The sequence below is a fragment of the Pipistrellus kuhlii genome, unplaced genomic scaffold, assembly GCF_014108245.1.
Source record: "Pipistrellus kuhlii isolate mPipKuh1 unplaced genomic scaffold, mPipKuh1.p scaffold_m20_p_36, whole genome shotgun sequence".
NCBI lineage: Eukaryota > Metazoa > Chordata > Mammalia > Chiroptera > Vespertilionidae > Pipistrellus > Pipistrellus kuhlii.
The window spans coordinates 3,058,844-3,203,022 of NW_023425536.1; the positions used below are offsets into that span (position 1 = coordinate 3,058,844).

Consider the following 144,179-nt stretch of genomic DNA (forward strand, 5'->3'; position numbering starts at 1 on the left):
GGTATACTGGTATTCACAATAGGCACTATGTGGAAACAAACTAAACATCTATCAGTGAATGAATAGATAATAATAATGTGATATACACAAATAGTAGAATATTATTCAGCCTTAAAATGAAGGAAATCCTGCTATATGTTACAATAGGGATAAACCTTGAGGACATTATAGTAAGTAAAATAAGCCAGTCACAGAAAGACAAAAACTGCATGACTCTATTTACATAAGATCTAGAGAACAGTCAAACTCTTGGTAGTTGGTAGGAGCTGCAGGGAGGGGTAATGGGGCTTGCTTCTCAACAAGTATCAGTTCTAGAGATCGCTATAAAGCATTGTGCCTCGAGGTAACAATACTGCATTGTGCACTTAAAATTTGGTGAAGGGGGTAGATCTCATATCAAGTGTTCTTATCACAATAAAAAGACTGTCCCAGACATTTTAGAGTTGTAAGAATTAATCATGAACTATAGACCTGCACTAAAAGGTGGTAGCAAGATTCAATGAAATAAAAAATAGAAATAAAATAGAAAAAACTCAGTATAATCAAATGCTAGCAATTTTGGGCTAGTGAAACAGAAAAGCAAACCAACAAAGGAAAAAACAGCCTCTACCAGGCATCTTCAAATTTTTTAAAGTGGGGGCCAGATCACGGTCCCTCAGAGAGCTGGAGGGCCGGACTATATGAACTACTAATTCCTACTGTAACACCTCGGCTGCGCTCACTGCCCAAAAAACCTGGTGGACCGGATCAGATTCCTCTGCGGGCCGCAGTTTGAAGACGCCTGCGAGTCTAACCAGACTGATCAGGAATTTTAAAAGAATACACTGAGATTATCATTATCAACTATTATATAGTGACATTACCTCAATATGTATTTACAAATACCAAAAGGTTAATAAGTAAAAATAATTAATAAAATGTATGACATAATCTTTGCAATTAGATAAAATTGATAAAATTCTCAAAGGGCACAAACTCAGTTCACTCAAGAAGAACCAGATAACTTGAATTTGTGTTTAAAATATAACAAAAGAAACCCCAGGCTCAGATGGCTTCTCTGATGAATTCTGAACTGTATTTAAGGAAGAAAAAACCACCAATTCTGTACAAACTATTTCAGAAAATTGTCTTAATGCCAAAGGACACAAAATATTGCAAATAATAAAGTTTTAGACAATGCACACAGATTAAAAAATAAATCTTTAACAGACTTTTAGTAATGTGAATACAGCAACCCATAAAAAGGATAAGACATCATAGTTTAGTAGGATTTGTCTAAGATATAAAAGGCTGGCTTATCATTAAAAATAAAACATTTTCTTCACCACTTCAATAGAGGACAAATATCTAAATGATCATCTCAATAAATGAAGAAAAAGCGGAAACCGGTTTGGCTCAGCAGTAGAGTGTCAGTCTGTGGACTGAAAGGTCCCAGGTTTGATTCTGGTCAAGGGCATGTACATTGGTTGCGGGCACATCCCCAGTAGGGGGTATGCAAGAGGCAGCTAGTCGATGTTTCTCTCTCATTGACGTTTCTAGCTCTCTATCTCTCTCCCTTCCTCTCTATAAAAAATAAATAAAATATATTTAAAAAGAAAGAAAGGAAGAAAGGAAGAAAGAAAGGAAAGAAAGAAAGAAAGAAAGAAAGAAAGAAAGAAAGAAAGAAAGAAAGAAAGAAAGAGAGAAAGAAAGAAAGAGAGAAGGAAGGAGGGAGGGAGGGAGGGAGGAGGAGGGAGGGAGAGAGAGAGAGAGAGAGAGAGAGAGAGAGAGAGAGAGAGGGAAAGAAAGAGAGAAAGAAAGAACAAAAACAAAAAAAAAAAACACTTGGGGGAAAAAGATCTGAAATTCAACATTCAGTTCAGGCAAAAACTCTCAACAAATTTGGAATAGAAATATATTCTCTTGACCTAATTAAAGAAGTCAATGAAAACCACATTTCATATTATTTTTACTTGTAAAGGACTGAAGGTTCTTATTCCACAATCAAAAGATAAGCACTGCCACGGAGAATGTGGGAGAAATACGGGCAGGTCCCCAAGCTCCAGTCTCCCTTTGGTAGACCTCAAGGCAGCTGCCCCGTGACCTCCATGCCCCAGACATTTACAAGGCTCTGTATGGGTTTGGTTATGAAAGACATAGAATGGAGTCACATTTTTGTTTGACTTTAAGCATGAACTTAAGTGTTTTTATAATACAGTGTGCAATGTGGTTTAATATTTTATTCAAGAAAGCCTTTTTTTCCAGGAAAACAATTGTGAAATATTATACTCTAAGGCTGGTAGTGAAGGGCAAAAGGATTTTCCTATTTTCTTGAACATGGACTATCCACATTAGAATTCCTTGGTTTCGAAAGTAGCCACTAGTGTCAGCCTGCAGACTCAACTCAATCCAGTCAATGGGCACATTCCTGGGTTGTGGACTCGGTCTCCATTAGGGGGCATGCAGAAGGCAGCCAATCAATGATTTTCTCTCATCATTGATGTTTTTATCTCTCTCTCCTTTCTCCCTTCCTCTCCAAAATCAATAAAAATATATTTTTTTTAAAAGTAGCCACAATTTGGGAACATCACATTAAAACAACATAGCATTCTTTTTGGAATGTTTGAAAAACTATTCCTATACTGTGCCTTCTTTAAAGAGGTAGGGGACAGAGTGTTTATGGGGAGCCCAAGATAGAGCTGTGGGGAAGTGTTCACTTGATTACTTTCAGTCCAGGGGCAACGTCCAGCTGGTGGCAACCAGTGAGGAGGAAACCAGGCTGATAAATATCACAGTCTGACTCCTCTCTTTCTCCAGTTTCCAATGGATGACTCTCATTGGCTAAACCTAATCAGGAAGCCAGAGGACAAGTTGACCTTCACGGAACTCAGCCTCTTCACAGCACAGAGAAGATCAGAGAAGGGTGGAGAGCGTGTCTGCAGGAACAAACAGAAGCTATCCAGAATAACTCACTACTTTTGTTCTGTCAACATTCTTTCAACTCCTTTGACCAGGTAAAGTATATGCCTGGACTGAATCCAAAGAGCTACAATCTCAATGCCATCATGCTCACACCTAACATCTCAAATATGATCTGCCACCAGTGCTCTTCAAACAAGGTGGGGTAGGGGAAGTGATGAAAAACGAACATCGTGAAGTGTAACTGCTGCTGCTGTTGCTTCTACATCTTGTTCCCAGGCCCAAATGGATAATCTTAGCGACCTTCTGCCACCATCCCTTCCATGTTCCTCTCAGTCTCTGCCATAACCTTGGTTGAATGGACTCATGGATTTGGTAATGTTATCCAAAATTGTATTCCATCAGCCAACTATGTATAAAAAAGCCCTAGGACTTTGTATTCCAGACCCCAAATATAGCAGCAATCCATTGTACTATAGTGGTCAGGGTCAATCATTCCAGACAACGGAATTGGCCCTTTTCTGCCTATTAGCAGGAAGAGATTAAAATGGACACGAGGCAGTGTCAGCTTCCAATTTCCTAGAGCCATGGCCCTATTTTCCCCTGGACACATTTCACCATTCCTCTGAACACACTGCGATCCATAGAATGAAAAGCATTGTTAAAATAAATGGTAGGACCACCTTCACAGGTACTTTTTAGTTCCAGAACACGGCACTCTGTCTATGGGAAAGTTGTAATATATGTTCATTGGTTTTCATAAGATTGCAGACATTTCAAGTACATATCTCAAGCCAACTTGAAATGTTGAAAAATTAGTAATGAACCATGCTGTAAAATTAGTGATTTCTGTGGATATAAACCATTGTCAGATTTCCCTGTGTTGTGACCTCCTAGTTAGAAGCAATATTAAGTGGAAGAGATGGCAATGATCTGTTCCTAGGAAAAATTCCCGTGAAGCCACGCTGTCTGAATAGTTACCATGGGAATCTGAGCCACTTGTTTATCAATTTGCTTATACTCTCTGGACATGCTAAAACCCAACCTCATAAACATCAGTTCCATTTTTAAATTGAAATTCTACTGTGCATGTTTTATAGTATGATTCATTTGATCAGATAATAGCCAGGTCTCTACTGTAAATTCCAGGGAGGTCTCTACTGTAAATTCCAGACTTGCCAAAGACTCACTCTAAACAGCATATCTCTCTAAGTCACACACTTCCAATAACAACAGATCTACTGAGTCATGAAATCCAAGTGATAGAGTAGCTTGTACCAACCTGGGCCTGTATGAACGGCTTTTCCTGGTCCCGGCCCCACTGAAATCTGTAAATAATTGAAGCAACACAGCAAACACTGAGTTTTCTCAAAAATCCAAAGAAGCCCACAAGGACTATTCCTCTAGTTTTGTACTATGCAGTACCACATACAAAAAAAAAATTGTTTCTCCCATCAGTAAGGATAGATTGACATAGCACTAGACCCTAGAAAATTCAAGCGCTCAAGGCTCTTGTCTTTCACATATGCTCATCCCTCATCCTCTGCCAAGGATGTGTCTCAGTGGGGAATCTAGAATGTTTGCTTCACAAAGTCCATTTAGCACAATGTCTTTCATGCAACTGGACATCTGTGAGACATCAACATGATTAATGACACTTTAATTTATTTTAACTAAAAGTAGGAGAGATGACCTATTCTGAAGGCAAGGCGGTGAAGAAACATCTTGTCTCTAAAGAGAGTATATTACTGTTAGGATTGAGCAACAGCAAAATACGTACCCAAATTTATAATTAGAGCGGCATCAAGCTGCTTTGATAAAGATGCCACTTCTAGAAGTGTCAGATTGTATTTGTGAAAATAGCATGCTTTTACATAGTCAAAAGACTCTAATAATACAAATAAAGTCAGAGCGCCTGTTAGTATTCTTACCAGACATGACCTCTATTGCTTGTTTTTTATTCTCCCTGAATATATATTAGAGGCCTGGTGCATAAAATTCATGCACGGGATGGTGGGGGGAGGTCCCTCAGCCTGAGCTGTACCTTCTCAATCTGACCCCTCAGGGAATGCCCTACTTATGGCTTAGGCCCACTCCACATGGTTCTTTGCTCTCTGTGGGACCTGCCTACTCCATACCATGGTGATAGGCAAGCAGGCCTTACTGGGTGTTGCCTGCAGGCCCGCTCTCCTGCTCGGGGGTGGCTATAGCTATGGCTAAGCAGGCTCTGCTGTCTGCTATCAAGCTGAATGGCTACCCTCGCCTCCGGGGCCCGGCGATGGTCCCAGGAGGCTGCAGGTTTGATGCTCATACCCAGGGCCCAGGCCACTTGGTGCCCCCCTGCCTGCTTGGTGCCTATGTATGCAAATTAACCCACCATCTTTGTTGGGTTAATATGCATACTCACTCCTGATTGGCTGGTGGGTGTCACAGAGGTACAGCTCATTTGCATCTTTCTCTTTTATTAGTGTGTGTGTGTGTATATATATATATAGTTCATTTTCTATTTACATAAAGAACTTATATTATAGGAATCATTTTCTATCTTTTATATCTCTTCTTTAATTATTGCATAGAATGTGATAGTGTACATGTCCTACAGTTTAATGGCTCCTTATAGAGCAGGCTTCTAATATCCTGCTTTATAAAAACACTGCAGTACAAACCCTTACATAAGTATCAAGTATATGTGAGTCTCAGGAGATATATGTAAAAGTAAAATACTTGACTATACATAATCTAAATTTTAATAGAGTTTTCCTGCCCAAATGGATAATCTAAAGTTTATTCCCACAGGGAAAGTTTATAAGAATGCCTATTGCTCAATTATCTTTTTCCCCCTTTTCTGATGATCTTACATATGAAAGTAGGCATATCAGAGTTATTTTAATTCAGTTTTCAGAACACAAGCAAGATTAAGCACCCCTTCATATATTTAATGCCCATTTACATTTCCTCTTCAGAGAATAGCTTGTTATGAGTTTATTTATCTATTTTTTAATTTTTTGCTTATTTTAGGAGCTGTCTATAAACTCTGGATATTAACTTTTGTCTTTAAAAAATAAGCATTTTTTTATCCAAAGAGTCTTTTTTCACTTTATAGTGATTTGTCATAATGAATGCAATTTGGCATGGTCACTTTGTCAATGTCATCCTTTATTACCCTTGCTTTTGGTTTTATTTATGCATGTTCCCCAATGCCTGTTACATACATACACATTATATTAATAGAGACACAATGGTATTTCTGGAATAATTTCTATGCATTTGGAGAATAAGTGAAATTAGATTTGTGCCTCCCGCCACCTATAAAGAATACATTTCATCTCTGTTTAAAACCTGGGGGTAATACACATAATGTCAGAATGAGGCTCCAGCTGTAATGGGCACTGGTCGCACACAGTCAGCACGGAGTTGGCTTGACTTGGAGCAGTATCTGAAATCCTAGCAAATCAGCATTGGAATCTCTCTAACAACCACATGGACTATTTAGGCGCAAATCTAATAGTCACATTACATGGATGCTTGAGGCCTAATGTATTTTGCCCTTGATAAAAAAACAAACAACCAAAAACAAATTGGCTACAAGCACAATGCTTTATGCCCAGCTTTGTGGACATCAGTTAGCTTTCACAGAGGAGGCCACAGATTCCACTGAGACAAAAGGAATTTGGAATAAAACCATTATGTTTTTTAAAAAATTTAATAGTAAAAAAATAGAACAGTAATTACATTTTTTTAAGTGAAAGGGAAGAAAGAGTTGGCTTCCCGCCATGTTAGATGACTGTAAGTTTTAAACAATGTATTTAATTATCGGTGCCAGCTTCCCAGAATGCAGTCAACAGAGAGTGGCTGTCCCTGGAGCATGGAAACCGGAATAGGGCAAGACTATTGTGACAGGTTTTTCTATTAATGGCTTCATAATCCTGTAGAGACATTAATTTTCAAGAGCATGCTTATGGTGTGCCTTTTATGTACCATTATGTCTAATTTGCTTTATGCTTTAGCAGTGAAAATTATTTTCCTCCCTCCTCTTTATATGGCAAAGACAAATGAATACTCAAGTTAAAAAAAATCATTGGTTTAATTTTATTATCCTCGAGTTCATCATTAAAGTATATACTTTGTTCTGAAGTAAGGACGTAGAAATACTACCTCGTCCTTACATCACTGTAATTCATTCAGCTCCAGAAAAATGAAGCTTGGAATTAAGTTGCCATAAATGTGAAAGGGTCAGGAATAGCCAAAGCAATAGTAATAATCTCACACCTGTGAGAATGGCAATCATCAACAAATCAAATGACAAGTGCTGGCAAGGATGCAGAGAAAAAGGAACCCTCGTTCACTGGTGGTGGGAATGCAGACTAGTGAAGCCACTGTGGAGAACAGTATGGAGTTTCCTCAAAAAACTAAAAACGGAACTCCCTTTGACCCAGTGAGCCCACTTCTAGGAATATATCCCAAGAAACTAGAAACATCAATCAGAAAGTACATATGAACCCCTATATTCATAACGACACAATTCACCATAGCTAAGATTTGGAAACAGCCTAAGTGCCCATCAGCAGATGAATAGATTAGAAAAGTGTTTTACATCTACACAATGGAATACTATTCTGTTATACAAAGAAAGGAACTCCTACCATTTGCAACAGCATGGATGGAACTGGAGAGCATTATGCCAAGCAAAATAAGTCAGTCAGAGAAGATAAATATCCCATGATCTCACTCATCCTCCCTAATCAAAGAATAATATGCAAATTAACCATCCCTCAGCTACACCCACAAGCCATGTCTACCAGCCATGAAAAAAGGCCACACACTAACCTGACCAGCTCAGGGAAGGCCTGCATGGCAGTTTTACAAACTCAAAGACCTAAAGTAACCACAAAGGATGGTCTGAAATGAACACTTTAACTAAAAGCAGCTTATCGTGGGTCCCCATGTCCTAAGCCAGCATCTTCCCTGACAAAGGTCAATCTTTACCTGAACTGAGCCTTCTGGCTTTTTGCATCTAAGATAACTTGCCTGTGAAATGTCAAAACTTGTGACTTCCCTTGTTCCCCAATCACCCAGGGCACAACCAATCTGTGGGCTCCAGGACTGAGACCATAGATCCCTTCTTTGCTATTGTTATCCTGTTCATTGCTGACTGTTAACTATCCTGTTCCCACAGAAGTAAAAGAAGCATGTGTCTATCGTCTCACTTTTTATCCAATCCCAGAGCTTTCCCTGCTTTGCTTTCTCCCACCTCCCTAACCTATCACAGTGGATCCCATGTAAGCCATTATGTCTCCTCCTTTGATTGTAATCTATAAAACAAGGTGAAGAACTGCCATTCTCCAAAGCATTATCCCAACATGTTGAGATTCTGCTTCCTGGCAATTGTCCACAGTCTGGCTCAAGTAAACTCACAAAAAATTCTTTGCAGGTTTGAAGTTAACGAATGAGGAAACACAGGTTACAAAACCCTCCACTGAATGTCACGGCTAAAGTAGCATCGTCCTGGTACTCAGGAGCACAAGGAGGAAGGCTGGCTCACAGACATGCCCTCCTGTGACCCTCTTCTCTCAGTGACCCCGATAACCCCAGTGTGATCCAGCCTCCCCCTGCTCTCCCTTCCCGTGAGTTATATACCTGCTATTCAGACACAATCCACCTCTTCTCCGGTAATCCTCTTGTCGGAAGGCAGGGCCTGTTTTCCCCCTAATAAGAGCAATCTGGAGGCCCTTTATCTGCTCCACGTAGAGAAGCACTGATTTTTCTTCCCCAATTAAATCCCCTGAATGAGGCTATTCTCTTTGCATTCAGTCGCTGTTTTCAAAAGTAGACCTGGTTTTCTTCCTCAGGAGAAACTGTAAGCTTCCCACCGTCATCCAGCGTCTTCAGCCCTGTTTTATCTGCTGATCAAATGGCTTCTTCTCTAGCATGTCACTAGTTTTCAAGGAGAATAAGAAAGTCTATAAACCAATTAACCTATCTCGGCCCATGCTATCGGGTCTAGTAATAATTAATGTCGTTTTTAAACATTCGTTTAAAATCTTGCTTGGTGTTGACTTGTATTGACATAACCTTCAAACACGTGGTATCTACAGAACGTGTGAAGTGCAATTAACAAGTTTTGCTTGAAAAACTTTGTGTTTGGTTTGGTTTTTCTTGCAAAACTAGGGCTAAGAAGATGGCGGATGAAGAGCATATTTGGCACTGCATGCTTTACGAGTTCCAATTAGGAAGAAAAGCAAGTGAGGCTGCAAAAAACATCTGTAGTGCTCTTGGTCAAGATGCAGTTAGCGCCAGAAAATGCCAGCGTTGGTTTGAGAAATTTCGCGAGGGAAATTTTTTGTTAGATGACAAGAGCGGTCGAGGCCGTGTGTCCAATTTTGATCAAGAAGCTCTTCAAGCTCTTTTGGTGCAAAATCCTCAAATTACCCAACAAGAGTTTGCGACAACTTTAAATTGTTCACAGAAAACAATTTCCAATCAATTGCGTGCCCTTGGCAAAGTCCAAAAGTTTGGAAAATGGGTTTCTCATGAGTTGACTGACAACAACCGTAATCAAACAGTCACAATTTGCAGTTTGCTCCTCTCTCGTCAAAACCGTTTGCCGTTTTTAGAGCAAGTTGTTACCGGAGATGAAAAATGGGTGCTGTATGTTAATTTGAAAAGGCGGCCTCAATGGTTGGACAAAAATGAGGCTCCGCAGCCCACGCCAAAACCTGACTTGCATGCGAAAAAAGTGATGTTGTGTGTTTGGTGGAATTTTAAAGGAATTCTTCATTATGAACTTTTACCATCTAACCAAACCATTACAAGTGCAGTGTATAGTGCCCAATTGGAAAGGTTAGCCCAAGCTTTAAGAGAAAAAGAACCCGCACTGATTAATCGGAAGGGCGTAATTCTTCACCATGATAACGCACGACCGCATACTGCAAGAATCACTGCTGAAAAACTGCGCCAGTTGGAATGGGAAGTTCTCCCTCAACCTGCATATTCTCCTGATATTGCCCCTTCCGATTACCATTTGTTTCGTTCTTTGCAAAACTTTCTTCTTGGAAAAAAATTTAATAATGAAGAATGCCTCAAAAATGCATTGACCAAATTTTTTGCATCAAAATCACAAGAATTTTACAACAGAGGGATTAAAATGCTTCCTGAGTGTTGGGCACAAGTAGTAGAAAACAACGGCCGGCAACTATATTGTTGATTAAATTTTGTTGTATTGTTTAAATAAATTTGATTTAAAAAAGTATTAGAAAACGACATTAATTATTACTAGACCTAATAATTGAGCCATAAGAAATCACAGCCTTTTATGAACCACTCCTTTGGAATATAACAAGGTTTCTGTGAGATCGCCAAAGGAAATCAGCACCCATGAACGTTCTGTGTATTTGCTAATGGAAACGCCAGAGCAGATGCAGGCTGCCCTGGAATGCGTGCAGTGTCTGTTAGTTGGTATAATAGGATGTTGCTCATGCTGATTATGGAGAAAACAAAAAGGAATGACTTTTATGGCACCTCTGGGAGACCTTGATACAAGAAATACAGTCAGAATTGCAAGCTGTGTGATAAAGCCTGAAGTTTCAGGTGCTGCCTTGACACCTGTACAAGGCCCTGAATATCAACCCTGGGGTCCCCTGCTCTGGCCAGGAATATCCCCCACCCAGTGGGTAAGGCTCCCCACCCAGCTAGTTCCCCTATGAGCTGGACAGCTGCACTCATCAACCTAGTGGACTTAACGTCACTGGCAGCCTGCAGAATTCTTCACAGAAGCCACTCCCAGCCTCCCACACAAACCTCGGAGCACTGCACACCCTCCTGACTACAAACCTTCCTCCCACATTCCCTACTGGGGTTCATTTACTCTCACTGGCAACCCCATGTGGCCACGCACAGCCTGCAGCATCCTCCTTCCCCCTCATGAGTCACATGTACTCACACGTCACATATGACCAATACACTGCTATGACTCACTCTCATCTTTCCAATGCTGACTGAGTGTTTAGGGCAGGTGTCCTTCCCTCACAATGGGATGAGAAAAGTAGGCAAGAAGAACACAAGCCCATATTTGTGAGCTTGAAATACACACTTTTAAGAGCAAATGTTTTGAAAGAAACTTTTTAATTGAAAAATTAATTTACTGCTTCAATGGGGGAGTCGATAGGTAAAAATGTATATATGAACATCAAGAAATAATGTGCAGGCTTTTATGAAATGAAGTGTTTTTGCAAGAGCACATTACACAGACGAAGTTATTTGCTAGGATGTTAAGGGAGTAATAAGTGGATGCTGAGGGGGGAAAAAGGCAATAAATAACTAAGTAAACAAGAGAGGGCCCTTGCAGAAATCATAAGCAATAATGTTTCAAGAGTTAAGGACAAAATAAACAACTCTTCCCTCTGAGAGAACTCCCTGCCTAAGGAGGCAGTAACGTACTATTATAATTTGGCAAGTGTGTATGCACATTTTCATTGGTTGTTTTTGATCCCGGAAACCTATTTAATCTTGTGACCAGTGGCACTATTGACCTACTCTATGATTGCTAACTGTGCTCAATGTCTTTGAGTAGGCTAGGGACTTCCCCGAATGCATCCTGATCACATGCCAGTAATGACAATAACCGTGCTGCCTCCTTCCTCCTGAGATCCTCATGTTTCATTCTAATTGAGATGACTGTGCATCGGGAGTGATGCAAACAATCAACGATGGGGCCGCCCTCCTGTCCTGACATTTGTGAGAATGCTTCAGTGCTTAATGATTAAGAAGGATGCTGAGCAGTGCTTTATAATATTCAGCATTGCACTTAATTATGAAGCAGTGCAATTATCCCCGAAGTCAAAGCAATGAGTGGTTTAAGATACAGTGTCACCCTGACCGAGTGGTTCCGTTGTTGAGTGTTGTCCCTTCCCCACACCAAACAGTGGCAGGACCAATTCCTGGTTGGAGCACATACCCAGGTTTCGGGTTCCAAGCCCCGGTTGGGCAAGTGTGGGAGGTAACCAATCTCTTTCTCTCCCTTTTTCTCTCTAAAATCAATTTTTAAAATATATGTTTTCTATTTTGTAAAATAGAAATGGGACTAGGATTTTATCATACGTCATTTTCATATCTCCGAAATTAATTGTGTGGCTTTTCTGCTTTGGCTTCTTCTTAGAGAGACACATTCTTTTATTTCTGTTATTAGAGGTCCCGTGCATGAAATTCTTGCACTCGGGGGCGGAGTCCCTCAGTCCAGATTGTGAGAGGGCACAGGCCAGGGCGAGGGACTCCACCGGTGCACGATTGGGGCTGCAGAGGAACAAGGGAGGATGACCAACCAGGCAATGACCATGAGAGGGCTCTAGGGCATGTCCAGCCCATCTTACTCAGTCCTAATCAGCCGAACCCCAACTGCAAGCTAACCTACCAGTTGGCACATCTGCCTCCTGGTGGTCAGTGCATATCATAGCAAGCAGATGAGCGGCCTTAGCATATCATTAGCATATTTCACTTCAATTGCTTGGATGGCCAACCAGATGACCAGACACTTAACATATTAGGCTTTTATTATATAGGGTGATCTAGAAGATGCATAATATATTTTATAATATAGAATGCAAGCTATCTAATTCTGTAGCTGTTCTCAGATTAATGTGTTGAGGAGGATTATTAATAAGTGTGCCAGTCTAATTAGGAAGAGATGGCATGTTCTTTGCATATCCTTTGATGTAGGGTGTTTCAGATTCTTTTATTTTGCCTCACAAAGAGTGATCCTTTCGAGAAACCTTCAGGCCTCACCTACACCTTCCCCAGAGAGCCTCTCTATGATGGCACATCTGCCGAGTACAGTTTATATGTCTGTGCACTAACAACATAGATTTCTGTCCCTCAGGAGGAGCTGTTCTGATGCCTATGTTTTGCCCTGGTTACAAATGACATGATACATTCATCTCTGTTTACAGTGTAAATTTCCTCAATGTCTCCATGATTTAGTCATAATTTGATGTTTTGGGGCAATTACTTTGATATGAAACCTGTAAGCTCCATGAAGGTAGAGAGAGTATCTGTTTTATCTCCAGGGCCTTCCTAGTATTGCACTTAGTACATAGAAGATGCTCAAAAGATATGTGATTACTTTTGGGTTTTTCGTTACAGAGCTTATATGGTTATATATTTAAAAAATACTAATTTTATAGGAAAATGCCTTCTAATATTACACAAAATACTATAAGAATAATATTATCTTCGCCCTAGCTGATTTGGCTCAGTGGATAGAGCATTGGCCTGTGGACTGAAGGGTTCCAGGGTCAATTCTGGTCGAAGGCATGTGCCCTAATTGTGGGCTCAGTCTCCAGTTGGGGATCATGTAGAAGGCAGCGAATCGATGGATTCTCTCTCATCATTGATGTTTCTGTCTCTCTCTCCCTCTCCCTTTCTCTCTGAAATCAATAAATATACATATATATGTATATATTTTTAAAAAATAATACTATCCTCTGTGTATATTTTTCTAGTTTTATTAGGTGCAGTTGACACATAACATTGAATCTCTACATGCACAGCATGTTGATTTTATATATATATATATATATATATATATATATATATATAGTGAAATGATCATCACCCTAGCATTAGCTTACATCCTCATCACATCAAATATTTATCATTTCCTTTTTGTGGTGAGAACATTTAAGATCTACTTTCTTAGAAACTTTCAAGTATAAAATAAACTATGGTTAACTATAATCACCATACTGTACCCTGAACTTTTTCATCTTATAACTGAAAGTTTATAAGGGCTTTCTCTAAAAGTGATTCTATGGCTTAAATAAGACTTTGTTCCTTTTAAGTGAACAAAGCATCTTTGTATTTTCTTTCAATTGACTTTCAGACCCTTTGACGTGAGCTTTATTAGTACCCTATTTTAAATACAAAACAATAATCACAGAGATGATGCAGTTAACACAAAAGCATCAATTTGGTAATCTCTGAATAAATATACCCAGCAATTTTAAGTCTCAGATCTCTGCATCTTCCACTAAATGTCTATCTTTATAAAACATTCCTGCCACTTTTACATCAACCTCCAAACATCTTATTTCTAAGAAAATCATACAAAATAAACACTACAATTCATCAGAAAGCCAAAAGGCAAATGATATCACAAAACAACAGTGTCCAGCCTGAGGGCAACTTCATGGAAGACAATAGAAGTGTATTACTTATAGAAAACAAGTATATTTTCATATGCTTTTAGGTGCCAAGCAAAATAGAAAATTATCAGAAAATATCAGGCAATGCATTTATAAAAAGTTCCTCAAGGTAAATAATGCATTTTCATCTTTGATTTCCTTATACCTAGAGTAATTAATATTTGACATTAAGCATTTTCTCAGAAATGTTTTGTTAATGAAATGATAAATAATCATAATAGTTTACTTCTAAGTTTATATAGAACATTTTAAAAGTTAGAATGTAATATCAACATGTTTAACATCGGCGTTTTTTTTTAATTAAAAATGATATTAATGACTTAGTTGCAGTTAACTTAAATATTGCTCCCAAAGTATCTCACTTAGAAGTCACTTACTTGTTCACTTTTGTCTTCTTAAGGAAGGACAAAAGCACAATTCTTACCATGTGGAGTTCAACATTTAATTCCTCTGGACTTCCTGCTTCTGGGTTTCCACCTGAGGAATCAGATGCTCTCCATATTACTGTCTTTTGTCTTTTTTTAATCTTCACCCAAGGACACTTTCATTGATTTTAGAGAAGGGGGGGGGGGGGAAGAGGAACATCAATGTGAGAGAGAAACATCTATCTATCGCCTCCCCTATATGCACCCTGACTCAAATCAAAATTGCAACCTGGATGTGTGCCCTGACAGGGAATCCAATCCGCCACCCTTTGTCACATGTGAAGACACTCCCACTACCTGAGCCTCACTGCACAGGGCTGACTGTATTATTTTTAATATGTTTTATTGATTTTTTAGAGAGAGTAGGGGGGAGAGGGAGAGAGATACATCAATATGAGAAACACCTATTGGCTGCCTCTCCTACATATCCCAACCAGGGATTGAACCTGTAACCTAGGCATGTGCCCTGACCAGGAATGGAACCAGGGACTTTTTAGTGCTTGGGACAATGCTCAACCCACATAGCCACATGTGACCTTTCTCATATACCATGTACACCTCAAAAATAAGGTTTCTGTACAAACACACCCTCTGGAGCTCAACAACCCTCACTCCAGGTGTGGAAATTAAAGTGTGAGTTCAGCAAATAAAACAGAGATTGCTGTCAGCTGTTTTGAGTTATATGACCTCACAGTTGAAAGGAAAGATACACTATTCCAATTACTCACAGAATGCATAAAAGTATTCTATAACATCCTATTAATGGTCTGGTTAATAAATATTACTATTTATTTTATTTCATTTGTTGTTTTAAATTGGAGAGGTAATTCGTGCTTATTTTCTCAAGAGAAACAATTCAAAAGCAGAAAGTTAATAATCTACCTAAGTTCATATTTTCTTACTATAGCAAATCATTTGAAGTAACTATTATTATTAATTTTGTATTTATCATCTTACATTTCATGGTTATATAAACATCTGCAGGCATACTAAAGTTACTTTCAAGCACAAGTTATTCTCACCTTGAATGTTTCTGACTTTCAGAAGCTTCCTAAAATTTTATGAAACCTTAAATACTGAGATCTATTTTAACTAATGCACTAATAATCTTCCAATAAAAAACATTATTTTAAAAGAAGTGTGCCCTTTGAGATTATACATTATCACACTCAATTTACAGGAAATGCAGTTTGACCAGCACAAAATATAATTAACACAATTTTTAAGCCAAAGTTCATTTTAATCGATATTAAGTGAAAAATATAATTCTAACTAGAGGCTGGATGAATGAAAATCATGCACTTAGGGAGGAGGGAGTCCTTCAGCTCAGCCTGCACCCTCTCACAGTCTGGGAGACCCTGGGGAATGTTCCACTGAGCCTTCGGCCCACTCCCCCGCAGTCAGACATCCTTAGTGCTGCTTCAGAGGTGGAAGAGGCTTCTGCCACCACAGCTGTGCTTACCAGATGTGAACCTGGCTTCTGGCTGAGCGGTGCTCCCCCTGTGGGAGCCCACTGACCACTAGGTGGCAGCTCCTGCATTGAGTGTCTGCCCCTGGTGGTCAGTGCACATCATAGCAACTGTTCAACTGTCTGCTCCCTGGTGGTCAGTGCATGTCATAGTGAGCGGCCTTACCATATTAGCATATTACACTTTGGTTGAACGGATGACTGGATGACCGGACACTTAGCATATTAAGCTTTTATTACACTACTGTATAATTAAATTAGAATCAAGACAAGGATATTCTAATTCAATGCTATTTTATTTCAACACAAGAAGAAATACAAGGAAGTGTTGGGAAAAAATTCCTTTGACAATCTTATTTACTAAGTTTACAATTGCTGTAAAAATGCAAGAGTCTACAGGAACATGATTAGACCAATAGAAGTTCAACAATATTTTTGTAAATGAATATGTATAAAGTACTTTTCTGTATAACAGCAACAACTGATTAGAACTTGTAATTAAAGTAGATTTTTAAAAAATAGCATTGATAAAAGCAAACAAAAATAGGTATTAAGATAAATTAAATATATGCAAAACCTACATGGTGAAAACTTTACTTATAGAACTAAAATTTCTTGAATAAATGGACAGCTTTCATATAAAAATTAAAATATTATAAATGTCAATTATCCAGAAATTGATTTATAAAAATTAAAATTCTAAAATGTTTTCTTCTGGAATTTCCTATTGACTCTTCAGTTTACCAGTACATAGCAGTCCAAAGGACCAAGAGTAATGAAGATGTTCTTACAGAAGAAGTTGAGTGGAAGCGTGAGTGCTAAACCCACCTGATACCAAGGCTTCAGACAGTGACTGAAGTAGCATGCTATCCCCACAGGTAAACCGACCAATGCAGCAAAACAGAGTCACCTATGACACAGTGTATATGCGTCATAATTAGAAAGAATGAACTGCATAATAAATCATTCTGCTGAGATAGTTCTATATCCATAGGGGAAAATGTGCTTCTTTAGAGATAAACACCTGTGAAATGTTTAGACTTGTATTTTATTCCAGCGGAGACTTTTTAAATGAGCCACAAGAGCACAACCATAAAATAAACTGTTGTCATTTGACTATACTGATAACTAGAAGCACCAACAGCTTTTCTAAAGACATACAGAAGACTTTTCACCTAAACCTAGAGAAACATACTCACCCAAATAAAGAAACTTGTATAGATGACTGTGTCTTGTAGCACTGCTTGCAATGGTAAAAGATTGAAAATAAAAACCCAGTGTTCATCCACAGAACAATAAACTGCAGTATGTTTATATAAACTGATGCCATTAAGCCAAGTAAGTGAATGTTAGCTAAATGTTAACATGGATCAGTGTCAGAAAGAAACTATTGAATGAAAAATCTATTGTAGAAGGATTATGTACAGTATAATGTAATTTATAAAACAGTAACGCCAGTGGCAACAATGGCATATTAGTTATGCTTCTTTACAGAATAATTTAAAAGTGTTAAAACATTCGCCGAAACCGGTTTGGCTCAATGGATAGAGCGTCGGCTTGGGGACTGAAGGGACCCGGGTTCGATTCCGGTCAAGGGCATGTACCTTGGTTGCGGGCATATCCCCAGTAGGGGGTGTGCAAGAGACAGCTGATCGATGACTCTCTCTCATCGATGTTTCTAACTCTCTTTCTCTCTCTCTTCCTCTCTATATAAAATCAATAAAATATATATTTTTTAAAAAGTGTTAAAACATTCTTGGGCACATTAAACTGTACATCTAAGACAGATATTTTTTTTTTTGGAAGTGAAAGAAAGTTGAGTGGGAGTGAAAAATGTTCAAATTTGATAGAGCTGTGATTGATTAATGGGTGTTATATTTATCTATATGTTTGAAATGTTTTCCTTAAAAATATTCAGTATATCAAATTATTCCATCCTTTAAATTAGGGGTGTCGAACTCAATCAGAGAAGGGGCCAAAATCTAAAATCCAGCCTAAATCGAGGGCCGAATGGTTTACTGAACAGTCATAAACTGTCATTGTGATGGAAACGCAGCGGAGTGCAGTGATGACAGCGCGGTGCGGGCCACATTGCAAGGCCTGGCGGGACGGATTTGGCCCGCGGGCCTTGTGTTTGACACACGTGCTTTAAATGGATAATAACTATTGCATAAGTTTCACAGAAAATGAAGTATTTATTCTGTATTTAAGGATCACATTGTGCAATATCACTGTATAATGAAAAGCAAAATCATCATTAGATTCCCAGAATAGGAGAGAAACACTAAAACCAAGACTCCACTGTGAGAGTGACAGATTTAAATCCCTTACCTTAAACTCAGTCCAGGGCATACTTGTATACTTATCATTATTAAATAGGGTAGTATTTTTTTCTTCTATTTAAAATTTATTCACTTATCCATGCATTCTCTTTTTGTTACTGTCACTGTCATCGTCACCATCATTCTTGCCCTTCCCATCACACAGAGTTGGCAAATAGCTTGAATTATAAGCACTGGGCTCATTTCTGTGTGCTCCGATTTACCAATAGTAGTCCCAGATCCAATTCTCCATCCATTCAGGCTTGGAAATCTAAGTAAAGAGCCCTCTAATGTCTTCTCTTATAATGTCCTTCCTTTCCCAATTAATTTTCTTGAATGCAACTTTTATGAAAACTCAATAGGATTCTATAGCAGCTCTCAACAATTTGTGTTTCTGACACTAATGAGTGCTGGAACGTTAGGTGCAAAGGCAATGGAATTCATAGTTAATGTGTTTTAAAGTTTATAACCCCTTTTCATTGTTTAAATAGACTTGTTGCATACCCGACCTGTACTAGCTTACATGCTCAAAAGCTCTTGGATGTTTTCATTAAACCCACAGTTTTTGTATTGTTAGCTTGACATTTAATCATTATATTTGCCCATTCTGGCTTGACAGGTTTTGTCATATACATGTATGCATTTTTATATATAGGTATATATACATATTTATACGTAAGTATGTGTGTTGTTGTGAAGCAAAAAAGGAAAATGATTAAAATATGAGGTTCTATTATAACATGTCAAAATAGAAAAAAAAAATGTTGATCTAACCTAACATTACCTATATAATTGGACAGATAGACAAGATTCTATGTCAACATCTGTTTTTAACTCAGTACTTGTAATGTAATTATTAATTCATAGGGGTTTTAAATTATACTATTTTGCATAAGACACATATTTCTTTAATTTATTAGGTCTTTAAATATTTTAAGACATCTCTCAATCTACTCCTAGTGCCAATATGACTCCAACTTCCTCCAAAACAACAAAAACCCTTTAATTTTTCAGTCTTTCAGTTTCACAAGTCCTTGTTAATTCATCTCCAGTCAGAGTCTTTTCCTTCCAAAGTTTAAATCTCTGTGTCAACTTCCTAACATTAAACTTGTTTCTAGTGGTTAAGATTATGGAGTAAGAACACCTGGATTTGAGTAGTGTTTCTGAATCTTTTCTGCCTGTGAACTTAACCTCATTGAGTCTCAACTTTCTCAGCTATAATATGGTGATAATAATAATACTCATACATTGTTATGCGTATTAATACCTTTAAACTTTTAAAACCATGTGTAGCATTTAGTAAACAGTAAATTTTAGATATTAAGTTGTCATAGTCATGTTAGGTTTTCCCAATATCACTGGAAAAAGTGAGTTTCTTTTTTAATCAGCTATTATATCCACTGGAATCTGTAAAATTCACCAATATCAGCAGAAGACCTTCAGTAAATACTTACTAAATAAGCAAGTGAGGTTTGGAGTTTGTCTGCTTTATTTTCTGCAGAATCTCTAGTACCAAGAACAAATCTGAATTGAATGAATAAAATTTGAAAACTATAAAATAATCAGATTAAGAGAGAGAGAAAGACTACCTGTTTCTGAAATCCAACTTCTGATGTCAATAGGCTCATTTTTCTCATATATAAAATAAAAATGATCATATTGCCTAGTTCGTGGGTCTGCTGCAATAAATCAGAAAATACATTGGCATAAGTACTCAATAATGACCACCATCAATATTATGATTTTATTATTAAATATTAAAGTTATGTGTGTGTGTGTGTGTGTGTGTGTGTGTGTGTGTGTGCGCGCGCACACGCGCACGCACCTGAGTGACCATCCATCCATTGGACCATCCGACTGGTAGCTATGACATGAAATGACCAACAGGGGGCAGACGCTCTGACCAGTAACTATGATGCACACTGGCCACCATGTGGCAGATACTCAACACAGGAGCTGCCGGGCTATGGTGATTTGGCAGCTGCAGTTCTTGGGTGACACACCCGGAACCAGAGAGAAAGGAGCCCAATCCCAGAGTATGTCACATGAGAACCGCCCTCTCACAATCTGGGACCCCTCAGGATGTCAGAGAGCCGGTTTTGGCCTGATCCCTGCAGGCCAGGCCGAGGGACCCCACCTGTCAGAGGGACACTGCTCACTCTGCAGATGCCCTTTGAGCCCCAGCTCAGCCGGCTGGAGAAAGACCGTGGGAGGTTGGCTTCAGTGCGTGTTCAGCCCATCTTACCCAACCCCACCCCACTGGCCACCTTCTAATTTCCTTTCAATGTGCACAAATCCATGCACTGGGCCTCTAGCCTTCAAATAAGAGGGACGGCTTCTGAAATAGAATTAGATAAATTTTCACTTGACCTCTAATAAACTATAGAGCTTAAGCATTTTGAATCAAGGGGGGAAAGAGAATACAAAGGACCTATAGAGAACAATAGACTTCAGCTTGTTATCATAATGTGAGAACAGGGACATAACTTCCCCACATTAAACAAAGGACCAGACAAAGCATATAGAATGATGCTTTTCAGACACTGGACATAAGTTAGCACAGGAGAAAGAAAGCAAATGACTTGAGCCCTGATATTGCCCTAGCCTCCCTCTGGAGCGTCTCCAGGCTCCAGGGCAGGGAGGAAGAAATGCAGAGAACGGTGGCCTCTTGAGGTCAAAAGCAGAATTTGGATACTGGAGAGGCCAAAGCAGCTAGATTCTCCTACAGCTAAAACTACACAATGTCTGTAAGGAAATGTGAAAACATTTTTAATTACAATAGGTTAGACAAATATTAGACATGAGACTTATTAAGTAAAAATAATAAGTTGAACCTCATTATAATGAAAAACTTTTTCTCCAAAACACAATATTAAAATACAAAGGCAAGCCATGGACTAAGAGCAAATATTTACAAAATAGATAGCTACAAAGGGCTTGACTTTAGATTTTTACCTAAAATTACAAATCCATTGCTTTCTTTTATTGGCTATCTTATTATGAATTTTAAATATATACTTAATAGTTTAAGTTATATATTTAATATATAATTAACATATTTATTATAATAATTAGTTATTTAATTTAATAGCTATGAGGTAACTATGTATTTAATTTATATTTAGTATACTTTTATTATAATTACATTAATTAGAATAATTATAAGATAATTATAGTAATTTATAATCTATTTAATATATAATAAATATTAGATGTGTATATTTTAAGTATATAAAATACTATGATCAATAAAGAAGCAAAAGATACACTTCACCAAATGAATGACAAGTACACACATGAAACATGCTGAAGCTTAATCAAGCTTCCTTGAAGCTGCGCTTCCTGGAGTCAATGTGAGCTAAGAGGTGAGATGTGGCATAATGGATGCTGTCACACATTTTTAGAAAGCAAGAACTGTTAATATACCCATTGTGAAACATGACTAAATAAAAAAATGAAGAAACAGAGTAACTTGTCCAAAGTTACATGTTTACAAGTGGAAAACTTTATTCCAAGACTAATACACTTAGTAAACTAAACTTCCCTTTTTAAAATCTTTATTGTTGAAAATATTACATATGTCCCCTTTTTCCCTCCATTGACCTCTTCTCGTCCACCCTCCCACCCAAGGCTTTCACCAGCCCTTGTCTGTGTCCATGGGTTATGCGTATATGCATGCAAGTTCTTTGGTTGGTCTCTTCCACTCACCCACCTTCTCCCGCCTTCCCTCTGAGATTGTTCCATGCTTCTATGTCTCTGCATCTATTTTGTTCATCAGTTTATTTTATTCATTAGATTCCACAAATGAGTGAGATCATGTAATACATATCTTTCTCTGACTGGTGTATTTTATTTAGTATAATACTCTTCAGGTCCCTTTATGCTGTCTCAAAGGGTAAGAATCTTGTTTTTTGCGTGTTTTTTAAAATATATTTTATTGATTTTTTTACAGAGAGGAAGAGGAGAGAGAGGGATAGAGAGTTAGAAACATCGATGAGAGAGAAACATCGACCAGCTGCCTCCTGCACACCCCCCACTGGGGGTGTGCCCGCAACCAAGGTACATGCCCTTGGCTGGAATCAAATCTGGGACCTTTCAGTCCCCAGGCCAACGCTCTATCCACAGAGCCAAACCGGTTTCGGCAAGAATCATTCTTTTTGTAGCTGCATAGTACCCCATGGTGTAAATGTGCCACATCTTTTTTATCCATTCATATACTAATGGGCACTTGGGCTGTTTCTGGATCTTAGCAATTATAAATTGTGCTGCTGTGAACATAGGGGTGCATACATTCTTTCTGATTGGTGTTAGCTTTTCTTAGGATATATTCCTAGAAGTGGGATCACTGGGTCAAATTACAGTTCCATATTTAATTTTTTGAGGAAACTCCATACTGTTTTTCATACTGGCTGCACTAGACTGCATTCCCACCAGCAGTGTACTAGGGTTCCCTTTTCTCTACATCTTCGCCAGCACTTGTCATTTATTTGTTGATGTTAGCCATTCTGAAGGGTGGGAGATGTTACCTCATTGTTGTTTTAATGTGCATTTCTCTGATGATCAGTGACTTTTACCATATTTTCCTATGCCCCTAGGTCTTCTGTATGTCCCCTTTGGAGAAGGGTCAGTAAGGTCCTTTGCCCATTTTTTTTAACTAGATTATCTGTATTCCTTTCCTTAAGTTGTATGAGTTCCTTATATATTCTGGAAATTAATCCCTTATCAATTTATCGTTCCCAGTTACATTCTCTTATGCAGTGGGATCCTTTTTCTTTTAGTTGATAGTTTCTTTTGCTCTGCAGAAGCGTTTGTTTTGATGTAGCCACATTTGTTTATTTTCCCCTTAGTTTCCTTTGCTCTTACAGAGGTATCAGTAAACATATTGCTATGACAGATGTCTGAGATTTTCCTGCCCATGGCTTTTTCCAGGATTTTTATTGTTTCATGGCTTACATTTAAGTCTTGTATCCATTTTGAGTTGATTCTTGTGTATGGTGTAAGTTGGTGGTCTACTTTCACTTTTTTGCATATATCTGTCCAATTTTCCCAACATCATTTATTGAAGGGACTGTGGTGACTCGGCTGTATATTCTTGCCTCCTTTGTCAAATATTAATTGGGTGTAATGGCTTGGATAGATTTGTGGGTTCTCTGTTCTTTTCCACTGATCCATGCGTCTGTTCTTGTGCCAGTACCATGCTGTTTGTTTTTTTATTACAGTGGCTTTATAATATAACTTAGATATCTGGTATTGGGACCCCTCCAACTTTGTCCTTTCTCAAGATTGCTATGGCTATTCAAAGTCTTTTTTTGGTTCCATATAACTTTTTGGAGTATATTGTTCTAGATCTGTAAATTATGATGTTGGTATTTTAATAGGAATTGTACTGGATTTTCAGACTGCTTTTGTTAGTATGGATGTTTTTAATGATGTTAATTCTACCAATCCATGAACACAGTATATTTTTCCACTTCTCTATTTTTCCATCTTCCTCTATCTCTTTTTTCAATGTCTTGTGGTTTTCTGAGTACAAATCTTTTACCTTCTTGGTTAAGTTTATTCCTAAGTATCTTAATTTTTTTTTGTTGTTGTAATGGTAAATGTAATTGTTTGTTTAGCTTCTCTTTCTGAGAATTCATTATTGGTGTACAGAAAAGCCATCGATTTTAGGGTGTTGGTTTTATATCCTGCTACATTGCCAAATTTATTTATTAAATCTAATAGTTTTTTGATGGAGTCTTTACAGTTTTCTATATTCAATATCATGACATCTATGAATAATGAGAGTTTTACTTCCTCCTTTCCAATTTGGATGCCTTTTATTTCTTCTTGTCTGAATGCTGTGGCTAGCCCTTCCAGTTCTATGTTGAATAAGAGTATTGAAAGCAAACATCCCTAACTTGTTCCTGTTCTTAGGGGAAATGGTTTTAGATTTTTCCCATTGAGTAGGATGTTGCCTGTAGATTTGTCATATAGGCCTTTATTGTGTTGAGGTATGGTCCCTCTAAGAGTTTTTACCAAAAGTGGATGTTGGATTTTGTTGAATGCTTTTTCTGTGTCTACTGATATGATCAAGATATTTTCGTCTTTTAGTTTGTTTGTGTGATATATCACATTTGTTGATTTACAAATATGTTTTTCAATAAGTATTTTCTTACAATCCTTTATATTTCTGTGTTGTCAGTTGTTCTTCCTCCACCTTCGTTTCTAATTTTATTTACTTGGGTCCTCTCTCTTTGTTTCTTGATGAGCATGGCTAACAGTTCATAAATCTTGTTTATCTTTTCAAAAGAATCAGTTCTTGGTTTCACTGATTTTTTTATATATATATATATTTTTTCGTCTCTATATCACTTATAAGAAAGTTAACTTCTTAGCCACTCTTTCCTGGAACTGTTTATGAATTTTATTCATTCCCCCATGAAAATATTTATCCTATATAACAAAGAGCTAATAGGCTAATTAGACTGAACAGCAGAATGACCGTCCAAAGACCTTCTGGATGAAGCCGGGGTTACGAGGGCCTAAGCCCTTGCACCATTTTTGTGCATCTGGCCTCTAGTTATCTATGTTAGTAAAACACAGATAATGCTCATAAAGCTAAAATTCTCCTTGATCACAAGTCTCAAATGCTCCAAACTTTTTCAAAGTATTTTTAATATTAGTATTTATGTATGTAACAGAAGATTATTTATACACAGACCTCCATTTAAGTGTATGAACTCCCTCATTATTCTTAACTGTTATAGGTCATTTTATGGTATTGAATCATATTATGATTATTCCCATTCAAATAAATAAATATATATGTATGTATTTTAAATTTAACTATTTTAAATTTTGCTGTAATATATATCTTATGAATTCTTCTTTATGTACTTGTATGAGATATTTTTTCAGAACCACACCAAGAGGGAAAAACAGCTGTGTGCAAGGATATGTTCCTCAGCTAAATGAAACACAACCAACCAGATTGATTACACTTTAGACTATTACTAACTCCCTAAATCTTTAAATGACAAATAATGTACACATGCTGACATTCACATACCATACCTTCGTCTCATTTAAAATATATTTTAGTAACTTTATGTAGAGTTATACAACTCAGGAGACAAATGAATAAAGTTAACATTTCTTCTGTGTGATACTAAATTTTATTTCTAGGAAAGTATGTGTTAATACTATGCTAACCCACCTTAGAGTGATACAAAAAATAGGAAGTCAGTCTAAATAGCAATAATTCAGCTAGTGAATTCTCTATTATCTAGGAAGAGTCTATTGTCAATTTTAACCTTCATTTTTGCTTGAAGACTAATATTCATAGAAGATGAGCAGTAACCTTAAAAGTTATCGTTGTCCTCCAAAAAATAGACTGCAGGGGAGCAGAAATTACACATGTAAGTGTTATCTAATTGTATGTGAAAAGGGAGATAGTAATGACGATAAGCAGACTTTGCTCAATGCAGTGAATCCAAGCCTACCTTTGTCTATCAAGCAGTGTTTCTAATGTTTGCTCTTCTGTACATCAAGGAGTGATTGTTGTTGTTTTTTAATTTTTTACTTGATTGAGTTAATCATCATGAAACATGTATTAAGTCACTATTAGGAATAAACTTAAAACCAAGAAGAAATAGTATCCAATAATTCCTGAAGTTCATTTCCCTTTTAAGTGCATAGAGAAATGCATTATTGTAATTACATTTTACATTTTTATAAAGCCCTAAATAAAGTAGTTGTTAACTGTTTATCTGACTAACTGTCTGGATCACTTCTCACCATTCCTTCTAACCCATCTGATACATGGTGGATTTTTTAAAATATATATATATTTTATTGATTTTCCACAGAGAGGAAGGGAGAAGGATAGAGAGCTAGAAACGTCGATGAGAGAGAAACATTGACCAGCTGCCTCCTGCACACCCCCTACCGGGGATGTGCCCACAACCAATGTACATGCCCCTGACCAGAATTGAACCCGGGACCTTTCAGTCCTCAGACCGACGCTCTATCCACTGAGCCAAACTGGTTTCGGCAACCTGGTGGATTTTAATGTTAGAGAATGCCCCAACAGAGAGTAGAGAAGGAGAGAGAGAGAGAGAGCGAGAGAGTGAGAGAGCGAGAGAGCGAGAGAGCGAGAGAGAGAGAGAGAGAGAGAGAGAGAGAGAGAGAGAGTATAAACGTGTGTGTGTGTGTGTGTGTGTGTGTGTGTGTGTGTGTGTGTGTGTTTCTAACTGGAGATATAAAAGGGTAAGAGTTATCTGCAGACCTTCCCCTTCACATTGCTAATACTGAATTAGATAAGGCCAGGGTCATGCCCATTTAATTACTGCAAGTACCTAAAGGATTTTGTTATAAAACAATAATTCCTGTAACACAGCTTTGTGGCTAAGGAATTGAGAATGCTATTAACATATTCAAGTTCACGATTTCTGTTTATCCAGTATGCCTCAGAGCCAAGTCTGAGGCAAAAGCAAACAGTATTCAAAACAAGAGAAGATAGGAATTCATTCTTATGTGTTCTTTCAAAGTAAAATAAGATTTTTTTGTTGAGATCCCACCCCACCCCCACAAAAAAAAAGAGTGAAAAATTTACATAGCTTATTCTATGTGGAAGAGTTTTATTCCCCCACCCTTCATATAATTCCTTTTTTGAAGTTTGCTGCTCACCACACTTATTTCATTATTTTGGACATGCTGAAGTGCAAGGTCCAAATATATGTCCCTCTCTCAACATCTGCAGAAAATCTGATCATGTGCATGCTGTATATGAATATCACATTTATTTTTATTTTCTACTTATATTGTTTTCTTATGTCCTTTGCAGAATCTCTCATTATCATTACCATTTTAAACTCTATCTCTGAAGAATTATCAATAGAAATCATTTCTGGAATATAACTAGTACTATATAGTGTGCTATATTGTATTATTGACTCCAATTTTTCACTCTTTCCTGGATCTACACCTTTTGTCACGTAACTTTGGATTTCCTTCCCTAGACTTTGGGTTATATCTTGTGTCTTGCTTTGTCCAATAGACTGAGGCAGATATTAATTATGTCAGTTCAGAGCCTGGGCGTTAAGAAATTTTATCCAGACCTAGTCAGCTTAGCTCAATGGATAGAGCATTGGTCTGTGGACAGAAGGGTCTCAGGTTCAATTCCAATCAAGAGTGCATGCCTCAGTTTCAGGCTCCACCTTCAGCCAGGTTGGAGCACATGCGAAAGGCAACCAATCAATGTGTCTCTTTCACATTGATATTTCTCTCTGTCTCTCTCTCTCCCTTCCACTCTCTCTAAAAATCACTGAGGAAAAAAATATCGTTGGGTGAGGATTAACACAAACAAAAATAGAAGATAGTTTATCCATTTTGAAATTCATTCTTTTGCACTGACATTGGTATGGAAGGATATTCATGGGTAATCTGGTGGTCCAAGATGAATAGGAAACACAGACTACAAAGATGAATAACTAGTTCATGAAACAAAGCCTCTAGCTGTTGTAGCCTAGATCAGCTGAGCCAGAGAGAACTAAATGAATTGCGGAATTCCACTGAGACTTTTGTAACTTTGTTACACAGCAATAATGTGGCAATAGTTAAAAAAATGAACATAGCAGGTGTGGGCCTTTGTATGTGTGTCTCTCTCCCTAAATTGGCTTGCATTTTTTTTTAATCCTCACCCAAGGATATTTTTAACATTTTTTAGAGAAAGGAAGAGAAGGAGACGAGGGGAAGAGAGAGAGAGAGAAACATTGACATTAGAGAGACACATTAATCGGTTGCCTTCACACATGCCCAATAGGGACCAGGGACAAACCTGCAACCAAGGTCCATACCCTTGGCCAGGAATGGAACCCAGGACTGGCTTGTCATTTTTACTTTTGTTTCCCATAGGGAATTATGTGTCACCCATTGCCACTTAAAACAGAGCTGAAATATTAATCTTCACATAAATGGATTTTACTTGTTACTGATGAGAAATTCATGACCTTGGTTCAAGGATTAACTCCAGAGTCCATCATCCACACGACACTGTGCCTTTCTTTTTTATTATCAAGAGGTAGTGTTTGATCTCAAGCCCAGCCTCAGGATCCTCAGCAAAGCCACAGGCTATGATCAATTAATGATCTGTCACTACCACAAGGCTGAAAGAAAGAAGTGGGATATTTTCCCGATACTTGCCTTCCCTCTTGTAAATCTAACATGAACCATCCCCTATTTCCTTATGCATGTTTATGGCTAACAACACAAAACTGCCACACCCCATATTGCTTTAAAAAAAGATTTTATAAAAATATGATATAATTTTATAAATAAATTCATTAGCATCTATATAAGCACCTGATTTAGAATCCTAGTCTGATAGTATGTTCCTCAAAGATGATTTCATCCATTGCTCTTATTTTACATGAGAATAGTGAGAATACAAAATATCAAATAGTTATTTCATGGTGATATATTTATATGGCAGCAAAAGCCAAACTAGAAATCTTCTCTTTATCACTACTCCGATACTAACTGGGAGGCCTCTCTAAATCTTATGTGGCCTATAAGTCATTTCCACAATTTTACTAACTTCTGCTTCATAGAGCTTCTGTCTTAATTCATAGCCTTTTTTTCAACAGAATAATAACACCTAAAAGAAAAGGATTTTACACATTTGGGAAATATACTCATAGTTAAGCAACAAACCCATATTTTCCACATTACTGAATATGAAAAAGCAAAGACTGTAAAAAGTGAAAGTAAATTTCAATGCTTTAATTAAAATTCCAAGTATCTCATCACCTTTTTTCTTTAGGCCTCTCATTAAAGCATATGTAAATCTTACCTCAAATGTAAGTCTTGGTTTGAGTTTCTAGAGAAAGAGGATATATAAGAATCCCATATGAGCTTAAATTTATTATTTCTCCATGAGGAAAAAATCCTGAATTTGTTTTTAAAGGTATACAGTAAGAGAGCCTCTTAGAATGAGTTTAGCTGTGAAATCATTAAAAAGAAAAATGAGTTGTTACAGATTTTGGAATAAAGAGGAGAAAAAGGATTAATTAGCAGTATCACTACACCTCATCCAGTATATGGTTCTTGAACTTTGTTAATTGAAAAATTAGGTTGATGTCTCCACTTGATTCAGTGCTGACTTAATGTGGCAAATAAATTTATTGCTAATGAGATGTGAAGATAACCCCCGGGGAGGCTGAGCAATGTTAACAGCCAGGCTGTCAGGTAGCTTCATTGCCTTCAAGACACAGAAAGACAACTCAAACAGAGAGGGCACAGAATCAGATGTGAAGCCTGATTGAGGGAGGTAATGGTGCATCAAACCAGGGTCAAAGCAACACCACAAGTCAGCCTATGTGTGTAAGAAAACTTGTTTTCAGGGGTTAGACTTCCAAAAGTATTTTGGCTTGCCAGTTAAGAGTTTTCTGGTTATATTTGTAACAGACCATAGTTTCCTAATTAATTCTAACTGAATTTGTATACTCATCTCTCATTATCCTCTTTACATCTGCAACACACCATCTCTATTGATATGATACTAACTGCATAGATCTGATACACAAAAGGCCCATTCTGTCACTCCCTGGCCACCATCTGGAGCTACCAACAAAGTCAGCTATCCTATAGATTTATATTCTTGATAGCTCAGGAATGTAGACTAGAAAATAATGACGGATTCACAGTAATTCAGGTCCAATATTGGAAAAGCTGTGTAAGTAAAACCCAACAGGATTTTTTTAAATACCCAGTATTTGCCTAATGCTGTGTTGGGTGCTTTAAATATTGTAGAAAGGTTAATACAGTACAATATCTCAAAGAGTTTATAATACAGTAAGGAGATATCATCCGTTGTCCTAATGGTGTGCCAGTAGGGTTGGTTTGACATATGAAGAGTGGAAAACTATTAAATTAATGGTGAGAGAGGTTCCTGGGGAGGGAGAAGCAAGATTTTCATCCTCCCCTATATTTCTGGCAGTGGAAAAACAAGGAGTAGCATGTGTAAGTTAACCACCTAGCTTTTACAGCTGGTCCTAGAAAGATTTGAGACTGTTATTAGCCCATAAATTACATTCATTTTCACTGCCTTCTCAGTCATGAAGAAAGTAAGTTATCCCTACTTTAACTTGTTCTGTAGTCACTTGTCTTTTTTTTAATTTTTTTATTGATTTCAGAGAGGAAGGTAAAGGAAGAAAGAGATAGAAACATCAATGACGAGAAACACTGATTGCTTCCTGCATGTCCCTTACTGGAGGTTGAGCCCACAATCTAGGAATGTGTCCTTGACTAGAATTGAACCCAGGACCCTTCAATCCACAGGCCAACATTCTATCCACTGAGCCAAACCAGCTAGAGCTGCAGATACTTCTTAAATTGATTGCTTTCTCCTTAAGTATATTTTAAAATCATATTTAATTTTTAAAATTATAAAATATGTATGTGTCATGTAATATTTGGACTACAAAGAAAGCAAAATAAAATAAAATCGAAAGGGTTCATAATTCCAATACTCAAAGAAAATAAATACTGACATATTCTTATTCATTTGATCATTCACTTTATATTTTCAACTAGTATTACTAGGGGCCTACTCTTTGCTCCAAATGACGGCTTTCTGGATTTCTCCCTTGTATAAATACACATAGGAAAAGTACCTTTACAAAACTCATTTGTACTCTGTTATATATGCTTGCATTTTCACTTTTCAATATGTGATAAATATTTTATATGTCATTAAACATTCTTTGCTCTATTTAATTACAAATTCAGGGTCTTATATTAGCATAGCCCTTCATAGTGGATTGTCGAACCCCATGCCCACATGGAATGGTTCTGCTTATAGACATCATTTTCAGTGTCTAAATCTACAAGGAGCAAAGCTGAAAATACCTTCATGAAATTAGGTGGAAGCTCCTTGAGAACAAGGATTGTGCACCATATCTTCTTTTGTCTCCTACAGCATGACATACAAAATTAATTATGTAAAAGTTAATACATAAAACTGAAAATTGAACCCATTGTTTTGTTTGTATTCTCACACTTTTTAATATTTTATTTGACTTAGTTTTCATCTCCCAAGGAAAAAATTTTCTTCATGTGCATAGTTTTCTTAATTCATTGGTTTAATTCATTTATGTAGCTAACCTTTAGATCTTTTCTTTCCTTACATAATAGATTTCTCTAATACATTGCCATCACATGATCACTACTGAGAGTTATTTTCAAACCTTCCACTCATATACTTTCTTAAATCTATTCTCCCACCAACGTGTTATTATTACAGGAAACCGAAGAAGAGCAAAGCAATACTTAGAGAGATGGAGTTACATTTATTATATGCGGGTCCAGAGAAAAATGTATCTCAAATTCTGGGCCCCAACATGCAGGAATATTCCCTATTTATATGGTTTTACCTTCTTTCTCTCCCAAATATAAAGTGTTTCTGGCCTCCTTTTGCAAGTTCTTAAAGAGCCACTGTGTACTGGGGCCTTGAGACCTCAACCAGAGGCCTGGCTTAGCGCCAACACTGATGACCTTATCTAGGGAAGGTCAAATCCACAGAAGCCAAACAGCAGGGTTAAAATTTCAAACAGCAGTTTTCATAGAAGATGAATGCTTCATTATGATAATATGTATTCCTATAGTCTGCTAAAACCACGTATTTTCAAACTTTTTAAAATGTGGCAATCTGATAAATTTTTAAAAATAGTATTTCATTATTTGATGTAAATTTCTTTAAGTACCAGGGAAGTTTATGTTTCATATCTTTTTTTTAGTCATTTTTACTTTTATCAAAATTATTTTTCATTCTTTGCTTATTTTTCTAATAATTTATATTTTCTTAACGACTTTATAAGCTTATTATAAATAAAAAAAATTAGGTCTTTATAACTTTAAGAAAATTAATAACTGTGACAAATATCAAGGGTTGAGGGGTTTTTTTCTGGAATGGAGAAAGCCTTTTATAAATGTAGGTTCAACTCTTCATTAAAATGTAGTTGTTGTTTTTTCCTAATGTAGCCTTAAATACTTTTTTCTCCTTTTTTATGGTGTTTTCTTTTTGCTTTTTTTTTTATTTCAAGGCCATTAAACATTCTCATAATTATATGTCTTTGTCTCCATAATTATTATCTTATTTTTGTATCTAATACCTATTATGCTTACTCTTTAGCTTCCCCCTCTCTGGATTCAGTGTAATTATCTCCAGATCTGCCTTTTATTAAGTTAATGTTCACCTGGTTCTAATTCTGCTCCTTGATCTTTGTAAGTTTTCAGTTAGTTCTGTATGTATTATTTGAATCCTGTTAGCAAGGCAAGGGTTTGCCTATTTTCATCTTATTCTGCACACAGGCATGTGCATGCATAGGCACACACACACACACACACACACACACACACACACACACTGTCTCTCTCTCTCTCTCTCTTTCTCTCTCTCTCTAATAAAAGTTCTTTTTTATTTAATTCATGCAATCTTTAACATTAATAACAAAAAGTAGCCCCAAAAGATTCTGGTTTTTTTGTATCTGTTTTGTTTGAGGGGTGTGTCTAATTTCTCTGAGTTGACCATTCCTGGGTCTTTGGCTTGCATTATTGTTGTTTTGTTTTGTTTTCTTTTGTTTTGTTTTAAATCAGATTATGTTGTGATGTGTTCATGCAGTTTTTATGATATTTCTATTTTTTTCTTTGACAATGAAAATAACTTTACCAATGTGTAAAAGTATGGCCTTAAATGGTTAAATGTAAATCAATGCAATGAATAAGAAGAATACTATCAGAAATAAGATACCAAAGGAAAAAAAATCTTTATTCCTAATATCAAGATTAAAAACATGTAATTTTTAGGTCAAGTTTTAATATTAGGGACACCTGAAATGGTCCAGCTTTAACCCAGAGAACACTATGGGCAACACCTGAACTAATCCTTCTATTGCATATTGTGGATACTGGCATCTTGAAACAGTTATAGGCTCTGGAGTAAAGCTGCCTCCGTTAGAATAGTCTTTCATCTACTAGTAATGAGCACTTAATTTAGTCAAGTTATTCAATCTCCCTCTGCCTTGTCACCTCATTTATGAAATGGGAATAGTACAATATTTCACATATGGTTTAGGGGTTATTACAATCTATAATAATAGAAGTGTAATATGCTAATTAGAGCAGACATCCTTCCGAACAACCTTCCAGACTAAGCTGGGGCTGCAAGGAAAGCCTGGGTCCCAGGTGCCAGAGGGAAGCCGGTGCTGGCAGCCAGGGGAGGGAAGGCCCACTCTTGCATGAATTTCGTGCATCAGGCCTCTAGTGTTTAAATAAGTTCCTACATGACAAGACATGGAATGTGCCTGGAACATATATATGCTACAGGAGTGTTTGCTGTAGTTAATATTGTTATTATTATTATCACTAGATGCCCCTTGCAGGAAGATTCCTGCAATAGGGCTTCCTGCTGTGGTAGCTGCGCCACCTGCTTCCCTTCCTTCCACCCCACTTTGCTTGCAGTCTTCACTCTGGCTTGGATATGCAAAGTAACCACCATCTTGCTGGTTTATTTGCATGCTCGCCCTGATTGGATGGTGGGCAGGACTTGTGGGTGTAGTGAAGGTGTGATCAATTTGCATGTTTCTTTTATTAGGTAGGATTATTCATTCTTCAAGTTTTTTCTTAATATATTTTGGGGCTCTGTTGTTAGATGAATATATGTTTATAAATGTTATATATTCATGACAGATTCACCCTTTTATCATAATAAAATTACCTTTTTTGTCTCTAGTAAACAATTTTTGTCCTAAAGCCTATTTTGTTTCATAGATCGAATATATGTAAACATATATTTTTCCTGCTTTTATTGTGACTTTGAATATTAGGTGAGTCTCTTTCCAACAGCATATACTTGGATCATATATTTCAGTACATTCTGCCAATCTCTGTTTTTATATTGGAGAGTTTAAATTGTTCATATTTAATGTAATTTCTAATAAGGCAGAACATAATTCTGTCATTTAACTATTTGTTTTCTAAATCTCCTATGTTTTTTTGCTACTCAATTTCTCTGCTATTGCTTTCTTTTCCATTAAATATATATTTTCTGATGAACTATTTTAATAATCTTATTTTTTGCTAATATACATATTTAAATTATTTTCTTAATGGCTCTCCTAGTAATTATGATTACCATTATAATGTATAACACTTTAGTTCAAATTTGTACCAATTTAATTTCAATAGTATATAAAAGCTTTCCTGTGTATAGGCTATTCTTTGCTTCTTTGCATGTTTCTTTAAAAACAAACAAACAAATAAAAAAAAAACTGTACATCTCCAGGCAGTTAGCTTGGTGGTCAGATAATGATCAGATAAATTTCTTTAAATACTTGAAACCAATAAATCTCCCAGTCTTTGAAGCCAATAAAACTCCCTTGGCTTCGGTGTATGTTGCCATGTACCTTTAACAATTTACAACTCTATTTCACAGCATCAAAACCAGACAAAGGTGAAAATTTAGAGCCTTCCCAGGTCTTTAAAGTCCCAGGCATTTGAATGGTCTTCTAGGTTCCCAGGAATGTGTGAGCAGTTTTCAAAGCCCCATGGACACTTTATTTCTGTTTATGCTCTTAAATTGGTCTGTTACACCCCACCCCCACCTCCAGTGCTAGCAAGAGGCTTTTAACTCTGGGGAAGTTCTATCAGGTTAAACAAAGGCCAGCATCTTAGTGGGATTTCCCAGGGAACCACTAGAAAGGTCAACCCATGGCAGTTGTTTGGGCAAGAGTCTCTGAAAGGGCTCCGGGTTCGGACAACGCTGGCCCTGGAGTTGGGGGCTGCTGCTTTTCAAGGCGACCCCTCAGCTGTGGAACAGAGGAGGGCGTTAGGGTGAGTTTCTACATCACAAAGCCTGCTGTTCTTACTGAGATTCTGGCATTTTTCTTGAATAAACATATTCCCAGGGTGCCTCCAGCCTTTGATTCATTTCCAGAGTTTTGAAAATGTCAATCTTGACCTATTTGGCAGGGGTTTCGTTCTTCCTGTGGTTGGGTGAAATTTCAGCGCTTCTTACAAAGACTGCCATTTCCAGATGTGTCTCTCTTCTGAGGAGGATTTGGATGAGCCCTGAGTCACAGGCACACTGCAGCCTGGGTAACAGAGCACGTGCCTCTGGGAACCTCTCTCCTGTCTCAAGACAGTCATCCTCAGGAGTCACTGATAGAAGTCCTCTTCCGCCCCCCAGAGCTCAGCACGCGGACAGACCCTCATGCCTGGGAGAGCAGTACGGATGCTGAGTCCTCCTGGGAGGACTCCTCAGATTTCTTGTGAGTCTTCTGCTTGAGTTCCACCCAGGCCTGGCCCTCTAGCAGCATCTCAAGGGTAATAAGAGACAAGACCATGTGGCCAGCTGCACTGCTGATTATGGTTAATCATGTTGAAATAAATGTGGATTTTGCAGTTTATATAAAACACAAATAATAAGTAATATTGCATTGGCTTTTGTGGAAGTTAAAAACGATGATATGTTGTTTGCATATGCTTTGTCTTTTAATTCATCCCAAGGGCTGGACGTTTATTTTATTTTACTTCATCTTAAGCTGGTTTACTTTCTCAAGCAAGGCTCATATTTATGGAGATTACATGTATTTCCCCTGTGTGGTAACCTCCTAAGTAGGCTCCTTAGTGAAGATTCAACTAAATCAGGAAATGCCTTGGAGAGAGACACAGTAATAAATGTCTCCAAGTCAGTAGCGTGTTTACCTCATCTGAATAAACAACTTGGAAAAGCAGGACTGCTTACCCTTGCCTCACAAGACCACTTCCTTCTACAGAAAGTTTAAAAGAAGCAATTTAAGCCATGCTGCCCAAGCCAGAGGACCCAGCCCAAACTTTACAAATTCCAGGCAAACTGTTCATCTCACAGCTGATAAAATGAAACCTCCCTACTTTGTAATACCATAGATATGAGGCATGATATTTATTTCTACTCATGATTATGCAGTTTTGAACAACTGATAGCAAGAAGTATCTTCACTCAGCTCATCTTGACATCAACGATGAAATCATTATAGACAAGTGGACACTTAAGTTGTAAGGTGTCACTTTGAAGAACTGGCCACACAGAGCAGCATGCAGTCAGTAGCAAGGACAGTAACAGATGCCTCCTGCTGCCACCGCCCTGGTCTGGCCACCATCTTTTCTTAGGTGGTCAACCAAAGTAGCCTTTAGGTTGATTTCACTGAATCCACTCCTCACTTCCTTCAGTTCACTTTCCAAAGTGTACCCTGGGAGATCCTTCAAAGGATCATTCCACATTTCTGCTTAAAAGCCTTCAGAAGGCCCTGTTGCCCTTAGTGTAAAGATGTGGCAAGGTCTGGAGTCAGCCCCCCAGCCTTCTTCACCGGCTTGAAACTACACTTTCATTGTAGTTTCTGACAACCAGCCTCACATTCACATTTCTGTTCTCACAGTGTATAGTCTTACTAGAGACCCGGTGCACGAAATCCACGCACGGGTGCAGTCCCTAGGTCTGGCCAGCAATCAAAGTGTGAGCATCGGGCATGGAAAGGCAGGTCCCAGCTGACCTCTGGGTCCCAGCACAGAAGCCAGGTGGGCAGAAGTCTCTCCTGGCTGGCCCAGACTGGCTCCTATGTAAACCCATGGGGAGCTGTACCAGGCCCTTCGACCGGGCTCACCTGAAGAGGCCCCACGGGTGCAGGGCGGGCTTCTCAAGGGCACCTGGCACCTGAGCGTGGGGCTTCCCTGGTGTGCAAGCCCTGGTGTCCCAGGGTAGGGTAGCAGGGGGGATTAGAGTGAGCTTGGAAGACATGCTGCATTCTCACCACACCTCCGTCTTCATCAACCCCACCTCCAGGTAGCCAGTGAGAGGTCCCAGCCCCCTACCTGGGTGCCATGGGATGTTGGTTGCTGCCACCCACCCCCAGTTCCTCATCCCAGCCCAGGGCTCTGCTCTGAATGGGTGGTCAGGACCTGCTGGCCAACTGGTCGCCATCTGTGGGGCTATTGTTAGGGTGGATTAGGCCGCTGCTCGCATGGACTTTTGCCTGGCGCCACCTGCTCACCTGCTCCACCATCCTGCCACAGCCCCACTCTTGTCGGGGCCCATCAGGGCCTGCAGCACCTCCACTCTGCCAGTGCCACATTGCTGATGCCCACCATCTTCTGCACCGCCCCCTGGTGGTCAGTGCACATCATAGCAAGTGGTAAACTTCCAGTCAAACATTTGCATACTAGGCTTTTATTATATAGGATTCTTTCCACCTCCCAGCATTTGAACATGCCTTTTCCTCTGCTTGGAGCTCAGCCTTTCTGAGTCTAATTAATTCTTACTTATCCTTCAGTGTTCACCTGAAGTGGCACTGCCTCTAGATAACTTTCAATACCTGCCTGATCCAGCTCAGAACTCTGTGCTTTTCAGCAATGCCACAGTTGTACATAACTGATTGTATAATGTGGTATTAGTACCTTATTTTTCTTAAAGAATATGAATTCCACAGAATCTGGCACTTCACCATGGCCATTACTGTCTTCCCACTTCCCAGCACAGAGCAGTACTCAACAGTATTATATTAATATATGTATAAGTAAAATTTATAAGTGGAAATTATAAATGAAATAAAGCTGAAGAGTTCACAAAACACTTTCACATAGTTTTATCTTATTTGATTTTCTACCTCCAAAAATCTCTATAACTAAAGTCACAAAACAGGGGAAATAGACATAACCTAGATAAATTAATAAATAAGAAAACTGAGTCCTAGTATGAAGGAAAATGAGTATCTTTCTTAGAAAAAAAAAATTACTTCTGTCCAGTTTCTTTCTGATAATAAATTAAGAGGTATTTTTAAATAAGTAAGATTGTCTCCCATCAGAGATGTATAATACACTTGGATAAACTTATTTTCCTTCATAACTTGATCTAGATTTATCATTATTTTATTGGTCTAGACCAGTGATCAGCAAACTCATTAGTCAACAGAGCCAAATATCAACAGTACAATGATTAAAATTTCTTTTGAGAGCTAAATTTTTTAAAATTAAACTTCTTCTAATGCCAGTTCTTCAAAATAGACTTGCCCAGGCCATGGTATTTTGTGGAAGAGACACACTCAAGGGGCCAAAGAGCCTAGACCTATCTTAAACTAAAATATATTTAATTTATCTTATATAATTTATTTGGCCTTAAGTTCAGTCCTATTGATTTAAAATAGAACTTATTTTTACTTATTTTAAAACATCACCATCTTTCATAGTATGGACATTCCTCAAAAAATTAAGAATAGTTACCATATGTCACAGCAATCTCTCTTCTGGGTATTGACTGCAAAAACGTGAAAGCATTTATTTGCAAAGATATATTCACCACCTATATTCATCACAGCACTATCCACAGCAGCCAAGACATGGAAACCACTGAAGTGTTCTTCTGTTGATGATTGGATAAGGAAGATGTGGTACATATATCTATAATGGAATACTACTCAGACATAAAAAGATGAAATACTGCCATTTGTGACAAAGTAGGTAGACCTTGATAATATCATGCTAAACAAAATAAGTCAGTCAGACAAAGCTGAGACCCATATAATTTCACTTATATGTGGGATAAAAAACTGAAATTCATAGACAGACACAAGGAGAGTTGGGGTGGTAAAGGGGCATGGGAAACAAATATATATGATGGAAGATAATTTGGTTTTGGATGGTGGGCACATAATGCAATATACAGATCATTTATCATAGAAGTGTATTCTAGAAACCTACATAATTATATTAACCAATATGACCCTAATAAATTTAACAAAAAAAGAAAAAGAAATGTAATTGAAACTCCCCTTTTTAACTTTGTTTCTATATGCAGTGGAACACCTATGTTAATTTAGCAATATCAAATACTTATGTCATATATAATAGAAACATTATGTATCCTAATATGAATATCAGTTTACTGGACACAGTATTCTAGATGAGAAAACAGGGTGGTTTTGTTATGAGTCTATCTGTTTAATTTTCTAATTAAATCTAAATGCCATTTTTAAGCATTTATTCCTTAAAGAGGTAAGGGCAATTTCTCCTTTGCTATTTTACTAATATGACTTAAATAGCAGTTTTCATGTGCTCACTCAAGAAATCCCTCTTTCAGCCAAAACCAGTTTGGCTCAATGGTCCCGGGTTCGATTCCAGTCAAGGGCATGTACCTTGATTGCAGGCATATCCCCAGTAGGGGGTGTGCAAGAGGCAGCTGATCGATGATTCTCTCATTGATGTGTCTAACTCTCTATCTCTCTCCCTTCCTCTCTGTACAAAATCAATAAAATATATTAAAAAAAAAAAAAGAAATCCCTCTTTCAGTTTGCTCTAAAATCTGTAAAATAGATAAGTCCAGTTTCATGTACTTAAACATTCAAAATAAGATTTGACATTTAGAAAGTAGGTCAGGTGTCCTACCACTGGTTTGACATGCATCAATGTAGTATTCATAAACAATTTTAGCTACTGGGAAACACAAATGAACCTTATACATGTTTCTAATACTCTTCATTCATTTTTTTTTTTACTTAAGGAAACAGAACTTTACATAATATTTACCACAAAATGAATTTTAAAAGCCCAACCTATAGCCTTATTTTTTTCTTCTCCTTTTTTTATCCTCACCTCAAGATATTTTTCCATTGATTTTTAGAGAGTGGGAAAGAGGGGGAAAGACAGAGAGAAATATCAATGTGAGAGAAACACATCAATGGGTTGCCTCCTGCAGGGCCCAGGCTGGGGAGGAGTCTGCAACCAAGGTTTATGCCTTGACCTGAATCAACCCCTCCCCCAGGACCCTTCGGTCCTCACGCCATTGCTCTATGCACTGAGCCATACTGGCTAGGGCCCCATAGCCTTATTTTAATACTTATAACAAACTCTTTTGTCAATTTTATTAGCATTTCAGACAGGAGAGAATAGAGATCAGAATATGAGTCCTGTTTCTACTTCCTAATTATAGACTTTAGGCATGTTAATAATATTCTTTGTAAGTTAATTTCCACATCACAAAGAAAAAAATAATTACGCAAAGATGTCCAAGAAGTCAAATTACAATGATCATCACATTATACAAACTATTTCAAAGTTTCAAAATGAAGCTCTTAATCCATTAATTATTGAAATAGTGTTGATAGATTTAAAAAATTTAAATGTGACTTTCATGAAGCTAAAGAAGCAGAAAAGCTGATATAACTTCTCTCTTATAACTTCAAACCTACAAGCACCTTCCCACACTATTTCTGGCCCATCCTTTCTATGTGCAGATTTTTTTTTCTCTTTCTCGTAGTATTTTCTCAACTAAGTCAATAGCATTCTTTGAGAGAACTACTTTAATCTCGACCTATGATTCTTTACTCTTCCTACAGATACCACTCTGTTATATTTTTCCACATAACTTGCATCTACTTCATTTTGTACTACAAACCCTGAGCCAAGGAATTCCTCTATTATTGCTTTGCCTTTCAATAAAGTAAATCTGTATTTTATTGTATGCATATACAGAAAGTGGTCCTTGATCAAGTGAAATCCATAAGTTAAATTTTGCAAAGATTGTGTGGTTTGATAGCATAATCCAGAAGAACGTTTAAACCCAGAGGCACCACAGTATATCAGTTGAAAGGATTGATAAACTGAAAATTATCAGTTTTCATAACCCCAGAGAATATTCTCACATGGCTAACTCCAACTTTAAATTTAATGTCAATAAATGAGCGATTTCTATTTGTGAGCACTAAGGCCTTAAGTAAGGGGTTTGGGTCCTTAGGACTATATTAGTATAGGAGGCTAAGCATCACCTTGATCTATAGTAGTCACTGTCACCATATGCCTGATATCGAATACAAATAATAAGTTTCATTGATAATGTTTTTAAAAGAGTGCTTTATGCAAGCAATCAGTAACAGCTTCACAGCGCAGTGGCTAGTCACCATTATTGTGTTTGCATTGAATTTTCAGAGTGTTATCTACAAAGTACGCTCATTGTATTCTAAACCCACGAAAAGTGACTATAAGAGGGGAAGATTCAAATATAGGGAAACCTGAGGAATCCTAAATATAGGGAAATCTGCAGAGGATAATGCTGGAGCTTGTTCCTCATATTCCTCACATTCCTTTTTTCACGTTTGTGTACACTCCCACTCCTGCCCAGTTTCCCTGAGGCTTTTACAGGTCTACTCTCAGTTACTTAGATCAGAATAATTTAAGTATTTTTGTCCTCAACTGAGAAGTCTGGTATGTTTGGGAGTGTGCAAGCCCAGTCCCCTTGTCTCAAGTTCTTCAGCAGGATCCGAAGGAAGCCACATTCCCTGGAATCGCACCTGAGATCCTCTCCTTCTCTACCCTTTTTTCTTCTTTCCCTCACCATTTTTCTCTTGAGATCCTGCCCATAATAACGCAACCAGGAACCCTAATCCCCAAGGGGAAATGCAATAACAAAAGAAAACAAAGCCTGGAATAAAATAGAATCCCAGGAACTTACATCTTTCTTGCTATTTGCCTGGCCAAGTACTCTTATTACAGGTTAAAGAAAGAAGTGGTAAGGGACAAGCCCAAGGCCCCCAACCAAGGGAGGATATGGTATTAACACAAACATCAAAAATAAGCGCAGGTTAATAAAATGGCAGCTGGCGAACACTGCAGAAAAATCAGCACTGAACAACAACAGAAATGTTTACAGAGCTCAGTGTACACGTCATTTGCCTCAGAAACCAAGTAAACAAACAAAGATAAGAAACCAAAGTCAGGATATGGGAAAAAATTTCAGAAGATAATGCTCTCATCTTTCATAGCCCTGAGTAAATTGATATTCTTTATAGTTGAACTGTGGTTGAAATTCCAAAGCCCCAGCTGCTTCACACGGGATAAATTAAATCATACAGGGTTCTATCATAATATCCTCCACCGTGAAAAATACTTACTAAAATTTAGTAATTCCTTTAGTTTCATTTCACATTTTTCCTTATGTTGAATTCAGTTAGAATGGCAATTAACACATTTTAATGTGAGAATATATATTTTGTAACATTCCTGCTACTGCTATTTTTTATGCATCAAAAGATGACTAGAATAGTGTTACCAAATGTTAACACTGTTAAAAATTCTAAATTGTGAGAGATTACATAATTTGGTATGGCTCTTCTGTATTATTTTTTTGGCATTGTTTTATTTATATAAATGATATAAGTTATTTTTAATGTAAACAGAATAATTGCATTACCTTTTAATGATGCATTGAATCTTCTAATACGTAATTGAACAGTAAAACAATATGATAATTATAATCTCCTAAAAGGTCCACTTGTGTATATAATTTCATTCCAATTTGAAATCCTTTAAGTCAAGTACCCTGAGTCATTCCTTGTTTCCCTATTGATACATCAAGAAAATAATTAAACAATATGTAGGCAATGCAATCAATGGTGCTGGTGAGAATGTCATTAAAACAATTCACCATAAGATATAGGGTGATGAAGAGGGAAAGGTGGTGAAGCCAGAAAGGTGATGACTTCTTCTCCCAAACGCCCTCTATGTTGACTTTCCCATGTCTTACCAAGCAATATTTTAGGTGGGTGTGAAGGGAACAAATGAGAAATTGGTGTGGATTTTTAATTTACTTTCCAGGGGCAAGCATGTAGCTGAAGGAGTCTAACACTTATTGTCAATGTATTTTGGGTGTGAAAAAGGAATGCCCCAAATTGGAGGATATCAATCAAAGAGGAAATTTTCCTAAATGACACCTAGAAAAAAAAATGAACTCCTGACCCTATAGAAGTCCTATACAAGGTGTACAATAAAAAACAGACGGTGGGCCAAGAAAAAGCAAGAGAAATGGGATGTTTTCACCTTTCTTAATGGGCAGTAGATAGATCCTGGGGCTGCTCATACTGTGTTTCCCTGAAAATAAGACATCCTCTGAAAATAAGACCTACTTACAGGTTTCCTTCTAAGTGAAATATAAGGCATCCCGCCGAAAATAAGGCCCCCCCTAGGCTAAACATGAGAGATTTGGTCCACTGATTCTGAAAGAAATGGAGTCACAAGAAATTCACCAGGAAATTCAGGAATTGGATTGTTATGATGATGTTCCAGATGATGATGACATGAATGTCATTGAATAAATGAGTAAATTCTTGATCCTGTAGGATTCACAGTTTGTCTGGTTTGTGTTGACAACTACCGTACTACCATACCGTATACAAGTAATGAATTTCCTTTATTTTCATTTAACATGTGAAAATGTGTACCATATTCTTCATGGAAAAATAAGACATCCCCTGAAAATAAGACCTAGCGCATCTTTGGGAGCAAAAATTAATATAAGACACTGTCTTATTTTCGAGGAAACAGGGTAGGTTGCAATAGGCTTGGTCATTGTTTTTCTGATGGTTTCTGTTAGCGAATTTAGTCTAAAATTTTTAGGTCAGTAAAATGTGAATGCCTGAACTTTAGGCTATTAATGTGAATGAAACTAATAAAGATATCTTGGAATGAAAACTAAAAGAAGTATTTTTATGGTTAATTGCTCAGATGGTGTTGGAGTTTTAGAAGATACTTAAAAATTCCACCTAATTTTTCATCTTTCATGAGACACTCAAGGTGAAAGCTTACACTATATAATTTCTTCTTAATTCATCATTTTAAATGAATATATGTTTGCCCTAGCCAGTTTGGCTCAGTGGACAGAGCATCGGCCCATGGACTGAAGGTTCCAGAATTCAATTCTGGTCAAGGACACATAGGCGCAATCCCCGAGTCTGATAGGGACACATGCGAGAGGCAACCAATCAATGTTTCTCTCTGTGTGTCTTTCCCTCTCCCTTCCACTCACTAAAAATCAATGGAAAAATATCCTCAAGTAAGAATTGGTTTAAAAATTAAGCTAATATAAGTTTTATTTAGTTGTATTGAACATGTTTTTAATTTAGAACACATAATTTTATTATAAAAGTAATTAAAAATGAAGAAATACTAATTAATTTTTACTACCACCCAATAACAGCTTTATTTCCATTATTTTCTCCTTTCCCTCCTCTCTGTCTCTCTGTCTCTCTCTCTCTCTTTCTCCCCTGTTCTCTCATCATAATTTCCAATAGTGCTTTGACATTCCATTGAGTATTTATACTGTCCTTGATTAAAATATTCCATCACTATTCAGCATCTATCTCTCACTTTCCCCTTTATATTTAATTATCATCATTAAGAAATAAATCTTGCTCTAGCTAGTTTGGCACAGTGGATAGAGCAGCGTTTTTCAACCGCTGTGCCGCGAGATGTTGCCTGGTGTGCCGTAGGTGCAGACAAGACAAGAATTTTATAATTTTTCACTATTTTGTTTACTTAATATTTCATAATAATTATAAAATACTTTCTTTGTGTTTACTTGATTCCTATTCAAGAGAATTACTTTATACATAGTCAATATAGGCACAGAGTTAAATTTTTTAACATTTTCTAATGGTGGTGTGCCTCGTGATTTTTTTCATGAAACAAGTGTGCCTTTGCCCAAAAAAGGTTGAAAAACACTGGGATAGAGCATTGGCCTGAAAGCTTCTGGTTTCTTTTCCAGGCAAGGGCACATGTCCAGGTTGTGGGCTCCATCCCCAACAGGTGGCGTGCAGGAGGCAACCAATCAATGATTCTCTCTCATTATTGATGTTTCTATCTCTCTCCTCCCTTCTTCTCTGAAATCAGTAAAAATATATTGATTATAAAATTGTTTTAAATCTTTTTATGAATATATCCATCTCTCAGTGTAATTTTAAAGATTAAATTACAATTGATGCATTATTTAGTTAAATTATATAAATATGTTTATGATTCCTGAAGACTATTGGCAGATTGTAGAACTAGGAACAATCCTTTGGAATACAGCCACAGGTGATAGTGATGAATAACTCTGTCAGATTTTTGTTTTGTTTTTTCATCGCAAGAACTCTTGAGTGTTATAAATAGTGCTTTCATATTTGCTAATTAAGGGTAGAAAAGGTTAATTGTATTTCTTTGGTAACAAATAAAATTTAACTAATAAATTCATTCTCCTTCCTTCCCTCCCTCCTTCCCCCAAGCCTGTTATTATTTGTATTCTGATATAGAACATAACATGGTAATGGAGTTAATGTAAAAGTTGATGTCAGAAAGACCTGGCTTTTAAATCTATCTTGCCTACTTGCTTGACTGATTTCTAGACTTCATGATAAACGACATGTAAGTCCTGAGAAAGAATATTGTCCTCCATTTTTGAAATGTCTGGCATTGATCCAGTATCTCTCTCTAGCAGGGAATCAGTAAATGTTTGTTGATTTAAGTTGTGCCCTCAGGTGAGTTACCTCATCTGTGTTTCACTTTTCTCTAAGGAAGCAGCAATGATGAGTCCAAAAGGTCACCTGGTAGGACTTCAAGCTTTTCTGGATGATTTGTTTATACCAGTCATAGGTTTTTCCTTTTTTCTCCTATGAATTATCTCCGAGTTCCTTTTGTATGAGATAATCATATACTATAGTTATCAAAACTCTGTTTTTGACAAATATTTCATTTTTATAGACTTGTTCAGTAATACCTCTGCATAACATTACCAATGTCAAAGAAAACTTCTGTTTAAATGCTGATTGGTTCAATATTTAAACTATAAATTCACTTGACAAAAAGTCTATTTTACAAGCATTTAGTACAAATAAAAACATAATTCGAGTTTCTGGTTATCTTTTATTCTCTTTTTCTTTTAGTTTAACCTCAGGGACAAGGACATGAATAAATAAACATAACCCTCTGTTCATGATGTGGTGTTGTCATGGTCTGGTCAAGGCTGTGTTCTTACTTCATTTCTGTGCTATTCACAACACATCTCTCCTCCACCCACCTCCCGGACACCCACTCTGATGTATAATATGCGTCCTTGAGCAGGGCCTCATTTCGCAGTTTTCTTTTACATAAATATTTCACCCGGATTCTTATTGCCTATTCCCCAGAATACTTATCTTTTTTTTTTAATATTGTGAGTGCTATTTATCAATTTTATAATTTTGATAGATATTATTGGAATGCAGAAACACCTATATTTTAATTTATTTCTTTTCTCAGCTTCTTAAGTGAACTTTTTAATTACATCTTATAGTTTTAAATTGACTACTCAGGATTTTCTAGATATGCAATCATGGAATCTATGAATATTTTTTTTATTTCCCATTATTTTTATTATTGCACCAACAAAAATGTCTACAATCACAAAAAATAGCAATTATAATAATATGTATTATTTCTATTTTTATACTTTAAAGCAATATATTAAAGTAAACAATAGAGGTTAAAAATAACTAATAGTTTAGAATGAAAGCCCATTTCTAGCTTTGTCTATTTTGAAATTTGTTTCTTTGCAATGCTTACTGAATTTTAGTGAAGATATTTACTATTTTTGTAAATATATCAAAACTAATATATCAATTATAAATCATGTTCAATATTTTTTCATTTTTATGGATTTTTCAATGAGAGCAGATAGGCTTTTGGTAAAGTGAGCAATGAACTCCCCTCAGATTTTTTTAACTGGAATATGAAACAAGAGAAAAACAGAAGTCCGTTCCAACTTTCAAAAATATTACCAGCCACTGAGGCCAGAGCAATAAAAATGAAAGTGACTCCACAGCATCCTTATGTCCAGCATGCTAAGATATTAACCAAATTGTGTATACAACTGTTTGGAAATGGAACTTCAGCAGCCAGATGGCACACATCTTCATCGGGGATCCCTCTCTAAGAAGGTCTGATCTCGCCAACTGGGACACATCATCTGTAATTATGCGAGTAAATAAGATACTGACTACATTATCTCTGACACTAGAGGCCCGCTGCACAAAATTCATGCAGAGGGGGGGGGTGTCCCTCAGCCCAGCCTGCACCTCTCCTATCTGGGACCCCTGAAGGCATGTCTGACTGCACATTGGGCCTAAACAGGCAGTCGGACATCCTTCTCACAATCCAGGACTGCTGGCTCCCAACTGCTCTCCTGCCTGCCTGTCTGATTGCCCCTAATTGCTCCTGCCTACCAGCTTGATCACCCCCTAACTATGCCCCTGCCAGCCTGATTGATGCCTAACTGCTCCCATGCCAGCCTGATTGCCCTAACTGCCCTCCCCTGCAGGCCTGGCCACCGCTAACTGCCCTCCCCTGCTGGCCTGATCCCTCCCAACTACCCTCCCCTGCTGGCCATCTAGTGGTGGCCATCTTGTGGGCAGCCATCTTGTGTGTTGTAGTGATGATCAATTTGCATAGTATTCTTTTATTAGATTAGACAGGAGGACACAAGATGGCAACCACAAGATGGCCAGCAGGAGAGGGCAGTTGGGAATGACCAGGCCTGCAAGGGAGGGTAGTTGGGAGGGATCAGGCCTGCAAGAGAGGGCAGTTGGGGGTGATCAAGCCTGCAAGGGAAGGAAGTTAGGGATGACCAGGCCTACAGGGGAGGGCAGTTAGGGGCAAACAGGCTGACAAGGGAGCAGTTAGGATCAATCAGGCTGGCAGGGGAGTGGTTAGGGGGTTATCAGGCTGGCAGGCAGAAGCAGTTAGGGGCAATCAGGAAGGCAGGCAGGTGAGCAGTTGGGAGCTAGCAGTCCTAGATTGTGAGAGGGATGTCCAGAATTGGAGAGGGTGCAGGCTGGGCTGAAGCCCCCCTAACCCCCCACAGCCCACATAAATTTTGTGTACCGAGCAAATAATTATTTAAACTATTTCTATTTTTCTTAGATAAATTTTTCTAATTTGCCCCAAGAAGCACATTTTTTTCTTCCTTTTTCTTCCTTTTTATATCCATTGATGCTGAGAGAAATTATATAAGACAGAATTCTGCTCAGAGGACAGGCCCGTCCGTGGCACCTGTGTTGCGGCTTACTTTTAGTGGAGACTCCATCCAGCCAAAGTCTGATCCACGGGAACTAACTCATTACCTTTATATCTACCTCTCCTATCAAGGTCAGTTTGAAAGATTCCTGTGCCCTGTGAGTGTTATGTCTCAGGAACTAGTATATAAGGGAAAGGATAAAAGTGTTGCTTCCTTCTGGGTCTACCAACCCCCCAGTTGAGGATTAGAGACCACCAGGTGCTTCTTCTACTGGAATAATTAGTCCTTGCTTTAAATCTGTGACAGATACAGGCAGAGCATGCCGGAGCACTGCCGCTCACCGCCTCGCATAGTAGTGGCACCTGAGCTCTCTGCCTCAGCAGCTTCTCCAGTCTCTCTGGTTCAGGAGCTCCTCCTTTTTCCTCCTCCACACTCCGTCTGGCTAACACGAGAGCTATACCTCTGACATCGCAGCAGTGCCAGCTCTAAACCCATCTGAGCTCTCTAGCCTTAGTAATATACTTTTAATATGACGTACTCTAAAGAGGGTAGTGGCCAACAGTGACATCAATCACTCAGATTATAGAAGAGCACGTTGTACTGAGAGATTGCTGTGGCCTTGTAGCTATGTAGTCCTTGGACATATCTGATTAAGATTCCCATGTTCAGAGTGGCTTTGGCAGTTCGGCATTCTATCAACAATTAGTTGATACTATGCCGAATTAGCTTTGACTACCCTGGGACTCCAGCATGGTTCCCACAAGCTGGTACTTAATCAGCCCAGAACTTGGCTGTGTCTGTATGTCACAAAGAAGGTGGTCTTAGAACCAGGAGAGAATAAATAACCACTGAGTGTAACTTTCTATGTGAATGCTTAAGGTCCTCTAGGTAAAAATACATGAGAAACCTGATTCTCAGAAAGACAGCGTGAATGTCTCCTGCACCTTGTCAAGAACCCTTCTAGTATGACCTACATCCTAATTGAATCCTGTATCCCTTAGTCAGAGTTCCTCTCCCATCTCTCAGCTAGAACATTGAACTTAATACACAGCTCCAGGAGTATCCTTAACAGTGTCATTAGCTGACGGTCTAACGGAATCAATCTCGTCTTTATGTGAGACTATTATTTATTTATTTATTTATTTATTTATTTGAATTTCTCCATTATCAGAAGCATACTGGTCCAGGCAATGACTGGTGCAGAGGTTTGATTTTGCCTCCAATTACTTTACTTTCATGGTAAAATAGGAAAATGAAAGGTGCATCCATATAGAATAGTTAATTAGGAGCCCACAGCCTATTTAGATGTGGTTTAAACAGAAGAAGTAAGTTGATAAGCTTCCACATGCGGCTATTACCACCAACATAGAGAATGAAAGCACCACACGTTTACTGTTGTAATTCTAGAGATGAGAAGTGGAAAATGAGTCAGCAGGGCTGTGTTCTCTGTGGAAGCTCTAGGGGAGAATGTGCCCTTGCCTTTTCCAGCTTTTTTGGTGCTGCCGGCATTCCTTGGTGCATGGCCCTTTCATCATGTCACTCCGACCTCTGACTCAATCGCCACATCCCTTTCTCCTCCTGTTTGCCTCCTTTAAGGACCCTTGTGATAACATTGGACCCACCTGAACAATCAGGATAATCTCCCCATGTCAAAATTTTAAACATTATCACATCTGAAGAAAAGTTTATTTTTCCACATCTCTCTACATAAAACTCTAATATGCAAATAGATTGAATAGCAGAACAACCTAACAACTGAACAACGGGTTACTATGATGTGCACTGACCACCGGGGGCGGGGCCGCGGGGGGGGGGGGGGAGGTGCGGTAAATGGCAGGCATTGCAGGAGGCTGCAGAACGTGGAACATGGTGGGCATCAGCCACAGCGGGATGGTGGAACAGGTGAGCGGGGACACAAACCAAGGCAGGGCACTAGACACTATCACTCTGGTGAGCCTCTGGTTGTTACTGAAAATGCATTGCTCCTGCACACTGTGGTCCCACCCGGTGCTTGCACCTGTTGCAGGCTCCAGCCCCGCTCACACCCACTGCCAGTGCCCATTGCCAGCCCCAATCGCTCAGCACCATCAGTGGGTGCGAGCGGCAGCTGCTGGACCCATCATACATACAAATATATGCCTGTGTGCATTTATATATTTTAGTTGGATATATACACATATGTTAACCATTGAACATAGAGGAATGCTGGCAGGAGAAAACAGAAAGGCTAGGAAAGTAGACATATTTCAGCCGTACAGACAGAAATGGGGAGACAGAAGCATGTTTATTAACAAAACTTCGGACATATGTACCCAAACCACGGGGCGATACTCTTTTGACTTATGCTTGCTCTCCGTAGACACACCTTTTATGGGCTCTGTGGCTGTAGAACTGAGGTGTGTGTGTAAAAAACACTTCAGCACTGTCAAAACAGCCGTTGAAAATTGGGAATTTATTACAGAAAATGGAAAGTTTTTACCTGAGACATTTTGACCCAGAGATTCAAGGGGGGGAAAAAAAAAAAAAAAATATATATATATATATATATATATATATATATATATATATATATATATATATATATCAAGGACAAGCACTGAGGACCAAATCATCAAGGCTTGGGGCAGAAGCACAGAAAGCGGGCTCCCCAGAGACCTGTAATTGCTCACGGAGACAGAAACCACCATGTGCCGCTCCAGAAAAAGAGCGACCACATCTTTCCTCTCTTAACCTCCTGGCCCCAATTTCATTCTTCTTCCCTTTTGGGCTCCTTCTGATGTGAGAAGAGGACTCGTTTATTTGGCCTCAGTGTGGCCTCACAGCGGAGATGATGCAGAGAGGCGGCTAGGCAGCAAAACGTGGACTGTTGATAAACAAAGTCATCTGCCTCCCACTGGTGGTGGGAAGGCGGGACTGTGGTTTGAGGATGAGGAGTTACAAACCAGTGAGACACCAAAATACCACACAGCTGCCTAATGACAACAGAGAAGCATGGTTACATTTAAGGTCCAATATTAATTGGACATTAATTTTTATGTTCTTCTATTTTAAATTATATGAGTATTTTTTTCATTTTAAACTACATTAATTCATGTGAAAAGTAGTTCAGGCAACAGTATGAAAAAAAAGAACATGATTTAATTATATTGCTCCCCTCAACCCCTACCATATTTATTTTGAACCATAGAGTCCCACAGATAAGTTTTTCTTTTACTGGTCTATTATGTTTTCCCCCTTCTTGTTCATTAATAAATATAGTAAAAGGATAAAGATAAGCAGTTTTTCCTTATATTTTACCAAATATGAGTGATATGTGGGCATTCACATACAGGATGGGGCAAAAGTAGGTCTATAGTTGTTCATATGGAAAATGATACAATAATCTTATATAATAAAAGGCTAATATGCAAACAGACCAAATGGCAGAACCACTGGTCCCTATGGTGCACTGACCACCAGGAGCAAATGCTCAATGCAGGAGCTGCCCCCTGGTGATCAGTGTGCTCCCACAGGGGGCGCCCCTCAGCCAGAAGCCAGGCTCAGGGCTGGCAAGTGCAGCAGCAGTGGCGGGAGCCTCTCCCTCCTCCATGGCAGCGCTAAGGAGCAGCGAGCTAAGCAGTAAGGAGCAAGGGGTCCCAGACTGCGAGAGGGATGTCATATGGGTCCCAGACTGCACCAGAGGGCTCAGGCCAGGTTGAGGCATCCCCCAACCAGTGCATAAATTTCATGCACCAGGTCTCTAGTTGATAAATAATAATACAAAAATAAAGTCTGTTTCGCATACTCACAACTATAAGTCTGCTTTTGCTCCATCCTGTATATTCTTTCTAAAACTCACAACTCTGTGAGTGGCAGAGTTGTGAGTTTAATTTAGAACAAGGAGGAAGGCACAGTAGGTGTTGGGTTTGTAAATAGTACATGCTCATGTACATGCTTAACAAAGCTCGTGCTCATCCAGATTCCCTGAGGGAGAGAAGTGCAAATCCAACAACCCACTTCGGTGAAGAATTACTCTTCTGAGATCTTCCAGCCCAGGAACCCGCCTGCGAGGACACATGTGTGAAACTCTGCTAAGAAATGTGCAACCTTGCGTTTAGCAGCCTCAGTTAGGTTAATTCAAGAATTATCCTAAAATGTTCATCAACCAATAATTGCTCAAATAAATTATGGTTTATCTATATATGGAATACTATAAAGCTTAACATTTTAAATATATATATATATATATATATATATATATATATATATATATATAATTTCTAAGGAATATTAAACTGAAAAACAAAACAAAACAAAATAATGAAATTGGGTAAAGAATGTGATCTAGTGTGATAATAACACTATAATTCAAGTAATATGTGACACAATATTAATATAAAGGTTGTTTTGCTATCTTTCCATAATATCTATGATTATCTATGATATATCACACACACACATACACTCACACATTCTTAGAAAAGATACCAAAAATAAAAATCCTCTAATAGTGATTTTTGAAGAAAGAGGGTTGGAATATTAGTATAGATAAGTTTATTTTTATTTCATAACTTTGTGTAATCTGAATGTTTTGCCATATTAATACATTATTTTTATATTAAAATAAGTGGGGGTTTTTTCAGGCATGTTGGATAATGGATTACTCCATGAAACAAATTTCTCTGTATATAATGTGTGCAAGATAAATATTATTTTAAATTAAAGGTAATAGCAAGATGAATGAAAATCAAGCCCTTTTTTAACAACCCTAAAAGGGAGAAAAGCTAAGAACACACTTTGGAAGGGAACAAAGAGATAAAACACATACATAAGAGAAGCTGATATATATGGTTATCAAATGCTGAGACAGTATAGAGAAGTTGTTTAAAGACATTTTTAATAATACTGCTCAGAGCTGAAGGACTGAATAAAAGGTCAACAAGTGCCATGATCAGAGAATCAAAAAAGATCCTTGGCAAAGCAGGTTAAATGGCATTGCAGATTACCAGCTGTCTTACCTGTTCTGTCTGCTGTAACAAAATACCACTTACTAGGTAGCTAACAAACAACACATATTTATACACTTTTCACAGTTCTGGAGGGTACAAGTCCCAGATCAGGGTCCTAGCAGGGTGGTGAGTTTCTCCTGAGTTGCAAACTTACCCATCCTCCCCTGGGGAAGTAGCTGGGGAGCTCTCTGGGATCTCTTCCTGTAAGAACAGAAATCCCGTTCTTGAAGGCTCTGCCCCCAGGACCTAATCCTCTCAGAATCCCCACCTCCTCGTACCATCACCTTGGGAGTCAGGATGTAATGTAAGGGGGACACATTCAGAACACAGAACTAGGGATTAAAAGGAAATACTTACAGTGTCCAGAAAACAACAACACTTATACATAGTCTAGAGAAATCAGAAAGATACCTAAATCTAACCAGCAACAGAGAAAGCTAGATACAGCGAAGAATATTATTCAAAATTTTAACAGAATAAAATATGATTTGTAACCTAGAATTCTCTACCCTAAGACCCTGCTGATTGAGAATGAATGTGGACTAATACTATTTTATATGTACAAGTCATCACAAACATCACCTCCCATGCACATTTTTTAGGAAGCCACTGAAGACCTGTTGCTACTAAAACTAGAGTAGGGAAACTACCAAAAAAGATTAAGACATTGGCTCTGGGAAATAGGGTTCCTGTAACAGGGGAGCAGTAAAGCCACGTTTCTAGCAGGCAGCTGGGAGCTGTCCTGTGGGGCTGGCAGGAGGGAACAGGGCAAGAGGGCAGGTGTCAGGGGAAATGCAGATTATTTCATGATGGCCTGGCCATGTAGACAGCAAGCCTAAGAGACTACAGTTACCCAGAAATCATGAAAGTAAAAAAGAAAATTGAGGAAATCATTACACTGCAGGTAAAGCGAGGTGTTATATAGGAAAAGAAACATAATTTTAAAATATCATTTGGCATTATAATAAATAGATACAAAGTCATAATAACATAAATTTTGAAAGAAAGTTGATTTCTCTAAAGATGTACAAAACTGCTTGCCACTTGAAAATAGCGGTTATATCTTACTCTGAAAATATATACGTATAATCACAGCAAAGCCCCCCAACTATTTTGCATGGAGTTATATTTCAAATTTGCTAGTGAGCTTGATATGAAATCCAATTTTTAAAAGAACAGATAAAAGGTGTGGGATTTCTGTTGCAGCAGTTTAATAAGATCAGGTATTCTGAAACACCTTTTCTCTACAAAACACCTAACTGCTGTCTCATTAGAGGCTAACATGCTTTAAAACGCACTGCAGAGCTCACAAACAGTAAGGTGGGTCCTCCAGGAGCCTCACAAAACACAAACAAAACAGTCAGAGAACTTGGAGCGAACACCGGGATGGAAAGTCCACACGGAAGCCAAGGCCTGTGCCCAGCCCAGAACTTCCCAGCTGGGCTGAAGATCAGCCCCCTGGGCGAGAGGATGCAGTCTTGACAAGCCCGGGAGCCAAACTGGACAGACCTCCACAGCAACACAGTCATCCAAAGCAACCGAATCTTGATTAAAAGTAGAAACATTTGCATGCTGACCTCACCAAATGAGAGACAGCTTGTGGGACTTTGGGGGGGAAACAATATCATCTTCCCTATAATTTGCATCCGTGGCTCTTCTCTCACGCAGTCCTGGGATTTGAATTACACAACAATTTGTAGCATCTACTAGTAAATTCAGGAAACCAAATGAAAATGTTTTTCTCAAGATTAGTAGAGCTCTCTTACCTTGGCAGAAACAAAGATGAATCATCTCAATGTAGGCCCTGGGGATTCTTAAAATTAAAGTTCTACCGAATTGCTCATAATTAAATCTAGGAAACAGAAGAGGAAATGCAATACCCTACTCAACACACCATAGCCTGCAGAATATTACACATAAAGCAGATACTGAAAATATAAGAAACAACATAAGTGTATTTAAGTGTTTAAAGAAATAATGGAAGAGATTGAAAACTGTATAAAGAAATGAGATCATGAGAAAATATTAGTGTGGCTAATACTTTGTGTTTTAAACAGACACAAAATTTAAAAGGATGTAATCACCAAAACTTAAAATTCATCTGATGTCTTTAAATGATAGCTAATGCATAGCTGTAGAGAATATCAGCACACTACCAGAGAAATATGAAGATGCTATTCATAATGCAACTAAAAAAAAAAAAGAAGCTAAACTATGAAAGAGAAATCAGATGAAACCAGAGAAATCCTAGCAGCATTTAACTAGAAATCCACATAAAATAAAGAGAGCCACACTAATATTTTAATGCTGCAAATTTTCTAGAATTGATTAAAAAGCAATTTTCAAATATAAGCACAACAAATTTAAAAAGCTGCTTCCAGTTACAGTATAATAAATTGCAGGCCATGAAAGTAAAGGAGAAGACATTAAACCACCAGAACTTCTCATCATCAGCAAAGGAGATACTGGATGGCCTCCTAACTCTAGCATATCTATGAGGAAACTGAAACCACAGCCCTCCCCATCATCTAGTCTATCAGATCCCTCCATCACCCCCTCACCCCCTATCTCTCAGCCTCTCCATCCTTCCCTTTGCCTTCTTGTTTTCCAGCTCAGTCCTTTTATCATAGCATAGATACCAGGTAGAGCAATTGCCTGTTTATTTCATACCTCCTGCAGATCGCCCTCTGGATTTTGGACTTGATCTAATGCTTTCAGTGTTTGAAAGCCAAAATTTCTTCCAATAATTTTTGTTAATCCCTAGGTATTTACCTTTAAAGCTTTCTTTCCTCTCATCTAGCTTCCTGTATCATAAATTTTTTATGCCTTACATCAACCTAGATACAGGTTGTCTCTTCACACTCAATTTCCCTGAAAATATGTTGGAGACTGGGTATAAGCTGACATAGTCCTTGCACCTGAAGGGACTAGCAAGGCTGGTCCCCTACCCACACAGTTTTCCCAGACTTGGTTGGATGGCGGTTATCAGTAGAATGAGAGCAACCTTTCATAGCTTACCAAGAAGTCCGTAAGTATTTACTGAGACTTGTTGAACTGAGAACCTGCCTGATTTGCTATTCGAGAATTTGTCCTTCTACTTTATCTCTCCCTTAGAAATTAAGAGGAACAAAGAATACGTTCCTCTTGACAGACCTCCTATTCAGTGTTTTGTGTATAAAAAGCATTATGCAGTTAATAAAGTTGCTGCGGTCTCTTGTTGACCTGTAGTCCTCCCGATCCTGCTTTCCTGTCTTTCTTTCTTTTCTTAATCCCCATCTCCCTACCTCAGCCCCATTCAACCTGTCAGGCTGGCCCTGGCAAAAATATCCATTTTCATAAAAAATAAAAATGGCAATGAATCTTGGTACTAAAATATTTTATGGGGTAAAAGAATTGGAGAACCTTTTATTATTTGCACCTAGTCAGAAGTCACTTTGCAACAAAAGGTAGCCTGGATTGTCACCCACTGTTCTGGGTGAGCCTCTATAGGAAAGGCTGAAGAAAAAGCAGGGACCAAGACTGTGTTCCTACTAGAGGCCCAATGCATGAAGATTCATGCAAGAATGAGCCCTCCTTCCCCTGGTTGCCATAACGGCCTTCGCTCTGGCCCCAAGCCACCTTTCTGCCTTCCCACACTGCTCAGAGGCCCGAAGCAGCTGGGATGGTGCAGAACACCTACATCGTGGCCATGGCTACTACACAAGCATCCTGCCCAGCTTCTGCCCTCTCAGGGCCTGTATATGCATATTAACCCAACATTTTTGCTGGGTTAATTTGCATACTCACTCCTGATTGGCTGGTGGGCATCATGCAGGCATGGTTAATTAGCAAGCTGCTCTTTTATTAGTGTAGATTGAAAGTATGGGGAGAAAGGAAGTACACCCAGGCTTAAACCAGGACCTGGAAATGCTGTCCCCTGCTGTGTGTGCCCTGTTCCTTAACAGAAATAAACAGAGAGGAATTATGTGGGCATACTAGTACTCTAGACAAAGAAAGGCCTGACTAAGGTACTTGGAGGCCATATTCTTTTGCCCTAAGTGAAAAATTTTCTGCATATACAAAATCACATTACATGATGTGTCTAAATTAAAAAGGGGCAGAAAAGTACAATCCTACCAAGTGCCTAGAAAAAAAAATTTGAGAAACAGGTTATTTGTGATAGGCCTCATGACTGCCATAGTATGCTATATAATTATAAACAATATAAATAAACAAACAAACAAGCTACTAGGGAGAAAAATCATGCTACTTGGAAGTAAAATAAAAATAAAGTTATATAAGGAATTCTGAGATAGAAAAGCACATTTCAATAATTTTCTATGCAGCCATATCGTTATTCACATATGAAAGCAAGAGATAAATGTTCCGATATGTCTTTACATAGTTCTTCCTTAAGAAAGTTCAGACCTTGGAGAATAAGTAAAAATTTTACTTCAGATGATAGCTTTTACTTTGACAAAGTGGCAAACCTAAGGACATAGCTGGAGTATTAGTTTTCTGTTTCTGCTCTTAACAAATGACCACTGATGGGGTAAGTTGAAACAAATTTATTGCACAGCCAGTGTGACTCAGTGGTTGAGCATTGACTTATGAACCAGGAGGTCATGGTTTGATTCCTGGTATGCAGGAGGCAGCCCATTAACGTTCTTAAAAATGCAAAGGCTAAAACAAAACAGTGGACAAAACTATCTGCCTGATGTTAATATTGCCACCATTGTTATTCTCCTTCCCATATTTAAATCAGTAAAATTTAAGGAAAATGCCATAAAGTGAAATAAGAAGGCAGATTTACATAAAAATAAAAGTGACAGGCAGACATGACAACACTGAATATATTTACATTCAAGGAATAGCAAGCCATTCTAATATATAAAGCAAAAATTCTGTTACAATCATTCAAAAGAATGGAAAAACCCAATTGTGCTAACGTTTTAATTCACTGTTATATGGCAGTTAAAATTGAAAAAAAAACAAGACATAATAAATCAGAAATATATAAATTATGAGATCTAATTCCCTCTGTTTCCCCTTTTTATATTTTTCTTTAGATCAGCTGAACTTAATAGAGTTGAGTATTTGTGCTAGAGCAAAGCTGTCTTATGCTCAATGACTCAAGACTTAACTAAGTAATAGTGTCAGCATCCTATTCATATATGGCAGAAATCTCAAAACGCAAAATGTATGCCCTTGTTTATGCTCACTGAAATGATTTCCACATTATTTAATCAACATTCGACTCCTCTTCCCATTCAAGTGTTAATTAACCAAGGGTCTTATATTCATGATTCATTCTAATTTTTATAATGTATTTATGACATTATTTGATCATGATATTGAACTGAATTGATTGTTTAGAGAGAAAAAAAGAAGATTTTGTGTTCTATACTTTCAAGAAGATAAGTGTATTTGCAGAATAAGTAGTTAGGGAGTCAAAAGACATTAAGGTACTTGATGTCCCATTCTCTTAAATAGCTTTCTTGTTTTGTGATTAAAGAGTCAGATACTGCAATGGATCCCAGTAAATTTGCTCTAGCTTAAATAAGTTAGATTCAAATTCCTCATGTGTGAAAAAAGGAACTAATGTACTGTAAATAAATGAATATAAAGTAGGTTGTTGGAATTCATAATGAGAGATGAAATTAAGGACCTATTCTGCCTCTTAGCAGTGAAATGAGTTCTAGTCAACTGGATTATTTTTCAGTAAAAGTTTTACAAAAGTTTAAATTAGAAACACAAACTAAACAAAATTAGAAATCATGTGCAAAATACAAATGCAAAATTACTTTGCAAAACTAAACTAATGTTTGATTGAAAGCAAGACCATGGAGGTTTGGGATTAATTCCTTTAAGTGTCATGAAATGAATGGTAACACATGCTTTTATTTCAGTGAAAATTTGTTTTTATGATGAATAGAAATGTTTAGAACCCAACCATATCCTAACAATTATAAGGTTGAATTCCTCCTTTTTCATAAGAGACAGTCACTTGGAGAGGTACCTTCCCCAGGTCCAGCCAGCACAAAGCTTAAAGCCAAACTCTAGCATCCGACCCCTTCTTTCCAGAGATCCACAGGCCAGTGTCCTCTTTATGACCTAACTCATGAATCCTATCTGGGTTCATATATTTTAAAGCTGTCTTTGGAAATATCCAAACTGTGTTTTATCAGAAAACGCTATGGAGACTATTCACAAAGAAACGGAGACCAGGGTGCTAGCACTGGAAATTGCAAAGGCTGAAGAAAGGGTGGCTGCAGAGGAATAAAGAGTCAACCTGGAGCAGAAGACAATGAAGGAAAGAGCCCTCTGTGAGCAACTAAGAAGAAAGAACTTTATAACACCCATATCAGAACACGACAGGTTTCACAGTCAGGGATCCATAAAGGAAAATGCACAGGATGTTTTAGGTGTGAAGGTGAAATAGGGCAGAAGACGGTGCTGCCTGCCAAATTGTAAAGTATCTGTATTGCACAAAAGTGCTTTGCAGATGAAAGAAGCTGCCTACGTCGTCCCTAACGGCTGTGGGGGGTGGCCACGCCCTAGAAAAGTATGTGATTACAAGTATCAGTAAGCAGTTAATAATGACATGACTATGTGATGATATCTGCATGCAGGCAGGGTTATTTTATAATTAGGGTCATTAAAATGAATAACAAATGTGTCCTCATTGTTAGGAGTGTGAGTTTGAGGTGAGGGCTGAACAGGTGTGTCTGATACTGGGTGAAGCACTCAAAGACACAGGTTCTCCCCATCAAATGAGGGACTCATCTACTGTCCAGTGATTTAACTGAAGGATGATGAAGGTGACAGAAGGACTCCTATTGGCTGACCAAGCCTCCTTGAGAAATATGTCGCTTCTGAAATTTTGATGTGGCTTTTACACGTTCTTGTTGGTTTGGGGAAAAGGCTATGTTTCTGCTCTCATAGTGTCTGCTCTCAATAGTGTGGAGACATAATGAGTAAACACATACGGAGATGCGAGAGAGAGAGAGATACATACACAATTACAGACATAAATACACAGACACACAATGGTAGAAAGAGACACAGAGACATAGAATGGAAACACAGAAGGACAAGGAGAAACAGAAAGCGAGACTCAGAGACACATCACTCAGGCATTCAGAACAGCTCAAATGTGAGAAAGATATGCACTGAGAGAAACAGAGACATACCAGCCATACCCATGGGAAATTGTCCAGATTTTAACTTACAATAAAAACTAACAGGAATACATCTAAAATTGAGAAATAACTTTAAAATACACAAATGTTATTCCTGGCAAGGAATGTGTTGTTATAGTGTAAATTATAAGTTATAATTTCATACACTCATAAAACATCTCAAATGCATTTAAAAAGAGAACTTTTCACTAAAACACAGAAATTCTCTTTTTTAAAAACATTTTTTTTATTAATTTTAGAGAAGGGAGAAAGAGATAGAGACATCAATGATGAGAGATAATCATTAATTGGCTGCCTCCTGCACGCCCCCTACTGGGGATTGAGCACACAACCTGGGCATGTGCCCTTGACTAGAATCTAACCTGGGATCTCTCAGTCTGCAGGCCGATGGTCTATCCACTGAGCCAAACCAGCTAGGGCAAAAATTTTTTCAAATATCAGTGGAAAAAAGGAAGATGGCTCTAACAATAGGCCTATCAAGTTACAAGTAAATGTCAAAAAATTACTTTAAAATATATAATATATATTTATTATTTTATATATATTTGTTTTTGTATATATAATATATATGCATTATATATGTTTTATATATGTATAAAATATAAGTGTAATGCTTAGAAAATAACCTTCCTATTAAAAAGCCTGAGAATTAAAACTTACCTCTCACCAATCTGGACATAGACTTGAAAACTGATTTTGTAGAACAGAACAATTGCAAATCATGCATACAAGATTCAAATGATTCAAATAGGGTCACAAACAGGACATAACCATCACAGGACTGTTACTGTGGACTGCCCGGCTCCATCTATATCCCACCTCCCTTCTAGGGTTCATTCTACCCAGAGCCTCCAGGGCAAAGTAGTGGTTTCCTGACTCCTTCACAGCTAGAGTTAGGTGAAATGGCTCTCACCAATCAACTAAAGGCACAGAAACTTTGAAGGGGGGACAATTGGAGGTCCTCTCTGGCCTCTTTTTCTATTTTAGCTATTGGCAATTAGGGCTATATGGACACCAGGCTTTCTTGCTCAGCTGCCCAGCACCCAGCCTCCAGTTTCCCAGGTGATGCAGTGGAGGTGGCAGCAGCAGACATCTGATCCAGCTCCCGACACAATGATATCAATGAGTATATTCATAAACTCAAACATTCCTAGCTGAGCTCAGAGATAGCAGCTCCTATGATGGGTCACTTCTTCAATGAGCAGAAAGTTATTCCTGGAGTCCCAGACTACAGTTTTCTTCTGTAGAAATTCTAACAATTTTATAACAAACTAGAGGCTCGGTGCATGAAATTTGTGCCCTGGGGAGGTGGGGTCCCTCAGCTTAGCCTGTGCCCTCACACATTCCAGGACCCCTTGGGGGATGGATGCACTGTGAGATACCCTGAGGATCCGGCCTAAGCTGACAGTCAGACATCCCTCTCACAGTCTGGGGCTCTCACAGTCAGGGACCCTGTGCTCCTTTCCACCTGCCTACAGTGGAGGTAGGAGAGGCTTCTGCCACGACTACTGCGCTCACCAGCCATGAGCCTGGCTTCTGGCTGAGCAGGGCTCCCCCTGTGGGAGCGCACTGACCACCAGGGGCAGCTCCTGCACTGAATGTTCCACCGGGTCATTCCATCGTTCAGTCTATTTGAATATTAGGGTTTTATTATACAAGATGCTACCTTACTTTCTATTTTCTGGATACAACATTGACAGAACATGCATATTAGAAAGAAAAAAAAAATTTACAGCAATGAAAATGTAGAAACCATGATAAAATAAGAATGCATAAAATCAGAAAATATTAAAATGAAATAACGTAAGGTCAAAATAGGAGCAAAGGTAATAAATAAAATTAGTTACTTCCTTCTTTTTAAAAGAAACACACTCCTATGATGTGTCAAATTAATTTATGAACTTGATGTAAAACAGGTATGTCATTTGTACAATAATAAGCAAAAGTATCCTTGATAAATTAAAAATAATAAAAAGAAAACTTTTTGCTCGTTTTCCAGAATGGTTGTAGTGTGGCTATCAGAGAAAATACAATTCCATTCAAAAAGCATTAAACAGAAAAACAATATTTTACAATGAAATTATGAGTCTTGAACATTTATATTTCAAAACACACTGATTTTTAAAAATGAGGGTCATGTTTTGTAAAAATCCTTTTTCTTAAAATGCTATGGTCATACCATGCCAAATGATTCAAAAGTTGCCATAAGATGAAGTTTCAATATTAACTAATAATCTATAATGTCAGCCTTCTCTCTAATGTCATTTCCTGCTCAATAAAAGTACCCCTAGTCATTGACTTAACTTTGTTAATTCAAAATAGTATTCAAATATAAAGCAAAGTGAAATCACTAAACCTTGAAAAAATGTAGCATTTTATGAAGTGGATTATAATAATGCCATCTAATAATGAGGGGATATGCTAATTGACCCTCACACCATTGCAAAAGATGGTGATGCCCATAGCCAATAAGGAAGGAATATGCTAATTGACTCTGCCACCCTGAAAGATGGCAGCACCCACAGCCACAAGATGGCGGTGCTCAGTTCCCTCAGCCTGTGCCTGCCTCTGGAGTCCTCCAGTTCTCTCAGCCCCCCAGCCCCCCAGCTGCTGAGGGCCGACTGAAGCTCAGGTAACCAGGGCTGGCTGAGGCTTGTGCTGCCGGCAGTGGCAGCAGCAGAGTTGTGATGGGGTGTCATCTTCCCCTGATCACCAGAGGGCTCCTGGACTGTAAGAGAGGGAAGGCTGGGCTGAGGGCCCTCCCCATTGCAGTACATGAATTTTCATGCACCGGGTCTCTAGTGAAAATGATATTTCTTTTAAACTATATTATATTTTGATATTTTGTAAATGTTCTATGGGAAATTCTCACTGCTTTTATAATTGGTTAACAATAGTTAAAAAGAATAATATTGGGAAACAACATAATATTTAATTGCTTATTTTAGTCTTAGTATTTTTACACCTTTCCCAAATGTTTACATAGCAATTTTTTACTTTTATATAAGAGAATTTATGTTTTAAAGACACACACGAAGTTTTAGCCATTAGACATTATTATATGCATCAGAGTGACCTGAGTAACATTTTTAGCATTCTTTGCATAATTTAAATAATGCAGATTATACTTTTCTGTTATATTCTTATTGTCTTTACTGCTTAACTTATTTCAGCTAATCTTATATGGCTGTAGGATATCATTTCTGTGCCTTCCTTCTAGAGAAAGAAAGAGAAAGTAGGTCAGTGGGCTTTATAAAAATGGTAAATATAATAATTCTGCACCTCCATTTCTCCTTTGCCCTTTTAGTTAGCTTTCTCTCAGGTTATAAAATCAAAAACTAGAACCCACCTTTCATAAAATTAACTTCCATTGACCATCCAGACAGTCCAGACTGAAAGTTTAGTACAATACTTAGCCCCTCTCTGCATTCTCACCACACAGTTATTTTTTTTGTAACACTGAGCTTATATTCTCTTAACAAGATCCAGATACCACATCCCAGTGCCCCAGGGGGTTATTAAAGCCTCTTGAAAATTCAAGAGTCTCCTCTGGCATGTTGCAAGTATCACTCACAGGTGATGCTTGGACACGGTCTCCCAATCAGACACCCTTAGTCTGACTACCACTGCAGAGCACACAGCACAATGCAGTACTTTAGATCCCAATTCATCTCACACTGTCTTGGCATTTTTAAATGTTTCATTGTTGATAGCAGCAGGTGAGTTGTATTTAAGGGTAATTAATATTTATGTGTAGAATGGGGAGGACAGGAAGAAGCTAATCCGTAGAGAATTTTCAGTGAAGAATGTTAGCAGATTTAGGGCTGCAGATGTGTTGGGCCAAAAAGTTCCCAGGTGTTTACTTGCCATCTGTTTTTTGTTGTTGTTGTTGTTTTGTTTTAAACAATCAACACCTGTTTTTCTTTTAAGTCAAAGCAAGAATTGTCAAGCAAAACATTTCAAGATATCTATTTTCTTCATTTTATGTTAGAAAATCAGGGAGCTAAGTAGAATTTAATTAATCCCCAAACCAAAATTCTCGGATGCCATTCAAACCATAATAGAAATATACATGGATGTCACCAAATGTGGTAACTGTAGTTCTCATCTGGCAGACCCCATCTTCCACCTCAGATGGTATCTCTGCCATGCAGCAGAAGCCCAGAGTGCCAGATTCTAGTAAGTAATCCAGGCATACTGGAGGTCAGAGGTACATAGCATGACAGAAATCTCATGACATACTGCTTTGATATTGTGTTGGTATGACTGATTTTGTCAGTGTCAGTTCATATTTCTCTGGGAATATTGGAAGCGCCTAGTCAAGGTTGGGAACAACTTGGCTAAAACAGAGTTCTCCAAAACAGCATTTCTCTAGAGACCTAACATGTGCTTTCAATCACCCTTCTCCTCTGTGGGCCACATTGGACACTGCCTCTGAATATAGGTGCCTGAAAATATAGGTGCCTCTGAATCCTTGTCTCTATTCTGCTTGGTCCACTTTCTGCATGTCCCTCCCACCCCTAGCTGTCTCTTACTTTTCATGTAATTAATATAAGTAAACTTCACTCCTGTGGCCCATCAGATGACCCTCTCCTTTCTTTGACTTTTATGGCAATAGTACACTTACTACACTGATGTTGGCTTGGCCGTGTGACTTGCTTTGGCCAATGAGATATGAGCAGTCAGTCATAATGCAGCAGTCTTTGTTGCTGGCTTGTGTTCTCTTGCACCTCTGTTCTTGCTGTGAGAACATGACTGGGTTAGCTTAGAAGGCTCAGGGATGGTGACAGACATATAGTACAGAGATATCCTAGATACGTTGATTGAACCAAGCCCAGCCCAGATCAGCTAACCCCATCTATCACACATACATAAGTTAAATGCTTACTACTGTATACACTGAGATTTTGAAGTTCTTTGTTATGCAGTATTAACTCGTTGATACATCTTCCCTGGACTCTTTATCATTTGGCCTTAAGTGATACTTTCTTCTTCCCTCAAGGGGTTGAGCATTTTCCTTTGGCTTATGTGATGCAGGGCAAGAAGGTGCATGTGGAGTTCCTGAAGTCCTATGACAATTCCAGATAGCTGACTTTTTTTCATTCTCTTTCAAAAATGCTTCTTCCCACAAGTCTCAAGACTTATGCCTTGCCTCACACACAACTTACTGCTGCTATTTACACACTAGCTCATTGTCCACTACTCATCACAGTATTTGGCATGCGTTTCAGTGTTTCTTTCTATCTCAACTCCCTCCCATTGTCCTGAGGAACTTTGTTATTAAAATGGATGGTCCAGTTGAGTTCCTGACTTTCAATATCTTAAACTCACCTTTAGTGCCTACGACAAAACAGAGACACAATCAATGTGTCGTTTTCTTCTTCTCTCATAATTACCTTTCTTTTCACTTTGCTTCAGCTACCCAATCCTTGATACTTAACCCTGTTGTCTAGATTCACAATATGAACTTCGCTGCTTCAGACCCCTCATTTCTTTACTAACAATGACACCTGTTCTTCAATGTCATCAAAAGCTCCTTACTCCACACATTCTTCATCCACCTCTGTCAGTCTGCTGTGTCAGTTTCTTCCCCATGCATCCCAAAACAAAAGTTTAACCACTATAATGATCTCTGATTGAAATCCCTTTTGGCCTTTTTCCTTTCTGTCGTGTCTATTGACCTCTCAGTTTCCCATTTCTATACCTGGATTAGTACACACCCACCATCTACTCCAAGAAAGTGTTGGTGGAAATCACACAGCCCCCCAAAAAGTAAAGTTTCATATCTCTTCTGAACCCTTTCACCTTTTGAAAATTCTGTTACTTACACTCACTCCATTTCTTCACTTGTGACTCTCACCAGCATTTCTGAGTGTTTCTCACACCCTTTCCCACCCCTACTCTCTTCCATTTTAGAGATGACTTTGCTACTCCTTCATGGAAAAATATAGGACATCTTTCAGGAGCTTCCTCTTCCAGTCCGTCCCTTAATCACTAACTTCCCTTTCCACTAGACTCTAAGAGTCTTTGAAGCATAAATAGTGATTTATATAGTCTTTGTGTCTGTGGAGCCAAATGCAATGACTCCACAACTGGACTTTCAATACATACTTGCTGGATTCATCTAAACTTAACATGTCTGTCTACCTTCATATGTTTTATTCTGTCCAAGAATGGTTGTTCTGCCTGTCACCTGGGTCTCATCCTCTTACATCTTCTCCAAGATTTGCTGCACCTCCTAAATCTTGCTTACTTTCCCCTTCCATCATGAAAATAATATATATATATATATATATATATATATATATATATATATATATATTACTTTAAAAATATAGCTCCTTCTTTATCTCTTTGTGGTCATCATCCTGATCTTCTTACCTTCCCTTCATTAAAAACATTTGGGAGGAGGAGTATAAGTATTATTCACTTCTCAACATTTTAAATCGAGTCTTACCCCATAAGAGTCCATGAAATCATAAACTCATCACAGGCTGCTTACTGACTAACTACAAAGATTTCAGTTTATTCTTCCTCTTACTTCATCTCTCTGAAGCATTTCTCTACTTTTTGGTCTGGAAAATTCACTTTGCTCAGCATAATTATTTTTGTTTTATTTTCCCTCATACCCATTTAAATTGGGTTTCCCTGGCCGGGTTTTCTTCTCTGATCCCTAAGACTCATTAATGGACATTTCCAGGATTCTGTCCAGGGCTTTTAGGTTTTGTTTTTGTTTGTTTGTTTGTTTTTCATTCTAACACCATAAATTTCTTTGGTGATATTATCAATATATGTGGTTTTTATCATCATGACATGCTGATGATTCTCAAATAATTACTTCCAATTCTGCATTCTCCTAACCTAGTTCAATTCACTTGTTCAGTAGAAACATTAACTAAGCATTTCACAAAGTAAACACATTATTTTTATCATCAAACCTTATTAGTTGCTTTAATTAAGATAGTGCCTGATTTACAATTCCTAGTAGAAGGGTTCTAATAAGGTCCTGACCAGATTGACTTCCCATAGGAGTCAGAGACAAGAAATAGGACAGATTGCCTTCACCAGAATAGAGTGCAGGGTTGTATAAAAGAATACCAGAGATTTTAGAAATCAATAAGAAAATGCATTATTATGATAGAAAAGATAGGCAAAGAACATTTCACATATGGAGAGATACAAAGGGCCTCTACACATAAAAATCAGAATCTCCAACAAGCAAAGAAATTAAAGACACAACCAACTTTGATGTATTTATTTGTTTATTGAACTGGAAAGAATTTAAAATTATAATATTACTCAATGTAGATGAGGTGGCAGAGAAATGGACAGCCTAAAACTTTGCAAGTAGAAGTGTAAATGAACAAAATATTTCAACTTCCTTTTTGCTTCTCTCCTCAGTAAATCTGACTCTTTCCTCTTTATCGCCTTTGCCACAGTTCTAATTCAGTCTCATTATTATTCCCATAAACTGCTACCATCACCTCTTTGCTACTCTCCCTCTTTCTAGTCTTCTTCTCCTAAAGTCTATCCTTTACTCTAAAACACTCTTTCTAAAATGCAGGCCATGTCAGGTGAATCCTCTGCCAAAATCCCCCTTCAGAGGTTCCCCATGTCTCCAATCCAAAGTCAGATTCCTCATTATGGCATTCAAGGCCTTTTTTATCTGGTCCCTGTCTGACCTTTTCAACCACATCTCCCAACAGTCTCTTTGGGTTCAAATCCCATCTCTTGTTTCTCCTAGCCATGTGATCTTTCTCAAGTTGCTAAATAGCTCCCTGTACTTCATACCTCTCCTTAAAGGAGCAATCATAATAACACCAATCTGCAGGTGTGTGAAGGCTGCACATGTTGATGTAACCAAAGTGCTCCTAGCAGTGCCTTGTATATCATTGCCCCTATAGAAATGTATGTAATTACTATTTGCCTTTATTATCATTATATGATCACTATTCCACAAAAATTCTGTGGAATACACTAACTGAGAAATTATTTTTCCATCCCTACCTTTGTCCATGCTGTCCTTGACAAACAGGTAAACAGCACTCATTCCTCATAGTTTTTCCTGTAAATGTCTGGGAAGGCCTGAATTCATTTTGTCTTACCTCATTGAACTTAAATATACAATAGGTCAATAACTATATATTTTATGTCTGGTGTTAATAACTGTTAGAAAAATAAGGGCTGCTTGGAAGAATCCACAACTGTGTTAAGGGCTTCTGTGTTCCAATATCATTTTGTTCATTTGTTTAATGAATTATTTTGTTCTATTATTAGATTACTAGAGGCCTGGTGCACAAAATTTGTGCACAGCATGGAGCCCAGCCTGCACCCTCTCACAATCCAGGACTACTGACTCCCAACTGCTCACCTGCCTGCCTGCCTGATTGCCCCTAACTGCTTCTGCCTGCCAGCCTGATCACCCCCTAAACACTCCCCTGCCAGCCTGATCAATGCCTAACTGCTCCTCTGCTGCCCAATTGCCCCTAACTGCCCTCCCCTGCCAGCCTGGTTACCCCTAACTGTCCTCCCCTGCAGGCTTGATCACCCCCAACTGCTCTTCCCTACTGGTCCAGTCACCCCCTAACTGCCCTCCCTTGCCAGCCTAGTTGCCCCTAACTGCCCTCCTCTCCTGGCTTGGGTCCCCTCCAACTTTCTTCCCCTGCCAGTCTGGTCCCTCCTAATTGCCCTCCCCTGCAGGCGTGGTCCCTCCCAACTTCCTTCCCCTGCCGGCCATCTTGTGGTGGCCATCTTGTGTTCACATGGGGGCAGCCATCTTTGACCACATGGGGGTGGCCATCTTGTGTGTTGGAGTGATGGTCAATTTGAATATTACCTCCTTATTATATAGGATAAGTTCCTGGGTTTAATTTCTTTCATATCCCCAAGAAATCATAATTTTGCTGAACATATGAAAAGTATAAAAGGTACTTAATACACACATTAAATGCAAACATGAATGCATGCATGAAGTATGTGTGACTATTTGTACTATAAGTCAATATGTGCAATCTTGGCCTCATTTATAGTTATAGTTTAGTTTAGCATACAAAACCTTGCAATTACCTTATCATGATTATTTTTTCCCCATTGCACAGATAGTAGAAATTGAAACTCATTTGTTGGTCTCACTCTGAAATCCCTGACTTACAAATATCTCTTAGAGAAATACCACTGGGAACTCACCTGCATGTAAGGCCTAGGAGAATGCCTCTGCATCATAGCTAGGACATGTAGGAAGCTCTCTGCCATCAGTAAGAAGCCCTTGTGGTGGACACAAGGACCTCTTTCAATGCATGAGAATCCAGCCAAGCCCCGTCTATATGTGGTGCACTGATGCTGTTCGGTATGAGCTTTAAAAAAAAAAAAATGCTACATGTGGTCACACTATTGTTTCTATGTCTAATTCGTCACCTTATATGTGAAATGGGCTTTTTAAAGCTCTGCTGGGCCCATCACCACCATTCGCAATGCGGTTTCTGTGGAGTAATTTCTTCCAATTGTCAAACAGCCAATTTGCAAAAGGGTATTTGGAATTCTGCCTGTTCATTAATTGGGCTTTTGTCTTCAGAACCTCCCTGCTTCATTCAGTCCTTTATCCAATTCAACATCCAATTTATCTTCGGAGACTATCACAACACCCACAACAGAGCCTGCACTTAACAAAGGTGAATGAATGACAGAATAAATCTGAGAGCACATTTAACATTGGAATGAAATATCTGAGGACTGGCTCTCACTTTTAACAGTGTTAATAGTCAGGATTCCTTTTGTTAAAAATTATAGCAATTCTCTTCAAACTCATTTAGGCAAAAAGATACATTCATTATAAGGCTCAAGTAACCATGGAAAGGGGTGCAATCATTTCTAAGGAATCAAGTGTCCCCAGGACTCTCTCTCTCCTTCCCTCATACCCATTCCTTCCTCTGTTGGCTTTGTTCTCTCAGACACATGGCTGTCAGCAAAACGAGGTTGGCCATCCCCTCCTTTCTTTTGTTCCTAAAAAAAAAAAATCTGATTCACCCATCTTGGATCATGTACTCATCTCAAGGTCAAACGTGGTAATTGGTCCTAAATAAACCTAATTGCTTTTCCTCTCCTAATTCCCAACCCTTCATTTTCAATTGTCTACTTAGGAAATGAATTGAAACTGAAAGACTAAAAGCTATAGGTTCACATCCAAACTCATCTCTTTTTCTACATTATTTTCTTCTTTTTTAATCCTCTATTAACAACACCATAATATTAATAATCTCCTGGCCACCTGGACTTGAAATCTATCCTCTTGTCCCAAGTTTAATTAAGTTCTAAGTCATTAGCTTTTTTTTTTCTTCCACCAGGCATTTCTGCATCTCTTCCCTCATTTTCCTTTCCATTCCTGCCTCCTTTATTTGAATGACTTTATCCTTTGCCCAAACTAATGGAATAATAGCCTTCTAGCTGGGCATTTTGCCCCCATTTTTCTTTGTTCTAAGCCAAACTCTATTTTATTATAAAAATACTGCTTCACAATAAAATTCAGCATCAAATCTTGTTCTAATTCAGGTCCTCTCAGTGGCTTCCAGTGGCTACTGAATGTAATACAGTTTCGACATCTAAACATTTAACATCCATGATTATGATATAAACCCACCAGTTTTAGAAAAACTGCTCTGCTCCATGCGTAACCTTCGTTCAGGCACAATTTCCTCAATTTGAAAGGCTGCCTCCTTTCCCCAAATGAGACCTTGTTTTATGCTTTGTGAAAATGTTGTCCATTGTTTCATGTTTATATCAGATGTATATTATTTGTGAAATTTTGCCCACTTCCATCAGGCTGTGAATTTCCCATCCTTGTGGTTCTTATACTTTCCATTCACATTCTTCATTTGGATTTAAGCTCATAATCTTTGCCTAATAGCCATGTATATGTTCTAGTCATTTTGACATCCATTTTACTTATTTAACTGGTTGAATGGGCTACTTAAAAGCAGAGTCTGAATCTTCTACAGTATATCTTTGTAAATCTTTTTATAAGAAGATTGGACCTTTTACAGCATATTTGTGCTACTGGTATTTCTGAACTAAATCGAAAGACTAAGAATTTTTCCCAGGGTTGGATGGAAGGAGCCTCTATGCTTAACATGCCTGCTCCCAGCTTTTATGAAGGTGTTCTAATCCAGGTCCTCTACTGAGAGGCCTGAATTAGAACAAGATTTGATGCTATACTTTATTGTGAAGCGGTATTTTTATAATAAGATAAAGTTTAGCTTAGAACAACAACAACAACAAAATGGGAGCAAAATGCCCATCTAGAAGGCTATTATTCCATTAGTTTGGGCAAAGGATAAAGTGCACTCAAATAAAGGAGGCAGGAATGGAAAGGAAAATGAGGGAAGAGATGCAGAAATGCCTGGTGGGGGGGAAAAAAAAAAGCTAATGACTTGGAACTTAATAAAGGCACTAAGACTGTCAGAAGCCCTGTATATTAAACATAGAATAGACCGGCCAAAATCTGGGCAGAATTTCCACCCACAGCATTATTAGTGAGGAAATAATGATAGCACCTTCTTTGCCTCTGCAATCCATGCAGTTCTTTGTGAACCAGAGTGAGTCCTCACAACTAAAGAAGCTGGGACACACTGACTCACTCCCAATGTCTGTACCGCTCTCGGGACTCACAGGTCCACTTGGGTCATTGAAGGGGGTCATGTCCCCAGCGGCAGGAGAGTATCAGATGAGCTACACCAATCTGATCACTGTCCTTCTTTGGCCCCCTGACCTCTCAGCCCCTGACACGTTCTCTCTCTTCACATTCACTCAGACATGGCCAACATCAAAATGGCACAAAGCACCAGGGTACGTAGCATTTTAAGATGCTTAACTTCCTCAGAAAACCCACTGCCATATTAATATCATGCGAGAAACTGTTGAATGGTTTGATGCTAGCATTGTATATCCATCAAGGTGTATTGCTAGTGGGAACAGAAACTGGTATAACTTTCCTGGAAAGCTATTTGCAACATGAATGAAGAGACGTTAAAATAAACATACTCTTTGAACTGGTAACTTGCCTTTTATACATCATTCTTAAGATACAGTCAGATTCATGAATGAAGACTTACGGCCTCCCTCTATGCGCGTATGAGAAGACACGGGAGAGAAGGATGTGGGATGTGCAGTTCCAGGATGCACAAGAGAAAGCAGCTGCCACGGAGCAGGTAGGACACAGGACCTCAGGTGACAGTGCGTGGGAAGTCAATGGAGAAGAACGTGTTAATAAATCATGGTGGGCACATGTCAAATGTGACCGGAAGGCAGACATTTTTTTTTTTTTTAAACGAGTCAATTCAAACGTTAAACTTAGTTATGAAGTAAAGTGATAACTTAGACATTTAATTATAAAGAGACTGTCATTTTGAGGGCAGTTCCCCTGGGACAATTTCACAAGAGACATGGTTTTTGAGTTAGAGGTAAAGGATACCATGTATCAGATATAATCCATGTGTCCCAGTACTTGACAGGGAAACATTGGGCAACAACCATTGAAGGGGAGCCTACTGGGAGCAGGGGTGGGGGTGAGTGAAGAAACAATGAGTGACAGCCAATCCTGCCTTCCAGAAGCTTCCAGTCTGCTGAATCTCCTCAGGACTAGCCGCATGGAGGCTGTATAATTTCAAAGATCTTTTTTGCATCAGCTTTTAAGGTTCTCCATCTTCCTCCCAATGTGGAAAACACTTATGATCCCTCTTTAAGATACTCTCTCGTGGTCTTCTGAAGTTACATCCCAGCTCTCTCACTAGTTGCTATTGCTTGTGCAGAGCAGAAGGAAAAGGCCAGGGTTTTGGACTTCCTAAATTGCTATGATACCTTCAGTCCACAAGCCAGACTATAAATCCATGTTTTTTTTTCTTTTAAAAAATTAACCATTTAATGTCTCTGAGCTGAATTTTTTATATTGTGGTGCAAGTGAATTTGAGAGCCCTGCCATTCATGTATAACGTGACAGAGTCTGACATGAGCCTTATGGGCTTTTCCAAGAGACAGCAATGATTTCACAGGAGGCCAGTCATACCCTCTCCTCACTCAATGAATCAAAGAAGCCACTAGCCTATTGGGCACACACAATCAGATAGAGTCTGATGGTCAAAGTGTTAAATGCCAGGCATGGTTTCAAGTCACACGCAAGAAAAACAGGAGCAGATATTATAGATCTTCTGCTTAGAGAAACTTTTGATGACTGGAACGGATTATCTGAGAGAAGTAAGAGTCTTGCAAGGATAAAAACAAGCTCCCTGGTTCTCCAGGCCTCATATTCTAAGAGGGGAAGACCACCAAGGCTAAATGTCAGCGATTGTGGGAAAGAACGGTTCAGTATCATTCAGAATCTTTGAACCATGCTGGTTGTGCTTCACTTCAGCCTTTCGTTACTATTGGGGGTGATTTCCCTGATTATTTGGGCATTCTGTCCGCTGTTTCTTTGAGGTCCGCCCTTGGACTCATTGTATTGCTTCTATTTATTTTTATTGTAGAGAATAACAATAGGTTTTATAGGAATGCTGATGTATTTACTTAATTGCTGCTTTTGCTACTCCCACTACTCCCTTTATTTTTCATCCATGGAGCTTGGCAAGCAGACACCCTTGTCAGGGTCATTCCTTTGCCATTCAAGGTCTATTGTTACCATCATTCAAAAAGCAATACTTTAATAGCAATACGTCGAACCACTGCAGTCATCACATTTCAACAAATACATTGTGGGCCATCCTTTTCCTTACTTTCTTTCTTTTTTCTTTTTTTTCCTATTCTTCTTTCCTTTCTTCCTTATCTTCCTTCCCTCCCCCCTGCCTTCCTGCCACAAATATTTATTGAGCACTTACCTGGTGACACAGGGGTATCAAGATATTTGAGTCAGGGCGAATCCCATAATTACTTTATTAAATCTCTTGGCATCCCATTTCTCCCTTTTGAAAAGAAAGCCTTTACCTTTTACCAGCTCACTAGTTTATTAAAATGCTTTGAGGAGGATTCAGGGGTTTTGGAAGAAAACCAGTATCATTGGCAATGGCTGCAAAACCAGATATATTTAGTCTAAATGGAGTGTCTGGAAATTGTTCAGAACAAGATTTCATTGGTTCATAAAGTCTGAGAAATTTCTGTCAGAATGATGTCAGAAAACTCGTAATGGACCTGAAGACAATTTACCTTTTAGGAAAAAAAATAATAATGCCAAATACTATAACTGTATAAGTTCCTTATAGAAATAAACAGGCTCTAGATTCTTAAGAAAACAAATTTAAAAATGACCAGTGGCACAGGAATTTGGTCCTTAGCCCAAGCCCAGGATCTCTGTGGGGAAAGGGTGGAGAACTGACTCCGGACAACCTCAGGGCCCCACCTGACAGCCCCCGGGGAGAGAGGACTGGGCTCATCAGCACAGACGGATTAAGATCAAAACATCTTCTAAAGAAGCAATTGTTTTTCTCCATTTCCAATTCCTTTTTTCATGATTTTCCTCCAGAACAGACATTTTGATAATGGCAAAATGAAAAAGCCTTGAAGCAAATCATAGAGTACATAGATTTAAAGAAGATTGAGATGTGCTTTGAAGAAAGTAGAAAAAAAAAAAAAACACTAAAATTTAGAGCAAATGCACAAATCTGTGATCACATCGGTTAATTAAAAGTGAAATTTTGTTTCACTTCTAGCCTACAGCCCAGAGGTTCCAACGCGTTCTCAGCCCATGGAAGCCTCAGTGTCACAGTAATAGCACCCCTAGGCACACAGTTCCATGTGTTAAGTAGGTTGACACTATTTAATAAGTATCTATGTCCTGATAAATGTGTAGCTATTTGAAAAACTAATAACCATAGATTCAAATAAAAATGTTTTTATTTCATTCTTACATAATCATAGCACATTTTATTGGTGGTATGTGAATACCTGTTAGTAACAAACAAATTTTTCAAACTGGACTCCATTACCTGCCTACTTTCCTATTGCACATTGCTATTTATGTGTTACCTGCCTGCCCTCCCACCGCCACCAATGCACGTAAACAAGTGTCCGGCATATAGTGAGTCCTCAGTAAGTGTTTATTAAATGAATCAATAGAAGCATTGGAACTGGAGAGAAGTAGATTTCCATCTGGCTTTGCTCTAAACCAATAATGTGACCTTGGATTTAACCTTTGAGTGTGGGTTTTTATTTTTGTAAAACAGAGATAAACTTGAATGACTATCTGGATCATTGTAATGATTAAATGAGTAATTAAAACAGCACAGTGTCTGACATTTGCAACTTCTTAATAGGTAATACTTTTAAATATTTAAAATGCCAAGTGTTTTAAATATTTAAATATTAAGTTATTATTCCAGTTTTCTTTCCTAGTCAGAAAGTATTCTAGAAGACAAGGTTTTAAATCTGGCAGTACATATCTACAGTCAAAATTCCAAAGGAAGAGAGTGGATTAGAGTTAGATGTAAGGGATTCCTAGACAGTCTTTTCTAGATGAGAATTCAGAGGTAAAAATAACACAGAAAACCTCATCCAAATCAGACTTTATGCTTCTCAGCAGATTTTCTGCTGCTCAAACTCTCTGGTCTTCAGTTTCCTATTAAGTGAGAAAAGATAATAATGCTCTCAGAGGATGCTATTAAGAAGAGTGGAAGAAGTAGTCTCCTTCATCCCTTCTAGAGAAGAGGCAGGAACCCTGCCTGGTGGGGTTCTGGGTCCCCAGGCTAGAAGCTTAGAGACCTCTCAGCACCATCAATTACAGTGTGCAGGACAACTGTTGAAGGTAGTGTCCAGTGGGTTTCTTATTCTGTCAGGACATAGGCTATCTTAAACTTGGCTGTTTAGCAATCACAGTTTGGTTTGGAATACAGAAACCACTCTAAGTATTTCACCCAGAAAATGATTTCGTAACAAGTGTCAGAGACTCACAGAATCATTGGAGGAGGTGACAGCAACAGGAGAGAAAGGCCAGGCTGGCCCCCAGCTCTCGGCTTGCTGGATGTACCACAATCGCAGGGAACCGCCATTGTTGACTCACAGGTGGACACCCCAAAACGACTGTCAACCCCACAGGCTGCTGTCTTCCATGCGTCACATGCCTGCTCCCCACTGCTGGAGAAGACATGCGGCTTCTCCTCCACCTTCCAAACACACGTGACACCCGTTCGTATATCAGAACAGAAGCCAGGACCCTGCTGGCGGGGAAGGATGGGGAAGTAGTCGCCCGGTTTCTACAAGACTGGGGAGCAGACAGGAGAGTGCAGGAATGCTAATGAGAAGTCAGTACCAAAGACGGAGGATGGAGGGTCGAGTGCGAGGAAGGAAGGACACACCTGGATATGAAGACAAAGGTATCAAGTGATAAGAGCCATGGGGAGAGCCAAGACGAAGCCTGAAGGAATTTGGAGCTGACTGGCAGCCTCATCTTCCCTTGAGGAAAAAGAAAAACAGGTAACAGCTACAGTGGCATCTCGGTGGCAGTGCAGGTAGGTATAGGGAGCGGCTACAGGGCTAAGCCTCGGACTGACATGTTGGCAGGGCCACAAACAAGTCCCAGGTTAGAGGGCACAGCCTTCTTAGTATAATTAAGCTTGACCTTATGAAGCTTCCTAGAGCTTATCTGGGTAGCTAATAGGCTGAGGGAGGTGCAGCAAGTGCTGCCAAAACAAATGAAACTCACAAGAACATTGTAACTATGTTGACCACTACCTTGTTTACCTCTGACTATAAAATAAAGGCTCAGCCAGGCAGAGGAGATCCACCTGGACCCAGCTTATTCTGTCTTTTCTATCAATACATCCTTCGCCGCCTTCCCTCAGGTCACTGAGCCCTTGGCTGTGCTGGCACGGCACAGGTAAGTGGTAGACTTCCCAGTTTCTGTTAGGGATCTCCCACTTGAAATTCAATGTTAAGGACACAAGGCCGAGGAGACCCAGCACTGCTGTTTCTTCCAGAACTTCCTCTTCCAGAGTGTCTAGCTGGCCTGTGAATAACTCTGTTATCCCCCAGCCATTCTTGCTCTGTGTCCTCACTTCCTTTGACAACTCAAGACACACAAAAGCATGAAATCCATCCATACCTTGATGCACTGAGCTTTTCTTTTCCAGCTCAAAGCAGGTTTCTCCAATGCCTCCTCATCAGCTCGCCTCTCCCAGGCTGAAAACTTAGACAGGTTTTTCCTTCAACTCCCAATAGTGTGCTTCATCTGGACGCAGTAGAAGATGTCATATTTGAACCATCTTTTCTGTCATGAGCCCAGAAAGAATGGAACCATTTTTTGTCAGATGCTTTTTATTTTTTAACCTCTGTGCAATCAGACTGCTCTTCTTTTACCAGGTGGCTTCTCTCCCATCGTAAATAAATTGCGATGGGAGAGAAGCCACCTGGTAAAAGTCACACAAGCAACACATAGCACAACTGACTTGAAACCCACTGCTCTAAGGAGTGGTCCAGCAGCAGGTGGTGAGGATAGGGGAGGGGCGAATATCTGTGGTGAGCAAATCCCTTCCACTTCAAAGAGCCATATCCACTCCAGGAATTACAATCAGCATATTGCTATCTGGAACGTATCCATTTGGAGTAATGATACCTTCTCCACAGTAATAGTTTCCTTTTCAATGTGGAGAGAATTCACTTTTTAAAATAACAAGTTCAGTAATCCTGTAGGCTCCCAGTCACTAAGAGCTTGTTGTCCGAGCACTGATTGGCTGGCAGAAATCTCAGTGTGGTCCCCTAAGTGCTGAGGCCTGCAGAGCACTGATTATGAGAGGCGACCATTGCACGCAAATTATGTGGTTTCACAAAACGAAACAGCGGGTTCAGCCCAACTTCCTTTGAAAAGGGTCAATTCCTTCCTTTTGAAATTTGATTTTTACTTTCTATTGGGTTCCTGGATAGTTCTTCTCCACAAAATGAATACTTAGCTTAGCCAAGATTTCTTTTTGCTTCACAGTACATTGTTTTTTTTTTCATGAAAATTCATCAAATAATGTGCTCCCTGCTTCTTTTCCTCGGGGATGAATTGTCTTTTTCAGTTTAAACCTGGCAAACCGAGGGCTTCTTATTTAGCTCCATGGGAAGGGGCCAGAAGTGATGTTTTATAGATGCTTGCCAAAGAGGCTGCTGCTCTCATTCACTTTCCACTTCAGGCCTAATCCCGGAGGGCACAGCCTGCAGCCAGGAGGGCCTTGAGACTAGAGGGCACTCAGAAGCATTGTGGACCCTCCATATCCTCCGCAGGAGGTAAGTTCACTCCACTGGCACAGGCATTCTTGGACTGGAACACGCGGTGTTCCCCGGGTTCTTTGTCTGTCAGAGTCGAAGAAACAACAGGCGGAAGATGGTATAGCAAAGGTGGAAATTTATCAAAGGTCAAGTACAGATTCCCACATGGGACGGGGGGGAAGGGGGAAGAGGCCCACAGCACAGACTCCCATGTGGGGAGGGGCAAAAAGTCCCACTGAATTCCTTTTCCCCCTGACTTATAAAGGCTACAGTTTTTGTGCCTGATATCCCCTCTCATTGGCCACTATCCCCCTTTGATTTGGTCACTATAGCAACTCCTGAGCTCAAAGGCTAAACTTCACGGGGACCTGAGAGGCCCTCTGTCTTTATTTTGTAAATTTAAGACCTTTGGCTCTTCCCAGTTCCCTTGTCTTATGGAAATGTAACCTTTGCAGCTCTGTAGCCCTGTGTTTCTTCCATGGACCCCCTTAATTATAAAAATTCCCTAAACCTGCTTATTTCACCTCTAAAAATTTCATTATAATATTACCACATATTTAAGGTTTGTAAAGCCTAACCCTTTTTGCAGATTCGTATTTAAACATTAAATAATAATTGCATTCCATGGAGTCTTGGGAGGGGTTAAGAATCTCTTTGGGGGCGGGAGGGAAATGAACAGAAACTGAGGGGAAATAGGAGAAAAAAAGGATCTTGGAAACTATTTTCATTGACTCTATAAGAGAATAGAACTCACTCAATGGAGTCCTGTTGATTTGCCCCTAAATAGTTAGTGTCCTCTCACCCTCTCACAGAGTCCCTTGCTGGTGTTGAAGGAACATCCAAAAAGGAATTACAAAATAGGCTTAACGTCTTTTCCCTTTACAAATGTTTAAGAAACTAAGGTGTTTTTTTACTGCGTGCGTTGCTAATAAGCATCTATATATATAAAAGCAACCATCCAATCTTTCAACTTGCTGGTAGATATGATGTGGGCTGACCACCAGGGGGGGCAGATGCTCAACTCAGGAGCTGCCAAGCTGTGGTGACTTGGCAGTGGCAGTTCTCTGGTGACGAACCCCGGAACCAGAGAAGAGGGAGCCCGAGTCCAGGGTGCATCACCTGAGAACCCCCCTCCCGCAATCAGGGACCCCTCAGAGGATGTCAGACAGCCAGTTTCGGCCCAATCCCTACAGGCCAGGCCAAGGACCCCACTTGCCGGAGGGACCCTCTCACTCCACAGATGCCCTTTGAGCCGCAGCACCGTACTAGGTGCGGCTGGCCAGGAAGGGCTCATGGGAGGTTGGCCCCAGGGCATGTCCAGCCCATCTCGCCAGTCCTACCCCACTGGCAAACTTCTAATTTCCTTTTAATGTGCACAAATCTATGCACTGTGGCACTAGTAGCAATATAAAATTGGGAGATAATTTTGTCACAGTCTTAGAAGACACAGCCCTTTTCTCTATGGAAATATTTATGTGTCCTATGAATCCCATCTACATAAACAAATATTTAACATTTATACCTAGTAATTATTTTATCAAAAGCCCAGCATTTTAGTGAGATTTGTTAATATATATATATATATATATATATATATATATATATATAGTATATATATATATATATATATATATATATATGAAACAACCCTGTATCTATATTCTAATTATAAAAATAATTTTAAAATATGTGGCTCATTGAGTTTTTCTTTAATTATTAAAATACATATATGTTAATTTATGGGGGGGGGGGGCAATGGCATTATTAGAACAAGTTTGTAACTCTCAACCTCTCCACAACAAATGACTGAAATGAACAAAGGAATATTAAAATGAGGAAGATTATCTACTTGTTCACAATGATGAAAGCATTTTGTGATAGCTATGTCAGAATGTTGAAGAGTAAATGCTGCCACAAAAAACAGACCTAATTAGTTTTAAATATATAAAAAATTGATATTATATTATCTCAGTCAATACCAAAATCATCTTTTAGTTCCCATTATGTATAGAATAGAAATAAAAGAATATTTCTTTAACATGATGAAAGTTATCTGTCATCATACTTAATAAGGGTATTCTTTATATATATTTCAGAGATGAAGGGAGAGAGAGAGAAACATCAATGATGAGAAAGAACCAACAATTGGCTGCCTCCTGCATGCTCTGCATGAGGGATCAAGTCCACACCCCAGGCATGTGCCTTGACTGGGGAATAGAACCAGTGACCTCTTGGCTCATGGGAAGATGCTCAACCATTGAGCCACCCTGGCTGGGCTAATGAAGATAATTCTTAAACATTTAACTAAATGTAAGGAAACAAAACTAAAAAATAACCAAAACCACTAGTAAACGTTCTGATAATACTACTCTAAACAAGAAGACTTATAAAGGAATAAAGAAATATAAATTTGGGGGAAGGGGTAGAATGATATTTATCAAATGATATGATTATCTCGAAAATCCAGGGAAGATCACTAAACAACAACAACAAAATTATTAGAACTAAAAAAAATGTTTCATAAATACTTGGCCCGGAACAAACATACAATACAAATAGCTTTCTCACATCTGAGTAATACCTACCTTTTCCATTGCAGCTTCACCAAACGGTCCTGCGTGAGAACTGCAGCAAAACCCTTGGGTAGATGTGCCTCATTGAATTACAAAACCCATTGCACTGGGAGAAGGACCAGAAACTAAGAATTTGGGGACAAGAAGGATATTTAAAATGCATGTACTCTTTTCTATCAATATTATTTGAATATTTACTGTGTGTAAAGACAACATTTTCATTCAGGTTGTGTTTTTCTATTCACAAATATATATTTAACATAAAAACATTTTGTAGATCTAGCTAGGTAAATTACTTAATTCCCTATGCACACACTCCCATTCATTTTCAATATATTTCTGAACATAATTGATACTTCCAGGTGATAGTTCATGATCATACTTTGGCTTAACCTGCACCTTTGTATATTATCTTGATTCCCTGGGAAATGAGAATCATAATTTGAGAAACACAGCACTAATTTACTTTCAAAATGAGAATTCCCTAATTCAAGTGCAATTTATTGAAATATATAATTGGATCTTTGAAGAATTCCACGTTCAATTAAAATAGACATGCTTCTAGTTGTTTGCATGCTACTCTTCATTTGAGAGAGAAAATAAAAGTATTTTTTATCATTATAGAAACCAGGTTAGAAACTCTGAGCCAGCTTGTTGAACAAAAGAAATAAAGAGACTTTAAAAATAATCTAGCCAACTATATCTTCAATTAATATATTTCAGTATTAGAATATCTTTTAAATGCATAATTTAATTTCATGGACTGATGACTTTCTTGGAAGTTACAGCCTTGTACAGTATGTAATTTATAATAGTCAACTTCTTTATAGGACCTCAAGATTAAAATTTTTAAAAAGTTTAATAATTTTCTTGTTTTCCTATCATGTCATTCTACAATTATAACATTTTGGTCTGCAACAGCATTTGGAATCCCGGGCTTTAGAATTTTCATAGCCAGAAAGAAATGTTATTTTGGCTATTAGGTGTCTGCATATTATAACTAGAGGCCCAGTGCATGAAATTCATGCACAGGGGGAGTGTGCCCCTCAGCCCAGCCTGCACCCTCTCCAATCTGGGATCCCTCTCACAATCCAGGACTGCTGGCTCCCAACCACTCACCTGCCTGCTTGCCTGATTGCCCCTAACTACTTCTGCCTGCCAGTGTGATCACCCCTTAACCACTCCCCTGCCAGCCTTATCAATGCCTAACTGCTCCCCTGCTGGCCCAATTGCCCCTAACTGCCCTCCCCTGCTGGCCTGGTCACCCCTAACTGTCCTCCCCTGCAGGCCTGGTCACCCTCAACTGTCCTCCCCAGCTAGCCTGGTCACCCCTAACTGCCCTCCCTTGCCAGCCTGGTTGCCCCTAACTACCCTCCCCTGCAGACCTGGTTGCCCCAACTTCCCTCCCCTGCAGGCCAGGTCCCCCCCAACTGCCTTTCCCTGGAGGCCTGGTCTCTCCCACTGCCCTCCCCTGCAGGCTATCTTGTGGCAGCTATCTTCTTTCTACCTGGAGGTGGCCATCTTTGACCACGTGGAGCAGCCATCTTGTGTGTTGGAGTGATGGCCAATTTGCATATTACCTCTTTATTAGCTAGGATGTCAAGGAGAGTATACATTTTTAAATGAATATGCTTACTATCCTATCTAATAAAGAAGCATTATGCAAATTGACCATCACTCCAACACACAAGATGGCTGCTCCCATGTGGTCAAAGATGGCCACTCCCAGGTAGACACAGGTGGCCTCCACAGGATGGCCAGTAGTGCGAGATGAATTGCAAGAATCAGGCTCCCTCCTCTCTGGTTCCCAGGTGTGTCATCTGAGAACAGCCACTGTCAAGTGACCACAGCTCCTGCATGGAGTGTCTGCCCCCTGGTGGTCAGTCCTTGTCAGAGCTACCAGCGGGTGATGGAAGGAGGATTCTTGATTAAGTAAGAGTCCAGAGTCAAAAGATAGTTTTGAAAGTCATTGGGTGTCAGAGGAGCCTACTTGAAGGAGCTAAGATTTCCTTGTCTCAGGACCCCTTGCTTTTTATTAATACAAATTGTCCTAAAGCAAGGTGGAGACATACACTTCAAAGGGTAGGGTTTTTTACAGAAGCATTGTCAGATTGGGGAATAGCCTATGGCTGTTCAGGTGTTTGGCCAACAGGAGGCAATAACATGTACATTAAGATGCCCTGAATCGTCTGGCAGCAAACAATCAATTTAATTCATTCCTTTCATTTTTGGGGAAATGCTTTTAGCCATTCCAACAGGTGATAACATATCTTGAGTCCCAAAATTCCATTAACATTTTGATGAAACTCTTGCAATTATGACATGCTAGAATTGGCTTCTGGCAGACCGTCACTTAGCCTTTTATATATATATATATATATATATATATATATATATATATATATATATATATATAGAAGATATATATATATATATATATATATATATATACACACACACACACACACACACACACACACACATACATATCAGGTAGATAATTGAAAAATTGCCTCAAAAGATAACTTTCTTGGAAAATGGAGATGATCACCTAAAGAAGTAGATACTTGAAGAAGTTAATAAACAAGGAGGAAAAATACATATGACATTACCAAGTAATTGCTTTTATTTATTTATTTATTTAAATATATTTTATTGACTTTTTACAGAGAGGAAGGGAGATGGATAGAGAGCTAGAAACGTCAATGAGAGAGAAACACCGACCAGCTGTCTCCTGCACAGCCCCCACTGGGTTTGTGCCCACAACCAAGGTACATGCCCTTGACCGGAATCGAACCAGGGACCTTCCAGTCCACAGGTTCTATCCACTGAGCCAAACCGGTTCTGGCCCAAGCAATTGCTTTTAAAAGAAAACCTAAGTTCAGAGAATTGCATGAATGAATTTAGGAGATTTTTAAGGAATAGATACTTCTCATTGGATTTAAACTGTTGCAGAATGAAAAGTTTTCCCAATTTTACTTTTACTTTTCTTTTTATGTTTTTATTTTTTGGTGACATACACACTCAGAATATTGCATGAAGCCTAAATGCTGCATATTTATTAAGTGAGCACCTGTGTAACCACCAAGCAATCACAAGATGGAACATTTCCTACTTTGCTGATGCCCTCTGTGTCCATCACAGTCTCGTCATTCTCCCATCCAGGTGTCAGTATCATAAGTCTCCTCAATAATTTCCTTTTCTTTTATTTTTTAAAATCCTCACCCCAGTATATTTTTCCATTGATTTTAGAGAGAGGAAGGGAGAGGGAATGACAGAGAGAAACACTGAGGTGAGAGAAGCACATCTGCATGTGCCTGTGCAGGGTCCTGCTTATGGAAGAACCTACGACCAAGGAAGAACCTGTGCCCTTGACCAGAATTGAACCCAGGATCCTCTGAGCCACGGGCTGATGTTCTATCCACTGAGAAAATCTGGCTAGGGCTTTTCTTTTTGGTTTTAACTCGCAAGTGCATCCCCAAATGCCATCAATTAGTTTTTAAATTTTTCTTTAATTTATATGAATTTATGTATTCTTTAGTGCTTGGATTCTTTATTTTATATTTTGCTCTTAAAATTTATTTGTGGTGTTGCATATTGCTCTAGCACATTTATTTTTATTGATTACAATATTGCAAAAAGGCCATTGTATGAAAAACCTGCAAGCTAGTTATCCAGTTTTCTATTGATGGATTTGAGTTGTTTTGAGTTATCTATTGCAAACCATGCTTCTAGGAACTTCTTTGTACATATTTCCTAACATATGTGCACATATTTCTCAAGGATCCACTACTGAGATAATAAAATTGCTCATAAAGTACTAGCATGCATGTTTTTTTAGATTTAAGAGAAAATACTGAACTATTTCCCAAAATGGTAATACCAATTTACACATTATCTAGCAGTGTATGAAAATCCCCAATGTACTACATCCTGATTATTAATGTTTGCCAATAGGTGGACATGGTTTTAAATTTGACTTATTATTAAAGTTGAGCACATTAACCTATGTTTATTAATTATTTAGAGCCCATTTAAATATTTGGTTCATATTCCCATTGTTTTTTTGTTTTGTGTTTTACAACATATGAATTTGTACATAAGACTTCTATATGGAAGTCTTTTATTGGTCATATGTACTCTAAATATTTTCTCCCATTCTTTGGCTTGTATCTCTTTATGGTATCTTCTGATGATGAATATTACAGTATTTAGATTTAGTATTTTCTTTAATATGTAGATATTTTTGTCTTGTCTAAAATATCTTTCTATAACTCCTACATAATAAAGATATTTTATATTATTTTCCAAAAGCTTGTAGTTTGTATTTTCCATTAGATCTGTATGTGCCCATAATTAATTTTGTGTATGGTGTAATACGCCATCACTACATTTTCTGTATAGATATCTAACTACTCCAGCACCGTTTATTAAAAGGCTTTTATATACTTTATTAAATATGCATATTTTGCTATATATGCATGGGTCTATTTCTTTTTCCTTTATTCTGATGTGGCTAGGTCTGCATTATAATTAATGCCACTATGTAGCATTATAATTAATCATGAAAATTGATAGGGAAAGCCCTCCCACCTTGTCTAGACTTTACTCTTACATTTAAATTGAGATTTTGATTATGATTGCAATAAACATAAATCATCTCATGAAATGAGACACTTATTAATAACTTCCATTTGTGTCTACCTTTTCTCTGGGGAGTTACTTAACAGGGGGGGGAAATGCTCTCTATTTAATCTTATACTTTAAAGACTCTCTATCAAAAAGGCATGTTAATTTTCTTGTTGATGTATTGCAAGTCTGTGTTTCTGAGTCTTTTGATTCATTAAAGAAACAGGTTAGATTTTACATCGCTATTCTAATATTGACACTTTAACAATATTCGCCATGTTTAGAATGAATTATTTTTATGTAATGAAGTTTTTAGTGGATTTTTCTTAATCATTGATCTTGTAGGGTAGGTGGGAGCTGTTTATGTGCCAAGTTCTGAAGAATAGATTTAGTTCCTGGTTTTCATATATATAAAATATTACATAAAACTGAGAGTTGATGGAAAAACTTATTTGAAAGCTCAGAAAGCATATCTGAGTAATAATGCAGGAATGAATCTATAGCCTTCATTAATAGGTTTTAACTTTTAACATGCTTATGATATAAAATTTTGAAAGCAAAAAGAAATAAGAACAAATGGAAAATCACCCAAAATGACTTCAGTAAGTTAACAATTGTTAACGTTATTATGAACCCAATTTCTTTATTGGTTTTATATGCAGCCAAATATCTCTATCTCTTATATGTCTATATATCTCAAAATCACATAAAAATATTTTTTTCAATAACTGTCACCAGAGATTCTTTGTAGTTTTAAGAACAAATAATTTCTTATTTCATTTCTGTATCATTTTTCTTTGGAACACAGGAAAAGATGAAAGACTATTCAATTCACTTTCTGAAACTGGAAAAACCTTGAAGCCAAAATATGACAATCAGCAGAAGTAAATAAACAGAGACAAAACTCATTAAGGAAGGTAGAAGGAACATTTGTAAATGAAATAGCAGAATATAGATTTAAGCAGATATTAAAAGACTAATATACCAGCTCAAATAGACTTCATCTCAGGGAAGTTATGATGTCTTAAAATGAGGAAAGGTATAACTACATTTTACAATACCATCAAGTCAAATGGAAAAACAAGAAGACTGAGGAAGGCGACCAGATCTGTTCCCAGCAATGTCTACCCAGGGCCTTTGGAGTGATGAACAGAAAGAAAGCCAGGCCCCTGCCCCAGAGGAATCAGCAAATACGGCCAGAAGCGCACCAAGCTCTGTCCAAGGTTGCCATGCCCAGTCTCTTCTCCACTTCCTATCATGACTGCCGGCCCGGAGCCGATGGGATAGATGTGTACAAAGCAGCTTGAACAGACAGGGAACCCCTCAACTGAATACTGTAGTATGCTCTAATATTAATGTAACCACTGCTAATTGTCTAATGCCAACAATCAGAAAAGAGGTTATACACTTGCATTGAGAAACTTGAACATTTATACTCGAAGATGATGCTTTCCCCAAGCAAGCACCCATTTATAAGAATTTAGGCAGGACTGAAGCTCAGCTCTCCGGCCCTTCTGCCCGAGTGAAACAGCACGCTTAAAATGTTACAATGAAAACCGAGTGGCGGTGCAGGAGAGATGGACACCCTTCTTGCTCGTGTGGTTGTGAGATTGTTGGTCCTCTGTCTGGGCAGGTGTGTCAGCATGGAGTGTCAGAGGCCTGGGAGGACTGACAGCCCCTGACAGGCCGGCGTCTCAGACCTGCAGTTCCTGAGCAAATTGGTTCCAGAATCTCCCTGAACGAATCCCGAGGCTGAGACTCGAGGCAGCTATGTCAGTTCAGATTATTCTCCTCCAGCCCCCGAAGGCAGCCCTGTTCTCGGGAGGCTCTCTGTAGACATGCTGCACAATTAGCCTCAATTTTGAAAAAGTGTAGGAAGTGAATTTACTACATTTTTTTTTTTTAAAGAGAGGATTTGCATCGGCATTCCTCTTAGGAGCATCAGTTTACGTGAATCTAAATCTAACCTTTTCCATGTGGTAGCTACTGAACTTAGACAATATACTTAATTGTTGCCTCAAGTCCCCATTTCTTCATCTGAAAATGGGCGTGACAATACGAACTCTTAGAACTGTTGTGTGAATGAAATGAGGTAACTCACGTAAAGTTCTTAGGATGTCCCCTGGCTCAAATTCAATCTCAAAAATGTGAACTTTCAAGGTAAAAAATCCTTTACATCGTGGCAATTAAGAATAATGACCTTTATAATCATTTGAAAAAATCATTTTACATGCAAATCTGTCACCATTTAGGCACAGCACATAGTGTGTCTCCATCTCAGTAGAGTCCTGGGCAGTCAGATGTCCTCGGCCATCTGTGCATGCTCTTGCTCATCACTTTTACCTCTGCAGTCCATTTCACTTATAGAGAGGTAGAAATGTACTTTAGGTCTTCAAGAATTGGTTCTTAGTATTTTAGACAAGGACTTCTTTAACAATCTGAGGATACTTGTGATTTCTTTAATAAGAGAAGCATAATGTTCCAAAGTTTACTCTATATGAGGAATGGAACCTTCATCTAAGATATTACAAAGGGGCATGGTGCCCAGGGCCAGGGCCCTGTCAGTCTCAGAGCTGCCACCTCTGACTTCCTTTTGCAAACAGTTCACCATGCCAGAGGAGGTTCCTAGAGGCCCAGAGTCTAGTTACTAGACTCGAGCAGACCAGCATTAGCTTAGGAGTCAGGTAGATACAGGTTCTGTTTTCCTGTTTCTAGAAGTGTATTTATGAGCTGAGTTAACTTTTTTTTTTTTTTCCTAATGCATCCTGACACAGAGTTTAAGTAATTTCGCCAAAGCTTGCAAAGAGTAAGTCCATATCTGAGGAGGTTCAAGTCCCTACTCTTTCCCAGATGTTATGCTAGTCAGCAAAAGAAGAAGGCTGAAAATGACACTTGCTTCTCAGTAGCTCTAACCCTGTTAACATGCCATTTACCAAGGCCAGAGCAAGGAGCACTGCGAAGACTGAAGTCTCAGGGAGCCAGAAGCCTGGAGGGCAGATTTAGAGCAAGTGATTCTTACCCAAGCAGAGGGAGAAACACTAGGCTTACATTAAGTGATGCTTTACTAGAGTATTTTAATGTTATTTCTCCAAAATTGTCTCTAGTAATAGAAATCCCTATATTTATACTCAATTATTGTTGATCTTAGCTGCGTCAGCCAGGCAATCTGCTTGAAAATATAGATTATCTTAAAATGACCTAATAAAAATGAAAAAGCAGGCAACTGTCCTGGCCGATGTGGCTCAGTGATTAGAGCATTGGCCCTCGCACCTAAGGGTCTCAGGTTTGATTCCCAGTCAAGGGCACATACCTGAGATATAGGTTTGATTCCCACCCTGACCGGGGCTCCTGAAGGAGGCAACCAATCGATGTGTCTCACTTAGATGTTGTTGTTGTTTTTGCTCTCTCTCCCCCTTCCTCACTCCCTTCCACTTTCTAAAACAAACAAACAAACAAACAAAACAGAAAAAAACCAAGAACAAAAAACAGCAATGGTGATAATATCCTTGGGTGAGGATAAAAAAAAAAAAAAAAAAAAAAAAAAAAAAGGCAGGAAACTATATTTCTTCCATATAAAATATTACTTTAAATCTGGTTAAAGAAAACATGGACTTCTGTGTTTCTGAAGAATGATTATTGGACTTAACACAATTGAGTTCAGATTCCATCACTCTCAATTATTCGCTGGTGACCCTGGGCCTGTAACTGTAGTTCAACGCCCGCCCGTAGCGATACAATACTGATAATATTTTGTTCACATGCTATTTGGCAAGTAGGTGAAAGGATATAAAATGGCGATTAATGAATTAGAGCATGAAAATTATGCCGGAAGTTTCTATGTATACAGGCTGAATCAGAATATCAACTTGGAGCCCATTTTCTGTCTTCACAGGACAGTTCTCCATTCACCCGGACACACAGCGCTCCAGGAAGAGGTGTGGACCGATTTGCATTTGAGCCCTGGAGCCTCTGGGAGGGAAGCTGCTGCGATGCTGAGTCAGAGTTAGTGGGGGGGCTGCTGGAGTAGGCCAGGCGAGGGGAGGCGGCTTCAGCTAACATGGCCTTGGCGTGAAAACAGAAGGCTGCAGGCTGGTTCCAGCACTAAACCTGAGGGTGGGGTTGGACCCTAACTGGTTTGACTCAGTGGATAGAGCATCAGCCTGTGGTCTGAAGGGTCCCAGGTTCAATTCCCTTCAAGGGCATGTACCTTGGTTGCAAGCTCATCCCCAGTGGGGAGTGTGCAGGAAGCCGCTGATCGATGTTTCTCTCTCATTGAATGTTTCTAACTATCCCTCTCCCTTCCTCTCTATAAAAAATCAATAAAATATAATTTTTAAACAAAGAGTGCGACTGGGGTGCTGGAAACAGAGAAAGGACTGCACTTTGGGGAGGTGGCTGTGTGAGTGACTTCAGCTTTACCTCCAGAGACCCAGCTGGCTTGGCATGAAATGTCCTATGTTCAGACATGGACTGTCTTCTCTCAAGGAGCTACAATGTCAGGACAGGGATGTGTACAAGCCCTTAGAGCGGGAGGCACTGGGAGCTCAGTCTCCAGTGTTTGGCTTTGAGCATGACCCTAACCCTTGGGGACAAAGCCTGCTCCTGGCAGTAAAATTCTTCCACGGGGACAATTATGCAGATTAAACTTTTGCAACATGGGGAAAAATTCCCCTCAGAAAACTTGTGAGATGACTGATGTGTAGCTTTCAACAGAACCCAGCTACCCTGTTTCCCTGAAAATAAGACAGTGTCTTATATTAATTTTTGCTCCCAAGATATGCTAGGTCTTATTTTCAGGGGATGTCTTATTTTTCCATGAAGAATACGGCACACATTTATTGTTAAATGAAAATAAAGGAAATTTATTACCTGTGTACCGTACGGTAGTACGGTAGTTGTCAACACAAACCAGACAAACTGTGAATCCTACAATATCAAGAATTTACTCATTTATTCAATGACAATCATGTCATCATCTTCTGGAACATCATCATAACACTCCAATTCCTAAATTTCCTGGTGAATTTCTTTTTTTTTTTTTTAAATATATTTTATTGATATTTTTCAGAGAGGAGGAAGAGAGAGAGATAGAAAGCTAGAATCGTCAATGAGAGAGAGACATCGACCAGCTGCCTCTTGCACACCCCCTCCGGGGATGTGCCCGCAACCAATGTTCATGCCCTTGACCGGAATCGAACCTGGGACCCTTGAGTCCACAGACCAACGCTCTACCACTGAGCCAAACCGGTTTCGGCTCCCAGTGAATTTCTTGTGACTCCATTTCTTTCAGAATCAGTGGACCAAATCTCTCATGTTTAGCAATAGCATTCTGAGATAGAGCCTAGGGAGGCCTTATTTTCAAGGGATACCTTATATTTTACTCAGAAGGAAACCTGTAAGTAGGTCTTATTTTCGGAGGATGTTTTATTTTCGGGGAAACACAGTAGCTTCCCACAACAGTCACTGGCAGCAGGAACGTCTGCTGAGCACAGCACTGAGAACTCCCTTCTTTAGTCTTTGAAACAACACTGTGACGGATACACCTACAGTGGAATCCTACTCAGCCACAAAAAAATAAGAACGTTTCCACTGGGGAACACACAGACAGATCTTGAGGGTGTTATGTGAAGTAAAATAAGTCAGACAGAAAAGGACAAAGCTGTAGGACTTCACTCACGTGTGGAACATAAAACAAAAAAGGTAACAAACAAAATGAAAACAAGCTAATCGATACAGACAAAATGTGCTTACCAGAGGGTAAGGGAGAATGGGGGGCAGGAGGACAACAAACTAGGTAAAGCAGACCAAATATGTGGTAGCTGAAGGGATCTAGAATGTTGGTGGTGAGCACACAATAGAGTATACTGATATCAAACCATACTGTACATGTGAAATGTATGTTAGTAACCGTGTAACCTCAATGAATTTAATAAAAAATACAAACAAAAACAACAACAACAATATTATGAGACAGCACTGTTGTTCCCATTTTACAGATGAGCACACTGAGACCCAGCAAGGTTGAGAGACTGGAGGGCAGGCCTGTCCCACATGTGACCCCTGTGCTCTGGGGCCTCGCACTCCTGTGTTGGCCCAGCCTTTGACTTTCAGACAAGCCAGTATGTGAACTGCAGCTATTCCCTGGGGGAGGGGGGGTTTCTCTTGGGGAAATTTGTTGTTGCAACTGGCAGTAGCAGAATGCCCACCCCCAGGGTTCTGAGCTTCAGATTCTATTCCAGGTTCTCAGAGTCCATTGGGTTTGAAAACAACCTGGGCTTCCACCAGCCAGGCTCAGGAAGGCGGGCCTTCACTGAACACTGGCAGCATTTGCAGACAGCACCGCGCAGGCGGGGTATCACTGGGCAGCACCCCAGGCAGCTTCTCAGATGGAAAAACTTTGCTTTTAACTGACAGATAGCCCACCAGTGACTTGCTGTCAATAAGCGCTGTTATGTTCAGGGGCTTCTCAACACAAAACGCAGCGCTCCAAATGGGTGCAACTATGCTTCTAGTCAGTTTCCAGGGGCCTACCCATGCAGTGTGGTAGTTACAGTTAGCTTACATTGATCTGGCTGCCTCAGCTTCCAGCTTATGACGTTTTCCTCATTCTAAAGAGCAAAATGTGAGGAGTCCTGTAATGTCTCTGGATTTGACTTGGTTTAACTCTGCCTCTCAGCCGAGCCATCCTCTTTCCCACAGATAGGCGTGCCAATAGGCACAGACCTACTGTCTAAAATCTCTCTAACAACTCCTGTGAGTTTCTTCGTTTTGAGCAAATATGACTCTTGTAGCATCAAGTGAAGAGATTGTCTCAATGGACTGTGCTGTGAAAAGCCGAAGAGAAATACCATCTCAGTGTAAGTACCAGACCATGAATTTTACTTTATTTGAACTTGGCTTAAAACCCCAGAGTAAGACCTTTTGATTTTTTTAGTTAAGAAAACTACTAGAGAATTTTGCAGATGCTGAACAGAAAGGTATTTGCTATTGAAGATACCCTTGGGTAAAAAATGCAACTTTTTCTAAAGCCCGGTACCTGCAAAAGGACACATTAGAATAGAAAGCAATAATGAGAAGAATAGCCTGCGGTTGTCTGTATTTATCTGTATTCAGGAATGTAATATTTGAGGTAGGAAGGCGGCCCTTGAGGCCTTAATGGATAATGTCTCAAGGGCAGCCTTCCTACCTCAAATGTTACATTCCTGAATACAGATAAATTTTTTATATTTATATGATAACTATTGCACCATAATAGGCTTGAATGCAATAATTATTGCACAGCAGTGATTCTGAGAATGCCACAGAGTAGCATCTTGGTGAGTCAGAAAAAAATAAAATAGGTTCTTTGAGATTAAAAAAAAAAAAAATTCTTAGTCTAAACTTCTGTGAGTCAAATAGAAACAAAAGCAAATCTGAAAGATTGGTGTTATAGAACAAGAGGGCTGAAGTGTTAAAATTTCAGAAATAACCTTACTGCAGTATGGGTCTTCCGTATACTTGCTTTATGGAGATATAAATCATTATGTTTCATGTTGAAAGAGAAAAGTATTTAATTAATGCCATTTATCATTGATGGGAGCATCTGGAATACTGTGATACCTATGGAAGGCTGAAGTCTCCTTATAAATAATTATGATTATTAAGCACATGCTTTCTAGTGTAACCCCATGAGAAAGGTGGTTTTAGTGAGATATTTGGCCAACACTCTCCCCTGTGAGTCAATATAGTCCTTCGACCTGGGACAGAATTTCTTAGGGCTGCTGGCCTTGCCCTTCATGTAAATGTGAAGATCACACAGATGCCCTCCCTGGGAGAAAGGGTGGGCTAGGATCTTTTGTGAGCATTTCTACCTTTTCCCTATTTCCCTGGGCAGGCAAGGCTGTAGAGTTGAGTCAATTTGCATCTGGACAAAAAGAAAGAATGAGATGAAGATTTGGATAATTTCTCTTGTGAGATTTAATTTGACCCTATCGGATAGTTGTTACATCAAATAAATGGACAAGGAGGAAATAGGAGGAACTATTGGGAAGCTCTTGCAATAGTTTAAGCAAGAGATAACGGTGCTTTAGACCTTGCATTTAATAATGAATATAGGAAATGAGGTCAGATTTGGGGTACATTTTATTCCAAAATCTAAGAGGATTTACTGATAGAATGAATAGGGGAGATGAATGTAAGAGAGAAAGTAGTGAGGAGGTAGTGAGGGAATTTTTAAGAGAAATCAATGGCTCTGGTTTGACAAAGATAAATATGCGATATCCATTATTCATCTTAGTAGACAATTTCCATATTATCTGGCTCTCAGCCTTTTGACCACTCTTCTCATGCTTTTGCATTACTTTTTTCTTGCAGTCTCATCTCCAAAGGTAGTAACTGAAAATTTCCTTTCCCAGGCTCCACTGTATATAGGCCCCACAAGTCGCCTAAAATCTGGCCATCAAGTGCACCCACCGAGACTTGGATGGAGAATAAGCAAACAGCGTGCGGACTCCATTTGTCTCTGTCTCTGTGAAGGAGCCACGTCAGGTATTCAGTGTCTTTTTAGAACTCATCATGGACCTTCTTTCCCCCACAATGGACATTTGTAAACTCTTTAAAATAAATAAAGTTATTTTTAAAGTGCGACCAAATGGTACTGGTACTGAGCGCTTACAATTACAAGAATCTGGATCTGTCCATTAAGTTTTCATTTAAGAGTTTACAGGCATGGACGATCTATATCAAGGAAGTGTTAGAGAGGGTCATACCGTGTTTCCCCGAAAATAAAACATCCTCCGAAAATAAGACCTACTTACAGGTTTCCTTCTGAGTGAAATATAAGTCATCCCCCCAAAAATAAGGCCTCCCTAGGCTCTGTCTCAGAATGAAAATGAATTTACCATAAACTGGTCGCAAGGGCCACCCAGACTGGAGTCTAGCAACCAATGGCTTTACTCAGAGTCCTGACATCACTGCTGTGTGGAGGAGGAGCAGAGGTCAGAGTGAGCAGTGAGCATGGGGCGGGAGAGAGGAAGAGACTTTCGCAGATGCCTGTAGAAAAACAGGAGGATTAGAGCGGACTGGACACGGCAAAGGTGCTGAGTGCTGGCCTGTCTCTGGTGACACTACCTGATGCTCGCGGCCACCCTCATGATGACTGAAGGTTCTCAGTCAGTGGTAGACCCCGCTCCAGCCCAGATCCAGGCCCCAGCAAGCCCAATGACAGTCCCCAAACAGGCCCCAGGGGGTAAATGTCTGATAAAGGGGTATGGGGGATGTCTGGTGAAGGTGTTCAGTGCCACAGGGGTGGGAGGAGGGGGATCACTTAAAATGACACAGGAGGATCAGAGGGGGCAATCAAAATGACACAGGAGGATCAAAAGGGGTTACTAAAATGGTAATCCCCCTTCTGATTCTCCTGTGCCATTTTGATTGCCCCCTCCGATCCCCCCTGTGTCATTTTAAGTGGTCCCCCTCCCTCCACCTTGATACCCCAATTCCTTTTTTTTACCCCTAGAAATGAGCGCAAAAAGAAAAAGCTACTCTGTGGAGTACAAGAAAGGAATCGTGGAAGACTCTTGGGGACAAAATCTTACTGCTTTCTGCAAAGAGAAGTTGAGTATCCGATTGGTCCGAAAATGGTGAGCAGAGTATGGTAACCTCATTGAACAAGTGGACAAGGTAAATGCTAAAAAGCACGAGTGTGGAACAGGTCAGCAAACATTATTTTCTGAGCTGGAAGACCTGATCTGTGAATGGGTCATTGACAGGACAGCAAAGGCTTTGGTTGTGAATAGGGCTCAGATTCAAGAATTTGCCCTTGCAATGGCACCACAGTTTGACATAGCCCCCAAGGACTTCAAAGCATCACAACACTAGCTGGATAATTTCCTTCAGTGAAGTGAACTGTCTTTAAGAAGATCTACCGGTACAACATTGTTTAGGTTGGAAGATACTCAAGTTATTAAGTGAGCACTTGCATTCAAGTCCTTTATTGATGCTGACTTCTCTAAATACAGTCTTTCCAACATTATTGCTATGGATGAAACTGCAGTGTTTACGGGCCAATCATCTCAAACAACAATTGAACAGAAGGGTGCCTCCTTAGTGTACATTCCCTCCACTGCTTACGAAAGTGCACGTGTTTCCCGTATTTTGGCAATTCGTCTGGATGGCACTAAAATCCCACCTTTATTCATTTCTAAGGGCAAGAAGGAAAAGATTGAACATGCTTTGTGTATTTTTATTCTTGAAACTGAAAATGCCTGGGCCACACAAGCAGTTATAAGGAAGTGGGTCAATTTAATGTTGCCACTTGTTATGTGAGAGAGCCAAAGAGGTCTGCTAGTCTGGGATGCAGCCAGCACTCACTGCGCTAAAGACATGAAGACATTTCTTCACAAAAGAAAAATAGATCAAATAATGATTCCCGCAGGAATGACGGCCTATCTCCAGACTCTTGAGATTGCAATAAACAAGCCATTCAAAGACAATTTGCACATGGAAATTAATGACTACATTGAAAATAGAATGGAGAGAAATCAGCTTGGAAACTTTGTGAAACCTAAACTGCAAGAAGTTGTGACGTGGGTGAAGAATTCATGGGAGAAAATCACTGACAGTTGCATTGCAAATACACTGCAAGCAGGCTACCTTGACAAGAAGTACTCATTTAAAGACAGTGCTATTGCTAAACATGAGAGATTTGGTCCACTGATTCTGAAAGAAATGGAGTCACAAGAAATTCACCAGGAAATTCAGGAATTGGATTATGATGATGATGTTCCAGAAGATGATGACATAAATGTCATTGAATAAACGAGTAAATTCTTGATACTGTAGGATTCACAGTTTGTCTGGTTTGTGTTGACAACTACCATACTACCGTACCATATACAGGTAATAAATTTCTTTTATTTTCATTTAACAATAAATGTGTACCGTATTCTTCTTCATGGAAAAATAAGACATCCCCTGAAAATAAGACCTAGTGCATCTTTGGGAGCAAAAATTAATATAAGACACTGTCTTATTTTTGGGGAAACAGGGTAATAAAAATTATTAAATATCTAGGTATTTTAAAGTGACAAAATACTGAAGTATTAATCTGAGTTTGCCAAATATGAAAAATCTAGAGAATAGATTTGAATCTCTTAATTAAATGTCTTTTATTTTATTTGAAATATATCTTTAAGAGTAAATATATATTACTAATCTGAGAAATGCCAAGTATTTATCTTGACACCTAAAATTTGAGGGTTCCAAGAGTTAAAAGTTCTGGGAGAAATTATATGATTGTAATAACAAAATGCATAAAGTATAGAAATTCATTTTTGAGAAAAATCTTATATTTTCTCTGGAGAACTTAGTAGTTCAAAATGTATTGTAGTCATGTGTACTACATGTAGTAAAATTTCAACTGAAGATATAATATTTTATTGGCCTGATTAAAAAGAGAATTATATGGTCTGAACCAAATTTTTCATATTAAAACCAGTTTAAATTTAATTGATATATTTTAGATTACTAAAAGTGTATAATATAATCTTTGGGTTATGTATATTTGATAGTCTTTCCCAGTTAAATTTCAAGACTTTAATTGTGAAATAGCTTTGGGACATTTTGATGGCCCTAGAATGATTCAAGGATTTATTCTCTCTTTTTAAAAGAAATATTTTTGAACTAAATTAGGCTGATCTAAAATAGTTGAGATCATGTGGGAAGCTTTATTAAATAAAAATTAATAACTGTATTCTATTTATATTCATATATTTTATTTTTTTAATTTTTTAAATATACTTTTTGATTTTTAATAGAGGGAGAGAGATAAAGAGTTAGAAACATTGATGAGAGAGAAACATTGATCAGCTGCCTCCTGCACACCTCCTACTGGGGATGTGCCCTCAACCAAGGTACACACCCTTGCCTGGAATTGAACCTGGGACCTTTCAGTCCACAGGCTGATGCTCCATCCACTGAGCCAAACAGGTTAGGGCTATATACATATATTTTAAATGTTATAAAGGTTTCAGCCTCTAAGCTTAGCAGGACAAGGTTGCTAAATACTCATTAGCTTTTCACAATATAATCAAGGTCTTATATAAACTCAGTATATGAGAAGCCAATATTTTATGAGCAATAGGTTCTAGTAAAATCCAAAGTAAAATTTGCATACATATGCAAATGAGCAGTAGCCCAAAAGAATGCTGTTTAAAAGTAAAATGTAAGTTTAATAAAAAGGAGAAATTTTAAAATCTTTCACTATTTACAAAATAAACTAAAAGTTATTATTCAAGCATTAAATCTCACCATTAAAGAGACACCATAAGTAAAAAGAGTTACTTTTACTTGAAATGTATGCATTGCAGTATTGGCCACCATACCTCTCTCCTACTGTTTTTGTGAAAAGTAACCAAGTTTATTGCTCTGTTTAAAAGAAAGTAAAAGTTTAAGAAAAAAAACAAAAAACTCATTATATGTGGCTTAGAGATTTCTCTGCAGAAAAATACAGAGGAAGATATTCTTCAAATACTTAGGAACCGTAATAAAAAATCCAATGTATTAGGTCTCAAAAGGTAGAAATATGCAAAGATTGCCTTAAATGATTTTCAAAAATTATTAGAGGATATTAATTAATTAAGACCTTATCTAAAAATTTCTATGGGAGAAATGAACAATTTATTCAACATATTTAGGGGTGACTCTAATCTTCCTTGCCCTGAACATTAACAAATGAAGATAGGAAAGAGTTATTAGGAATTGAGCAGCCAATATCCTCAGCCTAAGTAACATGGATTCAGACTGAATTGCCTTTATTAGTACAGATTAATCCTACTGTAAATAGTCCTACTGGAGTCATGTTCCAAAATAAAAACTCTTCTACTAATATTGAGTGGGCCCACCTAGGGCATCAATCTGCTAAAACTGTGGTTATATATATAGAACTTATGGCTCAGTTAATATCTCAACTCAGAAAGCACTGCAGGCAGCTTAGAGGAGAAGAACCCCAATGCATCTATCTTTCCCTTACTGGGAAGCTATTAGAAGTGTTATTTCAGACTGATTTGAATTGGCAAATTAAGGGGAATTTGGTTTTCACCTACAAAAAAAAATATTACAATCTTTATATTACATACCTACTATTATACCAAGAAATACTAGGCAGAAACAAATTCCTGGAGCATTAAGTGTTGTTACTGATGGTTCATCTAATGGTAAAGCTGCTTATCATGCAATGAATTCAGAATGGGTCATCCAGACCAGTCATACTTCTATGCAAATAATTAAATTGGAAGCTATCAAGACTGCACTACAGAATTTCCAAAAGCCTCTTAATATTATTTCTGATTCTGCCTATGCTTCTGGCTTGGTAAATAGAATTGAGACTGCTTGATTAAATGGCTCAGTGACCAAAGTCTATTTATACTATTTAAGCAGGTGTCATTTCCAGCAATTTTGTAAAAATTGGAAAATTCAGCACATTATGGGAATACTATACAATTACCAAGGACAGCCAATTATAGAACACCAACATCAGCAGCTAAAATCCCAACTTGAAAAACAAAAAGGGGGAGTAGTGGAGGAACCTCCTGTAAGTAAACTACATCAAGCTTTAATTATTTTAAATTTTTTCACTTGTAATGCTGATGGCAAGACACCCACGGAATTACACTAGTGTCAGGATAAGTCAAAGGAAAATGGTCTGGCTAAATGAAAAGATCCCGTGTCTGGCTTACGGAAGGGCCCTGAACCCTTGTTGACCTTTGGTCGAGGATACACTTGTTTATTTCCAGAAAACTCCTCCAAGCCTGTGTGGATTCCTACAAGGCCTCAACTTGTACCTATGGCTGCAGACAATCCACTACTCCAGCCTCAGATAGCAGTAGTCCCAAGCAGCATGCTGAAGATAAGGAATGGAAGGAGAAAGAGACAAAGGAGAAACAGTCAAGAGATGACCTGGGGATGGTGAAGAAGCCTTGCCATGCTAGCAGTCATCTGTGGTGCAATGGTGCAGGTTGCCGTGGACAAAGCCAAGGAAGGTCGGACCTGCATTGTCATTGCCCATTGTTTTGACAACCATTCAGAACATGAATATCATTGCTGTCATATCACAGGGGAAATTCAAAGTGATTGGAAAGAGGAAGTCAAAGAACTGATGGCCCAGGAAGGAGCTACTACAAACTAATTCTTAAATGCCTGACAGCAATTTAAAAGGACATGAAAGAATTTAATCCTTTTCATTGGGCCTTCCTACATTTGCTTTTCATTCTTGCTCTTATATTTATTTCTAGTTTGCAGATGTTAATGAAAAGTCTTAAAAGGACTCAAGCCCTGCATTTGGCATACACTATTTAGATTTATTAAGAGAACAAAAAGTGGGAAATGCCACAGGCTAAAACCAACAGTAGGTAGTATATAAAGGCAAAAAGACCCATTGGAAGGCCATTGGACTTTGATATTCAGAAAGGCTGAGAATCATATTAATGTTGCCCTGCTGTGGGCTCAATGGCTGAAGGCAATTCCCTAATATGCCTGGATGCATTCTTAAAGGGCAAATGTGTGTTCAAGTGAATAAAAGCTGACAGGTCCAGGGCTTCAGTGAGCTTCTCCACTAGAGAGGGGTTGCCACCTGGCCCCATGCCTTCTACATTCATATTTCATGTCTAGTGTTTTAATTTGTGTGTGGCCCCTTCTGTAGATCTTGAACCCTAGACCAGCTCTGTCCAAGCCCAGCCATTCTAGCATTTTGCATTAATTGCACCTGGTTGGAGTTTTCAGTGCTGATTCAAGATACCAAGGTACTCCTGTTCCTCACCTATAAAACTCAAAGCCATGTCTTCCCATTTCAGAACCAAAGCAAAAATTTTTTTCAACAAACAACCTAAGAACACCTACCTTGTAACAAGTATACATTATACTGCATGTTTATTTAAATACTAGGGGCCCAGTGCACTGATTTATGCACTGGTGGGGTCCCTTCGCCTGGCCTGTGTCCTCTTGCAATCTAGGACTCCTCAGAAGATGCTGGAGATTCAGCCTGATCCCTGCAGGCCCAAGCCAAGGGACCTCCGTGGTGCACAAATCCTCTCCCCACATTCCTTCTGAGATTCATCAGTCAGTTCCATGTTTCCATGCCTGTACTGTGCCTGCCCCCTGGTGGTCAGTGCATGTCATAGCTACCGGTCGATCAGTTGCACAGTCACTGAGGCTTTTATATATATAGATGTAAGATTTTAAAATATAAAACTAGGCATGGCTCCATTCTGGCAATAATCCACGATATGATCAGTACAACACAGTCATTTTATTGGAGCTAGGTTATGAAGAAGACAGAGTTACTAGGAATATGCTAATACTCACACAAACAGTTACTGGGGCATTTAACAAATGAGGGGTACATTCTGTTTGCAGGAGGATTCACCATTGAAGAGAAAAGACTAGAAGGAGACTCACTATAATAAATTCTTGGGAGGGATTAAGAGAGGCAGGAGCAGCTGTGGGGTCAGCTGGTGGCTACACTCATCATGTGGTTCCCTCTGGTGCTTTGCAGATCAACATGGCATAGAGCAAAGAGGGTCATGTCATCCTATCTGTGACACGTGATTCATCTCAGTGCCAGAATCATCCTGAACCTTCAGAAAACAAAGAAGAAATGTCTAAAGCATTCAGAAATGTCAGAGTCATATATGTCCTCAGAGTGGGACTTCCCGTCTCTCTGGGTGTCAGCCCCTAGCCATCCTCAGGGACAAAGCCTCTTCACCTCCATCCCTGTCACATCACTGACCCCTAAAGTCCTTCTTATCCAAAAGGATTGAGCTTTCCATGGAGATAAGTGGGTTAAGAACTAGTGACATCACTGACCAGCCTGATACGCAACACAACACACCATCTGGACCCCATGTGAAAGCTGTCCTTGCCCACTCACCTTAGCCCAGAACACCAGTAACTTAGCTCAGTAACACCAGTACCTGCCCAGCTGATTCTTAGGGAGTTTGCCAATGGTAACACTTTACCATCTGACCTCCTGTCCAGGAGGTCCCCTCCCCCCATCTTTCTGACTGCAGCCTGTCAGGCCAGCAGTACACCTGTGAAGGTTCTGTTCTGCATGGCTATCTGTCTACCAGGCACACCCATCTAGGGCCCCCGGTGCCAGGACCATACAAATGCTAAAGAATAAAGAAATGTCCATCTGCCTAAAGGACAGACACCCCAATCCATCTGTAGGAAGAGGGGCCAGAAATCACCAACACCTATGGGATTCTTTGGCCCTAAAGAATGGACCAACCTGATTAAGAGCAATGCAATGATGCAGAATGACCAGGGTCCATGCACACATAGGAGGGCCCACAGCCCCAGATGCCTCACTTGCAATTCATGGTGAGCCTCCTATGCATATGCCCACTGATACCTGAATACTCTTGCTTCACACACACACACACCCAGACATACACAAGTGGGGTGCTGATGAATGCTGACCACTCTCAGGAGGATACAGGAAAGACATCATTTGTGGTGAGTACCCGGTACAAATATTTCCAGCATGACTAATTTCAAGCTACCCACCTGATGAACAGAGCCCCAGAGAGATATGTAACATCAACTATCCCAAGCTGGTATGAGCCAGTTCCAGTGCACCCCATCCCCTGTCATATGATTATGTGTGTACAAGGCACTAACACCTGGAATAGAAAGCTCCACTCCATTCCCAACCAGATATATAAACAAAAATTTACATATATGAACACACATGTTCATTTCTACCCTCACTCTCCCTGAATATACAGATAGATCACTTCTTAGTACCTAAATTGTTACCAACAAAACTAATCATCCTGAATATTCACATTCTACCCCTACAATTATACACAAACACACAACATGGGCCTGTATATAAACATGGGCAACCAACATACTACCCAGATATACACACTGAATACTGAATACTTCAGACTCTAAAAATATCAAGTACACAACTGTCTTGTGTGTCACCCAAAAAAGATCCATATGTAACCCTACAGCCCTAAAATGCACATACTCCATGATTCCAGAACACACACACACGCACGCGCACACACACACACACACACACACACACCCTGGACAGTCTCTTTGTTTGCAAACACGCAAAGTGAATGTTCACATTCCCTAGAATACACAGCCCATCCACAAACTCCAGGAACTTAAATACACACACAGTCACAAACAACTACTTATCAAATACATATAAGTCCACCTCACACACAATGAGAGGACACATACAAGCACCACCAACAAATTCTGCAAGCATTACATTCTGGAACAGATGCAAAGAGGACCCTAAGCCTGCTGACACACTCACAAATCCCAAATACACAGACCTCAAACCACTCATGAATATCCACCCCACACACTCAGACAGATACATGCAAAACACAAAAGAGGTGACAATCCTTTAACTTCACTAATGTGCATACACAACTCTCACACACCTATGGAAACACACACACACACTCCCAATACCTGGATGTATACACCCCTCAAACACTATGCATTATGCCACCTCTCCAGAATATAACCTCATCACCTCCCCTCTGCAGTATGTAAGAAAAGCACACTGTACACGTTTTCTCCAGCATCACTGAATATACAGACCACTGCTTGCTAACTACTAGCAAATACATATAGCAATACTTTAGTATTCTCCAAAGAAATATACTTTAAATACACCTAAGAGCCCCTGAACATACTGGTAATTCAAGCACCTGGTGATAGATATAAGCACATACCAGTATACATGGGCAAGACATGCAGAAGTATCTCCAGCAAATCAGATATGAAATAGCTTCCAAATTACCTGACTAATGAGTCAGCTCTCATATCAACAAATACTAAACAATAACCTTATCACTCACCTCCCATACATAGTAGACACAATCCTCCCACTCCCCTGTATAAGCACAGAAACCCCTCTCTCCGCCAAATACACACATACCCGGTACCCAAAATATATAACCCTTAGGAATCCCTTCAGAAAAATACAAACACGTAGCTCCAGCAAATATCCTTCCCCACGGCCATGGCCCTGGAATACACAGGAATGAACACGTCAACTCCACACACACACTCTCCACAAGCCCAAAATAGACCCACAAACACCCAGTGCACTGCAAATATGCAAACCCACCTCCCTATATTTATGTCCCAAATACACTTCATGCCACACCATCTGCGTTCACAGAACCCCACACTCCAAAATTCCCACAGAACCCCACACTCCAAAATTCCCACTCTTCTATCTTACAGAATACAGCCACACACACCACACCGAATCTCACTATCACTACTGCACACCTGCATATACAGACCTACCAGTCCTAAAAACAGTCACAGATCTGCCCTCTGCACAGGGAAACAGGCGAAGATCACAAAAAGAAATACACATAACATTACATCATGCCCCGAATACCAATGACCAGTCTACATTCCCCAAATACAAAAAATAGATCATACACCCAAGCTAATGAACGCCTGCACTTGTCCTAACATTGCCCTATGCGTATGCAGATAATCCTTCCAAATCTGCTAGAAGAAAAACCCGGAATTCAAAGGGGGAAAAACAAAACGGGTAACATTTCAGCAAACACCAAATTACAAACACATTACCACCAACTGCTTGAGTATTTATGCACTACATCTCAACACCCTCCAAATACAGCACTCAACCCTACACACTCACAGAAACACAGGCATGACCTTCCCGTGATCACAGACATCCACAGACAGAACGAGCGCACACATTTGAATCCACACCTCAGATTCCTGCCACTGAGTGAACAGGGCACAGACCCCAGGCCTGCCCTCCACTCCAGGCCTCACACATCCCAGGCCTCACACACCCAGGCCTGCCCCCCACCCCAGGCTTCATACACCCAGGCCTGCCCCCCACCCCGGGCCTCACACACCCAGGCCTGCCCTCCACCTCGGGCCTCACACACCCAGGCCTGCCCCCCATCCCAGGCCTCACACACCCAGGCCTGCCCCCCACCCCAGGCCTTACACACCCAGGCCTCACACACCCAGGCCTGCCCCCCATCCCAGGCCTCACACACCAAGGCCTGCCCCCCACCCCAGGCTCCGGGCAGAGGCATTAAGTGGTCACAAGGCCGCTGCCCTCAGGGCGGGGTGCGGGGAAGGAAGCCGTGGGCTGAGGGGCTCCAGGGGGAAGGAGCCCCGGGACCTGTGGGGAGGGGAGGCTCCGCCATGTCCGCTCATTTCCAATGAGGGCAGCTTCCTGCTGACCCGGAGGCGCTTTCAGATCCGGAAGAACTGGCGGGAGCTGCGTGTCCAGAAAGCGGGGACACAGAGGAGCCGGGTGGACAGCTCACGGGCATCACTGGACCCCGTGGAGGCCCCGCACACTGACCGCCCGCCCAGCACCGCCAGTCAGAGCCCATTCCCCTGTGAGCACCACCGGAAGTGAGGGGTGGGGAACACAGACCTGGGGGCAAACAGCAGAGAAGAGGGGGACACCTGAGGGGTGCGGAGGCCGCGCGCCCCTTCCCTCCTGTTCACCTAACGGACTCCCCAGGCCGCCATGCCAGGCCCCACGTGCAGCCTGGGAGGCTGTTGGGGACGCGCCCTGCCATTAGCGCATGCGCGCCTCTGGGAGCCAACTGCCTTAGCGCATGCGCCTATGGGAGCCAAAGGCCTTAGCGCATGCGCCTGTGGGAGCAACTGCCTTAGCGCATGCGCCTATGGGAGTCAACCAACCGCCACAACGAATGCTGGGAGCAGTTGCAGGACAGAGCCCCGCCCCCAGTGGGCGTGCTCCTGCGTCCTAGCGCGAGGCACCCTGGGAAGAGGCCCAGGCTGTCCCTGCAGCAGAGGAAGGGGACGCTAACCCCGTCCCTCCTGTATTTATTTAGTATGTGGAGGTTTTTCAATAAATGCTGCTTCACAGATGTTTCCTTTGCAAGGTTGTTGTTCAAACAGTGGTCAAAACGTGGCCGTCTGGGCCAGCCAGTTTCCCTAGACATGGCAGGTAGCATGGAAATAATGTCAGCCTGCATTTTTGTATTATATTGCAGAATTTCAGTTGGCAATAAAACATATGTATAGTAGCAGAATCAACTTATTCACTTGAGTTTGTCATACTTTCCAAAGAAACTGAAATTATACAATCATCTTTCTGGCCATTTGCAAGAAGGGAAAGAGGCAGGAGATAGAAGCATCACTACATTTTCCATTTTGCACAAGTTGTGATCTATGCAAAGGCATTACTTGTTTAAAACATTACATTAAAGTCACTCAAAGAGCAAAAAGTTAGACATTGAACAACCTAATACAACGAGAAACAAAAGTGGTGATTTCTGGCCTTGCCCTGTAGGTTGCAGGGCCTTGCCCTGATGGACTGGGGCAAAGGGGATGGGTTGTAAGGCTGGGCCGGCTGCATCTGCAGGGCTCCCAGCACTGGGTGGAACTTGGGGCCACAGGACTGCTTCCTAAGGAATGAGGTGCACATGGCAACCCAGCATGCTGCCTCTGTGGAGTCAATCCTAATTTCAAACACTGGGATCTGTGAGCAATATGTTCCCATTATTTCTTCAGGCAACATGTTCTGAATTTTGTTCAGAAATGTAGCCTGCGTTGAAGTAAATCAAGACCAGATAGGAAGCAGGTTGAGGGACCCAGAACTAGGGTGATGGATCAAGAACGGAGATAAAGGACACATCAATAACCGGGTGCCTAGAACTTAACCTTGGGGGTCATTACTGTTAGTGTGTCTTTAAATTTATGACTTTAAATTTGAATGGAACTGTTGGTTCTTGCCTACCTATCAGAGCCCTCCATGGAATGCCCCCCACCACCTCAGCCAACCAGTCCTCTGCCCCTCCCCCACTGCAGAAGGTCAGGAGCCCCACATTCTACTGTTTAAATCCCAACCTTCCCTCCACTGGATGGTGAGCAGCTGTTGGAGCAGGTCACTCTCTGGATCCTCAGCTTGACTTTTCTTGTTGTGGAGGCTTCTAGGCAGCGGTGGTCCGTGAATGAGCCCGTGGGGATGGCTTCAGTAGGAGGTAGGACTATAGACTGGAGGGGGGAAGTTTTAAACACTGAGCTGTCCCTCAAGACTTGGGATTGAAATGTGAAACTGGGGAAACATGGTTTGACTGAAGTAGGGGGCAGAGAACACTGGACCTCCAAGGACCTGTCACCCTGGGAGGCTGGGAGCCAGTGGGAACCGGTGATGGCACTGGCCGGGAGGGCTCCTCAGAGGGGGTCAGGGTGGCTCAGGGACATGCTTGGGTGTGGAGGGGGTCAGGGTGGCACAGGGTGGTCATGGGAAAGCCCAGTCCTGTGTGCTGTTCTGGGGCACCTGGAGCTGGCCCCGCGGCATCTTTTTAAGGGATTGAACTGAGTGCACTAGAGCGAATAGGGGCGGTGGGAGGGTGGTCTTAGCCAGAAAGCTGTCCAGTGGGGCTGTGTGTGGCCAAGTCCACAATGAAATGTCCTCCCGAGTGCTGGGCTGGAAGGTCCTCCACCGGCTGCAGCCCAGAGCTTCTCCCCTGCCTCCAGCCCAGAGCTCACTGCTCCTCAGCCCAGGGAACTGCTTGTTGGCTGGGATTCTACACGGGCAGGGCGGCCAGGAAACTTCCACCAAGACAGGGCCGGGTTCCCTGACTGTCCCCAATCGTTCCCCCCCGTGCCACCAAGGTCTTCAGCCCGACTCCCTCTTGTCCTGCATCTCATGGTGCACCCTCTGCCCTGCCTTTACCTTTGGGATGAGGGTTTTGAGGTCAGTGCATGTCCCTGCTTCAGAGACACAACAGATGTGGACCATGGGTGGTGTTCAGTGGAACATCTGCGAAGGGGGTATCCTTTTAAAAGGGGGAAGGAAAGCACAGGGGCAGGAGGACCATGTCTGTGTCAGTAGTAAAGGGCCTAGGCCACCTGTCCTGAGTAATGAGGGTGCGGTGTGAAGCGTGCTCTCCTGGACGAGGTCTGCTCTGGTTCCTCTGAGCGGGGATGTGTTCAGACACCTATGTTCCACTGTCACCACTCACACCTGCTTCCTCTGTGCCTTCACTTCCCACTGTCGGGAGTTGGAGGAGGAACAACCTCAACAGTTTGCAGTCTCATGACCCACCTAACAGGACAGCAGCTCTGGAAGTTTCTGGAGCTCCACTCTGCCCCATTCCGTGACCCTCCTCTGACTCTCTGCAGCCATAGCTGGCTGTGAAATGACAGAGCTCCTGAGGGTGGCCATCAGCCTGAGCCTGGGCCCAGTGGCAGGACCTGGCCGTGTTAAGTGTTCACTGTTGGTTCTGACACACGTGCATGCTGGGCGGAGTGTGGAAGGTTAGATCAGGGTTCCTGTGCCTTCTTGTGGAGAGACATCACTCGAGTGTTTCTGTGTTGTTGTGCAAGCCCAGGACAGAAAGGGGGCGGTTTGTACTGAGGAAGAGGAAGACTGAGGAGCAGATGGGCCCTAATGTGTTAGACACGGCTGTTCTCAGAGGCTCTTTGGGTGCCTAGAACTTACCTCGGAGATGTGAGTTCCAAGGTCACTATTGTTGCCCCAGAGCAGACGTCTGCCCAGGGCCAGGCCTCTGAGGCTGGCAGGGTCGGTGCCGGGGAGTCCTTAGGGAGGCTCTCAGGGCAGCGCTGGCTGGGCTGGTGCTTCTCGCAGACAGGGGTCAGGGAGCCTTGGCAAACGGGGAGTAAGCTCTCCAGTGGAATAATTCCCAACTGGAGGTCAGAGTGTGACCATGACCTGAGGACATTTGCCACCTCCCAGTTTGCCCATCCAAAGGGCCCTCCCTGGTGAGACTCACTGCCCTGGTTCCCCAGCGGCTAAAGGGGCCCAGAGCGCCTCAGTGCTGTTTGCTGGGCCTCCTCCTCCATTCCCCCTTTCCTTTGTCTCCACAGCATCTGCAGCGCTGGGAGTGGATGTGAGCCTGAAGCCTGGTGCCTCCCTGACTCCTTTCATGGCCCAGCCATGTCCCCCGCCCTCTACTGGCCTCGCACACCAGCCCCCTGGGGAGCAGCACCTGCCGCCCCCCAGGACCCCGTCATTCCCTCCTGGCCGCCCCCTGGTGCTGCCGGCTTGGCCCAGGACACCTCTGGTGGCAGGAGATGCTGGTCAAGGCCCCGTTGGGACTGGGGCTTACAACATCATGGCCCAGGTCAGCTCAGAAGGGAGGCGACCACAGCCCTCCCAGACTCAGACCATTGTCCTGACCCAGGCCCCCCTCTATGGGAGCGCTCCAGGTGCCACCTGTGGGGGTGCTGTGTGTCCTGCACCCCTCTTCTTGGAAGCCACTGCGGTGGAGAACATTATGCCTGCCACGGCTTTTGGGGGCACCCAGGCCGGCGATGGAGGCTGGTGTCCCAGCCTTCCTCCTCAAGCTCCACCACCAGCTGCCCAGCTGATCCCCATTGTCCCCCGAGTGGACCCTGGAACACAGCCACACGGGGCTGCCAGGGAGGGTGGCCTGGCCGCCTCCCAGTCCAAGGCCTCGCTGGACGCCTCTGAACCCAAGAGTGTGTACGAGGACTTCCTTCGTTGGCGGAGCTTCAAGGCCCTGGCCCGGGGGCACCTTCCCCAGAGTCCTGATGTGGACGCTCTTTGCTGCTTCCTCATGTGAGTGCACTGGGCAGGGCAGGGGCGCCCCTGGAGCTTTCCCATCACAGAGGGGGTGGGAGGGCCCTGCAGGCAGGCTGATGCTGGGACGCTGGCGAGAAGGCCTGAGGGTGGGATCCCAGCGATGGGTGCGAGTGCGGGGTCACCTCCAGGCCTGGTTCATGGGCTGGTGTGTAGTGAGGCCCTGACAGCAGTAGCTGGAAGGCCTGTCTGCACACAGATGCCTCCTCCCTCACCTGTGGGTGCTCAGTCCTGCCGGGTGGGGATGGGACGGGCTCCACTGAGCTGGGGTGGCCAGGCAGGTGGAGGCCAGGCTGGGCGGTGACTGACCCTGAGGCATTACAGGCCAGAGCTCCGGCCCCTGTCCCGCCTGAAGCCCACCATGTCGCTGGCAGAGGGAGTAGGGCGGGCCATGCAGGAATGGCAGCGCAAGAGCCACTGTGACCGGAGGCTCTATTTCGAGATGGCAGAAAAGTGAGTCAAGGTCCTGAGTCCCCACACCGGGGGAGGGGGCTGACTGCGGGGCAGGGTCCAGCAGTGAGGTCCAGCAGAGAGGAGGGGGTGGGAGGGTGTCACTCAGCACAGGGCCCCCGCATCCCAGAGGCCCTTCCTCCTGGGGAAGCCTCTCCCTCAGCTTCAGAGTGTGGGTGCTCCTGTCCCACCTCCCGGGAGCTCCCCCTCCTCTGAGGCTGACCCGTCCTGGGCGGGACATGAAGGCTCAGGACAGGCTGGGGAGGGGGTGCCCGCCCAGAGGGCCAGTCCCCAGCCAGAGGAGCTGTGCAGCAATGTGCCAGCAGCCTCCTGCCTCCCCAGGGTCCGGGCCCTGACAGCCCCAAGGCCCTTGCTCTCCATCCTCCGCCCGCTGCTGCCTGTGCGGGCTCCTGGCGGCTCCTTCTCAGCACAGCCTGTGCCCTCACCCCAGGTTCATGGCGTTTGAGGCGGAGGAGCAGATGCAGGCTCAGAAGTTGCAGTTGGAGAAGGGGGCGCGGACCCAGCCTCCTCCTGCCCCACCGAGACCTGGTCCTCGGGGGCTCCCAGCCCCAGTGGTGGGGGCACAGCCAGGTACGCCAGCACGTTCCCACAGGAGCCCCTGACCCCAGGCAACAGGGCCCAGCGCAGGCCCCTGTCCCCCACATGGCCTTCTCCTCAGGGGGCTTTGGGCTTGAAGGGAAGCAGCCCTGAGAGCCGGGCCTCAGCGCCCTGTGTCCCCATGGGGTCTGGACCGGGTCCCCTTTCTCATCCCCTCGCCCCGCTCCCTGCCAAGGGCCCACATGAAGTCTGCTGAGAAGCAGGCTGGCTGTGGGGCCCCTTGGGAGTCGGTGGCTCCCCAAGTCCTCACGGCTGACCCTCTTCGGTGCTCCCCTCTGGCCTCCCCTCACACAGTCACAGGCTTCAGTGGCCCGACCCAGCCGCACCCGTGTTACTGCCCCAACACTGCCCTCCGCATCGGGTGCCCTGCAGGTGGGAGCTTTGTTCCCTCACGCTCCTCCTCTTCCCTCTGCCCAGCGCCCACTCCCAGGAAGGCTGTACCCAGCGCCCAGCGCGCCCACACCGCCCAGCCGCCCTGGGAGACCGAGTCACACGACGGGATCCCCCCTGAGGCCGAGCAGGAGGACATGGACCTCACGGAGGCGCTGCCCATGGGGGCGCCCGGCGGAGGATGGGCAGAGGAAGTGAAGGAGTGGCTGCAGGATGAGGGTCTCCTGAGCTACCTGGACCAGCTGTGCTCCCAGGAAGACTTTGTCACCCAGGTGGGCTGGCCCGCAGCTCCGGGCCTACAAGGTCCCAGAGGGTGGCGCTGCTGCCCCCAGACCCGGGTTTCCCCAGGCTGATGGGATGGGGCTCTGCTGTTTGCTCCTGAGCTGGGCGCCTGAGCGTGTGTGTGTCTGTGTGTGCATGTGTGCGCTTCGTGTGGGTGGTGTGTGGTATCTGTGTTCATGTGGGTGTCCCCTTGTGTGTGTGTGTGCATGCATGTGTTTATCTGTGTGTGCATGTGTGTTCATGTATGTGTTTCTCTCGGTGTGCATGCAAGTCTGTGTGTATATCTACGTGTCTGTACCTGATGACCGTGATGGAGTGGAACACCCACCTGTGCAGGAGGACGGGGGGCCTTGGCTTTCCCACTTGTCCTCCAGGCCCCGCTGCCTCCCAGTTCCCTCCCTGCCAAGGGGCTCACGGCCGCTTCCTCTGTCCCAGGTGGAGGAGGTCATTGACCCCCAGTTCCTGAACCAACTGAATTCCCCAGACGCCCAGCTGGACCCCTTGGCCCTCGCTGAGGAGTTGGAGCAGGAAGAAGGGCTCACTGCTGCCCAGGTGAGCCAGGGCAGGGTGCCACCTTAGGGCGATGGGGGGACTCAAGTGACCATAGGACCCAGGGACCCCAGGGGAGTTAGAGGAGGGACAGGCCCTGGTGAGTCAGGGAGGGAGGGATTAAAGTAGATCGGCGTGGGTGGGACCTCAGGGAGCCAGGGAAGGGAGCACCCCAGAACCAGGACACATAGTTTGTGTCCATACCACCCCTGCCTGCAGGCAGCTCATGCTGAGGGTCCAACCCTGGGTGGGAGAAGAGTGGAAGGACAAGGAGGAAAGGGCTCCAGAGAGGAGGGGGGATGGGGGCCCAGAAGGGAGGGGCACAAAGCTGGGAATATGGCACAGGGGATGGAGGAGAGCCTCATGACTGCTGTGGATTGTAGTCAAGGTGTCACCTCCTCCCCTCCCCCCAGTGCCATTGTCCCATCGCCCGCTCCTCCTCCTCACACACGTGTGCAGCGCCAGTCACTGTCCCTTCTCCCTCCAGCTGGCAGAGAAGAGATTCCTGGCCTCCGAGGAGGGGGGCGTGCAGGCACCCCCGAGTCTCAGTGCTCCCCTGTGGGGCTCACGTCCTTCTGAGCCTGGGAGCAGCCAAGATGCCCGGAGGTGTGACCAGGGGCCCCAGCTGGGGGTCCGTGGCACAGCCTGCCCGCCAGAGACTGGCTTCCAGGACCCTCAGAGGCGCGGCCCAGCAGACACCCCCCGCTCCCGGCCCCCGGCTGGTGCTGTCTCTTCCGGGCGTGAGGAGCACCCACCGCTCCGGGCTGGATGCCCCCCCGCTGCTGCCCAGGGCCACGGGCCTGCGGACTCTGCACGGGCACCCAGGGCCGCCTGCGTCCCCGGAGAGGCCTCTGTGGTCAGGGAGAAGCTGGGGCCAGCGGCCAGGCCCCGTGAGGACGAGGAGGACCTCCCCAGCCTGGGCTTCCTCTGGGCCTCCCCCCGCCGTCTGCTGCCCTGCGCGCTCTCTCTGAGCCCTGGCCCTGCCTCGGGCCCGGCCTGCCCTGGAGGCCGGGGGCCCCGGGGCGCTGCCCAGGCCTGGTCCTTGCAGAGAGGAGGCCTCAGCCGCGCTTCCCCTGCAGCTTGCCAGCCTCAGAAGCGCGCTCTGGGGGGCGGCCCCGCCCATGCGGAGAAGATCCCCCGCCCAGGGCCCGACCTCGGGGTCTGGGGGAGGCCAGCACTGGCTCCGGGCCGGTTCCCTCCTCACAGCCTCACAAGAGAAAGCGTGAGCCCTCTGACCCAGGGAGCTGGAGGAAGCGGCACTGCAGCCAGAATGGAGCAGAGGGGAGTGCCCCCCACTGCCCGCGCCCCGAGGGGCCCAGACCTGATGGGACCTGGCTGTCCCCCAGAGGAGCCACGGGCTCCTTCTCATGGCAGGGCTGATCCTGCTGGTCCCCTGACCTGGGAGGATGGAGGCAGGAGGGAGAGCAGGACCCTTAAGAGCGGGTGGGTCTGGGGTGGAATAGGAGGGAGGGCAGGACCCTTAGGGGGGTGGGTCTGGGGTTGGGTAGGAGGGAGGGCAGGACCATTAGGGGGGGTGGGTTAGGATGGGGGTAGGACTAGCACCTGTGGGGCATTGTGGGTCAGTTATGAATAAAGATAGTTTTGTTTGAAAATGCTCTGGGGCTGCTGTGTCCATACTCGGGTCTGCGCTGCTCCTTGGAGGGGGACCTGAGAGGAAGGGAGGATGCGAGAGGTCCTGGGCGCTCTGCTCCCACAGGGGCCCTCAGTCCCTCCTCCTGATTGACAGGGACCTCCTCCCACTGCTCCTGGGAGCACACAGCTCTGTCATCCCCGGCGACCCCTCCTGTCATTCTGCTCCCAAGGCCTGACTGAGGCCTGAGCTGAGTGGAACAGACTGGGCCTCAGGGGCAGGCTGTCCCTCTGGGCCTCCTGCAGGGGGAGCACCCTGTCTCAGTGGGTGACTGAGAGTGAGGGGATGGGGGGAGGCTGGAACAGGGGTGACAGAGAGTAATGGCGACATGCCTGTTAAAGGGGGAACACGGGAATGACATGGCGGGAGGATACCAAGTCCCTTGCGGGATTTCTGTGTGGGACAGTCTTGTCCAGCTGCGGGAGGCGGACCCATCTGGTGTGGCTGGGGGCCTGGGCTCAGGGACAACGGGGTTTCAAGGAGCCTGGGCTGCTGTCCCTTCCCTCCAGCCATGGCTGGGCTCTGTGTGATAGATGCTGACACAGAGTTACATCCGCGTGGGAACAGGTCCTCCTCACACCCCTGGGCCCTTTCACCAGCGCCACCCGCAGGGGCGGCAGGGGCCCGGGTGCGTGTGGCCCAGGGCTGGTGGGAGCTGAGATCCAGGCTGAGGGAGGGGCCCCAGTCACCTCTGTGGGCACTGCTACAGACCCCTCAGACAAAGCGGAGCCCAAACCCCGGATGTAAGAGTGAGACGAGCCACAGTGAGGGCAGGAGCAGAGCCAGGAGGAGACCCCTGTCTGCAGAACTGCCTGTCCCAGCTCTGCTCCCACGTGGCCCCGCCCAGGCCCTCACCCCCTGCCTCAGGCCAATGCCTCTTCCCCAAGTTCACGTTCTGATTCCTTCCCGGGCTCAGGCTGGGTGGGAAGGCTGAGGCTCTGAGCAGGGCCCTGCCCACCCAGCAAGCAGAGCTGTGGCCCCGGGCGGAGGCCCCGCAGCAGCCATGGGAGGGCTGAAGCCCTGCAGTTCCAAAGGAGGCCTGGCCCTCTGCTGCCCACACAGCTCAGGGGAGAATGGCCTCATGTCAGGGCCTTCCCCTCCCACAGAATCCCAGGTCAGCCCGCAGCTCCTCCTCCGCTGACTTCTCTTGTCCTGTGGGGCGGGCAGCACCCACTCTCCGGCCTCTGGGCACTTTGTGAAGGAGACTTCTCACCTGGGCCCGTCTTTCCCGGCCGCTGCCCCTCCCTGCCCAGCTGGGCCTCAACACAGAGAAAGGGGCTCGGCAGTTGTGCCAGATTCTGCGTGTGCCGTGGGCTGGTCCAGAAGCTGCCAGCCCTCCCGGGTCAGCACTCTCCCCATGGGCACCGGATGTGTCCCTGCCTGGGTGGCCGGCCCTGGATGCCAATGTGAGGCTGAGGGACACAGCCTGGACCCTCGTTCCCTGGTGCGAATTAGTCCTGGGACTTCCCTGCTTTCAGGGTCTCGGTGGTGAAATAGGTTACCCCATCTCTCCCCAGGTTGTCAGGAACAGTGAGTATGTTTGAAGGGAACACACTTGCTCCACCTGTGTGCCTTGTCACCACCATCAGGTTCACACCTGGCCCCGGGTGTCTCTGCGCCTGTCCCCACTAGCCTGCTGTTTCTGCCTTTGAGTCATTGGGTGAACAGTTCCCAGCGGGAGGCAGAGCCTGGGCTGCCCCCACCTTGGAGACCTGGGAACCCCGAAATCTCCCTGGAGCCTGTACAGAGGGTCTGACTGGAGGCCCACCACTGCTTCAATCGTGGGCGAGGTCAAGTTCAGGGCTACGTGGAATCCTGGAGAGACTGGCACATTAGCGTCTGTAAATACTAAGCTGGGAGCAATGGGAAGAAAAGGGAAGAAGTGTTTCCTATTTCCCTGCAGCCAACCCTCTGTATCACAGGAAATGAACTTTAAAATATATATATATATATATATATATTTTATTGATTTTTTTAAAATATATTTTATTGATTTTACACAGAGAGGAATTGAGAGGGACAGAGAGTTAGAAACGTCGATGAGAAAGAAACATCGACCAGCCGCCTCTTGTACACCCCCCACAGGGGATGTGCCCACAACCAAGGCACATGTCCTTGACCAGAATCGAACCCAGGACCTTTCAGTCCACAGGCCGACGCTCTATCCACTGAGCCAAACTGGTCCCGGCTATTTTATTGATTCTTTACAGAGAGGAAGGGAGAGAGATAGAGAGCTAGAACCGTCAATGAGAGAGAAACATCGACCAGCTGCCTGTTGCACACCCCCTACCGGGGATGTGCCTGCAACCAAGGTACTACATGCCCTTGACCAGAATCAACCTAGGACCTTTCAGTCCACAGACCAATGCTCTACCACTGAGCCAAACCGGTTTCGGCCACTGGAAATAAACTTGACAGGACACCCTGGAGGGCGGTGCGTCAGGCAGGGAGCAGGAAGGGCTCCTAGTGACGGAAGTGGAATCTGTGGAAAGGGCTGCGCCCTCCCTTCACTTCTCCGGGGAAATCACGATGCTCAAAGGAGAAGGGGCTCCCTGTGTCCCTGTGTGCTCAGCGCTTCCTTGTAGCCTCCCAGGGTGATATTATAATATTATCTCCTCCCTTAGAGAGCCTGGGAGTGAGTTCCTTTCCCCTGTTTTTCTGTGGGGAATGTGGGGTTGGGACTGAGGGCAGGTCACACAGTAGGAAGTGGGACAGCCTGGGAGGGACCAGGCAGGCTTGCTGCAGAGACTTCCTGCTCCTCCAGGAGGAATAAATCCGCTGGAGGAAGCCCTGGCACCCTGGGGAAGTCCCAGCGACACAGGAGCAAGACAGGTCACCACCCTCGTGGCCGGGGGTGGCATCTCATTGTGGATGGAGATTGCTCCTGGTCATGTGTGCATCTTCTTTGGAGCGATGTGACCTCTCTGTTTGCTTTTATCATTTAGCTGTAAGAATTCTTTATATATTCTAGGTAAAAGTGTCTTTCCAGAGATAAGGTTTCCACAAAATTCTCCCATTTTGTGAGTTCTTTACTTTCTTGAGAGTGTCTTTGGAAGAAAAGAAGTCTTACCTTTTAATGAAGCCCAAATTGTTTATTTTTTCTTGTGTTGATTTGGTGTTTGGTGTTATATCTACAAATCTGTTGACAATCTATGTCATGGAAATGTAGGCTTATGATTCTTGGTTTTTTAATCCATCTTTACTATTTTTATACGTACATTTAGTGGTATCAAATATATTTGCATTGTGGTGTCACAGATTTCCAGAAAGTTGTCATTTTTCAACCCTGGATCTCTATCCCAGATTAGACACTAATTCTGCCACCTTCTTCCCCAGACCTTGACAGCCATCCTTCTATGTTCTACCTTTGACTTTGACAACTTTCAATACTTAATGTGAGTGGAGTCACACAGTATTTGTCCTTTTGTGTTTTCTTATTTCACTTAACATTATATACTAAGGTTCATCCTCTTTGTGACTCATTTTCCTTGTTTTCAAGGCTCTTGGTATATACAGATCACACTACTTTATCTTCTCATCTGCGGATGGACATTGGATTTCTCTTAGCTATTGCAAAAACATCTAGCAATGAATGTGTGTGTGCAAATATATCAATTTATTTACTTATGTGTTTATTTATTTATGTTTAATCCTCACCCAAAGATATTTTAATATTTATTTCTAGAGAGAGTAGAAAAGTGAGGGAAAGACAGAGAAAAATATCAATATGAGAGAAACACATAGATTGCTTGCCTCCTTCATGAGCCTTGGACAGGGTCAGGCCAGGGAGAAGCGTGCAACCAAGGTACATGCCCTTGACCAGAATTGAACCCAGGAAATATCTCTTTTAGATCCTGCTTTGAATTCTTTTGGATACATATCCAGGAGTGGATTGTGGCATCGCATTGTAGTTATATTTTTAATTTTTTGAGAAATTTCCAACTTGGTGTATGTCCATCTTATAAAATGTTTATGTTGTTATTACAGATATGGATAATCAAAGTTATACATGGTGATAATTTTGGGAGTTATATATCCTTTATAATAAAAGCCTAATATGATAAATGTCTGGTCGTCCAGTCATCCATTCAACCAAAGTGTAATATGCTAATGACTAGAGGCCTGGTGCACAAAATTCATGCACAGGGTGTGTGTCGGAGGGATGTCCCTCAGCCCAGCCTGCACCCTCTCCAATCTGGGACACCTTGAGGGATGTCTGACTGCCCATTTAGGCCCAATCCTGGTAGGATTCCCTCACAATCCAGGAATGCTGGCTCCCAACTGCTCACCTGCCTGCCTTCTTGATTGTCGCTAACCGCTTTTGCCTGCCAGCCAGATCACCCCCTAACCACTCCCATGCCAGCCTGAATGATGCCTAACTGCTTCCCTGCCAGCCTGTTTGCCCCTAACTGCTGTCCCCTGCAGGCCCAGTTGCCCCCAACTTCCCTCCTCTGCCAGCCTGATCACCCCTAACTGTCCTCCCCTGCAGGCTCAATTGCTCCCAACCACCCTCTCTTATAAGCCTGGTCCCTCCCACTGTCTGCCCCTGCTGACCATCTTGTGGTAGCCATCTTGTGTCCATGTGGGGGCAGCCATCTTGTGTATTGGAATGATGGTGAATTTGCATTTTACTGTTTTATTAGATAGGGTGTATTAAGGGCACTCAGCTATTTGCTATGACATGCACTGACCACCAGGGAGCAGATGCTCTGACAAGGAGCAAAAAAAATAACACAGGGGTATAGAATAAAAATGGTGACAAATAAGCACCTATCAATAATAATTTTAAATGTAAATGTTTTAAATGTCCCGATCAAAAGACATAGGGTAACAGATTGGATATGAACATCCTCCTTTCTGTGAAAGACATAACTCAAGATCTGGAGTGTGACTCTGGCCAGCAGGTCTGGTTTGGGCTCTGTGTTTCACTTCAGCAACTTGTGGGTGCTGGTTGCAGGTGACTGAAGAGGCAGTGAGCATCCCCCACCCCTTCAGTGCCCTCAGCGGCTGCACCCCCCCTTTCTGTGAGCTCTTCTGTCACAGCCACAAAACACCCACCTGTGTGTGTGCACATTGATTTTTTTCTGTGTCACCAGCGTCAGGGCCCGGAGCAGCCTGCCCCCAGATACTCTATAATGGCATATTGATTGTTTTGAAGCAGCAAGAGCAGGAAGAGCTCTCTGAGCCTCTGTCTCCCTAAAACCAGGAAATAAATCTCCGTGACAGGTGCCCCCCTGCTCCCGATGTGCAGGGACAACCTGGTCACAAGAGTTAAAAGAGCCCCGAGGAGGGATCTTGTACAAACCTCGGAACACCTTTCCTGACTTACTACCAAGCCCACACTTCGTTCAGATTCCCCACTCACAAATACCCAAACTTAGATTCCTTCTGAATGAGCACTTCCTTTGTCCTGTTGATTTCTCACAAACGTACCGTTTCTGTGTCTACAAAGTATTAAAAGGGGCCTGATTCAATCACTTCTTTGAGCCTCATTTAAGGATCTGAGCACCATATTGTGGTTCTCCCATATATGCATGTATTAAATTGTTGGTTTTTTTTTTTTTCCTGCTCTTGTTAATCTAGTCTTGTGTTGATTTTATTGTAGCTAGGCCATCCATAGGAAATAAAGGAGCGGGGAGGGGATTCTCTGGCTCCCAGCACCAAGAATTGGAAAGCGCCAGCATTCTGAGCACGAAACTTGCTGTGAGGAGGGTGAAAGGGTAGGAGTGGGCCAGGTTCATGCACCTGTGACACGAGGCCATAATGTATCCAAAGAGATTTTTATTTCAGGCCCCTGGGTGCAGGAGGATGAGTCTGACAGAAACCCACAGAAGATGAAGGAGGAGGCAGGGCTTTATTAACTTCTGCTGGCTGCCAGCCGTTCTTCTGGTGGACGTGGCTCCTCCGATGCCACGTGTCTTCTAGTCATCTGAGCTATGCGGTCAAGGCTGCAAGCTTTCTGCAAGATACCTGCTAGGCACAATCAGTTTTCTCTGCCCCGTTTTGTTCTCTTTAGCCCTTACAGAGGGTCCCAGCTTTAGCATATTGCAGACTTTTAATATCTGACCATAAACTCGCATCTAATCTGTTCAACATCTCCCCCAGTTAAAACAGCCTTTATTTTTTACATTTTTAAATTGCAGTTTACATTCAATATTATTTTGTACTGGTTTCAGGTGCACAGCATAGTGGTTAGACAATCATATACTTTACAAAGTGTTCCTCCTGATATTCCCAGTATCCACCTGGCACCATACATAGTTATTACAATATTGTTGAATATATTTCCTAAGCTGTACTTAAATCCCTGTGGCTATTTTGTAACTACTAATTTGTAGCTCTCAATCCCTTTGCCTTTTTCACTCATTGCCCCAACCTCTTCCCCTTTAGCAACCATCAGTCTGCTCTCTGTATCTATGAATCTGCTTCTGTTTTGTTTATTCATTTATATAGTTCTTTAAATTCCACACTTAAGTGACATCATGTGGTATTTGTCTTTCTCTGACTAACTTATTTCACTTAACATAATACCCTCTAGGTACATCAATGCTGTAGGAAACCCCTGTTCAGAATACTCAGAGATGACCAAGAGAGAGAATGCATGTTCCCCTTTCCAGATAACTTGAACTGCTTATCCTATATAATAGAAGGATAATATGCAAATTGTCTCCTCAGGAGTTTGACTGACCAGGAGTTCAACCACTCACTATGACATGTGCTGACCACCAGAGGGCGGCACGGAATGAAGGAAGGCCCCAGCCAGTAGCCAGAAGGTCCTGGTTGGTCCTTTATTGTTACACTGGGGACCTTATCTATGCACGAATTTTGTGCACGGGGCCTCTAAGGTAACAATAAAGCAAGAATGTTAACACTGAATAAAATTACAAGTGATGTTTGGTGCTTGTCACACAGTGGCCCCTCCATTTTGTAAAGTTAATGATTACATGTACAAGACTACTGCTTTCATATACACTGTACAAGATACAGTGTATTAAATTGCAGTTTACATTCAATATTATTTTGTACTGGTTTCAGGTGCACAGCATAGTGGTTAGACAATCATATACTTTACAAAGTGTTCCTCCTGATATTCCCAGTATCCACCTGGCACCATACATAGTTATTACAATATTGTTGAATATATTTCCTAAGCTGTACTTAAATCTCTGTGGCTATTTTGTAACTACTAATTTGTAGCTCTCAATCCCTTTGCCTTTTTCACTCAGTGCCCCAACCTCTTCCCCTTTAGCAACCATCAGTCTGCTCTCTATATCTATGAATCTGCTTCTGTTTTGTTTATTCATTTATATAGTTCTTTAAATTCCACACTTAAGTGACATCATGTGGTATTTGTACAGCACAGGTCACTTCTATAGAAAACAGTAGGTTTAGAGCCTTGGCTCAAGAGTGAGGTAAGCTTGAGAAAGGGTCTGGGCTCTGCTACTGACAACAAAATGGCTTTATTCAGATGCCTGTCTTTTCTAAGACTCAATTCTCACTTATTTAAAATAGACTCAGTATTATGTTGGATTAAACGAGATAATGTGTTAAATTAGGCATAGTAACAGATTTATAGCACAATAATGTATTGATGGCCTACCAGTGGTATAATGAACTAAATCAGGCAGAATACAAAATAATGTGAGGAAATACATATACATATACATAGTAACTGTGTTAGCAATCAAATGCCACCCTCCTATTCCTCTTAATTTTGACTGCAGACTCATGATTCAGAATCAATAAATTTTTAAACCATAATAATATACCTAATGGGTGGGAGTGGGGGAAAAAATAAACCCATTTGAATTCTACACAATAATATGCAAATCAGTTATTTAAGCCTGGTAGCTGTGTTGAAGCTTGAACTTACTGAAGAATTTTATAAAACATGATTTGTAATCATCCTTTGGCCTCCGCTATGTAAGATGGTCATGACCGTAATTAAAGCGTATCATTGGTTATCTGCAGAGCAGGGAGCATTGTGGGGGAGCGGACTGTGAAGGAGTGCCAGGATCTAATCACTGGATGCTGAGGTGTCTGTATCAGGGAAAGCAGAAAGCCGGTTTAGAAGAAAATCAAAACTAAGGAATTCCATGAGCCAAACTCCTAGAGGATGAAATGTATACTGATTGAAGGTATTTGAAGAAGTAAAGACTTTAAGATGAAAAGTATTCCTCACAACTGATGGAAAATGGCATCATCTCAAAATAGAGAAAATACAAAAAAGAACTATACAAAAATGCTCATTAAAGAATTGTGGTAGTAGAGGAAAATTGGCCATATCTAAATATATAAAAATAATAAAATGAAGAATGAATTCAAATACAGCTACATATTAAAAATTATTCAGCTACATGATGCTCACTAAAAATCACATGAAAGTACTTAAGTTTAAATATTAGAAAAATGTCATAATTAATCTTACAGATACTGTGAGTATAATTCTATAAGTAAATAGTATGTATATATAAGAAATACACAAAACTGAGTTAATATATTTTATTTTCTTTCAGGAGGCTTCAATATTTCCCCTTTAATCATTTGTATTATATATTTTAATATGAATATGCTACTTTATTTCTTCCCCATAATTGATAATATGGAATGCATTTTAAGTGTTCCATCTCATGCAGTGGAAAGCACCAGCATTCTGAGAAAAGGTGTGATGAGGTTTGTTCTATAGTGTGGAATGCAATTGAATACTTCTTTCTAGAGCATCAGCTAGTGCTATTTTAGCATGAAAAAAAAAATAATTCAACTTAAAAATACTCAATTTACAAGAAAGATTAATTTGGGCCATGTGTATGATGCAGATAGAGCTAAGCACCCATATTATACTGAAAGTTGTCTCAGATTATACAAGATGTTTAATTCTCTAAAAATATGTGCATTCTTAGAAAATCATAGAGATTTGCTCTAGATATATTTCAGATCAAAATAAGATTGTCAACTGGTCTTTGGTGTCAATTCAACACCAACAGGAACCCCCAATTTGAGATTCAGTGAAACTTTATTCAATACAAATAGCTCAGCTGTGATACAGCAAGGCTGTAAGAACAGCATAGCTGTGGAACAGACCCACAGAATTATAGCTCAGCTAGAAGCAGCAATGCAGTGCGGAGGCCTGGGGATTGGCGGTCCAGGCGCCTGGCCTTCTTTGGCTAGACAGCTCTGCTCTGCCTGCTCTTCTCTGCTTTGATCTGAGACATATTTGATGATTTATCTCAATGCTTCATCTCCAGCCATAGAAATGCAGTCTTCAGTGAAATGGGAAATGTGCTCCGGAGACTGAGGGAAGCTGGCTTATGTAGACAGAAGTCCCTGCCCTTGGCCCCTGATTGGTTCATTCTCATGCAGCTGAAGATTCAAAAGATTTGCATTTTGATTGGTTCTAAAAGCACTGTTCTGATTGGTCAGAATAGAGCTGTTCTGATTGGTCAATGGAGATGTTCTTGTGGGAGCAGCTTCTATTGAATGGGGAAAGTTTTGGTCCTATTGGTTGAAAGAGAGTCCTAGGAATTCCTTTATAAGGGCTGGCTCAGATCACAGAGCACAGTGCAGGCAGGCAGTTCAGTGCAGGAAGGGAGCAGGTCAGGGCAGGCTTTTTCCTGGAGTTTGGTTTGCATGACAGGCCCCAGTGTAGAAACAGCTGCTAGGCTATTTATTGTTTGTTTTGTTTTTTTTCTTAATCTGAGCCTATTAGCCACTAGGAGTCCTTCTTGTAAGTATCTTCTTTCTCAGGGCCCACAGATTCATAGAGCAAGTGTTAAATTTTATTGGTAAAAGAAATAAAATACTTGAAAATGAAACATTACTATATGAAAATCTGTAAAGATAAATGTTGCATCTGAATTGGACTTAGATGATCTCTTTGGGCTATCTTTTCTTTTTGTGGGAATTGTTATAACTCAGTTAATAATTATGCCTACTGATTTAACAGATGGATCTGATTAGTCTTAAGTGAACTAGGCTAGCCTTTCTTCGGAGAGAAAAAAACGTTTTTAAAAATCATTTGAATTTCATGTGGCATAAGAAAATGGGACTTATTTCCCATTAGTTAGTGATGGGGGTGAGGAGGGGTGAACCTGGCAGGTACATTTAATTACAAATATGTAAGTTGCCAGTTGGAATTAGTACAGCTCTATATAGGTCATGCAAATCATGAAGCACTTATGTACAAGTCCTTGCAGTAAACAAAAAATGTGGGAAGCCCTGTTCCTTGGGGCCCGAGGGCAAGGATAGAGCATAGGGTAGGTACACCTACCTGCTCTCCTACAGGGGATTGAGCTCAGGGTAGGGACGCCTACCTGCTCTCCCCTAAGCCTTCAGGGTCAACCAAGGACAGGGCAGACCATAGCCCCATTGTTAGAGAGTGCGCGTGATGCACGACTTATCTGGATGTTCTCAGCTAGGCTGTTCTCAATGATATCTAACCAGATGCTTGCTCTATGTATCTTTTCCAAGAATGTCTTGAGGAGCTGTCGGGTGGCCTTGTCCTGGGAAAGGGGCACTTGGAGAAATGCCCAGAAAAGCCACATAAATGTACGCTTGCAACTAATAAAGTTACTGCAGTCTCATCATGGACTAGCAGTCCTCCTGAAGTCCCCCTTTCTCTTGTCTTTATTTCTCTTAAAACCTCCTAACCCTACCTCCAGGACCTGTGATGCTGGCTGGATCCGGTACAAAAACATAACAATATATAAAGAGGGAAGCACTCCTCACTGTTTAGAAATGAAGTGCTAAAAACAAGTCATGTTACATTAAAGGCAACAGAGAGGAAACACAAAGAACTAATCATTTCAGCCTTAGGGCTGATCTGTCTAGTGTACTATTACAGGGAAGTTCAAGGGGAAAATGTGTTTTTATTGGGCCTTCCTCTGGAGTGACATTCCCAAGATGGATGGTATCAGTGCTAGCTTTTCTACCAGACTCCTGAGAGTAGTGCCCTGCTGGTTGCACTTATATAGATAACCAATGACTGCCAACCTAGGTTCTGTCACTTATAACTTATGAGACCTTAGGTAAGTCATGTAAACTACCTGTGCCTGTTTCCCATCTGCAGAATAATTACAAGGATCTGTCTCTTACAGGATTACTGTAATAATTTAATTAAGTGCTATGAAGAAAATACTTAGGATAATACCCAACTACTGTATTTGATAGGCATTTATATTAATTTCCTATTGTTATGTGACAAACTACCACAAATTTAGTGGCTTAAAATAACACTCATATATTAGCTCACTGCTCTGTAGGTCAGAAGTCCATGCAGGCTTATCCAGGTCTCTGCTCAGGGTCTCTAGATCTTGGAATCCTCTTTCAAACTCATTCCTTGGGGTCATCCTAGTTACTTTGCTGGCTCTTGGCTGGAGGTCACTCTCAGCTCCTAGAAATCCTTGCATGAGGCCCCTTCTTCAGTATTTTTACTTTCTATGACTTCATTTTCTTGATCAACCAGAGAAAATGTGTTATTAAATAGCTTGTGTGATTAGATTAGTCTCACCTTGGTAATTTGCCTTTTGATAAACTCAAAGTCAACTCTAATTATCTTTGCAAAATTCCTTTTGCCAGGTAAGGTATGATTTCTCATCATATTCACAGTCCCAAATATTAAATTTGGAAATCTTGCAGGAACATTTTAGAACTCTACCTACCACAACCTCAATGTTTCTTTGTCTTCATTTCCTATTTCTAAGAGGAGCAGAATCCTGTGTTGATTTTCCATCTTAATATTATTTGTAAAAATACCCACTATCCACACAATTTCTGTAAGATCTGGGAAATTTAGAGTTGGCATCTCAAATATGTAGGCTGTAGGGCCAACTAATGGAACTGCTGAATCAAGAGGAATACTTGTGCTCAAGTAGTAATTGCTTTGGAATTAAAGTATCAAAATATCAAAGATAGAACAAAGAGGAATTAGGGAGAGTGGATCTGGGCTCCACTACCCCATTAAATCAGGAGTTCAAATTAAAATACTCTCAGATAACTATGAGAAGTCAACAACAGGAATAAACACCCCCTCGTCTATGTTTGATCACAAAGCCCTAAATGTGGGAGGTCAGGACCTCTGTTAACCAGCCATTTTTCCTACCACATGGAGGAGCCCAAAAGAATGATATTACTATGCACTTTACATGTATCTCCTCTGTTAATGCTATTTATCTTTGATAACCCTTTAAGATTTTAAAAATCATAAAGCAGAAGTCTCACGAGGTAAAGAGTTATCTAAGTTCTGAAGTTGATAAGGTGGCAGAGTAGGCTTTCAAACCTATCATTTGTCTCACTACAAAACCCATTTTATCTAAAGAATGTTATGCTACCTTCCATATTAGTTACATGAGAATGAGTACTTCTTTTGAGTGAAATGTTATTTACATACCTATTTAATTACTGATCACACACAGACACATGTATATGTGTAAATGCACATTTTCTCTCAACTTAATGGTTAGAAAATGCTTAAACAGATGAGTCTAGAATCATAGAAATCCCAGAAATATTACATGATTGGCAGGAAAATTAATCAACCTTAACTCAACATAATTTGTTAAATTCTCATCTCTTGACTTGTGACAAATTACTATTCTGTCAGTGGCACTCCAAGCCTGCTCAGGATTTACCTTTCACTTGCAAACCCAGGTTCTATGAATAACTTGAATGAGTTATTAGAGAATGTTATGCTTCATCCTTAGTATCAGTTAAAGACTAGACTTGAGTAAAACTCTCCAGAGTAAAAATTTCCAGATATAAACGTACTGGAAGTCAAATAATAATATGGAACCAGAGAATAATATCTGAGAATTCTGATTCTGCTAAAACCATGATGAAGAAGTTGCTCCCTCACTATCTTTAATAAAATACAGCAATGCTTCTTTTCCTGGAGTAATTTCATCACATAACCCTTGCTGCCACTAACCACGGTGGCTTTCGGAAAATGTAGAATAAGCTCTAAGATATGTCTTTTATCCAATGCTGTATCCCTTGAGTAGTTTGGGAAATGTAGCTTCTCAGTAAATAATTATTTATTGAATGGATGAAACACATTTGCTTGTGATTCCAGAGAATTTTCTAGCTACATGTATAAAATATTCTAAGATTTAAGCCTACCTCTAATGATTCCAAAATTATTCTGGAACCATTCTGTCTTTATGGTTCCATATAAGTGTTGAATAACTTGGTTTCCTGAGTTGGGAAAAGCTGTGCTCATATTAATTTACTTTTAAAATAGTATGCCAAGGAAGAAATCATCATGTGCACACTCTCTTCAACATGCTCAATACACTGGCTTATCTGTCTCAACTTAGCCTGTCTGAAGCTTCTCTTTTTCCAGAGTTTTGGTCACTTTTCTATCTATTTCGCCTTTGGTAGATTGTGGTTGCCAAGGAATTGAAGGATTTCATGGAAGTTGTCAACATTATGTGTCTAGAGTTGTCTGTATTATTATCTTACTATCCTTTTAATGGCTGTGTGCTATAGAGTGAGTGATATCTTCCATTCTGTTTTTCATATTGGTCATTTCTATCTCTTCCCCCCCCCCCTGTCAATTCTACTAGCGATTTGTCAATATAAACAATCTTTTCCAAAAATTAGATTTGTGTTCTTTGAGATTTTTATAATTTCATCTGTGTCCAATTTTAGTGATCTGATCTTATTTTATTGTTTCCTTCCTTCTAATTTGGGATTATTTTGCTCTTTATCTCTCTGTAGATGGAATCTTAGATTATCGATTTGAAACCTATCCTATTTTCTAATATAAGCCTTTAATGCTATATATTTTACTCTACGCACTTCTTTAGATGAATTCTACAAATTTTAACATCTTGTATTTTCATTCTTGTTCAGTTCAAAATCTTTCTAATTTTCTTTGAGACTGCCTTCTGACTCACTCATTAGACTCAGTTGACAGATGGTGTTAGTTCTTCTATATCTCACTGAGTTTCTGTCTACCAGTTACACCTGTTTCTGAGAGGTGGTGTATTAAACTATAATTTTGAATTTATCTATTTCTCTTTATAGAATCTTCTTCTTTCTTCCTTGTTGCGACCCATAGATTGAGAAATGCTATCAGGGTTGCCTAGGTCATTGGAAAACATAGATATTTACATTATGATTCATAACAGTAGCAAAATGACAGTTATGAAGTAGCAATGAAAATAATTTTATGGTGCCGAAACCAGTTTGGCTCAGCTGTAGAGCGTCGGTCTGTGGACTGAAAAGTCCCAGGTTCGATTCTGGTCAAGGGCATGTACATTGGTTGTGGGCACATCCCCGGTGGGGGGTGTGCAAGAGGCAGCTGGTCAATGTTTCTCTCTCATCGACGTTTTTAGCTCTCTATCTCTCTCCCTTCCTCTCTGTAAAAAATAAATAAAATATATTTTAAAAAGAAAAGAATTTTATGGTTGGGGGTCACCACAACATGAGGAGCTGTATTTAAGGTTGAGATCCATTGTTCTAGGAGGTAGATGGTTGAGGGGAGCTCAAGGCATCACCATTCCATGTGAAGACATCCTGGAATTCCACCATATACTGTGCACTGAGGCCCTGAACACTTTCATATTTTTCCTCTGTTTTTAGATGTGGTCCTTTATTTCTGAATTTTTGACCTTGGTGTCCAGAACTTGTCCAGGTAAATTTATCCTGAGAGTAAAATTTTGGAGAAGAGAGTAATTACCTGGCTTTCAGAAGAAAGACTATCAGTGGTTCTAACTGCTTCCTATATTGTTTTCAACCAATTCCCTTGTTTGATCCTTGACCTCTGGAGAAATTTGTGTCTCTAAGTCCTGGGCACAATGTTCAAGGGGTGAATATGCTGACTCATCATTAGTATTGCTGTATGGAGACACTTAGGTTGGGCTCCCCTGCCTTAATAAACTAGTTGTACTTTTTCATGTTCTTCCCAAGTAGAAGTGGTTTTTAGTTTTGTTTTTTGTTTTTTATGTTACTGACTTATTTTCTTCTATATTTGTCTCTATGGACTTAAAACTTTGTTTTCATTCCTGTAATATAATTTAGTGTGTTCTTTGGAAAGAAATAAATTAAACAAGTTTTTTTAATATGCGATGTTTAACCAGAAGTTTAATGTATTGTTTTATTTTTAAAAATACGAGATAATTTAGGCAGAACTTATAGAAGAGCAAAAAAAAAATGCCTTTATCCTTGGTAGTAGACTTTATCTTTCCAAGTTAGATAATGCAACTAAGAGAATAATAATAAAACCACCTTCTCCCAGTTCTCTGAGGAGGTACATGGAATGAATGAGTCGATGAGAGATAAGTCCCTACATCTGATGCATTATTTCTGGTAAGCTAGTCCTATGAGAAAATGGCTCTGTTCTAATTGAAAAATTATGTGAGACTAAATCCATGAAAGGAATAAATTATGATTACAGATATGATTGTTGAAATTTGCATATCCTTTATATTTGAAGGGCATCTTAGTACTCAACCTGACCCTTGGACTTTTCTTGGATAAGAGTCTTGGCAGGAACCCAGAACAAGTAATTTATGGTTTAAGAGTGGTGATTTATATCACATCCATCATCTTCTACCTCATTCCAAGGGAAGAATGCCTTGACCATGAGAGAATCCTGGCGCAGGCCCAGGAAGCAGTGCTGGAGTGTAATACTCCAACAGCCACATTATGGAAGTGAATTAGGATAAAGTTAAAATAGGGCATCATTGATGCATTTGGTTGTTTTAGGAGCCATTTGCAACATACCAGCTGAAGTAATGGCAAACTCTATGAGGACTCTTGATAGTTACTTCTGGTTGCCTTAAGCATCTCTGTTCTTCTAGTCCATTAACATGGAAATAGAGTTCGTGTGAGACTTGTTTGCAGTGGTTTAAACAAAACATTTCACTTTAAGTCCCCAAAATAGAGCTATTTGAAAGCTGTTCTCCAAGATGAATGACAATGAAGGTCATGGGCTTCAGCGAGGAAATTAGCAAGTACGGTGATGTCTGCCTCAGGTTTGCAGAGGATAAAACCTTGAGATAAAACCTTGCTTTTTATTTTCAAGGATATCCTATAGTAGGCAAAGGTAATGCAATTATCCTCAGAGGAAGTGCACAGTGATAGAACAATGGGAACACCTAAAAGGTGTCCTTAACCATTCTCCTAAAAAGGGAAGACTGAAAAGGCTCTGTTCACTCATTTATGTTGTCATTATAAAAGGCCTTGGAAACGAAGACCCACGAATGTAAATTGCTAGGGAAGCGTTGACATAATAGATGGAGGAGAAAATGTTCTTTAAAAATGTTTCTACAAGCACAGATCTGGTACAGAGTTCTTTGAAATGTGTGAACATTGGTGTTCAAATCTGAGTAGGAGATGTGGTTGTTGTTGTTGTTTTTCTCTTGGGCATCTATTGGACACGAATGAGTATTAGACTCTGTACATCTTGGTATTTCAGAACAGTACTATGTGTATGATGTCAGTTGTGCCTGAACATTTATACATTTCAATCATCACATTGTATACTATTCCAGATCTTACTTAATGTTAAGATAAATTTCCAGGCAAAATGGACACCATTTAAAACATGATGGCAAATGTATAAAATTGTCTATTTTATTTTCTAAGTATCCATACCTTTTATTTAACTTTCTAGTTTATGTTGCAGGAGGGATTAATGGGCCATATTTCCCAGAAATAAGTGGGAGTGGGGTCCTTGGGGTAATGCTGAAGTAAGCATTTTCAGAAGCCCCCATGGAGGGAGGGATGTGGAAAAGGTTTTCTTAGCATTGTGGGAAGTAGGCTCCTGGGATCCATCTTCAGCAGAGTCAGCTTTTAATGGACTGGTTACTGAATTGCCCCAGGGCAAGCAGGGAGAGGCTGTAAGAGCAAAGAACTATGAAATGAGCCAGCATCAGGGTAGAAACCCCCAAGGTACCCAGGACAGAACACCTCACACCCATCTCAGCTAGATGGGGAGACAACTAGAAAAGGCCTCGGCCATCTTTTTTAAATGGCCCAATGGGAGACAATGAGACCTAGACAACTCTGAGGAAAACGGTTTACTCCAGAGCACTCAGCCAGTGGGGGAGGGGAGGAGGGACTCTCACCCCCAAGGATAAATAGCATGTGCTCGAAGCTCTGTGTGCCTGTTCACCTGGACACCGCTCTTGCAAGAACGTGTTAAAGATCTCATTTCTGCTGCACTTCTGTCTCCGAGTCCATTATTTGAATCTGGAGAGGTGAACATTTCTCACAGTGTGAAGTGATTTCTCAGGCTCCAAAATCCCTCGCCCTTAAACCAGTCCTAGAAAAGGTGCAGCTGGGGCTCCAGCAGAGCCAGAAGCAAGGCCAGTGTCCAGAGCTTCTGTTCCATGTTGCAGACCAGGTGGTTCAGTCCATCAATCTAGTGTGAGGAGTCCCCTGTGGTCGCAGGAAAGCTCGGCCCCAAGCAGCAGGAGGCCCAATAGGGCCTAGTGAGTGAGTGAGAAAGCAAAGGAACTCTCACAGTTTGGAAGTTTAAATATTTAGGTTTCCAGTGCTTCCGGTGGCCACGCCCGTCCTGACCACTGACTTGTTTCCAGGTGTGACTGACAGGCAAGCAGGTAGGCACCTTCCCACCTCACTAAGACCTAACTGGGCATGTGTCTATCTGGTCTTCCTTTTCCTCCTTTCTTATTAAATAATAACCAGGTTATTGCCGAGACCGGTTTGGCTCAATGGATAGAGCGTTGGCTTGGGGACTGAAGGGTCCTGGGTTTGATTCCGGTCAAGGGCATGTACCTTGGTTGCAGGCATATCCCCAGTGGGGGGTGTGCAAGAGGCAGCCGATCGATGACTCTTTCTCATCGATGTTTCTAACTCTCTCTCTCTCTCCCATCCTCTCTATACAAAATCAATAAAATATATTTTAAAAAAAGCAGGTTATTACAACAGCATGAATTACAATAAAATAACCACAGAAAACTATCTCACATTCTGTATGAGAATTCTGCAGAGGCTTGATACCATTTTATAGCAATGATGTAACAATAATCAGTTATAATCATGAATGTATTTTATCCTAAATAATATTGCCACATACCATGCTCAAAAAGTAATATTTCCAATTGAGATTTAAAATGTAATTGGAGTAATATTTGCTTTGTAATATATCTATTAATTTTATGTTTAAAAATATTGTAGCTGGAAAATGTAGTTGATGATAGTGTTACCTTATTGTGTTGTTATAACATTTCACTAACTTAGTTCAAGGGGACAATAAAGATAAATTTGAAAAATAAATAAATAAAATTATTTAAAAGAGTGCCTAAAGCATAGCAAATACTCAATAAATTATATAAATTTATTATATAATTTACAATATATGTTAGCCTCAGTTTCAGTTAGAGTTGAATGAAGTTTTACATTCCACCCTGAATTTTTTGGTTCTTGTTCAACTCTTCTATACTTAGATTAAGATCTTAATCTTCATTTAAAAGTCTAGAATTGCATCTTCAATCCCAGTAAATACTTCTTCCACGTTTACAAATGTTATGAATGCCTTAACAATTCTAAATGTTCTCCATAACTATGATCTGGCTGTTGGGCCACATCAAAAATAAATAAAAACTTATAGAAAATAACCAAATATATATCTCACAAGAGTAAACACATTTTTTTTCAAGGAAATGTGTATGGTAAACAGTGTTATAAAATATAGTTTTGCTTTAGTATTTTCTTTTCAGATTCTCTACTAAGAAAATGTTAAATCCAAAACAAATGTTGTTAATAAGAGATTTCACACAAAATGTTTCTGATAAATATCAACAGGCATAGAAATTTATTCAAAGATTTATTAGATGTTTTATCCCCACATACAAAAGTAGAATTAGTCATACTTCTCAGTCTTTGTTCTTATAAATGTCAAAAGTACTGATTAGTGAAGACTAAATTATTCAAACCGAGGTCAAACTGAGTTTTAGATACAATAACACGATGGCATCATGATCTCCATTACTTTAGATTCTCTTAAACATTAACCCATTTCTCATTGACCTTCTTATTCAGTGGGAAACATGAAAGGCTGTGCTTCATATTTTATCTGGGAATTTTATCTAGAATTTTACCCATATATATAAAAGGCTAATATGCAAAGTATCCCCTCAGGAGTTTGATCAGGAGACAGGGGAGTTCAATCATCGCTCACTATGATGTGTGCTGACCACCAGGGGATGGCAAGGAACCAAGGAAGGCCCTGCTTCACAGCTGGAAGAAAGGCCCCAGCCAGCAGCTGGAAGGCCCTGATTAGCCCTCATCGCTGGCCAGGCACAGGGACTCTAAACATGCATAAATTTTGTGCACCAGGCCTCTAGCATTAAACCTAAAACTGGCTCAATTTACCTACATGTGATGCTTCCTTTATAAAATGTTAGTGAGTCCATGGTTTTATAAGGTAGCAATAAACCATGTGACCTCAGTAATAAAAAAGTTTTGATTTGAGGCTGCTGGTGAGAGAGAATATAGACATTTTCAAGTTTCAAAAATTCTTCTTTCAGGAGGTTACAGGTTTAAAGGGTCTCTTTAGGGAAGGGGTCCATTAAGTACAATATAAGGCAGGACACAGATAAAGCTAAGAGGAATGAGGTCCATTTTCCAGAAAGAGTGTTCTGATAAGCTCAGTAAGTTGTGAACACCTAGCCCAAGTTAAGATTCAAGTCCCTGTCGAACATCAGCTATAAGTCTGGAATGGAGGGAGAGCTCTATTGATATAGGCCATGCGTGTATGGAAGAGACTAGGCTTGTACATAAGCTCCCCAAAGACTCCTGCCAGACACACAGGATTTGGACTTAAGTCAGTGAGCCTACTTCTGAGTACTGCCAACACAGTGGACATTATTTCTACCCAGTTGAGGTTGAGCTGTTAAGATGCTACCAGATCTAGGCCACACCAGCAGGTAAAGGTCTCTCATCTCTTCAATGATCAGGGGAAAAGATTGACAGGCAGTAGGATTCTAAAGGCAAGCCCAAGCAGAGTCTGATTATTTCAGAAGGTGCCTCACCAGAAAATGCTAAGTTTTGTTCCAGGGTCTTAAATGCATCAGAAAGTATGCCCTCCTCCTCTAGAATAGATATTTTAATGAATGTACTTCCTTAGAAGACCTTCACATTATCTTGTGCTGGGACACTGACCTTGAGAGAACCTGATCTGACTTCCTGAATGGAACGTGCTCGCTCCTTAACCTAGGAGGATGGAGACTAGTCCTTTCCTCTGGGGTCAGCAACTTTTTCTTGTCCTCTACAAACTTAACAACTGAGTTATAACTAGTTAACTGCAAAACAAAAAACATACAGCTGCTTCAGTTCAGACTTGCTGTAGTGTAGGTTTATCAAATTGTCTGCTAATGTAACTCCTATCTTCATACTCTAGTCCCGTCTTTTTTGGGGAAGTGAATAATGCTGCCAAATGCTGAGCATTCTCCAGTGTGTTTCCCCCGGGAATTGGGCTTCTTCCCCTATGCTTCTCTGATAATCAGTAGGGTGGACCTTAACCAACCCTAAAAATGTAGAAATGGACACTCAGGTCCGCAGAGCCCCTGACGTTCGAATGGGCACATCTGAGATTACTGAGTTTTGGCTGCATCTTGCCCTTTGTTTTAGGATTGCCTTCTGTGTTCCTGGGCCCTGCTGCCCGGGTTAGTCTGTGTTGAGCAGATGCACCCCTAATCCTTATTCACACAGAAACCAGCGTTTGACTAGGGAAGATTTACCTTGAGGCTAATTGAGCTGAAGCTTTAGGGCCTCCCACTGGCCTGGTCCCTGTCAGAGCTGAGAACTGACAAGTGTTCTACATGGAAAAGGAAACATTTTGATAGAATCAGAAAGCGTTTCTAAGTAAGCAATCCTGGTCACTTTTACAAAAAGATCTAAGAAGAAAGAGCAGAATCTCTAAGAACCCAGTTATTTCCTGTGATTTCCTTTCTTTTCTTAATAAATAGTCAAGTTTGTACCTAATTTTGTATTATTTTTCTTAAAGAGTGTTCCCCCATCTCTGGCAAATAGCTTAAGACCTGCTTTTTGGCATTAACCTGTTATTTTTGCGGCCTGCCATGTTCTTACCTTCTTCACTGGTGGGTGAGAGATAGGAGGATGTCCCCTGGTGTTACTTAGTGCACACCTGGGAATGCATTAGCTGTGCAAAAACTCACACCAATTGTCTAAGCCTCCGACAGGTTTGACTGTCCCTCTCCTGTATCATAATTGGCTCAGTGGTGACTTACATTTTCTTGTTGCCAACTTGCCTTTTTCCTCTTGTCTCAGCTTCCTGGCCTATTTAGCTTTTTATTTCTTCCCCATAGAACACTATTTGATGAGAAATGTTACAAGAAAATTGTCGTGACTCTCTTAATCCGTGAAACAATTAATTAAAATTCATGGAGCATTCCCTATAGAAACACCTTTCTATAAAAGAAGCTAGTTAGTTCTCGTGCCTCAACAATCTTCATAGCTTTATAACACAGCCTGCTTAAATATGCAGAGGCACTCCCCCTTCTGGGCTCTGGTCCATCACGAAACTGGATTCTCTGACTGACTTCTTCCATAAAAGACAAAAGCTGTCAAATTAGGTAAAACACAAAACCCAGCAATATGCTGCTCACAAGAAAACTTGCTTCAGGCCAAGTGATAAAGAATGGCTGAAAACAACGGGGTAAAACAGAGATACCCAGCAAGTGTAACATGGGAAAAGGCAAGAATGTCAATGTTTCATCAGAAAAGCTGAGGAATAAGATTCAAGACAGTAAATCATGTAAAGAATGTTCTTTTTAAAATTAGTTTTGTATGTTTTTATTGATTTCAGGGAGAGGAAGGGAGAGGGAGAGAGAGATAGAGATATCAATGAGAGAGAGAATCAGCGATCAGATCACCTGCTCCCTATTAGGGATGGAGCCTGAAACCCAAGCATGTACTCTGACCAGGAATCGAATCATGACCTCCTGGTTCATAGGTCAATGCTCAACTACTGAGCCACACCAGTCTTGCAAGAAGGATGCACTTAAATTAAAATTGGCACAACTCAAGTTGCTGTCACAATCTTTGCCCAGTATGTGTCCATATAGAAAATATATGCTGTAATACAAATGTAAGGGAAATTGATTAAAATCAAATTGCATTATATATTAGATAACAAGTTCAAAAATGTAGGAAAAATTATTTATTCAAATTGACCTGAATTCTACTAAATTTTTCAAAGTAGAAAACTTCTTTTAAGAAGTGAGACTTTTTTAGATCTACCCTTTAAAAGATACCAATACTCAATATCTGATGAGTTCACAAGTGCAGAACAGATAATTTCATGATGTTCAAATTATTCTTGGCCTGAAAAAATAAAAGACCCTTATTTTCTTCATGAAGCCAGCATAATTTTAATGCCAGAAACAATTTTATTTTTAAGGGGAAAAAATACCACTTATTTTCAATGGTTCAAAAATGTTAGAAAGTGAATCTGATAATATATTTTTAAAATATGTAAAATTTATTCAAAAAAGATAAGAAGGGCCGAAACGGGTTTGGCTCACCGTAGAGAGCATCGGCCTGTGAACTTAAGGGTCCTAGGTTCGATTCCGGTCAGGGGCATGTGCCCTGGTTGCAGGCACCTCCCCAATAGGGGATGTGCAAGAGACAGCTGATCGATGATGCTCTCCCATAGATGTTTCTAACTCTCTATCCCTCTCTCTCTGTAAAAAATTAATAAAATATATTTTTTAAAAAAGATAAGAAGGGTTTATTATCATAAAATGTATCAAAGATTAAATATGAGAAGCTTATGTTTCTATCCATGCATACTAAATATAATTTTATAAAATTTAACAGACATTTAAATAATAATTTTTAAAAAAACTTTAAACAAAACAGTGCCACAAGTGGATTATATAAATAACATATAGATTTTTTCACCCAAATAAACTGCAAAACACTAATGAGAACTAGTCAAAGATACATCCCAGAGTTCACTGTGATGGGTTAGCATTAATTGTAAGATAAGACACTTACAAATATCTCCTTTATCTCCTCTTTATTAAAGATTACATTTTCTCACCACAATTCCAGAACCTGCTAGATGGAACTTCCTCTCTGAGCCTTGGAGGGTGAAGTGAAAATTACAGAAATTAAATTACTCACAGAGTTTTTCTTTGGAGAAATGGCCTCTGGAAGAACTGTCCCCGCTAGTCATTTTCAGCAGTTGCTCCACCCATTTCTGTTGTACAGATGGGGACCAACTACCACAAGGTTAGACTTCTTCTTTTTTTTCTTTCTTTTTTTTTTTTACATATTTTATTGATTTTTTTACAGAAAGGAAAAGATAGGGATAGAGAGTTAGAAACATCGATGAGAGAGAAACATCAATCAGCTGCCTCCTGCACACCCCCTACTGGGGATGTGCCCGCAACCAAGGTACATGCCCTTGACCGGAATCGAACCTGGGACCCTTCAGTCCGCAGGTGGATGCTCTATCCACTGAGCCAAACCGGTTTCAGCGAGGTTAGACTTTTTTGTAACAGGTTCTGTGTCTGTAAAAGCTGGAGGAAACCAGGTCCTCGAGGAGAGCCCAGGACCTCCGGGGGCTGCAGCCCTGTCAGGGAACGGGCTCACCAAACCATGCTGTGAACTGGCCCAGCTGCATGATGGCCGGGCCCAGGGCCACAAGAAAGCCAGGTCCCAGGGAAGAGTGAGGAAGCCACTCTCCCCTTCCCGCCATGACAAGTGGGGACCTCCAAGGGATTGAAACCTCTGCTCAGAGGATGCTTGGTACTGGGATGGAGTGGGTGAGAGTCTCTGCCAAGCTACCAGCCAAAGGCCCACTGCACGGCCAGCCTGGTGTGAAGACATTGCCCTCATGCCCTGCCCTGGGACAGCATGGCATAGTCTCAATTCTGACCCTCTCCACATGTACACCCAAGTCTCAAAAGGATGCTGAAGGGACACAAGGCTACCCTTACCAATGTGTCCTGGTGAAAACTGACAGAGTCTGGGAAGGGGAAGTAGAGCAGAGCCTGGATCATCAGGAGGTAGGTAGCAGGAACCCAAAAATCTATGATAGAGAGTCTAGAGGCCCGGTGCACAGATTCGTGCACAATGAAAGGAAATTAATTAATTTGTGGCCAGCAGGGTGTGACTGGGCCAGATGGGCCGGACACACCCTGGAACCAACCTCCCATGATCCCTCCCGGCCTGCTGAATCTGGGGCGATGCTAAAGCTTAAAAGGCATCTGTGGAGTAAGAGGGGTCTGGCAAGTGGGGTCCCTTGGCCTGGCCTTTGGGGATGGATTGGGCCAAAACTGAGAGGTCCCAGAATGTGAGAGGGCACTCTGTAAAGTTGTTGTCACTCAGCAGCTCCTGCTTTGAACGTCTTCTTCCTGGTGATTAGTGTGTATCAGACCTACCAGCCAGTTGTAGGTTTGGTCAGTTGGCCAGTTGCTTAGCCCTTTATATATATAGATGAGGGAACTTCAGGAGGCAAGACCATGTAAGTCTTTACATGTGTTCCTCTGGCCCATTGAACTTCAATTACAAAACAAATTCAAATATAAAATTATTATGAATTTCAAGATGGCAGCCATAGAGCATTCAACCCCAAACATAAGTCCTCAGCATGAAGCCCTGTGCAACTGCACAGCAGGCACATCCTGCTGGCAAATGGAGAAGTTCCATTAACCTAGGAGACAGTTGTGTAAGTGAAATAGCAACTGACTGAGCACAGGAGCCTTTAGCAGGGATTGGCTTGGCCATTAACTATGCTGCTACCCAGGTTGTCATTGAACCTTCGTTTCCCCATCTATATAAAATAAGGAGCTTTTCAAGTTCCAGTGCACTAAGTTGGAATCTCTAGGAATGAAACCCAAGAATCTGTATTTTTACATAACTCCCAGTTCTTGCTACCCAAAGAGTGGTACACAGACAAGCAGCCTTAGTATCACCTGGAAGAGGGTTAGAAATGCAGAATATCACCCCAGAATTCAGTATTTATTTTTATAAGATCCCCAAGTGATTTGAATGCACATTAAAGTTTGGGAAGCACTGATTTTCATGATCAGCCCTGTATAGGAGCCGTAATGTAGAATATCTCTAAGGCCTCATTCAGGGACCAACATTATAATTTTACTCCACAACTCAACACCAACAGCAGTTAGTGCCCGCATTAGGGAATTAGGTAAATTCATTAAGAAGGGTCTTGCTTTCACTTATGTTTGTAGTCTGAAACCTGTGTTTGTTTAAATGGTTTCATTCTGTTTTCACTCCAGTCCTTAGTGACTGTTTACTCATACTAATTGATTTAATCTTTCCACTGTGTTTAGGAAAAAGAGGAAGGGATTTTATGCTAATGTTTATACCTACAAGTCTCTGCAATTTAAGCATAGTTCTCTTAAACTTAAGGAGATTCATCTACTAAAATAATGACTATGTTAATTTTAGGACACCTCTTTTCCAACATTGGACTTAAATTTCCTTTCATTCTTCAGCTGGAACATGTATATTACATTCTTCAAAGCAAATAGATTGTATTAGATAAAATTTGTGCTGAAATTTTATCTGCATCAATCTTTTGAACAAATATGCTAATTTCCGTGGAAACTGGAGATAAGGCTGACCAATTTTCCATATGATGCATTTTATGTTCAGAATCTCTGCAATGAGTCCTGACTATAGGAAACTCGCAGTCCTACCCCTTCTTCCTAGCAGAACTTACATTATGTATTTTTCAGCATGAAAAATATCAGGGAGCAGTTTTTTTCTCTCATATGATTTGTGTCAATTTAAAGAACATTTTTCTAAGTTACATTGACAAGAGGCATGAGATGATGAGTTTTCGGCCGGTCAGGTCTTAGAGTCTTAGTTCTTTAATTTTGAAGCTTCTTGGATCTGAAATACTTCTCAAGATGGATGTAAGGGTAAGATCATAAAACAATTCACTAAGCATCATCACTTTGCATGAATTATTGGCTGATTCCAGAGAGTATGGTGGCAGGCAGGCTTTCAATAGAATGGGTTTTGTTCTTTTTCCTGGTTCATGTTTAAGCATCTTCTAAGAGGATCTCAGATCTGCCATGTAGCTATCATAGCCAGAATTCTTCTGAAATTTTGAGAATATGTCCAATGGGTTGAAATAGTACCTTTTTGAACCTGTTCTCTCTCTCTTCTTACATCCAATACAGATTACTGGGTATAGAGGAGTAATAATAGGCAAAAGATTAGAGAGAGGGTCAAAAAGACCCTATACCACTGCTTCTGGATATAAACGAATAGTTAATAATTGATTTTTTAAAGGTATGAAAGTTATTTCTCTCCCTACTGCTAGAAAACACAAGTGTGAGCAGTACCACCCTTATCCCTAAACAGCGGGAATCTCTGCCCCTCCCTAGACATGATTGTGCCCCTTCTTTATGAAACAAAGCATCTACAGGATTAAATGGGCGTAGCCCCTTGCATGCACACACCCAGGGACCTTCCTTTAGACCAGGCTTTAGATTCCTGGGCAACTGGAATTCCCAACCAGACTGTGCGGAGCCCATTTCCAGAGTCTGTGTGGGCCTGAGTTGTCTGTTCTTGTTTTTGAGGCGGATGGCAAAGTTCATCTGTGCTCCTCCAAGCCAAGTGATGCCAAGGGGTAGCCATTGGGAGGGAAGACTAGGACTAAGATGGAACATGCTACAGGGTCCAGAGTATCTACACCATCAGGCAAAAGACCCTCTAGATTGCAAGATGTGTGGGGAAGAAGAAGGATGGTGCCTGAGCTCCATCTTGGGGTGGAAATCCAAAGGGTCCAAGAGTCCTCCATTCAAAGCTGACATTGTGAAGGTAGATCTCTCAGGACACAGGGATAGAATCTGGAACTTGAAAGCACCTGTGTGTGTTTGAATTTCAGCTCGGCACCTATTAGCTGAGTGGCTTTGCTCTAGTTCTTTAACCTCTGCATCTGGGCTTCCTTGTTTCTAAAACGAGGATAATGATGCCTAGCACAACAGATTCATTGTACATAACAAGTGAATAAGAGGTTTTAAATAAACACATGCATGCAGGCTCTTCTGTGATGAACTATATACCTCTCTGGAGAGACAGGTTCTTAGATTCTTAAGAAGCCACAGGTAATATTAAAACATCTTGTATGTCAGCAGCCAAACTTTCAATTTAAGACTTTTTGAAGAGTTTACCTAGAGGCACTAAGCTTCTCCTGACTAATGCATATCAATTCTCCATTAAATTTCAGCTCTAGAACATGAAGTGCCTGCTGTGACAGAGTCTGATTGGGCTTGCTCAGGCTCATTCTCGAAGCCAGTGGTTCTCAAAAGAGTTTGGGCTCAAGTCCCCTTAGTAAGTCTTAAAAATTATTGAGGATCCCATAAAGATTTTTTGTTTAGTTGGTCTGTATCTATCACTAATTATCATCTTGAAATTAAAACGGGGTCATTTAAAAAACAACAACAAGAGAACATCAAATAATTTCTCCTATTTTGGTGACTCATGGAAATCCATCTTTAGTGTTTCATATTCTGTGATGGATTTTAAATCCCAGGTTACTGCCGAAACCGGTTTGGCTCAGTGGATAGAGCGTCGGTCTGTGGACTGAAAGGTCCCAGGTTCGATTCTGGTCGAGGGCATATCCCCGGCAGGGGGTGTGCAGGAGGCAGCTGGTTGATGTTTCTCTCTCATAGACGTTTCCAGCTCTCTATCCCTCTTCCTTCCTCTCTGTGGAAAATCAATAAAATATATTTAAAAAATTAAATTATATTAAATTAAATCCCAGGTTACCTGCTTATTATTGTTTCATGGACAGAGAAAAACCAAATAGAATTTACATGGATTTTCACACACTTCTCTTGGCCTGAATCATCACACCTTTACCTGAATACAAGTTTTTAAAATGTATTTATCTTTTTATAAACATACTAAAATATTAACTAAAAATTGTGTGGACACTTCCTATCACATGTCAGAGCATCACCTTTCATTACTTATAGGGCTCACCTTTACACCTCTCCTCTCTCTTTATCACACAAACACCTGCACTTCCAAGAGCTTGATCTGCTATATTCCTTACAGCTTACAGCTCCACCTAATTCTGCTCCACACATCCATCCCACCTTCCTCCTCAATTAGCCACTTGATTCATTGCTTTTAAGATGCATGCCTTCTCCCACCCAGTCATTTTTTTATACAAACTTCATTTTACCTACCGTTTAGGTTAGATGTGGTGAATTGTGCTATGTCTTCATAGTTACACTTAACTGCATTTCAGAATCCTTATTGTTGTACTAGAGGCCCAGTGCATGACATTAATGCACCTGAAGGGGGAGGGCGGGGGGGCCTCAGCCTGGCTTGCACCTTTTAGCAGTCTGGGAGTTCTTAGGGGATATCTCACTGACAACTTAGGCCCACTCCTCATGAGGAATGGACCTAAGCCGCAGTCAAACAGCCACAGAGGCTGGAGAGGCTCCTGCCACCACCGCTGTGCTCACCAGCCATCAGCCTGGCTTGTGGCTCAGTAATGCTCTCCCTGTGGGAGCACACTGACTGCTAGGGAGCAGCTCCTGCATTGAGTGTCTGCTCTCTGGTGGTCAGTGAGCATCATAGCGACTGGTCATTTTGTGTTCTGTCAATTTGGATATTACCCTTTTATTATATTATATAGGACTAGGGGACCAGTGGATGAATTCATGCACCTTGAAAGAAACTGTGGGCTACAAGGCTGCAGTGGGCTCACGGGCAGGTCTCAGCCCATCCTCTGTACCCTCACCCAAAGTTTCCCACCTCAGCCCCAGTCCCCTGTCTGCTGGCAACCCCTCTCCCACTGCCACCACTCCCACATGCTAATGGCACTGGCCCCACTTGTACCCACTGATGGCATGGAGCGTTTGTGGCTGGTGCCAGCAGGGGATGCAAGTGGCAACTGCTGCCCAATTTCCCCTTGGTAGAAGGGGGAGGTGGAGAAGCCCTGAAGGGTGACTGGGCCTAGCTCCAAGAGCTGGCAGCAGATGCAAGTGGGGCCAGTGCTGGCAGCAGGTGTGAGCACAGGGCAGGACCACGGGAGTAAAGAATTTTCAGTAATCACCTGAGACTCACCTCAATAATAGCAATCGGCACCCCATCTTGGTCTGGTGCCCCCACTCACCTGCTCTAACATCCTACCACAGCCAATGCCCACCATGTTCTGCGCTCTGTCACCTGTTGCTGACACCTGCCATGTTCTGTGCATGCCCCTGGTGGTCAGGGCACGTCATAGTGACTGGTTGTTTTGGTTTTTGGTTGTTCTGCCCTTAAGCTTATTTGCATATTAGGGTTTTATATATATAGATAGTTTAGTCAGATCTGGCCCAAAGGAACCTGTCAGAGATTCAGAAGGTGGAATCTTCTAAATGATAATAAAATAATGGGAGCCATTACTATCATTGCTATCAATACAGACACTACCAACAAAGATACAGATACCCTAACGTTCCAGTGGATTTAATGGGACAGATACTGTAAATAACTACACTGCCTTTAGGATATTGCAGGAAATCAGTGTTCTCAGTGGATGTTATTTGCCTAAGTCATATGTTTACTAAGCAGAAGTTCCCTATTATTGTAGTCTTTACTAATTCCTGGACGACCCAGGGTTCTATAGTAATAGCCAGCATGTGAGAATCCATTCAGGGACTTCCTGGAAGAGGTAGACCTGGTACATACACTGAAGGCAGTTTAGGAAGAAAGCTTTCCATCTGTGATTCAGTGAAAGGTGATACCAGAGACTTCCTGGTAGGTTTATACCTCTACTTTGTTTTTTTGTTTTGTGTGTGTGTGTGTGTGTGTGTTTTAATATATTTGATTGATTTTTCACAGAGGAAGAGAGGGATAGAGAGTTAGAAACATCGATGAGAGAGAATCATCGATCAGCTGCCTCTTGCACACCCCCTACTGGGGATGTGCCCACAACCAAGGTACATGCCCTTGTCCGGAATCAAACCCTGGACCTATCAGTCCACAGGCAGACTCTCTATCCACTGAGCCAAACCGGTCCTGGCTATACCTCTACTTTGTGAGTAAATAATTATTAAAATTATCATAAGTATTTAAACTATTATAGCTTTGACAGTTACTAGCTATCTTTAATGCTACAGAACATGAAATCAAAAAACTTCATAGGAAATTAAATGTGCTGACTATCACTATGGTCTTTGTCTGACCTGAATCCTGCTGTTTATGCAAATAAGAATGAGAAGACCTCTGTGCTATAAAGTATTGCTATTAAAATAAAATAAAAAACTTTCCACATTAATAAATACCATCAGTTTGTGATATAAACTTACAATTGTCTGTAGAAAGACCCTGATAGTAAATTAATTAAATCTCTGTTCCATTATGGTGTCAGCTAATTTGGAAACCCATTATTTATTTGGCACTAATTTAGCCCAGTGAATTAATTAAATTGAGCCTGGGAAAATAGATGCTTTGACATGAAAATCCAAACTAAGACAAAGAAGCAAGATCAACTAATTTATTTAATGAAGAGAGATAATGACATCATTTTCAAGGGGCTTTCTCTCTTCCTGACCTTAGTTAACAACACAGGGCAAATGGCTGATCAGAAGTGGTCAGGGAGCTAGGGAATGTTCGCAGGCCTTTCCTGATGTCATCCTTCTCCATGACGCACTCTCAGAACCAAGTACAGTTTCATCAATCCTTGACCCGGACTGTCGGCTGTCAGACATGTGGTCTCTGCGATGTTTGGAAAGGAAAGATCCTGTTTGTGGCTGAAGCAACATTGTTATTTTGGGAGGGAAAAAAAAAAAAAAAAAAAAAAAAAAAAAAAAGTAGCCTGGTTGTGCCTAGTGGCTAGCTTAATTCCCAGATAGTGCTACCTACAGAAAATAATACTCGA

The 144,179-nt window shown here is 40.9% G+C and overlaps 1 protein-coding gene across 1 annotated transcript; it reads left to right on the forward strand.

Annotated features, from left to right (window-relative positions):
- Positions 1-5,110: 5,110 nt before the first annotated feature.
- Positions 5,111-113,074, forward strand: LOC118732223 (NUT family member 2G-like). The gene is given in 10 exon segments (XM_045570741.1): positions 5,111-5,196; positions 99,536-99,781; positions 105,009-105,197; positions 108,520-109,365; positions 109,711-109,839; positions 110,288-110,427; positions 110,872-111,116; positions 111,562-111,678; positions 112,163-112,856; positions 112,859-113,074. Coding segments are annotated over 10 exon segments (2,889 nt in total). The 3' UTR covers positions 113,056-113,074.
- The last annotated feature ends 31,105 nt before the right edge of the window (positions 113,075-144,179 follow it).